The sequence below is a fragment of the Euleptes europaea genome, chromosome 16 (assembly GCF_029931775.1).
Source record: "Euleptes europaea isolate rEulEur1 chromosome 16, rEulEur1.hap1, whole genome shotgun sequence".
Classification (NCBI taxonomy): Eukaryota; Metazoa; Chordata; class Lepidosauria; order Squamata; family Sphaerodactylidae; genus Euleptes; species Euleptes europaea.
Genome location: NC_079327.1, coordinates 40308301 through 40452479, shown reverse-complemented (window position 1 = coordinate 40452479; position 144179 = coordinate 40308301). Strand labels below are relative to the sequence as shown.

The 144179-nt window shown below is 40.6% G+C and overlaps 1 protein-coding gene across 1 annotated transcript; it reads right to left on the bottom strand.

The window, feature by feature from the left end:
• Nucleotides 1–31805: 31805 nt before the first annotated feature.
• Nucleotides 31806–141006, bottom strand: STS (steroid sulfatase). Its single transcript, XM_056861862.1, has 10 exons — nt 140948–141006; nt 108547–108723; nt 105287–105408; nt 101959–102081; nt 99588–100011; nt 88798–88934; nt 68287–68424; nt 66153–66312; nt 57461–57582; nt 31806–32185 (listed from the first exon to the last, which is right to left on the bottom strand). Exons 1-10 carry the CDS (start codon nt 140959–140961, stop codon nt 31806–31808), a joined length of 1797 nt encoding a protein of 598 aa, XP_056717840.1. The 5' UTR covers nt 140962–141006.
• Nucleotides 141007–144179: the final 3173 nt, after the last annotated feature.

Sequence of the window (144179 nt, the reverse complement as noted above, 5' to 3'; positions counted from 1 at the left end):
AGGGCTTTGGGGGACCCCCTCGGGGAGGGGCTGTGGCTCAGTGGTAGAGCATCTGCTTGGCATGCAAAAGGTCCCAGGTTCAATCCCTGGCATCTCCAGTTAAAGGGACTAGGCAAGTAGGTGATGTGAAAGACTTCTACCTGAGACCCTGGAGAACCGCTGCCGGTCTGAGTAGACAGTACTGACTTTGATGGACCAAGGGTCTGATTCAATATAAGGCAGCTTTGTGTGTCCATGTGTTCAAAATCTAGGGGGCCTCCAGCCAAGGTGTAAAATATTTTTGACACTGTCATGGGCCTTTCTATTTTGGAAAGTTACAGTGCCGTCACTGAGGCCCTCAATCATTTCTACTCTGATGTTAATGAGAAGGGTGATATCAGGCTTCAAGCTAACAATCTTTTGCAGAAAATGGAAGAACTGGAATTTGTGTTCATGCATTTTTGGGCCCATGTGCTAGGTCATTTTCACAAGGTCATCAAAGCCATTCAGAAATCAAAACTGTTATTGAGTACTTGTGCATGTTTGTACAGTTCAGGATTTTTAAAGCCAAATTAGAGAAGATTTTGCTGAGCTTGAGCAACAAGCAAAAGCCACCTTGCCAAATGTTAACTACAGAACTGTCACAAGGAGACAAAGAGTAAGGAAATGGCAAGGAAATGAAAGAAGTGCACCTGGCCCTGATGCCTCAGATGAACTCCCTTCAAGAGATAAGTTTAGGATAAGATCCTTCATTCCGATACTAGATGCACTTGAAGCCAATTTAAGAAGAAGAACTACTCTGTACAGTGATGTTGCACAAACATTTTCCTTTCTTGCTAATCTGACAGCATCTCAGCAAGAAATTCAGCAAGGTGTTGAACTGTTAATGGAAGCATACCCAGAAGATGTTGACCTGAAACTTACTGGTGAACTTTTGCACTTTTACTTATACGTGAGACAAAGCCATTGGCCTACAGAAGAGGAGGCACTGTCTCATACAAACCTTTATCAAATTATATACAAGGAAAAAATTCAGATGGGTTTTCATAATGTGGAAGCAATCTTGCGGCTATTTCTTAGCTTAATGGTCACTAACTGCTCGGGAGAGAGGTCTTATTCAAGCCTCAGAAGAATTAAAAATGAATTCAGGGCCACAATGTCTCAAGAGAGGTTGTCTGCACTGAGCATTCTGTGCCCTGAAAGTGACAAACTTAGACAAACAATTTTTGAAGAACGTTTGGATGATTTTGCTATGAGAAAGGCTAGAAAAAAATCTTTTTTAGTCTTAGTGTATTTGATTATTGTAGTTTCTTTATTTCTTAATATGTATTTTAAAAGAATATATGTATTTTAAAGAATGTAACAGTAAACTTACAAATTCATTTTCCTAAAACTTCCTGCTTATGCCACAAAATGTTTGCAAAGTTCAGTTATTGCAAAAGTTTTTCACATTGTTAATTTTAACATTTATGCTCCCCCCCCATCACTACGGTATTTAACAATAACATCTTATGTCCTTTAGAGGAGGAATTGTGAATTGCAGAATTTTAAACACCCATCATCATCCTCGGCTTCCCTGATTTTTGTTTAAAAAACTCTTCTATTTTCCTCTAGCCGTGAGGGTGGGGGATTGGGAGGGGCCTCACAAGCGGAATACAGAAGAAGAAGAAGAAGAAGAGTTGGTTTTTATATGCCGACTTTCTCTACCACTTAAGGGAGACTCAAACCAACTTACAATCACCTTCCCTTCCCCTCCCCACAACAGACCCCCTGTGAGGTGGATGGGGCTGAGAGAGCTCTAACAGAGCTGTAACTTGCCCAAGGTCACCCAACTGGCTTTGTGTGTAGGAGTGGGGAAACAAATCCAGTTCACCAGATTAGCCTCCGCCGCTCATGTGGACGAGTGAGGAATCAAACCCGGTTCTCCAGATCAGAGTCCACTGCTCCAAACCACCACTCTTAACCACTACACCACGCTGGCTCTCTCTTCATCTAAATTCGGCACTGGGTGGGGGCAATGCCTCTGCCCTGAAAGTTTCTTGTGGATTCCCTCTTGTGTAATCTATGCACTCAGCTTGCATGATACACCAAAATGCACTTGACAGTAACTTTTCTTGCTCCCCTCATTTAGATGCCTACCAAATGTTAAGGCAAAACATATTTAGTTATGTAATCAACTTTGACTGTTGATTTAATGCCACAATGTGCAAAAGCCTACAGCTTATGCCACCTGAGGAGCAGCAGCTGATCTCAGATGCCATGCTTCCTGTCTCCCCTACCCCCAATAAGTGCCCCCCAATGTGCACAACCTCAGGAAATACTGTATGATTGCTCTGTGCATTCATCCAAACACATATGAAATGTCATACCAAGAAGTAAAGAAAAATACTTATTCAAATGTGTATGTACTTGGAGAAGAAAAAATGAAAAAGAAATTCTAAGGTATTGTGACAGCAATGACAAGATGCAGTGGAATTCAAATTCAGATGTGTGAAAGCTTGGTTTTTTTACAGGGAAGAATCACACAAATCACATATACAAGAACCCGTGTCACACATTATGTTATGTGCATGATGGTGGGGGAGGGTAAACCTCCTTGCAACCCCAAAAAAGCAGCAGCCACCACTGGATGTCCATCATCACTTTTTGCAAATGAAAAAAATGTAACCTTGAATGCCTCTGTCTCCAAGTTCCTTTCTCAGATGTCTTTTACTTTTATGTACTCCTCCCCCCCCCAAATGATTGTTCCTTGTGTACAGCTGTTAAAGCTATTTTTAGATACAGACAGAGATTGCCTGTAGCCCTGAGTAAATGAATCTGTCACATTGAAAACCAGCAATTGCAGACATATAATAGAGTGAATTCTAGGGCATTTTAGGGTATGTCCTCGCCAGCTCATTTTTCTATAGTCTGTGAAAAAGTGCAAGAAGCTGATGCTGTCTGCCTTCCTCCAGCTTTGCACACCCTTCATCCCTCAATAGACATTTACTTCCTTGTTTGTTAATGTAAAATGTTTGCACTAGCAATCCTATGAGTAGTTTAAATCAAGCTCTAGACCCCTCTGTCTATCTATCACTTCACTAATTTCTTGTGTTCGATTCTGTAAAGAGTCAAAATAATCATGCCCAATCCATACTGAAAAGGTTTCTTCCTCTAAGATTTTATCATTGTAAGATGTAAAGAATATTGCGCTTGCATTTAAAAATGAAAAATTGGGTTATATACCCCATTTCCCTCTAACTTAAGGAGTCTCAAAGTGGCTGACAATCACAGTCCCTTCCTCTCTCCACAACAGGCACCTTGTGACGTACTGTAGGTAGGGCTGAAAGAGTTCTGAGAAAACTGTGACTGGCCCAAAGTCACCCAGCAGGCTTTACCCATGCGGGTGCTCTATTATGAAATAAGATAAATGGCAATGCCTTTTAAAAACATGTGTGGTTGCTTTTGTACTTCAATAATAATGCACAAACACGTTACATTTTTGTTTCTAATAGTCTTCAGCGTGTAAAAATGGGTGCTCCAGAAGAATAATCATATATGACTTGAAACATTAGAGACAGAGACTGCTCCTCTCACTTGCCATAAATGTCCACACTGAAGATTGGTTAGCTGCTTTAACTGACAGAAAATTGCTAACTAATTTTTCTCTAAAGAACAGGACTTCTCAGTTAAAAAAGGTAAAGGTCCCCTGTGCAAGCACCGGGTCATTCCTGACCCATGGGGTGACGTCACATCCCGACGTTATCTAGGCAGACCTTGTTTACGGGGTGGTTTGCCAGTGCCTTCCCCAGTCATCGTCCCTTTACCCCCAGCAAGCTGGGTACTCATTTGACCGACCTCGGAAGGATGGAAGGCTGAGTCAACCTTGAGCCGGCTACCTGAAACCGACTTCCGTCGGGATCGAACTCAGGTCGTGAGCAGAGCTTGGACTGCAGTACTGCAGCTTTACCACTCTGCGCCACGGGGCTCTACTTCTCAGTTAGCAGAAGGTAATTCATGTTGATATTTATTCTGTGGTGAATCCTCTGTCGATCTTCGGAACTCTCTGCCCAGGAGTTATATCTGGCTCCCTTTTTCCTGAGCACAGATGCCAAGTGAAAAGACATTGCTGCTTCAGCACACTTGAGTTCTCGGTTGTAATGAATAATCTTCATCAGAAGATTTTGTTTCTCTTTTACTTTTTTGAATGGTATTGCAGACAAGGAATGCTGCAAACTCCCAACTTGAACAGCTGCTTAGCAGCTTTGTAGCTGCAGAATCTAAGGGGGGGGGGTAGAGTTTCATTTTCATTGTATCTGCCCTGTATCTGCACTGCCATCTTGGTCTCAAAGGAATAAACTGTACTTATTTAAATATTTTTGGCCAGCTTTGGTCCCCAAAGTGAGGAGAAAGTGTTACTTAAGAATCCTTGCCAGAGCACACACCCACAACTTCTGCTCAACAACTAGATAGTGTGAAACCCTGGATAGCCCACACTTTTCTCTTGGGCGTTCTATCTTCAGAACTGTATTTAAACCTTTATTTCAAACTTTTTAAAAAGGGCAAAGTTTGTTTTGAAGGCAACTATAGTAGCAACTGGAGAAAAAAAAAAAAACTTTAATTGGCCAGGCTTCATAGCCCTTTTCTTTAACTTGTACTTATACCTAGCTCACTCAGCTCAGCTTCTTTTTCCTTGGTGGGAAAAACCAGAGGGTCTTTGATACATATCCCTTGTGCAAACAAGGAGTTGGCTAATTTGACTAAGCACATGCAGTGTCACTAATGATCCACTGGTTTTATTCAGAGCGTGGAAAAGAGGTAGACAGGGGACACTGCTACATGAATATTTAATTTCTAATATCCCTATTTTATTACAAAGTTATTTGAGTTCCACCAAACTGTAATATAGTTCAGTACGGTAATGGGGATATTTTAATATGAACTATTTTTACACATTAAACTTAAAGAACTCTAATGATATTATAATGAGACAGAACCAAGTTTGTTTTCCTTCCAAACAATGCAACATTTTGTTTCATAGAGAAGGAATAGCAAAAGTTTAATTTAATCTTGCACGTGTGAAGGCACATATCTATATTTCATTGTTACTCAGTAAAGAACAACCACCTGTCTTTGAATCAAAACAGTACCCTCTGCATATCAGTCTGCTGCATATAATGTAGTCAATAAGGTACCATTAACAGAAAAGCAGTAGGTAGATTAGGTGTATTGCACTGAAGTATGCTCAGCACAGAGACTGACAGATCATTCAAACACACAATATTCTGCAGATTCTCTGTCTAATGTCACCAGGATAAGGTTCCTTTTTAGTCCCTTGACATTATTCTTCATAACTAAAAATGTCTTTAGAAACTTCACAACCCAGCGTGCAAATTCCTGTTCTCTTTTGTTCAAGTCAAAATGGTGGTTTCATTACAAAAAGTAACATCAATAGGGATGCAAAAGCCTCACGGGCATTCCCTTCTTCCTCTTCATATAGTCAAAGTAGAGGAGTACACTCTGATCCCACCTGGTAGGATTGCCTTCTCTACTGTTCCTCCAACTGTTTGTACAGGCCTTTGGGGGCAGAGGGAGGGTGGTAAATCTCCTTGTCCTTCTGTCCACATTTGTAAAATTCAGAAAGAATAAGTCTGTAAACAGTGAGCCCAACTTTGCTAGTGGGGGAGGAAGGGGTAGAATAACAAAAGGGCCAGTGTGGTGTAGTGGTTAAGAGCAGTGGTTTGGAGCAGTGGACTCTGATCTGGAGAACCGGGTTTGATTCCCCACTCCTCCACATGAGCGGCGGAGGCTAATCTGGAGAACTGGTTTTGTTTCCCCGCTCCTACACATGAAGCCAGCTGGGTGACCTTGGACTAGTCACACTCTCTCAGCCCCACCCACCTCACAGGGTGGCTGTTGTGGAGAGGGGAAGGGAAGGTGATTGTAAGCCGGTCTGAGTCTCCCTTAAGTGGTAGAGAAAGTCAGCATATAAAAACCAACTCTTCTTCTTCTTCTCCTCCTCCTCCTCCTCCTGCCCAGTGTCTTGCAATCCATTAATAACAAAAATAACTGTAGTTTGGTGCTTCCTATCAAAAATACATTTGTGGAGGTATAACTTTTTAGTTTCTTGCTTTACTTCCTTGTTTAGTTGCCTTCTTTAGTTTGCACTGGCAAAATACACATGCCCCCCATCACTCACAAATGGCACTGGCACACAGTTCATTAATTATTAACTGAGAGGAGTAGCTGCCCAACGAACAGCCATGAACTGGCGCTCAGGATGTGAACCAAACCAATGAGATATTGTCGAAGGCTTTCACAGTCAGAGTTCATTGGTTCTTGTAGGTTATCTGGGCTGTGTAACCGTGGTCTTGGAATTTTCTTTCCTGACGTTTCGCCAGGAATGAATAAGGCTTGGCTTCCTGTCCTAAAAAACCTCCAGACTAACAAAGACTATAGTCAACAATAGCCATGGAGATTAGCTTTGGACTTCACACATTAACAGATCACTTCAGGATACAATGGTTCCATATTAACATACCACACCGTCATTAGCACATTATCTTGATACTTACAGGACAATGATTAGCACATTACTTTTGCAGGACAATGACTCAGCTCAAACCCAACCCCTTTCTGACTATATCTTCCTACACACTTGACACTGAGAGACACTGTCCTTCAGTGTTACTCCTCTGAAGATGCCTGCCACAGTTGCTGGCGAAACGTCAGGAAAGAAAATTCCAAGACCACGGTTACACAGCCCGGATAACCTACAAGAACCAAACCAATGAGAGTTTGAGCATCCCTAAACATCAGGTGCGCAGATATCCGCCCCCCCCCCTTTGCTATGGGTTTTTGTTATCAGTCTAAGTGCTGTTGATTAGATTCCCTACTGGAGAGTCTACTGGAGCATACTGACAAGTGGCTTTATCTGGCAGTGCAGAAAGGAGGGAGGCTATTTAAAGGCAGTTGCCAAAACAATATGCACAATAGGTACATGGACAGTCTAGTTCCAATCACTGTGTTATATTTCTATCTTCTATTAAAACTGCTTTGAACAATTAGTTCTTTTGTTCCCTAGAAATTCCAGTGTCATAATTTCCTTAGCCTTTTAAAGCTTAATCAAAGATTAGCAATGGGCCCATAAGGATGAATACCAGAACTGAAGGGTAGCAAAGATGTGTTTGCTCCAGTTTGTATGAACTAATCACTAAAGCCTCTTTAGGGGAAAAAAAAATCATCATCCAAAACTTACAGTCCGTTGCATACATTAGTTGTTAATCTTATAACCTTTTCTAATTAACAGAGTAAACTCTAAAATGAATACAAATTGAATGTAACCAAGGATAAAATAAATTCAGATACTTAGTGGAACTTATGTTTGGAAAATGTATTTCATTTTCACTTATCTGTAGATAATAGGGCTCCTTTAAAAAGAAAATAGCTACACTATTTAAAGGAAACCATCTGTTTTAACTTTGCTAATCAAACTTTATTTAACAATTTGGTGACATCTCTTTCATACAAATGACCAAAGATTTCAAGAAACAAATTAGCATTGAAGAAAATTACATTGAGACTATGGATTATGTTTTGGAAGAATTGGAAAATCAGCACTACAGGATAGGGTTGCCAGTTCCAGGTTGGGAAATACCTGGAGATTTTTTTTGGGGGGGTACAGCCTGAGGAGGGCAGGGTTTGGGAAGGGGAGGTATAATACCATAGTGTGTGTGTGTGTGTGTGTGTGTGTGTGTGTGTGTGTGTGTCAAGGTTGACTCAGCCTTCCATCCTTCCGAGGTTGGTAAAATGAGTACCCAGCTTGCTGGGGGTAAAGGGAAGATGACTGGGGAAGGCACTGGCAAACCACCCCACAAACAAAGTCTGCCTTGGAAACGTCAGGATGTGACGTCACCCCATGGGTCAGGAATGACCCGGTGCTTGCACAGGGGAACTTACTTTTACTTTTACATGCAAGATGTATGTGTATTCACTGTAACTTATAAACAGGACTGTTGTTGTTAAAATATAGTGCAGCAGGCAGTGGACCAGGAGCAGTGAACTCAGACAGCATCTGCTGTTGAGTCACCAGTGTTATATTTACTCGGTCAGATCACATCTCTAATTGACTGATTGAAGATAGCAGTTTATAGTAAAGGACTAGAATATTATGCCAGCAGTAACTGATGAAATAAAAGTGTTGTGAGATATGGAAAGGGTCATAGCTGATTCATCAGTGCATAGCTTTGGAAAATACCAGCTATCAATATAGTCTCCGGCTTGGCACAGGCAGTAGATTGAATATAATTATCTGCTTTATATACTATCGGCCATAAAGGATGATAGTGAAAATGACATGGTGAGAAGACAGTTATGCTAAATATTGAGTTAAAGACTTTCTAAAATAGATAGTCACTTCCCAACCTTAGGGTAGCAGGGAAAGGCAATTTTCCTACTGCATTATCACTTTATTCTAATGTAATTCGAGAGGAGTAGACATATTCTAAAAAGTAAAAGCAAGGAGTCTCATGACATTTTAAGAACTACTAACACTAGGTCTCAGACTATATCCTGGTCAGCATTAGTTGCAAATGAACTGCCTCCAACAGGTGATAACTTGGTTGTGTGAAAGAGCTGTCACTGATCATCTAGCATCATTGATTTAGCATTTATTTATTCCATTTTTATTCCACTTTAATACAAATACAAATCTGTGGCAAAGAAGATGGGTGACCCACACCAAAGGCTTGGGAAGGTGTGTGTTCTCTGTCTCTGTCTCCGTTTTGAATGTGCTAGTTGGAAGCTGAAGAGAGGGGACTCTCAGCTGCAGCTTGGTCTATGACTGCTTTCTTAATCTTTCAAGGGATGCAAAGTGATGAAAGGGTCAGCATACCTTGTAAAAAAAGTATCACTTCAGAGAATGGTCCATATGCCTTCATAAAAATCAGACCCACCATTCATGACTGTTGAGCAAAATGCTTTGCTAAAGGCTTACATTCAAATTATATGTGCAGAAATATTATATAGTTCAACCATTCTAGAACAGAATTACTTCATTCCAGAGTGTGACACAATGACGGAGTACCTCCCAATATCAAAAAGTTGCCCTTGCCCTGGAAAATTGCTGCCATGTCAAAGAGAATAATTCCAACCAAGTGACATCATGCTGTTGCTGATGGCTTCCCCACAAGTACCCCCTAGAACTGGATTGCCCCCCCTAGTTCAAAACTAGACTAAATTTTATGCTAATGGAAAGGGTAGAATAATTTACAATATTCCCTTTTCCTGCCACAGGTCCCCAGTTTTCCTCTCATATTGAACATTCTGTTCCACTGACCAAAGTGCCATAGAAAATGTAGTGGGCTCCAAACCCATGTGTAGGACATTTTTCAGTATAAGGGGAGAACATTCAGAGATGGGATCTTCCTGCATTTTGAAGAGAAAGACTTTTACACGAGAGATTTCTGTTTCTGTGGTGTGATAAAATGGGTATCCTTGGCTGACTCCACATGGAAGTTTTTCCTCCATTGCAGGAACCCTGGTCACATGACTCTTTTTGGTTTCCATACATCATTCCTGTTCAAATCATGAACAGTCTTTTCTTCTGCTAAAACACTGGTTCCCAACCTGTGGTCCGCGGACCACCAGGGGTCCGTGAGAACTAAACCAGGGGTCCGCGAAACTGGTTCCCAACCTGTGGTCCGCGGACCACCAGGGGTCCGGCATGCAGCTCTCTCCCTCTCTCAGCTGACTTTTACATGGCCCCCCGGGCTAGCCTCCAGGCATGGGTTGCCCCCCTGTGCGGTAAGTGTACAGTGTTGTAGAGGGCCCGCGATGGAAGGGCTAACAGCCGTCGCGGGACAGGGTTATTGGCCATTTGTGAATGGGAGGTTTTGCCTTGGATTTGCCACTCAGATGCACCTTTTTCCCATTCCTTGTATGGAATCAGCCCTCACTGCACACAGCCCATAGTATATATCACATTTTGTCATGTCTATATTCATGCTTTGTTTCATATCCACTATCTCAGTGGATTCAATATTTCCTCCTCAACCTTTCTCAACCAGGTCTCCAGAAGAGCAAAAGTATATTTGGAAACGTACATGGTTTAGTCCAAATTTGCTATTAGGTTGCATTTGTATTCACAAAAAGAGGATTGTGGAAAATTTAATAATGTGTTTATGGCCTCCAAGCCCTCTAAGAGGAGAAGCCTGGTATGCAGCTCCTTTTATTAAGAAGGAGCGAGGGGAGAAATGAGACATTGAACCATTCACTATGAAATGAGGCTTAACTTGCCTCATAGGGTTGTTATAAGATAAAATGGTGTGTGTGTGTGTGGGGGTGTTTGCTGCTCTTAGATCCTTAAAAAAAGGTGGGATGTGAAACATAGAAAAAATGTATGCTCCTCAGTTTGCAACCTATTCGCACTAACAGCAAGTAGTATAATTTATTTCTGCTTGATGTTGGGGTGGTGTGAGGGGGGCCTCAGGAGAAATGAAGTTCTTGGCAGTCCTGATGGTTCCCTGTCTGTGCAAAATTCTTGCTTCCTTACAAAGATTATGCATTTGTTTAGGAATCCTTAGCCAACTCTAGAACTGTCATAATTATTGATGAAGACTTATTAAAATCATTTTTCACCCCAGGCTATGCAGATCTATAATGATATATATATTTAGTGCCAATGATGTTTCTCTGCAACTTGGCACTGTAAGAACAGCTATAAAAATGAGAGCATTAAGATAAATTGATCGGTTGAAAGGGGCTGGCATAAAAGGACTTTTAAAAGATCCAATATGTTTTGCTCTTGAGCAATATCCGGAAGAACATCATTGACACGATTTTTTTCCGGAAAAGGGCCGTTCAATCCAAAAACAAAACACACAGCCAGTGTAATGTCCTTGGAATGCATTCCGTTGGTGGTTTGTCCTTAGGGAAAAACATGTGAACCATTTTATCTGGGAGTCATGGCAACGAGAGGTGGAAGATCAAGTACAGATTCTTAAAAAAAATAAATCAGGTTGTTGTGCACCATCTTTAATCATGCTGGGTTTTTTTTTTTTTTTTTTAAGATATAGATATAGCCATACAATTTAAACTGCGGTTGGAACATTTCTTAGGATACCGAAGCAAGGATGCATGAAAAGATGAAGAAGAAAGACTGGAGACATTTGAATGATTTGTTTATTACGAATGCAACTACTATGATTCAAGGAGAAAGAACACTCAGATTCCATTGAGGCATTCTTAAAGCGCACTAGAACACCTTTTTCTTCTTTTCCTAACCCCCCCCCGCCTTCTACCACAATCCTAATAATTTTCTGAGTTAAGATTCTGCTCATTTTCGAAGATTACAATTTAACTTTCACCACGTTGTGTCTACTTAACAATGGACCTTCTACATCAAAAGCTTGTCCTTTTTTAGTGAGTTTAGAGTGAGATTAATAGTTTTTGAATCATACTATTTAAAACCAGGGTGAATTAAAAAACAATGATTTTTTTAAATCAAAAAATGGATTTTTTAAAAAAATAAAATGCTTTCCGAGGAAAAATCTATCTAAAGATAGTTTTCTATTTAGGATACATTATAGTCCAAAGGTTATTCATCATGGAATAAGGATTAGTTTTTAATTATGTAGCAGGAGACTGTATACTCATGCAATGTGTAATTATTATTATTATTATTTTGTTAAATGAGTTCCATTAATCCATTCACAATGTCATGCTCTTCCAGAAGTTTCTGTAAGATTATTTTGGGCAATTTTTCCATCTAGAAGGTATTATCACAGATGCTTGGTTTTGCAGTTCACAAAACTGTGAATTTGTGCCTGCAGAGATAACATGCTTCTTCTCAGTAAAAACGTTATAAAATAAATTTATAGAGTTGAGGGAAAAAAACCTTAATCCTGTTGTTCCTTTGCAAACCTATGTACACAGAATCAACCCCTTACCTAAGTGCTAAGTTTCAAGGAGGTCAGTGAATAGAAGATTGTTTGGAGTGGAATAGATCTGCACAAGGAGCTAAGTATGAGGAGGGAGGGGCAAGCAGTAAAAATGGAAGTGAAACTTTTTAAGCAGGATTTCCCACAAATCCTGGGATCTTTATGTGTATAGCCTGAGGTTTATTGTATTATTCTCTCCCTGGAGGAGAAAATCTACAGTGCAAGCAGGCCATAAAAGAGACACAGTTTGGGAATATTTTAATGACATCCCTGTATGTATGGGTAAGGAATGCATGTGTGCAAAATGCAAACACTGCAACAAAGAAATGCAAGGCCTGGTGGCCCAAATGAAACTGGAGATAGATAATTATGAAATTATTGCAAGGTGAACTATCTATGTATTTCTAATAGTATAACCAAATCAGTAATTTTTGATAAAACTGTAAAACTAATCTGAAAAGTTATTATTCTAAAAATGAAACTTTCATCTGGTTGTAAATATCAAGATTATACCAGCAAGAATGAATCTTTATGTAGAAAACTAGTCTTTCTGACTAGTGATTTAAATTGAGATTTAAATCGTGATTTAAATCCATTTGATTTAAATCAAGTCCACCCTGTTTAAAACAATAAAGTAGCAGCATACAAGTCATTTTTTCATTTCATTAACCTTTATTGGCATACCAAAGACAGAGATAGAAAAAACAACAACAAAATACCTCCAAAGGGCAATACATATAACTTACAGTCGGGTTAATAAAACTTTTCTTGTTCTTTAAGAACTCCTGTAAGAAATTCAGCCACGGTAGCAGTAATTTTGGGATCATGGTCACTCAAAAGAAATTTGCATTTCACTTCATTACTCCTGTATGTCTTGTACTGGAGCAAAGTAGATAGCAGTTTATCCCGCAGAGTCACATAGAAGGGGCAATCTAAAAGGATGTGGTCAATTGTATCTAACAAGTTTAAACCGCATGTGCATAGGCGTTCATGTCTAGGGATCTGGAGGTATCGGCCTAAGAGCATCCTAGATGGGAATGCATTAACCCTAGCTAATAGAAAAGCATGGCGTTGAGAAGGTATCTCTAGGTTATCTAGATACCTAGCCATTTTACCCGATCCATTATTAAGGCCTAGGGCCGCCGGAGAGCAGATGGGGGGAAGAGCTGGGTTAAAATTCTGCAATTCTACATCAAGGAGACGCTGCTTGATTCTTTTAAAGATGTAAGATTCATTGGCCAGAGCAAGATTATCTAAATCAATTCCAATTTGACAGAGTCTAGATCTAATCAATATGTCCCATGAGAAATAATGAAGTTCACTTTTCAAGAAATATAAAAGGGAACTTGGCTCAGTTTGAAAATATAATTTGAGCCAATATCTTATTGTTTGAATCCAGGCTTTGGTGGCAATCAAGTTTTGCCCAGTTTCATAACAAATTGTGAAATATGAGACACATTTAGGTATCCCCAATATTTGTCTAAGAAATATGGCTTGGATGTTCTCCACTTCTTGATTAAGAGTTCCAAGCCATAAGGGAACTCCAAACAGAAGTTGGGGGAATATTTTCAAATTCAGGATTTTTATCACTGCAGGAACACACTGATTCCCCTTCGCGTAGAAAAACTGCTTGAGTTGATTTAAGGAAATCCTGGTGGCTTTAATAGTATTTTGTCGATGTATAGACCAATTGAGATTATAGTTATAAGTAATTCCCAAATACTTATAGCTTTTAACTTGTTCAATTGAATCCTTCCCAATGTGCCATTTGTATGAGGACCATTTTTTGGAAAATACCACTACTTTTGATTTGGAGGAGTTAATAGAAAGTAAATTAAAATGGCAATAAATATTAAAAGCATCTAAATATCGTTGGAGGCCTACTTTAGTGAAAGAAAGAATGACGGTGTCGTCCGCATAAAGAAGTAGAGGTAAAGACTGGGACCCTAATTTAGGTGGATGACCATTAACTGAACCCAATGACTGCGCTAGATCAGAAAGAAAAATATTAAAAAGTAGGGGAGCTAAAACACACCCTTGTTTAACGCCTCTTTGAATTAAGATTTTCTTAGTCAGTCCACCATTAGGTGAGTATTTAACTTGGCAGGTGGTATTTAAGTGTAATTTCTTTAAAAGTATTAGCAGCCTGGGGTCAATTCCTAGATTTGACAATTTGTCCCACAGTTTCTCTCTAGGAATAGAGTCAAAAGCACTTTTTAGGTCTATGAAAGCTGCAAAAATTTTCCCCCACCTATCTTCATGTATTTTTCCACAAGAAAGGATAAAACGATACAGTGATCTAAAGATGATTTGTTCTTAGTGAATCCTATTTGCTCTGGGCCAATAATGGATTTAGCTTGAGACCACTCCGAAAGGCGGGTCTCAAGGTGTCTAGCATATAACTTGCCCAGTACTGATAGCAAGCTAATAGGATGATAATTTCCCGGTAGATTGGGGTCTCCCTTTTTATAGATTGGCATTAATATTGAGTTCAGCCATGAATCAGGAAGGATACCATAATGATCAATTGATGTAAAAAGACTGGCTAGTAGTGGAGCCCACCAGTCAGCATATTTCTTAAAAAGTTCGACAGGGAGCCCATCAGGACCTGGTGCTCGACCGCTTTTTAGTTTAGAAATTAGGGTCATAATTTCTTCCCTACTTACTGCATGCCATGGAGGGATATTTGCGGGAATAATTTCGTCATTATCAGATGGAGGGACCACAGCATGGCCAAAGACGTTAGAAAAATAATCAACCCATACTTGAGGCATAATACCTGAGTCAGGAGAGGGTTTGTTGTTTAATAGACAAGAAATTGTTCTCCAAAAGATTTTACTGTCACTTGATTTCAGAGATAAAAAGAGCTGGTCCCATCTTTTTTGATAATAGGCTTTCTTTTTATTAACCACTAATTCCTGATAAGCTTTTTTGGACGATAAATATTGCTCCATATCGATTGTTTGGCCTAATTTCCTAGATTTCCCAAAAACCGATCAGCAGCATACAAGTAAAACATCCACAAACCAGGAACAGACACAGAGAAAGCAAAAAAAAAATAAAAAAAAAATCCAAGGTCCCACTAAAATTTGAACTGAGTGTCTTAAAAACAACAATAATCAGGTACCCAGAGAAACAAGCAGCTAAAGAACCAGAACAAAATTTGCCACTATTTAAAAACTGGGGTTAAAAGTTGCTCCTTTGAAGGCCTTCTGTAAAGTAAAGGTTTTAACCAATTTATGGAAGGCTATATGTAAAGGGGTCATCAGGGTTTCCTAGTTAAGTGAGCCTTAAGGAACAGCATAAGTTTACCCATCAGCAATATGGGAGCTATCTATCCATCACGTCATCCTATGCCACTCAAGTACAATTTGGAGATAGAAACTATGAAGGGGAAATATGTACCGTAATTCTTTCCTATCCTATCATCATCCAGCTTTAAGACAGGGCAGCATTTGGGCAGAAAGGAACCATGTGATTGGTCCCATGCGCATGATCCCTATTTTAAACAGTATTGAATTTCCACAGGAAGAGATAGAGGAAAGAAATTCCCACTGTGCTACCAGAGGAATACTAGTATGCAGACTGGCAGATTTCAGGGGCTTCAGTTTGAGCGACATAGTTGTCCATCTGATGATGAAATATACTAAATTACAAATGCACAATCTTTCTGTTATAAACTAGCTTTTAATTTTATTATCTTTCCTAATTTCTGCTCCAAACGAGTCAGGATTAAACCCTGAAAAAAGAGGGTGTCTCATTCCTCATCACGGCCAACAGCACTGGAAAATGTTATACATGATTGTAGAAAGACAAGTGTGGATTGGGACATGCAAATGACCCAGTAGCAAGCCAATCCTAATACTCTCTCCCTTGGCCTGGACCCATGCTGTAGAAACACTGATTATGAGGATCATATATTGCCTGCTCTTGTGCTGCTGCCAGCCAGGTCTAAGTTGACCAGAACCTCTGGCACAGCTATTAACCTCCAGGGCTCAGCTCAGCTTGCTTGTGACCTCTACCAGCTCTGCAGGGCAGCAGCCTACTAGGAATTTATTCCAGTAAGTTAAAGGACCAGTCAGCCTCTGCAAAGGAAAATAATGCAGTGATAAGGAAATAAGAACACAGGTATTTTACTGTAAAATTTTTAGACATTGAAATACACCATTTACGCTATGCCGATTGCTCATTCCTTTTGAGAGAAAGACCTGCTTTCAGATACATTAATTCTGCAACTTTTCTGGTCAATCAAACTGACAATGACAAAAAGAACCTCTCATTTCAACCATGCAAAGTCATATCAATCAACTTCACTTTTCATGGTTGTTTAAGAATTTGAATCCTTCCGACGTGAACACAAAAGCTATTCTAGGGCACATTGATTACAGAGTGGTTTTGACATGCTGAACAAAATGTCGAGGGAAGGAATCCTCTTCAAATTCTTGCTGAATCTTTGTGATCCATATGAATTTAAGAGATATGGAGCAATTTATTGATGATCGTCCTGGAGCCAATTGTTTCAGGCAATACATTTAAGCATGTAAAAGAAGAAAACTGCTCAATGAGCAGATATGGAAGAAGGACAACTCAAAGAAAAACAAAAAAGTAATGACTTTTAGAATGCTAATAATGTTACATTATTAGGGGGCTGCCATTATCAGTACAATTATTTGTTTTTTTTATGCTTAGATCCCACTCTTTCAATAAAACATTTTCAATACATTCAATTAAAACAGTCAAAACTATAAAAGAGAACAACATAAAATATACAAAGAAGCAACAATAAAATCAATCACAAATCCCTAGCACATAATGAAACTCAGTTTAAAAACCAGCAAATACCCCTCTATGGTTATGCAGGGCAGAATTTTGAATATACCATACCCAGACAGGACCTGTCCTTGCTCTAGGGCTGTCAATTCGGTTCGGCCCGAACTGAAAATCAGCCGAATTTCCCTTGATTCGGCGGTTTTTAGTTCGGGAGGAACCAAACTCAAAACTGGCGGGCAACCGGGGGGGCCGAATTCAGCGAGTTCGGGAGTTCGCGAATAAATTCGGCCAATTCGGGGCCGTCAGTAAGCAGCATAACCTTCAGTAAGCAGCATTCTCCTCCCCCGGCCAATCGGTGGCCAAGCTGGGTCTTCTTCTGGCCAATCAGTCAGGATTGAGTACTGGAGGAATCAGCTGATGTGCGGCCGGCCGGGGAAAGAGAGAGAGAGAGGGAAATCCTCATGTGTGTGTGAGGGGGTGCTTGTGCACATTCGCTCCTTTCCGTGGCTGCAGGGGGCGCAATTTTTGGGGTACAGACCCCAAACTTTCAGGGGATATTCAGACAGGTTTTCTTAAGAGACCACCCAAGTTTTGTAAACATTGGGTCAGGGGGTCCCGAGATATGGGCTCCCCCCTTTTTCTTTCCATGGCTGCAGAGGGCGCATTTTTGGGTGTGCCGACCCCAAACTTTCAGCGGAGCATCAGACAAGGCTTCTTAAGATACCCCCCAAGTTTTGTAAACATTGGGTCAGGGGGTTCCGAGATATGGGCTCCACCCCTTTTTCCTCTCCCCCCTTTTCCATTTTCGTGGCTGCAGGGGGCGCTTTTTTGGGGGTTCAGCCCCCAAACTTTTATCATAGCTTCAGAGAATCCCTCTTAAGAGACCACCCAAGTTTTGTAAAGATGGGTTCAGTGGGGGCTGAAATATCGGCTCCCCCCTTTTCTCTTTCCGTGGCTGCAGGGGGCGCATTTTTGGGTGTGCCGACCCCAGACTTTCAGCGGAGCTTCAGTCAAGGCTTTTTAAGAGACCACCCAAGTTTTGTAAACATTGGGTCAGGGCCCCCCGAGATATGGGCTTTCCCCTTTTCCCTATTGGGATGAATGGATCACCCTCGAGAGATGCATACATATGGATCTTATATTGGATACAAATGGAATCATATTGGATTACCCAGCCTCCCAGCCCCTCCTGCTGGAACAGAAGACAGCCACAGTAAGACCCCTTTGGGGGCTTTAATCTATAATTTTTCTTTTCTGTGTGTGTGGGGGGGGAAGCAGAGTCTGTGTGTGTGTGTGGGGAGGGAGCAGTTTCTGTGGGTGGGTGGGGGAGCCAAAGGGGGCTTTTGCCGGTTCTGCCTGGGGTGTGTGTTCCCCCTCCAGTCTCTCTCTCCCTGGTTTGAGAGGGGCTTCATTTTTATTCTTCAGGTTTTTCCTCATTCATAAGATCAGTTAGGTTATTTTGATGCTTGCTCAAAACTGGTTTTCAAATGGTGACTTAAAGAATGCATCTGCCTGGTCCCAAGTCCAATGCAAAAGGAGAAATTCCACCCCCTCCTGCTTATTATGCATAGCTAGCTGCCTCTGTCCCTTTCCATGGTTTGCAAACTCCCAGGTGTCAGGTGTTGCTTTGCACTGTTGCAAAGGTGTTGCATTGCGTGCTTGTGTTGCTTTGCAGTTGTATTGTTTTGCAAAATTCTTCACACCTGCCCCGCCCTTTGCGTGTTTGCAAAGGTGTTGCTTTTCAGTTGTGTTGCTTTGCAAAGTTCTTAGCACCTGCCCCGCCCTTGCTCTCATCAGCTGTTTGTCGGGGCTGGGAGCTTTGTGCGTGGGCGGCAAGCTCTGCTGAGAGATACACATTAAGGGTGGGGGGGACCCCTTTCAGGGCCCATATCTCAGCCCCCCCTGACCCAATCTTTACAAAACCCAGGGAGTCTTTCAATATACGTCCTTTGAAGCTCTGCTGAAAGTTTGGGACCTCTAAGCCCAAAAATGCCGCCCCCAGAGCCGCAGAAAGGCGCGGTTGTGTTTTTAATGGCTTTATTCGGCCGAATTTTTTTTCCGAACTTTGAATTCCCGCCGAATTGAACGGATCCGAAGTGGGGGAGTTCGGACTTCGGCACGTACCAAACCCACAAGGGCCAAATTCGGCCGAATCCGAACTGTACCGAATTTTTTTTTTTTTGACAGCCCTACCTTGCTCTTCTGGCTCTATTGATTCATTAGCTCATGCCCTCTTGGAATGCCACTTTTATGAGGAACTTCGATCACATTATATCTCTCCCCTTTTAACATATAAATCTAATGCCTCTGCATCTGACATAATGCCTTTTTTACTAAGTGACAGGGATCCCAAGGCTACATTGTCAGTGGCAAGATTTGTTTCAGTCCTTCCCTCAAACATTAGATATATGCTGCTCAAGATCAATAGATCAAGGAGCTTCTAAGGGATAAAGGAAAAACCAGGAAAACAAACAAACAAAAACTATAGTTATAAGGGCCAGTGGAGAAAAATAACACTTGAAGTTGGAACAATTAACCAAAGGCTTTAGAAACTTACAGCCCATTCCTGAGCTGGCGGCAACCGGAGATGGCAGGGAGGAGGCGCCACCACGCCACCTCCTAAGCCATTCCAGGGCCGCTGAAAGACCAAAAGAAGTCTTTTAGAGGCTTTTTTTGTCAAATGGGGCCTTTTCACCCCATTGAGAAAAGCGAGCCTCTCTCCTCTCGCTGCTAGAGTACCTGGGGAGTACGGGGACAGGAAGCTGCCTAACGCCAGCTCCTCCCCCAGAACGCCCCGGGAACACCTCCTGGGACACCAGAATGCCCCTGGGACACCAGCACAGGCCTTTACACCGGTGGGACGCTGGCAGAAGGCCCCGCCAGTGTCCCGCAGCAGCACTGCTGTGGCGTCAGCCAGCCCTCCCTGCCAGCGTTGGGGCCACTTACAGCAGCATAAGTAGCCCGGATGCTGGCGTGAAGGGCCCCAACACCAATGCAGCACCTTCCTGGCCTCCTGAAGGCTTTTGCCCTTAAAGGTCAGGAATGCACTGTTAAAAGCTTTTCACTTGGTGCCTAAAAACAAAACAGATTTGGTGGCAAGTGACTCTCAGTGAAGAGGGAGTTTCAAAATCTAGGTGCGAGTCACAAGTCCCTATCCTTGATTCTTGCCCATATTTAATCAGAAAGTAGGGGCTCACAAAGAGGGATTTCTGAAGAGGATCATGATTGGCAGGTTCATATGAAAGGAGATGGTGTTTCAAGTACCCCTGGTGCCAGACCTTTTGGGCTTTAAAGGTAATAATCAGCAGTTTGAATTGAAGATCTGGGGTAGTGGCTAAGAGCAATAGTTTGGAGCAGTGGACTCTGATCTGGAGAACTGGGCTTGATTCCCCACTCCTCCCCATGAGCAGCGGAGGCTAATCTGGTGAACTAGGTTTGTTTCCCCACTCCCACACACGCAGCCAGCTGGGTGATCTCCTCCTCCTCCTCCTATTAAGGAATGTCACAAAGTCCCACGATCTATGGCATTTGGCCCCCATAGGGGCCGTCCATGTTCACTGTTTTCACATATTTTAACGTCTATGAATGACTGGCAATTATGCCCTGGATTTTTTACATGGTATGAGAAAAAAACCTCTGAATCTCCTTCTCTTTACAAATCACAGAACTCTTATCATCCCTCACCTGATTCTTTATTAATATTTCAAGGTATAAAATATGCTGGTGGTATACAAGATAATATCCAACATAATAAATAAAAACATGAGTTAAAAATCTATAGAGTGGTATGGTATGGAAAATATAATACCTTTGCCTTGATTTTCACAGAAGATACTAGTTGCATATTTTTTTGCTTTGCTTATTCAAAACAAAATCTAGATTGTCTTCTATATGAAGAAGAACATACTGCTGGGCTTACATTTTCTTCTATCAGTTCTAATTTCCCTCTCTTCATTGATATAGATTTATGTTTTCTTTTGTGTTTCTGTAGGTCTAGGCCATTTCTTTCCTGATGTTGATGTGAAAGCTGATGCTTTTATGTATTCACGATAAGAGCTTTATTTTCAGGGAACAATGATTTATTCTGATGGTGGCCAATGTTCATCTTAGCTGGTTTCTAATGGTCTGTGTAGAAAATGTCTTTTCATTTTTCATTTCACTCTTTGTTTTCTTGAGGTGATTCGTTTAGGAGTCAGTACTCCTTTTTGCAATCCTCTTTAAGTGTATATATTTTAAAGGAAAAATGGTTGTCCATTCCTGCTACTTGCTGTGTTGAGCTTTAGATACTTTAGATACTTCCTGAAGGCTAGATTTATTTATTGTTTAACCTAGCACATTTAATATCACAGTTCGTACTTGCAATGTCCCTCTCTGGGATTCCCAAAACTCTGTACCCAGAAGAAAATAAAACTGATACATGGAGGAATCTCCAAGTTACAGATAGAATCTCTGTGTAATGTAATGATTTCAGATTTCTAATGCCTGCTGTTTCAGTCCAAAAATCCCTGTACCAATTTCACTTTTCCCTTATAGATTGAACCTGTCATTCCTTATTTTTACTGTATTTTCTGTTTCTTTCCACTGGAATGAATACATTTTAAACAGTATTTGTGAATTAATGAATTAGCATTGTATGCCATAGGTACATTACACATGTGAGATCTGTGCTGGCCTTCCTACTCCTCACCCTCAGTCTGTGATCTATTTGAGGGTGGATAGCCGAACCAATTATATCTTATGGTTGGCCTCATCTGCTACAGTAAGCACTTATATACCGCAGCCATCTTTTAAATTAATTGGGTTGTTTTGTGGTTTTATGGTTTCATATATTTTATTGTTTATTATTATACTGGAAATTTTAATGTTGTAACCCGCCCTGAGTCCGGCCTGGTCGTGGGAGGGCGGGCTAGAAATACAAAAATAAATAAATAAAATAAATAAATAAAAATAAAATGATGAACATATGTTACTTATACAAATACTGTACAAATTGTGTATTAAAACACAATGTATGCCCAGAATTCAACAAGGATAAGTACAAAGTTCTAATTAGAAGCACATATACTGGATGGGGGATACACTTCTAGGTAGCAGAGTGTGTGAACAAGATTGTGGGGTACAGGTGGACTATAAGCTAAATATGAGTAGTCAGTGTGATGCAGATGCAAAAAAGGCTATGCAATCTTGTCATAGTCCTGATGTACACCGCATTAGTCAGGCCACACCTGGAGTACTGTGTGCAGTTCTGGAGACAGAATGGAGCGGGTGCAGAAGAGAGCAATAAGGATGATCAGAGGCCTGGAGACCAAGCCCTATGAGGACAGGCTGAGAGACTTGGGAATGTTTAATCTGGAGAAGAGAAGATTGAGGGAGGACATGATTGCTCTCTTTAAGTATTTGAAAGTCTGTCACTTAGAGTAGGGCAGGGAGCTGTTCCTGTGGGCAGCAGAGGAAAGGACCCACAATTAGGTCTATGCAAAAATAATTGGTAAATTTCAGGTTTGGGTCTATTGGACCCTTTTTTTTTTTTTTTGAGAAACCCAAAATAAGCTGAATACCCATACTGGTAAATGGGTATTCCAGCTTTTTTAACATTTTCCCGAAAAAAATCAGGTCCATTTTAGCTCATGGGAATTTTTCCAAAGCTCCCATTTTTAGAGGTAGCATTCCTTTTCCCTTTTCTGTAGGTCTAGGCCATTTCTTTCCTGAAAGACTAAATTGGTATCTCATTTTAATTAAATTTGTAGCATTATTTTTAATACGTCAAAATGTATTGACTTCCACCATATTCCCCTTTACTGCTAGCCCAGAAAACTAACACTTTCTACACAGACCATTGGAAACCAGCTAAGATGAACATTGTTCCCTGAAAATAAAGCATATTTGACTCTATGGTGAGTTAGGGTTGCCAACCTCCAGGTACTAGCTGGAGATCTCCTGCTATTACAACTGATCTCCACCTCAAAAACCTCCCTCTGATGGCAAAGAGGGACATGGCAAACAATATCTATTTGTGGATTCACACATAGACCTGCCAAGTAGGGCCATTTCAAGATATTTGTTTTCAGTGTTCCTACCTTTTTATCACATACACAAATTAACTTTGGAGGACATGGATACCACCAGTGTTGAATTCCAAGCACTGCACTGTACCATGGCATTAAAGAAGTTTCGAAATGGTATTCTAAAGAGTGATTCTCACATTTAAAATCCTTGCTTTTATGTAATAACCAAAGCAGACCTTATAAACCACATACTGTTTCCTGAACTGAAGGCGAAGCTGCAATTTTACTGAAAAAATATGATTGACATTAATATTACTACCATAGAAATTTGACAAGATTAGAAATGACCAGAAAATTAACACATGCATGAAAGAAGATTTACTTTAAAACTAAAGTAAAATATTCATACTGAGAACTAAGAAGTTCACACTGAGAAATGTAGCAAATAATTTATTTTTCTTTCTCTTGTTGGAACATCTACAAATCCAGCAGTTTACCCTATTATATCAAGAACTAATTATATTTTCGATCCAAGAATCTTTACTATCAGGTTATTTTCTAAGAGGTTCAGAACATGAATCAACAGACCAAACGAATATTCATTTTAACATTCCTCAAAAGATATATTAAATATATAAATAAAATATATTAAAAACATTTCTGTCTCTCTCTCTCTATACATACATATATATACACAAAATACATATACATATATATGTGTATATATGTATATATACATATGTATAAATATATATATATACACACACAAATATTAGTTTTCTGGGGCAGCAGTAAAGGGGAATAATGTAGAAGTCAATACATTTTGACATATCAAAAATAATGTTACAAATTTAATTAAAATGAGACCTCAATTTAGTCAATCTTAAAAGGGAAATAGCTACAAGGTGATGCTACTGCTAACTAGGACATACATTACAGTCTGCAATCCTAAAAATGAATAAAATGGGATTTACTTCTGCATAGATCTACTTAGGATTGCTTCCTTGTGTGTGTTAAGTGTCGTCAAGTCACTTCTGACTCATGGGACCCTATGTATCAAAGTCCTCCCAAATGCCCTATCTTTGACAGCCTTGCTCAGATCTTGCTTCCTTAGTTGGGCAAAATCTAGGGCCCTTACGGCATTGCTCCCAGCTTCACTGACACACACAAATTCCCTCACCATGTTAAGGTGTGCATCCAAAAGGGGGAGTCATTTGTAGTTAAGCAGTATGTAGAACTTTATATATTGCATTTTACTTATGTAGCACATAGCTTCTTAACTTTTAATTATCTACTAGCCAACAAGTATGCAACATTATAATTGAATGTTCCAACTCATGCTACAAGTTAGAAAAACAGAACTTAAAAACAGCTTCTCAGACAAGACTACTTTGTTTATATAGGGATGCCTGATAAATGTAACAAACATATTTTTCAGGGGAACCCTTGTGTCTGATGGCCAGTTTCTAACTGTTAGGTATGATTCCTATTTGCAGTGTGCCACTTTTTAAAAGGGCTTGGGGGAGAAAACTAGGATCTGGGATTTTATTTTTAGTGCTGGCTGGGAAATATTACAACTGGCCTCCACTGGTTGGTAGAAGCCATTGCAAGGCAAGAGGTATCTAAAACCCTGAACACCCCCAATTTGCCCCCAAAGAAGTTCCCTTCCCTAATTTGTAGCTAAACCCCTGGAGAATGTTTGGCCCTGGTTAACAAGCATTGGCCCTGGTTAACAAGCACTTGTTCAAACTACTCTACATATATTAGCTCTGTAATCTTCCACACTTCCCTGTAAAGAAAGTTAATATCATTATGGAGGAGAGAAAACTGAGTATGAGGGCTGATTCACATAGTACAAGTTGCTTGTGGTTACCACAAAGTTTACTTTGAATCACAAGTACACTGGGTGTTCCATGGTAGCCAAGAGTGCAGACTCAAAGGCCCAATTCTGATTATGACCATGATGCATATTTGTCAATACATGTGATGTTCCGTGCATTAGGAGCATGAAACATCCCCAGGAAACTTCTACTTGCTCACCTTCAAAACTTCCATGTAATGATGGCTATATGTAGATTTCCCAAAGGAACAGGTAGTTGACTCCTCAGGGCTGTTTCAAGTCAGGAAAATGGTGAAGGGAAAATCTGAATCCCTTCAGGCACAATGGGGCCCCTATAAGAATCAAACTCCTATGCACATGGAAGCATAGAACTCCCAATGCACATGTGATCCAAAGTAACCTGTCTAATGTTACCTGGTGAGCATCTGGTGGAGGTGATGTTAAAAACAGAGATATCCAGGTCCACAGCTGAGATTTTTAACCATTCTGGTACAGTAGCTCTCAAATAGTAGTTGACACACACACACAAATGCTGTAAATCTCTCATGTTCTCTCTTCATAAGGAACCGGATCCTTTGTTGCCTCATTACTTTCTAAGGTTCATGGAAGTAGGGAAATGCATATGAAACTATATCAAGAAAAAAGTTTTTGTTGTCTTTTATTAAATCAAAATAAATTAAATAAAAAATGATGTCAAGGGCAATTGTGCCCTGAGGAAAAAATAGGACAAGAGACACGCAGGACAGTTATCTAATGCATCAGCTCCTGAAGGAACTGTGAAGAGCCTGACAGAAACCAACGGAAGAAGCTCTTTCCTCACCTTCCCCAAAATATCTGTGTCCTGAAAGGAAGGGGAAAAGTTATCCAGTCTGGGGAATTGATAAAATCATCTCCTGAGAAAACCATCAATGGCTTGAGGCAGCTTCAACTTTTGTCTTTTCAGATTTTAAATTATAAACCACTTTGGATGTCTTGGCAGAAAGGAAATATATCAGTGCATTAAATAAATAAACAAAAAAATGTTATGCATGGTGTCTTCATTTTAGTTTATCATAGTATTTGGTCTCTAAAACATAAATATAAATTTATATGAATTGTATTGCACAATATCTAGTTGGTAGTAGATGCATAAATCTATGTTTCTATTATAAAACTAAAAAAATGAAAATTAGTCTAGTTACAGGAATAGGGGGCAACTACAAATGAAAAGAAGAGTGAGTCCTTCACCACAAACCCCATATATAATGGATGTTAACAGCTAATGTAAATTTGAAAAGCTGTTAATTTACTACTGGCTGAACTCTATTCTATTTGAAATAACTCATCTTACTGCCCCAATTAAAATGTTGGCATACAGAATGATTAGAATGACCTTAAAAACAAATTGCTTGACCTATACAATTGTGACCCTTCTTTAAAATTCTATGAATAATACCTTCTTTAATGATTTCAAGGGCACATAAACTGTTATAATCTCTAAGATCCTTAGGCTGAAAACCAAAATAATTTTAATCTATATCAGTGCCAATGAAGTTAATGAGACTCATTCAGAGTATTAAGATTGTGGGTTGAGTCCTTTGGGTTCTACAAGGCCGTGCTCTGCCTACATATGAAAGGATGGTCCAGTCATTTTTCTCTCCATACAACAGTAATTTATTTTGAACACCTCATTAAGAAAAAAATGTTCCACATGCTTATTTAGAGAAATAGATTTTTTTTCCAGAGAGTCGGTCAATTGTACACATCAGTCATTCAAAGAAAAAAAAGGGGAAACTACTTGGCTGAAGCAGAACTGATTGCATTGCCACTTCCTGCTGGACCCTCCATGCTCCAAATGCTCTCCATGCTCTTTTTTAATCACAATATTCTGAAGGAAGGAGGACAGCCATGAAGGTTCCATTTGTGAAGATGAAGGCCACAACAGAGTTGGAAAGCAGCCCATCCTCAGCCGAGGGAGGGGACTTGTTTTGATGGTGATGCTTATTTGTCACGTATCAAAGTTTAAAACTCCAATGTAGACTAGCACCAGGGCCCAGATTTATTTTGTACCAGCACCCATAAATAAGGACACGAGACACTAGGACACAGGTTAACTAATTTATTAATGGCTGATCTCCATCAATTTAATATCCCTGAATTAATGTGAGTTGCTGATAACAAGCAGCCTACAGCAGTTACCCATGTTTTGAACAAACCAATCCTGTTTCGAAACAGCATTACTGCTGGCTTTGTTTATTCTCACTTGCATATAAAACATTGCTAAGAGGTGTTAAGCAACATCTGCCTCCTCCTACATGCCATTCCAACAACTAAGGGCTCAGTTGATGGCGCTCAACCACCAAGGACATTTCCACCCCAGACCACCTAGCCGCTTGAGCCAATGATATGCAAGCTTGAGAAAAGCTCTCCCCCATTAAATGGCTCATTGTGCTTACCAATTGCTCCTACCTTTACTCTAGCAACTTGCACTATTTTTGCCATAGGGGGGAGTTAACTTAACTTAATACCACTTGCCCCACCTGATGCAAACACTGATGAAGATCAACCAAGTAAGGGTCACAATCCTCAGGGGCAGTTTTAGTAATTCTGGAGTTCTGGAGAAAGGTCCAGAATGAGGGCCCAGAATCACTGCTACCCCTTCATCCCCTGCACCCAGGCCAAACAAGGAGTGGCCTTCACCCCATGCAAGGTGGGTGGGAGCCACTGCAACCACCAGAACCCAGCTGACCGAGTCCCAGATAGGGCAGGTGCAAGTGGCAGCAGCTTAGAATCATAGAGTTGGAAGGGACCACCAGGGTCATCTAGTCCAAACCCCTGCACAATACAGGAAATTCACAACTGGCTCCTCCCCCCACGCACACACACACCAGTGACCCCTACTCCATGCCAAGAAGATGACCCAAAAAATCGGCCAGGATCCCTGGCCAATCTAGGCTGGAGGAAAATTACTTCCTGACCCCCAAAGTTGTGATTGGCGTTTCCCTGGGCAAGTAAGAAAGGGCCACAAGAGCCAAACACTGACACAACCCTTCCAGCCCTCCCTCTCATGATCTGCCTTTCACAGAATCAGTATTGCTGACAGATTGTCATCTAGCCTCTGCTTCAAAACTTCCAAAAAAGGAGAGACCACCACCTCCTGAGGAAGCCTGTTCCACTGAGGAATCACTGTCAGAAAGTTCGTCCTAATGTTTAGCAGGAAACTCTTTTGATTTAATTTCAGACCATTGGTTCTGGTCTGTCCTTCTGGGGCAACATAAAACAACTTGTACCATCCACTATATGACAGCTCTTCAAGTACTTGAAGATGGTTATCATATAACCTCTCAGTCATCTCCTCTCCAGGCTAAACATACTGAGCTCCTTCAACCTTTCCTCATACGACTTGTTCTCCAGACCCCTCACCATCTTCATTGCCCTCCTCTGGACACGTTGCAGGTTATATCCTTCTTATCCTTCATGTGGTGCCCCAAACTGAACACAATACTCTAGGTGAGTTCTAACTAGAGCAGAGTAAAGCGATACTATCACTGTGTGATCTGGACACTATACATCTGTTTATACAGTCCAAAAATATCATTTGCCTTTTTAGGTACTGCATGATACTGTTGACTCATGTTCGGTGTATGGTCTGCTAAGACCCCTAGATCCTTTTCACACATGCTACTGCCAAGACAAGTCTTCCCCATCCTATAATTATGCATTTGATTTTTCCTACCGAAATGCATTTATCGCTATTGAAATTCATTTTATTAGTTTTAGCCCAGTTTTCCAGTCTGTCAAGATCATCCTGTATGCTCTGTTTTCTACTGTATTTGCTACCCCTCCTAATTTAGTATCATCTGCAAATTTAATAAGCATCCTCTCTATTCCTTCATCCAAATAATGTATAAAGATGTTGAACAGCACAGGGCCCAGGACAGATCTCTGAGGAACTCCACTTGTCACTCCTCTCCATTAACAAGCACTCTTTGGCCGCAATCTGTCAACCAGCTACAGATCCACCTAACAGTAATAGGATCTAAACCACATTTTACCAACTTGTCAACAACAATATTATGTGGAACCTTATCAAAAGCCTTACTGAAATCAAGATAAACTATGTCCACAGCATTCCCCTGATCTGTCAAGGTAGTAACTTTCTCAAAAAAGGAGATAAGATTAGTCTGACATGACTTGTTCTTGAGAAACCATGCTGACTCTTAGTAAACACAGCCATCCTTTCTAAATGCTCAAGGACTGACTGATGAGTTGTTCTAAAACTTTTCCAGGTATAAACATCAAGCTGATGAGTCAGTAGTTACCTGGATTCTCCTTTTTCCCCTTCTTGAAGATGGGGACCACATTTGCCTGCCTCCAATCTTCTGGCCTCCAAGCTTGCTTTTCATGTTCTTTTCCTCCCTCTTTTGAGGGAGTGGGACTGTTAAGCTTGGTTTTTAATTTAATTTAGTGGGGGTATTGAGCCCATAAAGAAAATAATTGCATGGGATATGGTAAGGGTTTTTTAGAACCATTAGAGCCTGCTGTATATTTCAGAGATTGTTTATTCAAATTTCAAAGGCCGAAAATGAAATATAATCTGTTGCTTACACTTCACATGAATGCATTTGTGTGGGCTTTAGGGAAACACTTTTGTCATTGTCATGAATTCCCAGAGAGGACAGAATGCTATCTAGCTTCCAGGGACGCCTGCTCATGACAGCATCTCATTGAAAGATAATCAAAGAGGGCTGTCGTTTAGCTGCATAAATCTCAGAACCACCAAGAGGATCACTATTTATTTTTTAGCAATCATCCAAGGAAGATGACTGGAATACTGAGGTGGTCCTTCCGTAAAGTAAGACATTTCTTTCAAACCTGGTGAATGATGACTTGACAAGGAATTGCTGCACTTTTCAAATGCAGCTGACAGAGAGGGGCTAAGGCCTGGATTTCCGATTCCTAACCATCTCTCTGGAGCTTAAACACTTATGTGGACAAGAACATTAATCAAATGTTCCCAATGTGTTATCTAAGATCAACTCTTGCAGAGTCATTGTCAAATGGCAATAGATGGTATGTTAGTTTTCTTAACCTCCATTACATGCCTTTGTAAAAAGGAAACCACAAAGAGATAAAGAAATACTTAAACACATAAAACCCTTTGAGTAATCATTTTTGTTCCTATCAAACCAAGCAGCTCATTTTCACTCTCATATTTTTTTAAAAAATTAGCAGTGATGAGCAGTGAAGCACATTAGCATTATTTCCTACAGTTTACTAGTTACTATTTAAAATTTCAAGTTGCATTTTTTGTAATCCCTTTATCATAAATATTGCCAAAAAGCACAAATCTGCATCAACTGTTTTTTTAAAATTATTATCTCGACAAACACAAGAATGGGCACTGCATTACAAATTCATTAATTTCACAATGCCTTCCAACTCAGAAAAACATTTATTATTATTATTTATCGGGGGGGGGGGGATTCACAATCATGAAAGAAAAACTGAGACATTTTAAATAACATATTTTAAAATCTTCTTTTCAAAATTCTATGTTCAAAGAACTGCCACTGTCGTGGCTGATCTAGCTTACTAGAGGGATGATGTACCACTTTCCAAAGGAAGCAAGCAAGCAAGCAAGCAAGTGGATCTGTTTAATAAATGTCTTTCAATATATTAACAATTACTGGATCTAACATAATCTGCACAACACAGCAGGAAACCAGTACTCTGTTGCTAGCCTGTTCTGGAACAGAATTGTACAGCCTATGTAGGATGGGGCGGTGAAGAGACCTTAGAAACCAACACACTGAAAATACAGTGTAGTTCTTAAAACCCTGTTCATATCATACCACCATTCACATTTAATTACATTTTATGGCTTTTTAAAAAAGACCTGGATATTCTCATGTAGAATGGACTAGGGGTGCACATTCGGATATGCTGAACCAAACATTTGGACTATTTCCAACTTTTTTGGGTTGAAAAATAAAGGGTACCATTTAAATGGAGCTGGAAAAGGCTCTTCAGCATCCATTATACCATATGGAGAATCTTTGCGAAGCTGCTGGTGACTCTCCTTAGAAGAACCCCCATGTTTGCTAAAGATTGGGTCAAGGGGTCCAAATTTATGGGCCCCCAAAGAGGGTGCTCCCAACCATCCTCCATTGTTTCCAATGGAGAAAAAACGGGGGCCTATAAAATTGGACCCCAATGCAATCTCTACCAAATCTGGGTGCTATGCGGCAAATCTGGTGCCTCTACCTCAAAAAACAGCCCCCCGAGCCCCACAAAGATTTCCCATAAGTTATAATAGAGCCGAGCTCTTTAAAAATTAAGCAGGTGCACATGTAGGGTGCACATGTCGCTGCTTGGCTCCTCCACTGTGCTGGAGGCTGAGTCTTGCTCTGAGCCAACACCACTGTTGCTGGACTGATGTCAACTGATAATATCACCAGCTTCTCCCTTTGGCTGATGGCTGGATTCTGCACGGAGCACAGAGGCTGAATCTGGCTTTCAGCTACTGCTGGTTCCAACCTCTTCAGGGGCTCCTCACCCCATAGGTAGGGCTTTCTTTGCAGCACCTCCTCCTGCACCCATGGGGGTGGTGACACTAGCTCCGATGGCAGCCAGGCTGACAGTGGGCAGGCTGAACCCAGGACGAGTGCCAGCAGATGGGCTGAAACTGAGCAGAACACCATCCCTGGACACAGTGGTTGACCAGGTGCCTATCACAAGGCCACAAGCAGGGCATAAAGACAACTGTGGAAGAAAAAAGGAGGGGAATAAAACCCAACCTAAAAACAAAAGCTGGGTACCCAAGGTTGGGTGAAAGGAAAATATATATAAGTCTATGTATAAATACTGAAAGTATAATTTATTAGAAGCGCTATATAAAAGTTAAAATTATTTAATAACATTAAAATAGCACAATGGCATTTCCTGAGGTTGATAACTATAACCACATACCAAATGTGTTTCGGCCTATGGGGCCTTCATCAGTGGTTAATTAAAACCCATTGTAAACCTGCACACATTTACAGAAATACATTAATGAATACAAATACAAATACAAACAATTCAAACCCAACCAGGCATGTGTATATGTTGTAAATTCTATTCTCAATTACTCACACGTCTTCCTTGGAGGTCTCCCATCCAAGTACTGACCCTACTTAACTTCCCAGATCAGATCAAGCTATATCATGCTGCTTTCCCTCCCAAAATATTCTGTAACAAATTATAATATGTCTGAATTATGTTACTATTATGTAACCTTTTACATGCTTGCAGCATGTGCTAACTGCAATATTACACCTCAGGCACATTCTTGTTTTCTTCTGTCTCATGGTCACAGTAACAAAACTGTAGGAAGGAAGAGCAACATGGCTGAAGCCAGGGTTTCCACAGCATATTGTCCAAAGACAACTGGTTGGGAACCGTGGGCAGGGACATGGTGTGGTTGTTTACTGCTTGTTGAACAACTTGAATGATTTCATAGAACTGACTCTCCGTTTCTGGGGTTAGGGGATTTTTTTCTTCTGGGTCTTCAGAAAGATCAAAGAGTAACGGTGGATCATGGTATGTGACAAAATCACCTTGACAAAAGCACACGTGGTAATCGTAACAGCCATTGGAGCCTTCTGGACTGAAATTTGGAGTGAAGAAAAATACCTTCCAAATAGATTTACCTGAAAAATAGAAACAAAAATTACTTCTGAGGATATACTGTTTAACTGAAGGGTTCAATCGTTTGAAGCTCTTTTTACAGTCTTCTTCTAGCATGAGAGCTGTTCTGTGTGAAAATATATATTATATATTTGTTATGTATAATATGTATAATAATTGCAGCTAGTGTGGTATAGAGGTTAGAGTGTTGGACTAGAATCTGGGACACCCAGGTTTGATTCCCCCCTCTCCCATGGAAGCTTGCTGGGTGACCTTGGGAGAGCCACACACTCTCAGCTTAACCTACCTCACAGTGTTAATGGGAGGATAAAAGGAGGACAGGAGAACTATACATACCACTTTGGGTCCTTATTGGAAAAGAGGGGGGTATAAAGGAAGTAAATAAATAGTGTATGTTTCAAAGCAACTAGATAAAAGAGTTACCAATATATTTACTCCAACACAATATATACAGTTATCAGCATGGAGCTTGAACATCTTGTAATTTTTTATTCTTTAAAGGACTTCAATAGTATACCTTCTCAGCAGTTTTCTGTGCTCTCAGGTTCATACTTCAGTGGTAAAATAAAAGAAACTTCTACAGAAGAGTCACATTTTTCTGCAATGTCCTTGACCTAACAATGAAGCTGGTACTGTTGACTGCTTAGTCTATTTTCATATCTTTTGCAAATATCCCCCACATAATGCTACTCGGAAGAATGGAAGCATTTCAGTAAGAAGGCTTTTCCATTTAACCATAAAGGTATTTAGACCCTCTCAAGGACTGTCCTGACTTTGATCAGCTGAAACATCTTATGACTTTAGTCCATGTTCTCATCTAGACTATTGTTACCTAATGTTTTCTTTCATTTAAATATACCTCTGATTTAAGTCTTCCCAGAAGACTGTCTGACCAAACTGCTGAAAGTATTGCATATTATAAAAATTATAAAATGATTATATAATTTAGGTCTATTGCCTCTGATGGGCAGGGTGGAAAATTCCAACAATATTTGAAAGACCTATATGGCTGCTGCCAGTAATATTGCAGGACATTCTGGTTTGACAGAAAACTATGGAGAGCCACATACTTAATTCCCAAATTTCTTTTTGTATAACTAAGTCTTTAATGTTTCAGAAGCAAGAAACACAATAGTCTCCCACTTCCCAGTGGCCTCATGTTAGGGTTTGGTCTGTCTGCTTGCAGTACTTGGACTAGTCAACATGTTGCAAGAGGAACCTAAGCAAAGGAAATCCATTTTTTCCCAGGAAAAATGGAAAAAACACAGTAGAAATAGTTGCCCAACAGTTTGAGACCAGCAAAAGAATGAACAAAGTCTCCATGTCATAAGAAAACTGATCCTCAAAATAAATCCCAAAGACTGAGATCATCTCTCATAACATGATCACATTTTAAACTGGAACTTATTCAAGCAGTTTGTGAAACCTAGGGAATGTCAGGTCCAACTAAGGAAATACCTGGAGATTCTGGGAGCAGTGCTTAGCAAGGATGTCATGTCACTTTCTGATGTCATGTCCTGTGATGTCATCCAGGTCAAGGGACAAGACACTATGATGTAACTTACAGGTCACTGTCCCAAACTCACCCTTTCCTGTGCTGTTCTTCTGGCCTATGCCTTAAAAATCTGCCCCTTCCTGTGGCATTACATCTGGGGCACTCTGCCATGGAAGCTTACTAGGTCTCCTTGGGCCAGTCATACACTCTTAGCCTATTTCACAGAATTGTTGGGAGATTAAAATTGAGGAGAGAAGAACCATGTAAGCTGCTTTGGGTTGCAATTGGGAAGAAAGGTAAGGTAAAGGTAAAGGTCCCCTGTGCAAGCGCTGAGTCATTCCTGACCCATGGGGTGACGTCACATCCCAACGTTTCCTAGGCAGACTTTGTTTACGGGGTGGTTTACCAGTGCCTTCCCCAGTCATCTTCCCTTTACCCCCAGCAAGCTGGGTCCTCATTTTACCAACCTCATAAGGATGGAAGGCTGAGTCAACCTTGAGCCGGCTACCTGAAACCAACTTCTGTCGGGATCGAACTCAGGTCGTGAGCAGAGCTTGGACTGCAGTACTGCAACTTACCACTCTGCGCCACGGGGAAGAAAGGTGGGGTATAAATGAAGAATAAATAAATAGGCAGGCTACCAGTATTGATCAGAATTCACCTGTTATTGACTAGGACTGATCAATGGAAGTAGCTGTGTGTGTACAAAAGGGAGACAGAATATTATTTGTGTAACACCCAACAAAACAAATAGAAAAATTAAGGAAGGTATGGGAAGATAAACAAGAAAGAAAGTCAATTTTAAAGTGAACTTTAATTAATTTAGTTTTGGCTCTCTACATCTCATACTTTGTACAGTTCAGGTTGATTCATCCCAAAATGTACTAGAACAGAGAAAGGATTCCAGTGAATAGCAAGGGAAATCACACCATCATTCCCTACTCCAAAGCTTTCCAAGCATATCTGGCAAGCCACTAATAGAAAGTCAGTAGCGGACTTGGTAGCCCTTGATCTGAGCCAGCATAGTAATTCTTAACTATTGGGATTCTGAATAAAAACTAATGTAATCTAAAATTCATGAATAAGTATTCAGATTCAACAGAGTTGAGACCACATCAAGAACCCAGCATAACGAGATGTCCATTGTCAAAATAGAAGCCCCAAACCCTTCTAACTTAAACATTTTAAAGCAAAGTGTTCCTCTTCTAAGTGGAGCCAGAATAAATTACTTTTGTCTTCATTGTTGGAAACTGATGTCCAGCCCTGACTTGACCCTACCCTGGCTGGCTGGGGGTCTGACCTCACCCATGAGAGAGGGACAGGAGAGTGAGGTGGCCAGGACCTGGGTAGAGTGACAAACTGAAAGCGCTTAGAGCTGTCTACCTGATTTACACTGCACTCACAATCGATAATCAATGTCCTGTGGGAGAAGGTGCTCTGGATGGACCAGAAGCTCTCTGGATGGGTCTTCAGACCTCTAAAATTGTAGAGGATGTTTTAAGCCTGAGACCAAATTGATTGTGCAGACAACAAATCACACTTTCAAAATATACACAAAGCTCTAATTGTCATGGTAGTCATCTTGCAAATTCAGACCCAATCCAGCACAGTACAAGCCATATGAAAGCCTGTGTGCCGAATTAGTTTTTAAAAATATCTCATCCTCATCATTTGTATGCACCGAATTATTGACAGCTTTGATTAAGATGCTCTAATACATGTATTGAACTATTCATACACAGGGGTCCTCTTCTATATCCCAAGGAGTGTTCCTCTTCTAGGGATTTTCCATTATACAGTATATAATTAGATCATGAACTAGACTAGCCAGCTTCCTGGGCTTGAACCCTGCTTCCCTGCTGTCACTTTACAGGATGGTGGGGGGAAAGATGGGGGAGGCAAGAAAAACTGTAAGTGATGTCATGATACTGGGATGATGCTCTATGATTCACCTAAAACTATGGTTTAACAGCATTTTTGTTCCAGAAGTGACATTGCACGTTGGTACAATGCCAAATTGCTTGTCCCCACACAAATTCTCCCGCCAGGGTGCCCGTGTCAGTTGGCATCCGTAATGTGAACATAGAGTACCTTTCTTCTCAGAGTATAACAAGAAGTCTCTGCAATGTTCTTCTGAATTGTACCAGCAGGCTAGAGTACTGTGGTTTCAAATGCGAAAATGGTTATGATTATCACATTCAATTGGCTAAGAATAGCAGCTTTCCATTTAAAAAATGTATGGTTTTCTGTCTATGGATGAAAACTTGCACATCTCCCACTGCAAGTTTCCTTTTAGATTGTACAATGGAACACAAAAGTCAGCTGGCTCCAAATAAGTACGGATTATGTGTGCATGGGACGTTGGAAAGGCCTTCTAGATTAGACTATCTACCCATAGAGTTTCTCATTACGAGGTCTATGGTTAATAAAAAATGACCCCAGCCATTGAATGTTTGCACTTAATGGATTTATCTGCTGTCCCTGGTTCTTTCTTCCCTAACTACCTGAGCCAGCCCCATTCCTTTTCAAGGAATCAAGACTATAGGCGCTCTACCCTAATACCAGTTGCTACCCTGTCCCGGACGTGTCTGCTTCCAAATAGAAAGGCATGGGTAGGGAGACACTGGTGAGTCTGTCACTTGGTGGCATTTCACACTCCTTTATAACCCACCAGTTTGTACAGGGTTTTATAAAACACAGCTGGATATACCAATACATAGAGAGACGGCTTGATATCTTATGAGCACCACTTCCCTGATATTCTCAGCTTTTTCTTTATTTTTGGAGCTTTGAAATCCAGGCAGTTATGAAATAGACTGAAAATGCCCTTGTGGAATCAAGGAAAACAGCAGAGAATTTGTAAAGCTTTGTCAGAGAGTAAAGGCATGATAAGGAGTCAAAGAAACTGGTTTGAAAAGGAGCCAAGCCTGACACAAACAGCAAACAGCAATGAGCTTGAGGAATCATACACTTTAGTTTTTCAGCAATAGCACAATGCTTCACTCTCCTCTGTGATTGCGAGACACTGCTCCGTTGCTTGAGAAAAGCAATGGAGCATTAATAGCTGCCTTTCTAATCATTACAGAAAAGTAAAGTGCATTAGTTAGATGCTGCATTAGTGGAATGACCAATATAATATGCTGTCAGACACAAAGAGTTGTCAGAGCTGTAATCTGTAAATTTGATGGACTGTTATAAGACTGGTCATTAAAATGAAGCGTGCCCGCTGTACTTCTCCCGACTGGTATATAATCTCAATGTGCCAGAAGAGAGCTGCATGGGTTGAATTAATCTTCCAGTAATTAATAATCCCTTTGTTCTGGTAAAGTCCTGTAAGAGTAAAGCCTCATTAGATACTGGGACTGTTAAATGCCATTCTTAAGTGAAATCTGCAATTATAAAGAAAGAATAAGGTGATTTTAACACTTTGATTACCTTCACATTGTTTTACTGCAGACCTCTGAAAACAGGGCTATTTTCTGAATGAGACATATGATTCAATAACCCATTCATGGCTTCAAACAGCTGTTCCCTAAGCTCTGTAAACTACTGTGTCATCTCCCTTCTGTCTCTGGATTTTTGGGTTGGGTTAGTCACTATGGTATCACAACACATGGCAATTCAAATGATTAAATAAGAAGGGATGTCACATATAAGGGGCTCTAATGCAAACACTACTGATTCATGTTCAGGTCTAGGAAAGGCTATGGTACTAAAGTGCATTTTTTAATGTTTTCAATTTAATGTCTACCTATGGTACCCTCAATGGTTTAATATTCCAATGGCATGTGTGCATTTTAGGAAGACATTGGTAGTAGGTGGGGCCAGGTAAGGCATTTGCCCAGCAAGGTTTCAGATTAACTTGGTCAGTGCAAGTGGCTCATGTTAAAAGATTGCCTATAGCAGCACCAAATATTATTTATCATTTATTTTATTAATCTGGGGATAAGTATATCCCAGCCACCATTAAACTGTTCAATGCCAAGGTTATGAGGCTGGTATCTGGACTGACGAAATAGGGGATTCCTTTGATCCACTCCTTCTTAAATGTTGACATTCCACCTATGAAATTCTGAATTTTGTAGTGGGGATGGCCCTCCAAGCCGAATTGGGACAATAATGTCTTGAAGCTTGGGTTTGGTTGAGGGCTATTTCTCTTAAAGTTAGAATTATACAGTTTGACACCCAAGAGGGCTATCTAAGCTTGATTAGAGAGGATTCTTATGTTTCCCATTGGGATAACCTTGTAGAGCAATAACTTCAGTTCCTCAGTCTTTCCTTGGACTCCCTTCATTCAGTCACTAGACAGGAAGCTATGAGCACAATTAAAAACACACACGTTTATTTAGGTATTACAACAATACATTATGTAGAGCACAATGTGTTTGTTCTGTTCAATTTGTCAGTATTCTTCCATCTGGCCATCTTTCTGACTACTGTTCATATTTGACTGTTCCTCAATATAGGCATGCCTTTATGTTGGCACACCTAAATGCCTTGCCATCTAGAGTTTTGCAAGGGAGGTATCCTAAGCAACCAAATTCTTTTAGACTATGAGACTGCGGTACAGGTTGTGTAAACATCCTGTATCACATCCCTATTTTTCTGAGGCTAGAAATCTTTTAATTTCTCCTTTAAAATCCACTCAAAAAATGTGAAAAATGCCATTAGGGAAATGAGACTTGCCCCCAGCCCCCCACATACCCAGCCCCTCATGCCATGCTACTATTTGCCCCAGCTTCTTCCCACTTCTGTAATTTCCTCACCCAACAGGGTGATTTGTGTCTCAGGGAAGTTCATGTTGGGATCAGTGTTGTTAGTTTTCACAGTGCTAATGGAACTCTGGCTTGGTTTTGCAGCAAAAGTGCTGTCAAGTCCTAACTGACTGATGATGACCCTGTCGGATTTTAAAGTGAAGAGACATTCAGAGGTGGTTTGTCATTGCCTGCCTCTGCGTGGGCTGAGAGAGTTCTGAGAGAATTGTGACTGGCCCAAAGCTTCATGTAGCTTCATGTGGAGGAGGGGAGAATCAAATCCGGTTCTCCAGATTACAGTCCATTGTTCTTAACCATTACATCACACTAGCTCTACGTTACAGATTAACAATATGTATTTCCATATGAGCTTCCCTGGTTATGGTTATTCTACCTTAGTGCCTTTCCACCTGGCCACTCCTGTCTTTTCAACATTCTTTACCTAGCCCTGTATGGCTGGTGTTAACATTAGTGCTGCAATGGAATACCTAATGGCATTCCGCCTTTGAAGATGCTTGCTTGGCTCAGTGCTTAGGGCACTTGTCTTGGGTGCAGGAGCTGTGAATTTAAGCCCTGCCTCTGCTTTGTGTCATGCTGCCAGTTGGACCATCACCAGGAGAATGGGTGTGCTTTGTCTTTTGACCACCATTCCTGGTCCCTTGCAGCTTGGGCCCATGCATCCCTCCTGACATGTGGGTGCTGTTGCCCAGTGGGCTATGGGGGGATGTGAAAGACTTTGCTGGGGATGATGTCATGTGTCCTCCACCATGTCTTGATTCTTGGGTCGAAAACACACGGTCGCTTTAGCCTCCTTTATGCCCTGTTTCAGCCAGGATTCAGCCAGGATCGAAAGCATGCGTTTTCACCGAACGTGCGTTCGATCCTGGCTAGATCCTGGCTGAAACAGGGATTAAAGCGACCATGCGTTTTTGACCTTGCTGTCCCCCTGCCTGGAAAATGGCAAGCTGGTTTCAGGCTGGGATTCAGGCACTCATCTGTGGGATACCCAGGGGTGCTTCTGTTGCTCCAGTGTTTTGCCTCTGTTGAGGTTGTGCAGTGTTGCTCCAGTGTTGTGCCTCTATTGAGGTTGTGCAACAACCTCTGTTGAGGTTGTGCTGGGTCTTTCCTCTCTGTTGTCTGGATCTCTACTGTGGGGGGGCATGACCTTGAGGGGCCATGGCTGCATTAGAAGGTGGTGGTTGGCTGCTCCTGTGTATGCCATTCAGAGGAATGTCATCAGGTGCCACTGCCTGATTGTTGCCAGGGACTCCAGTGTGTTCAAAGGGACATAGATTACTTTTTTCTCAAGTTCTTCCTAGTCCACTGATGGAGTTTTCCTAATTGGGCAGTACTGTAAGCAGATGGCAACTACAAGGCAAGCTTACATCTTTATCACATACAATTATCACAGCGATTCTGGACACAGGTTATCAGGAAGATGTCAACACTTATGGGCATCTGATCCCGTGATATCACTTATTGTATCATATTGCAACACTGCTTGCTAGTTAAGGTTATCAACAGTATTTGAGCACAGGAAAACACCTGTCATTAAGGCCTGTTACATGGATATTGTTTTTAATACAACTGGTACCCACATAATTAAAAATACAAATTAATTAATTGCTTTTCAACAGGCTTATTTCCTGGAATAGATAGAAGATGACCATCTGTCAAATAAGGCCAGAATGTGTTAGGATATGAGTAACTCTTACTCAGTGCTCAATAATGGTAATGCTGCTGACATCACAGAGCATAGCCAATGAAGTACCATATGACTTTTTCATGCTTGTCTAGAAAAACGCATTGCCCGAGAAAATAGCATTAGTAAAGCATGTATCAGTTGATTATGGGAATTTTTTCTTAGGCACCATCTTAACAATATCTGCTTAAGTTGGAAATGCTCTCCTCCCCTTTGACAGTTATATAATTTCACACTTACAAAGTAAAGTGCCCAAACGGCGTCACACACATTCAGCTGCAGCTGCTGTACAATGGCCATCAAAATGATAAATTAAAAAGTACAATGAGAAAGCTGAGCTGTACTCTTGTATTCTTGCCTCCTCCAGTGTTTTTGACTGACAAGGGCAATAAATGCGAGAAGAACCAAGCTAGGACTTTCTGTTACTTACGGTGCTTGTTGTTGCTTTGGCAAGCTACAGAGAAAACAAAAGCAAACTTAAACGGGGTCAAAAAACAGAATTGAAAAATATATATAATATTGTTCAAAAAAAGTGAAAAAACACATTTGAGGGAGAGTAGCAAAACATTGTGAAACTCATTTATGCCATAATAACCTAAGATGAGTGTTATTATTTGAAGATGCCAATAAAGGTACTGTATTGTACCTAAGATGCAGTAAGCTGTTCAAGTACAGAATACTTCTATTTATATAAATTTGCGTGGCCATGGGTCTACATCAAAACAGTCTCCCATACAGTTGCCCTTCCCCTGTGGGCTAGGGGGGCATTCAAACCACGTGCCTGTTGGGTTTGTGCTGTTGCTGCATCTTTCCTCCCTGCCCACTGGCTCTCTGTGGGGGGCGAGAGTGGCATCAAGTGGCAGCATATGGACAGGCAGGTGGGGATTGGTGGCGCCTGTGTGTGCCACTCATGGGAGCATCATTGGCTGCCGATGTCTGATTGGTGGATGTTGATGAGGTTGCTATGGACTCCAGCATGCTTGCTATGCCTTGTGGAGGGGTGTGGGTTCTTATTTTCCCCACAGAATGTCCATTGGCACTACCTTGGCGGTAGAAGCTGGCTGCTACCTCTGCAATGGTCCTCAAGATTGTGCAACTCATCAATGGTATCAGCTTTCAGGTTTTTCAGAATTTTCAGTATTTAGTTTTTAGGTTTATTATTGCATTTTGATTTTAACTTGATTTTATATGTCTCTCCTAGTCTGGTTTTTAAGGAAAAGCAATTAATGGGCAATGTTAAAAAAAATTAAAATTGTATTTACTCATTATCTTTTTATGTCTGCTGATCATCTAAATTAGTTTACATTGAACATCTGTGAATGATTCATATATTTTTTTCTTTTTAGCTTCAAAATAACTTTTACAATCTGTCACAAATATGTTTTACAGTGTGACAGCACCGCTGATATTTAAATAAAAAAGAATTAGCTTCTTTAAAACATCTGTGTTGATATATGATAATTCAGACCTGTCAACATTTCTTTCCCCTCACAGAATATTTCTGATTTACTCAGGATAGTTTTAATTCAAATAAATACTGGTAAATGTCTTTTTTTCTATGAAGAAAAGACAAAAACATTTCCCAGTCCTGTCAAACTCTTTCAGCACAATCATAAGCGGGGGGGGGGGGGGTGGCACTCAGGGAGCAGACTGACCCTTACACTAGGGTTGCCAACCTCCAGGTACTAGCTGGAGATCTCCTGCTATTACAGCTGATCTCCAGCCGATACAGATCAGTTCCCCAGGAGAAAATGGCCACTTTGGCAATTGGACTGTATGGCATTGAAGTCCCTTCTTTCCCCAAACCCCGCCCTCCTCAGGCTCCGCCCCAAAAACCTCTCACTGGTGGCGAAGAGGGACCTGGTAATCCTACCTTACACTGGTATATCTCCAAGTTAGCTGGTGCAAGGGCCAGTTATGCTGGCACAGGCCCCCAGCACTGCTGCGCTGCTCTTGGGTGACGGCACAGCCCCTCAATGGTTGGCCATCAGTGAAACTGAGGTACAGGCCCCTGCAACGATGTGGTTGTGGGTGGTTTGTGGGGTGTGGCCCGAGTGAGTTGGCTACCTAAGCCCTTTCAGCCTGGGAACACCCCTTGACAGAGGTGCAAAGCTGTGCCTTCAAAAATCAAAGAGTAGCCCACATACGCCTAGTGTAAGCAAAAAATCCCAATGCAGCAGCCACACTCATGACACCCAAAGCAGCTCCTGATGCTGACTATGGGTGCAACAATAATCTCCCTCCCCTGTGGAGGCCAAGCCCCCTCCCCAGCACCCAATTACGCCCCCCAAGCCCTACAAAAACCCCACTCATAAGGTAGGACGCTTCACAACTCACGAAGTAGGGTGTGTGGCAAAGGTCTCCATTTGACATCCCCCTGCCATATGGACCTAGAGCATATGGCAAAGCACTTTGGTGGTGGGAAAAGACCAGTGAGGGCACTTAACGCTACTGGGCAAGCACTGTGCACCAACATCCAAAGAGAACAAAGTCCACACTCTGCGGCTGGCCTCTCTCCATTCAGACTGCTGCTGCTCCATCAGTGGCTCTGCCTCAGATGCCTTCTGCCCCAGGAGAGGCTCCTTAGAGGTGGTCCCTGGATCACTCAGCCTCTACCCTCATTAGCTGTTCAATAAAATGTTGTTTTCTGTCACAACTGTGTCTCTGTCTGTGTGAGGGTTGTGTCATAGGGTGGTTGGGGACATTGTTTCTCAAGGTACAACCTTGGATGGCAGCAGAGTGGGGCAGCAGGCAATGGGTAGGTTGGAGGTGGGAGAGGCAGGCCGCAGCCTCCGGAACTGGGTGGTGCAGATGCTGGTGCCCCCGTTGATGCAAGGGACTCTGGCCCCTTGCCTGGGCCCTGCGCACAGGGCCCACAGGCAGCTGATCATACCTCTTACCCTCTCTACTGTGTGGGCAGCGATCAAGCAGGAGCAGCTGGAGACTCCGCTGTGAGTGGCAGGACGCTTTTTTCAGGGGTCCCCAGTGCACAGAAGAAAAGATGGTGCCTGTGACAGTGACTGCCAAGCACCTAGACTGCTGTCATGAGAGACATCGAGGAGGGACAGGTGTGCATCAAGAGGCTGCTGGAGAATCTGTCCGAGGCACTTTGGTGAGCAGAGGACACCTGCAACGGCACAGAGACTCCATGACATCTCCCCCTTCCCCTTTGGAGGTGAGGGCACCCATTGCTCCATGTGCACCAGGGAGGGGGATCACAGGGACCCTTCCCAACTGTCAGCTGCTCAAGGACTCAGGACTCAGAAACTTTAAGGGGGTGGTGTGTGTGTGCCGCAGACATGGAGCCAGGTGCTGATCTCTGGGGAGATCTCTAAGGAACTTACGAAGCCAGTTTGCAATGTTCCAGGGAAACAGTGCCATCTGGAAATCCCTAGCATCTATATATCTCTTGCAAAACAACTGTCATGGTTATAAATTTATATCAGTGACTCCATCCTACCCTGGTGATGGTGAGTGAGGGCCATCATTATTTGAATGGAGTGCAACTGTACTAGTACAAACAAAAAGTATCTGCACTTTGCAGTACGTGCTGTTGTTAGCATTCAATAGAGCATTGGGAAGCTGACATTTGGACACATACCTGGAGAAAATACTGTCGTCCTCCCATGCATACAACTCAGCAATGGGAAGAAAAAAATCACTCTGTTAGGGGCCCCTCTACTTTTCTACTTCTGCTATTACTTGTTAGCTTATCCCTTAACATTGGCTTGGAGTATACGTGCAGCTCTTACGTATGTGAATATGACTTGCATTCTATGGTTACACTGTATGTCATCTCCAATGGCCCAGCATCAGTGTAATAGCAACCTTGTTTATCTAAGTAAAAGTTCAGATGCAGGTCGAGTAGATTAAAAAAGGTAAAGGTCCCCTGTGCAAGCACCGGGTCATTCCTGACTCATGGGGTGACATCACATCCTGACGTTTGCTAGGCAGACTTTGTTTTACGGGGTGGTTTGCCAGTGCCTTCCCCAGTCATCTTCCCTTTACCCCCAGCAAGCTGGGTCCTCATTTTACCAAGGATGGAAGGCTAAGTCAACCTTGAGCCGACTACCTGAAACCAACTTCTGTCGAGATCGAACTCAGGTCGTGAGCAGAGCTTGGACTGCAGTAGTGCAACTTACCACTCTGTGCTAGTAGATTAGGCAGTACGATTTACTGAGCTGGGAGAAATAAAATCTCTTCCACAAAAGAGATTAATTAAAACTGAAACTGAGTAAGAATTGATGTCCATTATAACCGGGCTGTTCTGTATTAATGTAATCATAGCAAATGAAACTGTTGTTTCATTCATATAACATATAACAAATCATACAATTAACAACAATTTGGTATATTGAATGCTTGGAACTTATATTAATATTCTTTCTTTTTTTAACCGGACTCAGTGAGCTTTTCTCTTTGTTCTTGTCTTTGCATTTTAAGAGGCAAATGTGTAATACAGCACCTCTTGGCAAATATATACTAGTGCCTGTTTTTAAAAACAGAATAAAAGGTCAAGAGATTTAAATGGAATTCATTTTTAGGTAGACACAGGTCAACCCCTGGAGGAAAAATCAGTATTTGTGAATTTTATTCCTGTTTTATATGTTACGGCCCCATTTCATTTTAATATAAATTGAATAAAGGGGTTACTTTGTTTCTAATGCTTTCAATTTAAGTGTGGGCTTATAAAAAAATCCAGAGCAGGAAAAGACAGGCAAAGAAAGTTGTTTCCTCCTCCTCATCCCACCAGTGTTTACCATCTGGACATAACCAGCACTGGGGACCACACCATAGATCAACAACAGCCTTTTACTCAGTTTGGGAAGCAATTACTGCAGTGGCTGTTCAAGAACAGCCAAATAGCCCTCGGCAGCCCCTTTGCTGGAGCCAGGCACTTCGTAGCTTGAGCAGAAGTGCTGCAGAGCAGATATCTAGCTTCCATTATGGCTCTGAGAACGAAACAGATGAGAGCTTTCTCCTCCAAATGTTCCAAAGGATATTAGGAAGCTTTATTAGACTCATTAGTCTAAGCTCAGGGCATTGAATATCCTACAATAATATTGAGGGAAATGAGCTTTCTCATTCTAACAATAGCTTCAGCTGCTGAGGTCATTGCACAAACTTGCACTTGTTTGCTGTGGGAGAAGCTGCCTCAATAAATGTACACTATCTAGAGTCACCAACCTCAAGATGGGGCCTGGAGTTCTCCTGGAAAAAACAAATTATCTTCAGACTAAAAAAAAATCAGTTACCCTAGAGGAAATGGACCTTTGAGGTAGAACTATGGCATCACTTCCCCAAACTCTGCCCTCCCCAGCCATTGTGCTCCAAATTACCAGGAATTTTCCTAGTCACAGTTGGCAATCCTAGTGTCACAATCACATATCTCCCCCCCCCACCCACACACACACCATGCCTGCTATCCATGGCCAAATAACACACTTGGCTTTCCAGTAACAGAATTCATGTCACTTATAGAATAGCTTTAGGCTACAAGGAAATGACATAAAGTGCAAAGTGATGCATATTGGGGCAAAAAATCCAAACTTCACATATACACTGATGGGATCTCGGCTGGCAGCCACAGACGAAGAAAGAGATCTTGGGGTTGTAGTGGATCGCTCAATGAAGATGTCAACCCAATGTGCGGCTGCTGTGAAAAAGGTAAATTCCATGCTGGCCATAATTAGATGAGGAATAGAGAATAAAACTGCTGCTGTTATACTGCCCTTGTACAAATCTGTGGTGAGACCACACTTGGAATACTGTGTACAGTTCTGGTCACCACACCTCAAAAAGGATATTGCAGAGCTTGAGAAGGTGCAGGAAAGAGCAACCAAAAGGATCAGGGGACTAGAGAAACTGCCCTATGAGGAGTGGTTAAAGTACTTAGGGCTATTTAGCTTGGAAAGAAGGTGGTTAAGGGGAGACATGATAGAGGTCTATAAAATTATGCATGGTATTGAGAGAGTGGACAGGGAGAAGCTTTTCTCCCTCTCTCATCTCATCTGCTGAAGCTGGAGAGTGACATTCAAAACTGATAAGAGGGAGTATTTCCTCACACAACACATAGTTAAATTGTGGGACTCCCTACCCCAGGATGTGGTGATGGATAATAACTTGGAAGGCTTTAAGAGGGGAGTGGACATGTTCATGGAGGAGAGGGCTATTCATGGCTACTAGTCAAAATGGATACTAGTCATGATGCATACCTATTCTCTCCAGGATCACAGGAGCATGCCTATTATCTTGGGTGCTGTGGAACACAGGCAGGATGGTGCTGCTGCAGTTGTCTTGTTTGTGGGCTTCCTAGATGAACCTGGTTGGCCACTGTGTGAACAGACTGCTGGACTTGATGGATCTTGGTCTGATCCAGCATGGCCTTTCTTATGTTCTCTTACAAACAAACTTAGTTCTAAATATTGTCGAAGGCTTTCACGGTCAGAGTTCATTGGTTCTTGTAGGTTATCCGGGCTGTGTAACCGTGGTCTTGGAATTTTCTTTCCTGACGTTTCGCCAGCAACTGTGGCAGGCATCTTCAGAGTAATTTGTTAAACTTTTGCTTCTGTCTGGAAGTATGGCTGGTTAACCCCTGTTCCATTTTTCTGTAGGTGAGATTATCAATCTTGTCCAAATAATGGCTTCTCATTTTGTGGCTAGTATTGATATGTAAGGAAAACAACTCCTTGTCTGTGGCAGCAAGTTCTCTACGGGTAGTGTGAATTCTCTCTCGTAAGAGAGAGAGAGTAATTTAACAAATTACTCTGAAGATGCCTGCCACAGTTGCTGGCGAAACGTCAGGAAAGAAAATTCCAAGACCACGGTTACACAGCCCGGATAACCTACAAGAACCAATGAACTCTGACCGTGAAAGCCTTCGACAATATTTTGAACGCCTCTACGGGGAGGAAATATTTCAACAGACCCGGAGATTGGAAACACTTCGGAACAAGAAAGCACATCTACTTTGTTCTTTAACTTTTCTACTGCGATGCAGAGACACTGGAACCATTACCATCTAGAACGGGCTCTCTTACGAGAGAGAATTCACACTACCCGTAGAGAACTTGCTGCCACAGACAAGGAGTTGTTTTCCTTACATATCAATACTAGCCACAAAATGAGAAGCCATGATTGGGACAAGATTGATAATCTCACCTACAGAAAAATGGAACAGGGGTTAACCAGCCATACTTCCAGACAGAAGCAAAAGTTTAACAAATTACTCTGAAGATGCCTGCCACAGTTGCTGGCGAAACGTCAGGAAAGAAAATTCCAAGACCACGGTTACACAGCCCGGATAACCTACAAGAACCAATAAACTTAGTTCTGTTACCTAAATAAATGCTCATGGAAATTTAGCATGCATTTCTTGTATTTCTCTGACAGTTGGACTCACCACATCACTAATGACTGATGCTATTTTCTTCTCTCTACTGCCTGTTGCATGTATGCACCACTTTTGTTGAATATCCAGGTAAGGCATATGCATATATGATGTAAAACAGGGAAATAAAAGCTTATTTCTTTTAATAAAATAGAGGTTTCTATTGTAGATAAGGTATCTTGATTTAAAACCAGTGATACTGTTGGTGGTAAAATCAATTGCCTCAGCATTTACCAGCATCACAATAAGAGTATCAAAATAATATTAGAGTTGTTGGGTATTTATGCTACTTCGTTGTTCAAAAGAATTTTTATGAGACACAAAAGAATTTGTTATACAGGCTTAGTCAGCAGTCTTGCAGTTTGTTTATATTAACTATTTTTGTCCACAATAAGAATAAAATAGAGCTTGGAAAATGTGATTCAATGGTCATTTATATTAGTGTAGACTCATTTGCTCCAATGTGTCTACAGCTCTATAAATGTCTATTAAATGACCCCCACCCCCAAGTTTGAAAGATGCAAACGTCTCTCGTAACCACAGTTCTGCTTCTTATCGGGTGGCTTCTCTCCTTGCAATGAAGTTGTCATAGCAATACATTTTTAATAACTCTGATTCATAGGCCAATAATGTCCCAGAGCTTTTGCTCATGGTATTTTAAAACACTTTTATTTTAATTTTTCAACCATAACAGAAAAAAGAGCATCTGAGACCAGAGTTATACTAGGGCTGGCCAGACATAGATGCTAAAAAGATTCGTGGTATAAGTTGTCTACAAAGGAGAATTCCAATGCATGTAGCTCCCATTATTTCCGCATTAGGAAGAGACAAGGTGCACCTGGTATCAATGTCCTACCTATGCAGTTATAAAGGTATAGAGTCTGTATCCAGTAAATTGTTCTACAATGAGTGCAAATGTATGGTGGCATATGGGGAGGAACACATTGTCTTCTATGTTTAATGGCTTATTTATGTTCTTGGTTCTTTTAATGGCTGCATGGTTTTACTGTATTCTTTGATTGTGAGCTGTCTTAAACAGGTCTCTGGAGAGGAAGCATTTAACTTAAAAAAACAAATAAATTAAATAGCCTGCTTATCTATATCTGATGATTCAGGTCATCATCATCATCATTATGATTATTACTACTATTACTATTTTTATTAATATTTTTATCCTGCCCTCATCCTCAGACAAAGCCGGGATGGGACATGTGAAAGATATTTTCCATCTAGCACCCATAAAGCTCTTTGTCCTCCCCCCCCTTTCCAGCTTTGTTCCTGTTCTGTTAATAACACTTTTCAGATGTCCTAGTTATGTGCCTAAAGAATGCATATCTAGGCAATACTGAATAAATGGGGGCTGGTTCAAATGTTAGTACTCTCACATACGTGGTAGAGTATGGGTTGAGTGTCAGGAATACGTGTATGCACTAACTGGTGTAGGAAATTACATGTAATTGTCTTACAACAGCTAGTCTTCAAACTGACTAGAAGAAACCTGAGTGGTATGGAGAATCTGATGTAACAGATATCAGATGCTTTGGAACAGTATCCAGAATATTATCAAATTCAATATATGTAGAGGCAAACTGTCTAGAAAGCCAAATTAACATCATTTTAAAAAATAGGATCTGAGGAAGTTAAAAAATTACAGGCCTGTAACATTGATTAGGATTCACATTATTAAGCTAAAATTACTACAAATATACGAAAACAGTCTTGCCTAGTCATCTTTATCAAACTAACTGTTCGAAAGTGTCCATAAAATGATGATGTAGCAAATATTTACTTCCCAAAGTTTTTGACAAAGTCTCTCGCTAAAAATTTACAAGTAAACAGTAGCCATGGAACAAGATGTGAGGCCTTAACAATGTTTAAAAAGGAAGAAGAAAGTACAGATTAACAGTTTTAACAAAAGAGAGGTATTAGCAGTAGGGTCTGCATTGGAATCAGTACCATTTTTGTTTTCCATAAATGTTCTGGAGTGAGGAGAGAACAGTGAAATAGCCATTTGAGGATGACACCAAATTAGTAAGGACATCAAAACCCCAAGTAGGCCATGCTTTTGCTCAAGACATCTCTCCAAATTGAGTTAACTGTCAACAAAATACAAAATGCTATTCTATGTAAACTGGGTTTGGAATACTGTTATAGACCTAGTTGTTCCATCTTGAAAAGGGCATCAAAGCTTGGAAAAGTGCATAATAGGACAAACAATAGGGATTGAAGCACCAACCATACAAGGAAGAGCTAACATGTCTGGGGCTTTTAAATTTACCACACACACACGCACACACACGCACAGACACACTATTACTAAATGGAACATAAAAGAGGTTTACAGAATTATGAAAGATGTGGAGCAAGTAGATAGATTTTTTTCTTCTATTCTTATAATACTAAGACACACAAAAAATGTGCTCTTCACACAGTGCATAAATAATATGAAATTGTGGTCACGAAAAGTAGAGGATCTGCTTGGCATGCACAAGGTTCCAGGTTCAATTCCTGGCAACTCCAGTTAAAGGATCAGGGAGTGGGTGATGTTAAAGACCTCAGCCTGAGACCCTGGAGAGCAGCTGCCAGCCTGAGTAGACAATACTGACCTTGATGGACCAAGGGTCTGATTCAGTATAAGACAGCTTCATGTGTTCAGGATAGGTCTATCAATGTCTGCAGAATAGATCTATTATTTGTTATAAGCCATGATGGGTAACCGCAACGCCTATGCTTTGAAGAAGTGCCTCTCTAACACTAATTGCTGGGCATCTGAATATAAAATCGGAGGAGCCAAGATGGCGACCGGATAGTAGCTGCAGTCTTATGCTCCGCAAGTACAACAATATTTTCTTTCTCCTTATCCCTTATTCATGCCACCTGGACTATTTCTGCATACTGCTGGGAGAGTTAGACAGCTTCTGCATTTGTGTTTTGGTTGGACGGACTTAAACTCTTATCAAGTTTAATATGGGAGGTGGGAAACGCCCAAGGGAACAGGAGGAAATATCCTCTCCTCCTGCCAGCAAACAGACAACAATAGCTGACTACTTTCCCTCAAGGAACGTTACAGTTTTTAATGTGCCTACTGCGAATCGGTTTACTCCTCTGGAAGTCAACATAAATGAGGAGGACAGTGTTGGTGTAGATGAAGATGTAAATAACTCAGCTGTTCCCTTTAAGGATTCAGATAAAAACGAAGAGCAGATGGAACAGGCCGAAGTTATTCTGAAACTTTCTGAATTAACGGCTAAAACAGTTGATATTATTTTTGCCCATCTTGGTAACATCACAGCTGATTTAAAAAAGCTTATGCAAATGGTACAATCTCTAACTGATAAGATGCAGACTCTATCGAAACATAAGGAACACCCTAATTATCCTTGGCTTTCACCCCTTACCTCAGCAACTGTAAGTAGGGCTCCTGAAGAGTCAGCAAAGAGGGAAATTGAGAGGAAACAGCAATGCAAAATTTGCCAACAACTACTGATTCTTCAACCTCATAAGATTTGCTTAACAGTTCCATGGTGGCAAGTACCCTCTGTATTTGTAAACAGTTTACAAATACAGAGGGTACTTGCCACCATGGAATTCTAAATATCTGGCCACCAAACATCTGAGTGAGTTGCTCAGTATGAGTGGCCCCAATATAGACATTACTTGGGCTGAAACTGTAAGCAACTGGAATCAGGCCCAGAGAATTATGCTGACCTTCAAGAGTTCAAGAATTCCCTCAACGTTGCTGAGACAAAAGGATATGCTGAATAGTAAAGGAATTTTTCCAGTAAGAGCCTTTTCTAACTTACTGATTACTCCCCTCCTCCCAAACCAGCAGACTGTTTGTGGGAGAAAGAAATGGGACTTTGAGACGGGAATGCTTCAGCAGGATTTGGCCTTGGTGCCTATTCCAGCTGAGAGAAACCACACTACCCAGGCAGAGATGGATAAAAACCCTATTGAAGAGAAATCACCAGTAACTCATACCAGTCTGGATTGTAAGGAGCTTAACAACATGATGGAAGAGGAAATACTCAATATCTTTCCCTCTCTCTCAAGAGTTGATCAAGAGGATATCATTAACGGGCTGGATGAGTTTAGGAGTAATTTATTGAAAATGGGGGATGTGCCTGTGAACCAGATTGATCTCCAATCAACTGAGGACATCCTGCAGTGCTCCTACCAACCAGTGCTCCCAATCATCTCCCCGCATTTTAATGAGGGAAAGGCATGTATTGAGCCTCAGCAGAGGGATGAAATTGAATTACCTTCGATACATCCCATAAATGCTGTTATGAACTGGTGTGTTGGTAAAAACGGTTCAATATACATAGACTCATCTGGACAACTGGATATGATATCTGCCGACTGACTGGATGGGGCATTACTACTGAACTCTGGAACTGCACCACAGACTCTTTCATTGGTCTCCTGGAATGTTATGGGTTGGGAGGCAAGGATTAGGGATCAGGATACATATAATTTTTTAACTAAACTTGATTTTATACTTGTACAAGAGACCTGGTGTTTACATACTCCAATACTTAATGGTTTTAAAACATACGATTTAGCGGCTGATCCCTCCTCTCATGGTAGAGCAAAAGGGGGTCTGGGGATTTTAGTTTCCACAGCCCTGAATATTAGAGTTGAAGTTTTAGCTCCTTACTTGAAGCTTGCTATGGCTGTGGTCATATTTTATAAGCAGATATCTTATTTAATTATTAATATATACTGTCCCCCTTTTAAAACTAAATCTCAAATTGAGACTGTATGGGCGGGGCTTGAGGCTTACATAGGACATCTTATAAAGGTCAATTCGACAACTTATGTGATCATTGGCGGGGACTTTAATGCCAGGATGGGAAGGGATGACAATAGCTTACACATGAAATACAAGGTTTGCTTTCCCGAAATTAGGAATCCAGTTCTTCCATTTCCTAGATCCTCCAAAGATTTAAAATCAAATTATGCCGGATACAGGATGACACAGATGGCAAACAGCTGCAAATTTTTAATTTTAAATGGCTCATACCCTAACGACCATCTGGCGGAATTTACTTATTGTTCAGGAACTAGGAAGAGTGTTATAGATTATATTATGGTATCTGACAACTTTGTCCAAGCTGTTGAATCCTTTGAGGTGTCCTCTTTTTATGATAGTGATCACTTACCACTTATCATGATGTTTGAATCCCCAGATATTAACCTGCGCATTATAGAAACACACAAAGAGACCCTTACTTACGAGAGAAAACACTGTAGAGTCAGGTGGAATGATAGAACTGATAAAAGTATTAAAGAACTCCTTCAATCGGGTCCTCTAAATGCCTTAGCTCAGAGATTACTAGATGATGAAAACATTGACACACAGCTAGAATGCTATGAACAGATAACGGATGAAATATACAAAGTGATTACTAAGCCTAACTATATACTTAAAAAGAGGATAAATGTACACTCCAAAACCTGGTTTGACAGTGAATGCAGGGAAGCCAAGAGGGCCCTTAGTGCCACCTATATTAAATATCGATGTAGTGAGAATGAGGCCTTGATGGGGGTAATGAAGAGCTTAAAGTATCATTATAAAGCCCTCATCTGTAAGAAAAAAAAGGAGTCAATGGAGTTAGCTTGGCAACAGCTAACACAAGCAATAAGGGATAAAAACTCATCGTTATTTTGGTCCTTGACCTCGAGCCGTTTAACCAATTCCGCTATGGCGTTCAATAATACTATTCTACCTGAAGCATGGGAAAAACATTTTAGATCCCTCTACTCTAGCTTGGAGAGCTCAGCCCCCTCCACTGAGAACTTGAATAGTGTCCCATGCTGGCCCCCTGTGCAATATGCAGAGGTGAGGAATCTTATAAGTACACTAAAGAACGGTAAAGCTCCGGGAAGTGACTTAATCTCTGCAGACCTAATTAAAAGGAATGTGGAATGGTGGACACCCCTCCTGGCCGCACTATTCACTGCAGTTGATAGAACAGGTAGGATCCCTCCTGATTGGGGCCTAGCAATAATTGTCCCTATTTATAAGAAAGGTTGCAAAGAAAACCCAGCCAATTATAGACCTATCAGTCTATTAAACATAATTAGTAAGTTGTACGCAAGACATCTGCAATGGAAATTTAGAGATTGGTTAGAACAGGAAAATTGCCTTTCAGAAGAACAAGCCGGATTTAGAGAGGGTCGCTCATGCTTGGACCATTGTATGATTATGGAGCATTTAATAGCTAAATACTCCTCTAAATCAACGGTCTCCCTATATACAGCATTTATTGATCTTAAGTCAGCTTTCGATTCTGTGTCTAGAATCATCCTATGGGAAAAACTGGAAGCAACCAATATAGATAGGCGACTGTTATTTCTGATTAGAGCCCTGCATGAAAACACCTCTATTAAAATAAGATGTAATCCCCAGGGTCAGCTGACCAAGGAAATAAGAACACTAAAGGGAGTGAAACAAGGCTGTATATTGGCTCCCTTACTGTTTAACTTCTACATTAATGATCTTGTGGATTATTTGAGAAGTCCAGCGTTTCATCCCCCTAAGTTAGCTGACAAACACCTACATCTTCTTCTTTATGCTGATGATACAGTAATATTATCTAGAACTCCCATTGGTCTCAGAAGGGCCCTCCATGCATTTAACCAGTACTGTAAGGAGAACTGCTTGGAGATCAATTATTCAAAAACAAAAATAATGGCCTTTGCTAAGAGGCCAAAAAAACACTCATGGCGTATAGACACTACCCCGATAGAACAGGTACATACCTATAAATATCTAGGTGTAACTTTACAAGAGTCTGGTTCGAAGAATGCCCACTTAGCCCATGTCTCACTGAATGCTCAGATGAGTGCGGGGGCTATTCAAAGATTTTATTGGTCTAAGGGGGGTAGGAATGTGGCGGCCGCTATTAAGCTTTTTAATATGAAATCCTTGGCTCAATTATTATATGGAGCCCCACTCTGTATAATGGCAAATAAGATGTTACTTGAAAAAACTCAATCTAAATTTTTAAGAAATATCCTCCAAGTATCTACTGGAGTGTCAAATGCTGCCATTCGACTGGAGGTTGGAATGGTTACGGTCGAGGCTAGAGTTTGGATCGCTGCCATTTTTTACTGGCTTAAGCTGATTTACTTCCCTGGGCGACTTGTTTCACTCACCCTGGCAGATACCTTTGTCTCCCCTTGGAGTAAGATGATTGAGCAAAAACTGAGCTACTATGGCCTGTCGAAACAACTTTACAAAACAAATGACTATGCTCAGGCAAGAGAAATTGTTAAACTCCGTATATTGGATGTCGAAAGACAGCACGATATGAATAGGCTAAGGAGCCCTCTTTATGATATAAGTGGGTTGAATAGGGTGGTCATGATGCCATAAGTTATTGGATAACCAGGAATATAGGAGGATTTTTACCTTGTTAAGATATAACATGCTACCCACAGCTGTTCTAGAGGGAAGATATAGAGGCGTGCCATATGGAAGTTGTCTATGTGAGTGCGGTGATGGCTCTGTAGAGACTTTAGAACATATTCTTTTTGAGTAGAATATATAGGCAGATTAGAGAATCCCTGATTGTGCCTATAATTGCATGTTACCCTCATGAAAATAGAAGGTCTCTTCTTTCAATCCTGCTATCGGATAAGCAGCAGGAGATTACCTGTAAAGTTGCCAAATTTGGTTGGCTGGTTCTTAAAATTAAGAAAAGGGGGAGTGGAGTATAAAGATGCCTTATGTAAATTCGTATTTTAATAAGATGTTTATTGGCAGTATGTAAGCTATTTTACTTATGGATTAATTGTGTTCTTATTTGTATTCTGGTCTATGACTGTTTTAAATAAACTTGACTTGACTTGAATATAAAATCTGTTGAAATAAGTGAGATTTGTTTTTGTGCAATCGTATTTAGGACTAAGACCAGACTAAAAGTAATGCAACTTGCACAACTGCTGCCCAAAAAAGAAAAAAAGAAGTCAAAAATTTAGCTCCCACTACATCCTTAGTAATATCTTGTACCCATGCCCTGATGACATGACATTTCCCATTTCCTCACCTGCATGTTTGACAATCAATGATTGGAGGAAGGCTGGGAAACAAAAAGTATCATGATTGAAAAACAACTTAGTTCTACTAGATATTACTGAAGGTGAGGCATGAGTTGGAAACATGACTGGTGTTTTGGGCAGAAGTTGTATGTTTTGCCTAATATTGAATTGTAAGGGCTTTAAATTCAAAGGTTTATTCTGACTTGTTCACTTACAAAATAACTGCACATAACTGACCATAATTTTATGCCGTACTTGCCAACCGTACCCCGTGAAATCAGTCGGGCATCTTAAGGAACAACTGAAAAAAGTTGGAATGCAGCTCACAGTTCTATCATATAGAGTCCCTGTGAATACCCATGGTAATGCTGATAAAATCAGCCACACATCACAGCGAGCAAGCTAGAGAAGTGTAAAGAGCCTTTCTCTATGCAACTATAGCTTGCAGGAAGAAGATAAGCAGCATGGAAGAACTTTGGGCACCTTGAGAATATTCTTTATGGATGCTCTTCTATTGTGTCCAGAAAAAAGGTATTTGTGAAGATTGGTACCAGACAAGAAACCAGTCAATCAAGTTCTTTCTGGGGGCCAGCAGCATAAATGTTTTACATTAAAATGGTACCACCAAATTGTATTCTGAAGAGGCATGGACTCCATTCTCCTATGCCTGCATTCTGCCCTTTGTGACTGCCTTATTCTGCTGTATGTCTAGATGCAAGTGTGAGTGGAACACTGTGCATATTAAGTATGAAGACTATTCTTTGAAATTTGCCATTAATGACTATACAGCTTTTCCCACAGTTATAAAGGGTGGCTCATAACACTTCAGTCAGCAATGTTCACATTTTTTCATCATATATAGAATGAGATCAAAGGAAAGAGGCCCATAACCCTTTTAAGATGTCCCAAATCATGTATGCTGTACATGTGTAGAGGGGAATGGGATCGCATAGTACTGGTTCTGGATGTCTATGCATAAAGCTGAATATCTGCCACTGATAGTGCATACATAGGCTTAATATATAGGGTTAATACACATTCAAAACCCACACAAATGCACTTATACATATGTTAGGCTCACTGCAGATATCTGGCTGGATGTGATCCCTCTGCATATGTGCAGCATGCACTACTTGAACTCTGAACAGTGATTACCTTATCACCTCTGAAGAATCATTCTTTCACATGGATTTTCATGGGACAGTAATGGCCTGAAACTAATGGAATATGTGATAGAAGGGGAAACCAGTTGCTAGATAAAACACACCCATCACTAGAAAAAAGATAAGTTATTTAACCTTTGGTTCACATTTTCAATGTTCATAGCACAAAAGGTTTCTTTTAAGTTGGTGGTGTTTTTTATGATCTGTGAATTGTCCCAGGACTTCATATCCTTTGTATTTGATATCTTTCAATAGTATAAATACATATAAGCTGTAAAAGGACATCAGGAAATCCTACACAGAAAAATCAGTAAGTAAACATTCCTGGGCTAAATGGACCAATGGTCCCACAGTGCGGGGCATCTTCATATGTCCTATTAGCTAGGAATGCTATTAAGGTCTTAACATAAGGTCACATGATATGTTAATATGTTTGTCCATCTGCCCCAATGCTTTCAAAATGTTTGTTGATGCCAGAGTTTTAGCATAAATGATAATGGAAAACTTTGTTGCACTGCATCAAACTAATTGTTTGATACCGAACTGTATAGTAACAGGCTTTTGTCCTAAGATAAAAGAAGAGATGAAAGGAATATGAAGAAGGGTTGGACACTTAAAGCAATTTATCTGAAACTATAGCCCAAGTCCCACCCCCACCATTCTTTTCAAGTTGTAATAAAAGTTACATAAAATATTTAAAATGTGAACAGGCAATTTGACTTACTGTTTCCTGGATGCCAGCGCACTGCATTTAAATGTGCATTACAGTAATGGAAGAGAAATTCATGCTTGGATCGGACAGCATTGCCTTGAAGCAGGGGCATCAGATCATGTCCATCAATAATTCTATATAAAAAAAGCATTTTAAAATGAGAACAAGGATTCCATGTGTTTCCTAGTGAAAAGAAATATTAATTATGCATTTCCATTTCTAACAAATGACATTGCAAAATCAACACTGTGTCTTTTGGCCTCTGCCACATTGCGTTGCATCAAATTTGTTTGTTATTCAGTATACACCAAGGTAGCCCCATGCTGGCAAAAGCTGGGAAATTTGGGGGATTGTGGCTGGGGATGGTGACATTTTGGGGAGGGAGATCACTTCCTAACTAAAGAAATGTGCCACTCTAGGAATTTCCCCAATATCAATGGTCTTTACTATAAAAATTGGGGAAATTTCTAGAGTGGCACAGAGGAACAGATATCACTTTCGGTTGGAGGGTTCCTGGACATTATGTCATTTCTGTGTAACATGCTAGAAATTCCACCAATCTCTGTGGTCTTTAACATAGAGATTGGGGGAAATTCCTACAGCATCCCAATCAATGCTATCCTCTCTCTATTTTTTCTCCCACCACTAAAATGAGTGAGAATGGGGGCCTAAGGATGGGAGACTGCAAATGGCAAAGAGTAACCCTACTATGTACACAATAGTCTTGGCTGTTCTTTTATCATTCCTGTTTGATATCTGTATGTTACAAATATAATGGTGAGAGCATGCTGTTTATGTACTTCCATGTCTTAGAACAACCTGTCCACCCCCAGCCCAGGACATACACACAATCTGGATTGATAACTATGGCATGAAAAACACATTGTTCAAGGATAGATGACTGATTGTGCCTGATTTTTCTTGACCAGATTACAATGGCAATACTAACTTCATTTATTTGAGAGTAAACATTAATGAACTCAGTACAATTTACCATTGAATAAAACAAATAGCATCATGCCATTTCTTTAGTTAAGCTTTGAGCCCTGTTCCTATCATAAATGCAGAGTTATAACAAAATAGAAGTGCTACACAACTCCTCCAGGAAATTATATTTCAAAATGGGTTGGGAATGACCTAGTAAAATATATTTAAACCTACATGGGCTACTTGTTGTAATTCTCTTTAATTCTGCCACAAATTTAGTATGGTGAGTATTATACATGAACCAGGTATATTCAACCCAAATGAAACCATACTAAGAAAAAAAAATGGGATTACTGGGCAGGAAGATGTCCACTGCCCCTGCATTGATTTCACCTGCAGTGTTACCCCAACCTACAGAGGAAGAGGAAGAAGTGTGGGAACAGGGAATCTGTGTTTCACATAGCACAATATGTGTGAATGTGCGAAGTCTTGCTTGGAGCTTGAGCAAATTTGTGAGAGCCTTAATTTTTGTCTTAAACCAAAGGATTTTATCCTAGAATACATATAACGGAACCTCTATCTCTTTCACTACTGGAGCAGAAGATGCTCCCAATACTAAATTCACCAGGGGATTTTGCCTAATGAGAAAGTTGGGTCTTTAGCATAAAGAATAATTCCTCAGTAAAAACCTTATCAATAGAACTTCATTGACTCTATCCTGGAGAGTTTAATGAGGCTTTTTCATAGGCATAGGGAAGTGTTATTTGTGGTTTATGGCTCAAGTTAAAAATTAAAGGTAGTTCTGTTCCCACCCCCCTTTTCCGGTGATATTCTCAATAAGCTGCTAGTTACGGGGGAGAGGGGGAGAGGCTCTTTTACCCTGAGATTTTCTTGCTGTTAATTTTAATTGATGACAACATTTTATTTCATTAGAGGATGTTTGACAGTTATTGTTAGCTGCCTTGGGTCTTCCTTTCAAACAGGAAGACAAGATACACATAAATAAAGTAAAAACCCTTTCCCCTCTTGTCACTTTTTAACTGAAAATCACTGTTGCCAAACACCTTTTTCATTGAAAGAGGCAAAGATATAGAAATGCTGGATCTTACTCCCTGCAGGTTAAAAAGTTGTTTGAAGAGGCTATTTTTGACTGGAAAACACCAGAAGGATGGATTAAACAGCCTTTCATCATCTATCCCAATCCACAAATGCTGAAGCTGATTTTAAATTGAAAAAAAAAAAGAATTTAGAGAGCGGGGGGGGAATGTAACTGACTGCAAGATGAAGCTTTTGTCAAGGTACATAAGGGACTAACATTAGAAGTAATTATCTTCAGAGTAGTGACTAGTGAGTCCCTTATATGGTTTCTAGCCTCAGGTGGGGGATGGATATCTCCTAGAATTACAACTGGTCTCCAGATGACAGAGACCAGTTCCCCTGGAGAAAATGATTGCTTTGGAGGGTGAACTCTATGACATTATAACCTGCTGAGGTGCCTCCCCTCCCCAAACCCTGCCTTCCTCAGGCTCACCCCCAAATCTCCAGGAATTTTCTGGCCTGTAGTTCAGAGAATCATAGAATCATAGAGCTGGAAGGGACCACCAGGGTTATCTAGTCCAAACCCCTGCACAATGCAGGAAATTCACAACTACCCCCCCACACATCCCAGGGACCCCTACTCCATGCCCAGAAGATGGCCAAGATGCCCTCCCTCTCATGATCTGCCTAAGGTCATAGAATCAGAATTGCTGACAGATGGCCAGTGGAGGTAATTAGTTAAACAAGATCTCCCCCAGTTCAGTCAAAGCCACTCTGGAGGAAAAGGTGCTAGGTATTCTGACAATATTTTTTTAAGCTGAAAATGGAGCAGCTCAGACAAGTCTGTGTGTTTGTGCATGATTGTGTTGCTAGGGGAAGGAACAAAAAGGAATATTTCACACCCACAGATAGTAATGGGGAATACTATAGCATGAATTATCTTAGATCTTGGTTACCAGCAACATATCCTTACACTTAAGGATTTTTTCTAGTTCTCTCATGGCTGCCCTTCCCAGTCTCAATCTCCTTCTAATTTCTTAGTTGCAGTTTCCTTTTTGGTTGATGATGTAGCCAAGGAATGGAAAATCTTGAACAATTTCAATTTCTTCATTGTCAACCTTGAAGTTCTGGATAGGGATGTGCATATCGATAAACCCGAACCGAAAATAAACTTGAAATTAGCAGTTTCAGAAATATTCAGGTTTCGGTTTTACTGAATGCCAAAACCTGGGGATCACCCTGAAGTCAAATAGGCAATTCCTGGAAAAGCCGAATAAACATAAATATTCCGCTTTTTCGGCTTTGACTTTACCCAGGCTTTTCTCTATGATAATTATTTTAATGAGCTCTAGAGGAGGCATTTTTGGAGGCAGAGTTCCTGAATTTTCAGGGTAGCTTCAAGAGATTCTCCTTACATGAACCCCGACGTTTGGTGATGATTGGGTCAGGGGGTCTGATATTATGGGATCCAGAATGGGTTGGGGCATAAACTTGAATGATGGTTATGTTGATAGGCTTTCCATGATTGATAATATCTGATTGATATTATTCGGTCAGATGTTGCATTATAGACCCTGAATGTTTGTGCTACATCTCACCTCACTATTAGAGCAACTCTGTTTCTTCTGTGTTTCTCATTTCCCAAGTAAAACACTTTGCACTTTTCTGACTACTGGGAAGAAGCAGTAGTGGAAAGTTACATCGACAGAGGATGTTTAATAGATAATGGCAGTGCCACTTCAACTAACCCTGGTTAGTAAAGTGCAGAAGAAGGCAATGGTAAACCACTTCTGATCAAGGTAAGAACCTTGAAAACCCCATGATGAGACAATAAAAAATGAACAAAATATATAGTGCTGGAAAATGGAACCCCCAGGTTAGAAGGCACTCATTCAGCTACTGGGGAAGAGCAGAGGATAAGTAAAAATAGAACTATTCTTAATGATACAACTGGACTAAAGCCAAAAGGATGTTCAGTTGTTGCTGCAAATGGATGTGAAAGGAAAGTCCAAAGCTGTTTGACACATATGATAGAAATACAGAATGTGAGAAGTATGAATGAAGGTAAGCTCAAAATCATAAAATGAGAAATGGAACGTTTAAACATTGCAGTTCTGGGAGTGAGTGGACTAAAGTGGACTGGATTAGGGCACTTCCAGTCAGAAAATTATGAAGTGTTTTATTCAGGAAAATGAGAAACAGAAGAAATGGCGAACCTGTCCTGTTATCCCATGACTACATAGTTTACTCAGGAGTCTGTTGTGAGGTACCTTGTCAAAAGCCATTGTCTACACACTTGTTCACTTACTCAAAAAAATCTAAAAGATTGGTGAGACAGAACGTCCCTTTGTAGAAGCCAAACAATGAGTATTGTTAGCATGGTGTCCTATATAAACGTATTGCTGTATATCTTGGATAAATATATGGACTCTACTTAAGCATAACTTATGTAGCTCTAAGTAAGAATTTTGTGTTTCAGGATTTGGCACCTTTAAATTTGAAATACAGTATATAGTAAATCTACCCTAAAACATGCTAGCTGGAACAAGAGAGGGGGAAAGACACTCAGAATTTAGGAAAATCCATTTTAAATTTGCATGATGTAAATTAACACCAGGATGGTATTACTTTAGATTGGGGGGGGGGGGGAGGTCACAGCTGGTGATTTATTGACTGTATATAAGAAAGAGCAGAATGATGCTGGCATCATGCCTAAGCATCTACAGCTTGATCAAAAGGAACATGTAAGGTAGGTAAGAAAGTGATGTCAGGAAGAAAAACCATCTTCTTTAGCTAAGGAAAGTAATTAAAACACTGCCACCAATGAATGATAAGAACACTTGAAAGACTTGTGGGAAAGACCTGGAAGTTCAGCTGTTTAGCATGTTGTGAAAATGATGAAGTAGTGCTTAAGATGAAGAATACTTCTGTTGTGCCCAATATGTCCATAAGAAAGTAATAGGGGAGGCATTAGGTTAACATTTTTTCATTTCTATACTGCATTTTTTTTTCCAGATTCCTGTTACATCTTGACAGAATAATGGCATGGATTCAAAGATGCCCTTATGTGAGCAAATTTTCCTGTTAAAGCTGTATGTTTCTGTGCCATGTCCCATGGGCCAATAACCCATAGAAACAGATTTTTTAAAACTGAGAGACCATTGGAATATCAAGGTCAGGCCTGTCTACTCCGACTGGCAGCAGTTCTTCAGGGTTTCAGGCTGAGTTCTTTCACATCTGATCCTACTGTCTCATCCTCTAACTGGAGATTTCTGACAATTTCAGCTGATGGTTCACTGAGAAGCACACTTAAGATAGCAATGGCAAACCACCTCTGCTCTTTTCTTGCCTTAAAACCTCCACGTGAAGGGTCACCATAAATTGGTTGTGACTTGAAGGTACTTAATTATTATCCAACCCAACATCCTGTCTATACTAACAAAATGAAGCTAAGCCATGGACCACTCAAATCATCAAGGCTCTAATGCATCTGGGTGCTAGATATTGACACCTATTAGACAATTTATTTTTTACAATCAAAGGTTATTTTGGCACAGTACATAATATGGGAAGAACATAAGAACATAAGAAAGGCCCTGCTGGATCAGACCAAGGCCCATCAAGTCCAGCAGTCTGTTCACACAGTGGCCAACCAGGTGCCTTTAGGAAGCCACAAACAAGACGAGTGCAGCACCACCATCCTGCCTGTGTTCCACCGCACCCAAAATAATAGGCATGCTCCTCCGATACTAGAGGTATGCAGCATGACCAGTATCAATTCTAACTAATAACCATGAATACCCCTCTCCTCCATGAATATGTCCACTCCCATTTTTCAGCAATCGCTTTATCCTCCCTTAGAGTTCCTTTACTCCCATTGTCATCCAATGGTCCAACCGCTTCCCTAGCTGGTTTCCTACTCCTAATATACTTAAAGAATTTCTTATTGTTTGTTTTGATGTGTTTAGCAATAAGCCCCTCAAGATCTTTTTTTGCATCTCTAATTATCTGCTTGCATTTCTTTTGTGCAAGTTTGTGTTTGCTTCTGTTCCCCTCGTTTGGGCAAACCTTCCAGTCTCTGAAGGAAGACTTTTTTTCTCTAATTGCTTCCTTCACCTTACCCCTTAGCCATGGTGGTGACCTCTTGGACTTATTACTACCTTTCCTGACCTGCGGTATACAAGTTAGCTGAGCCTCTAGTAATGTGGACTTGAGTAACCCCCAAGCCTTTTCAAGAGATTTAACCCTCTTAACCGTTCTTTTCAACTTCCTCTTTACTCTTTACCAGTTTTCTCATTTTAGAGAAGTTCCCTCTTTTAAAGTCAAAGGTAATTGTATGAGATTTCCCAGTCACTTTCCCACTTACATCTAAATTAAATTTGATGCCATTGTGATCACTATTGCCAACTGGCTCAACTACATCCACATCCCGCACTAAGTCACCGGCAGCACCAGAGTATTAAATTCAGGATCGCTTCCCCTCTGGTTGGGTCTATGACCAACTGTTCAAGGGCACAGTCATTTAGGATGTCTAAAAATTTTATCTCTTTGGCTTGTCTGGAGCATACATTTATCCAATCAATATGAGGGAAGTTTAAGTCTCCCATTATTACTACTTTATTACCTTTACATGCTTCCCTAATTTCATTCTCCATCTCAAGATCACCCTGAGCCATTTGGTCAGGGGGCCGGTAGAACATCCCCAGTACTAAATCTCTTTTGGGGCCCGGAATCGTCACCCATAAGGATTCTGTGGACGAGTCTGCCCTTTTTATGGTCTCTAGCTTATTAGGCACTATGCCTTCCTTGATATACATAGCAACACCCCCTCCAATACGCCCTTCCCTGTCATTTCTATACAGTTTGTAACCAGGGATGACTGTATCCCACTGGTTCTCTCCCCTCCACCAGGTTTCTGTAATGGTCACTATATCTATGTTTTCTCTTAAAACAATGCACTCTAATTCTCCCATTTTTGCTTGGAGACTTCTAGCATTAGCATAGAAACACCTCCACACTTTTCTCTCTTTCGACTTGCCTGACATGTGCCTTTGGGCATCTTTAAGTGGCTATCCATCTTTTTTTTCCCATTCCCTTTCATGTCTAAGTAATTCCTATGTGGGCAATCTGAAGCAATTTTCCCTTTGTCCGTATGCACTGAGTTTGCCTGAACTCAGCTCCTGTCGGCTTTCCCCCCAGGTTCAGTTTAAAAGTTGGTCTGCCACTTTTTTTATATTACGCGCCAGCAGTCTGGTTCCATCCTGATTCAAGTGGAGCCCATCCCTTTTGTATAGGCCCGGTTTGTCCCAAAATGTTGCCCAGTTGCTTACAAATCTAAAGCCCTCTTCCCTGCACCACCGTCTCATCCACACATTGAGACTCACCAACTGTGCCTGCCTAGCTGGTCCTGCACGTGGAACAGGTAGCATTTCTGAGAAAGCTACCTTGGAGGTCCTGGCTTTTAGTCTCCTGCCTAGCAACCTAAATTTGGATTCCAAGACCTCCGGACTACATTTCTCCACATTGTTGGTGTCAACATGCACCACAACCACTGGCTCCTCCCCAGCACTATCTACCAGACTACCTATATGACGGGTAATGTCCGCAACCTTTGCACCAGGCAGGCAAGTCACCATGCGGTCCATGCACCCGCCAGAAACCCAGCTATCTACATTCCTAAGGATTGAATCCCCCACTACAAGAAGCCCCCCTCCTCTCTGAGGCATATCCTCAGTACGAGAGGATATCTGTTCATCCACCAAGGAAGAGGTCCCTTCTAGAGAACCACATTCCCCTACCTCGGTGAGATGGCCTCCTTCCCCAAGGGCTCCATCATCCGTGACTGGCAGGTTGCTGTCACCTTGGCACTGGGATGTGACTATTTCATCTTCGGAGTCCTTAGTCACCTCTCTCTCTGCCTGCCTCAGCTCCTCCAGTTGAGCTACCTTGGCCTCAAAGAAGTGAATTCGCTTCCTGAGAGCCAGGAGCTCCCTGCACCGAGCACACACCCACGACTTCTGTCCAGCAGGCAGACAATCATACATGTGACTCCATGCAGCACACTGGATAGCCCCCCGACCCCTGCTGGCTTTCTACCTTCATAAATGGTATTTTATTTATTAATTAATTATTATATTATTCTTTGGTGTTGTAACCCTGCCTTCTACTCTCTTGCACTCTGCCTGTACCAAATAAGAACTGAATGCTGAAGTTCCTTGCCCTGCAGCTATCTGCTACTAATTCACAGGGATATTCAAATTGCTTGGTACTCCAACTGGATGGAGCGAGTTACTCTGTCAAGATAACAAGATTTTATACTCACTCCACAGATTCCCAGTCACGATTCACAGGCTAAGAGCCACAGGGCAAGAGCCTTGGAATTTAAATGCACACAGCCCCCACCTCTCTCACACAAGCTCCAATCACAACAGCCCCACTTAACAAGGTAACAATCAAGCTTTCAGGCAGCAATCAACCTTAATCACCCACTGGCACAACAACCACAATCCTCTCCCAGCAAACCTCAATTAAATTCTCAGTTTAGTTAGGCTTCCCAGCGTTTAAAAAAGGCAAAGTTTAAACTCACCCCTGCCTGTAGTCCCCAGCTCAGCTCAGCTGAATCAAAATGCAGCCTCTGGCGAGCAGGAGCCTTGGGATTTTATTGGTTATTGGTATATAAGTAAAGTAGTTGTTGCCCAAGTAGAAGGAAAAAAAATAATGGTTTTAGAATATCTCATACCTGTCTTTGGGTAAAGATGCTCCAGCAAGCTTAACTACTGTAGGGAATATATCCATATTGCTTGTTGGCTCATCTATGTGAGTATTTGGCTCAACAACTCCTGGCCAGCGGAGAAGACCAGGCACTCGAATCCCACCTTCCCAATTTGTAGACTTTCCACCTAAAAAAAATTAAAAAATTAGGTCAGTAGTTCAGCAGAAATGGCCTTTTGACCAGAAAGTGTTAGAAATACATTGAAGACTTACAAATGATAGAAATAGCTACTGTTTCTAAAATTGAGAGGATAATATATGCAATAATTTTCTGAAAGCAATATTAGCAAAAATTGTATCCTCTTGGCAATGTAATAGAGGTTAAATTTAGAATCAAGGTGGCAGTAATATGAATTTCTTTTCACTGAGTCTTGGTTGGAGTTAAGAATGCATTACATTCTGATGAGTAAAAATGTTGGATCAAGGCAGTCTTTAATTTCATGTCACTTATCTAAAGTAGAAGAAACCAGAACTTTGAAGTTATAATGTTTTAAAGCAAAATGTAGTATATTACATGCTAGAAATAAAACAGGGAATTGTAAAAAAAAAATGAAATTGACGTTAACTTGGCTGTGTTCAGTTACTTTTACATTACAAATAAGAGGACATATCCAGCATGATGTATATGTTTTATGGTATAACAGGTTGGCTCCTACCATTTACCCACAAATTTCTCTAGCACAAGAACACTTCCTTTTCATTGATGCAAGAGCATTAAGTAAGTGGAATCATTGTGCTGAAGACATACATGTCCCAGCAGAACAAAATGGTAGGACTGATCCAATACGTTGTATGTGGAAATATGTTAAAGATGAAAACGTTAACATATTCATCAGGTGCTCAAGCTTGATAATTTTAGATGCAAAAGTATTTTTATCATCCGAAGCTTTCCGATGATATCCCACTTAGACACCCAATGTCTTTCTGTCCCTAAATACAGGTTTAGTGCCAAAACAGGACTACAGCTGAACATCAATAAGACTTCAAGTAGAGGAGTGGGAAATCGGACTCAGTTCTCCAGATTAGAGTCCACTGCTCTTAACCACTACACCACGCTGGCATAGACAAAAAAGAGGAAACCACAACAGAAATTTGCTTTTCCTTCTACAACTGAGGGAGGGGACAGGCATCTTTGACTGTTGCTGTTCTGTCCCCAAGAACAAAAGAATTCACTTGTAGTTCCCTGATTCAAGATGAACCACTGAATGCTGTATTTTCTTTTACACCTTAAATTGAGGTCATCTTGAACATCACAACCTGAGCTCTCACAGTTTATACAAATGATGTCATTTTTATTCAGCTCAGTCAGCTAGAGCCAGTTTATTCTAAAAGCTTTTATGTTTTATTATTAGTTCTGATCTGGCGGAACATCAGGATAAATGACTGAGTTCAACTTGTAAAGATCTGTCGAGAGCTTTTGAGTGAGGCTAGTACCAATTATTTCTGGGTAGACCCAGCATCATGGATGAAAGGGTTAAGGATTCACACTTACATGTTCATACACTGAAAATACATAATTGAGCATCCGTGGCACAAGCATTATAGTGAATGAAAGTTATGCTCCAATTTCTATGGCCATTTATGCAGGGTCAGTTTTGATGCTCTTGGAGGTAATTTGAAGTCAGGAGTATAGTAAAAGAATTAATCCTCTCCCGCACATGCTGCTGGCCCAATACAAATGGCCTTCTTCTAATAGATGCTATATATGGAACAAAAGCACATTGGATATTTGATCATGGATTTTCCAGGGTTTTGTTTCTGGTTTGATATTTTGAGTCTTAGTTAATGGTAAAGGATAATCTTATTGATGCCCAAGGTCTGACTGTATGCTCAAAGTCTGACAGTAAAGTTTGCTCAATTCCATCAAATTCCATCAAAATTTGTTTTGGCTGAAGAACTCACAATCTGTATAATTTGAAACATTTTGTTTTTGCCAATCCTGCACTGCCTTTTTTCTTCATTTGAGTACATCCTATAATATGGATTGTGTGGGTTGATCAGTGAAAATTTGGCTGTTCTGGACTCTATGGCTAGTGATTTCTTGAAATGTTATGATTCTATAGCATTTGACATGATAATGAGGAACTCTAGATTACTCATACCCTTATAAATTCCATTATAACCACCATGGACCTCTCCATTGACTGATATTTCTTCAATATGTGCTCCTTGGTCTGATGTGAAGTACACAAGAGTCTTCTCACTTAGGTGCCATTGATCTAACACATGGAGAATCTCTCCTTAAAAAATAAGGAAGAAAATATATATATATTAAAATCTTCCACAGCATATAACATCTTATGTAATCATTGTCGTTTTTTTCCAGAGAGTTTCCCCTTTAAAACGTTATTGTATATACTAACTGACATCACGGAAAGAACTCTGAGGATCAATTATAGATAATACTGCCCAAAGAGATAATTGACATACATGATTCTGAATTGCTTTCTGAAGGATAGAATGGAAGGGATCACAGGAAAAGGCTTCTGTATAGAGGCAGTAACTTAGAAGGATTTCTTAACACCAAGGAAACACCACAACAAGGATTTTTAAATCGGTGAAATTCATGAATGCACCAAGCAAGATATGCATGTTGTCTAGAAAATATATATTAAGATTACAAATGATGAGCACTTTAATTGTTAATCAAGTGACATTTTAGTTGATTAATAAATTAGAACAAAGTTTATTTTATTTTAATTTTATTCCATTTATATCCCACCCTCCGACAAATAGTTGGGCTCAGGGCAGCTTCCAACAACAATCACATTCATAATAATTTACAGATTTAAAAAAAAATCAACCACATCATGCACTTATAATAGTAAAATCACTTCTGGTTAGATAAAATCACTTCCCATTTAAAGCACAACATTTGGTTCCATTATCTCAGTGACAATACGGCACTCTCAATGATTGTGGTAACTTCCGGGGGGGGGAGTGTGGAAGAGGGAGATCAAGACACACTTTATTAACTAACTTTTCTAATGTGTGTATGGCCACAATATGGTGGTGAAAAATATAGTGAAAATATACTGTAAAATGAAAAAAAAATCAGAAATATATAGTTCTATGGCATACTATAATTATATAATCATGCATATACACCCAAAATTTAACAATCAAAATCTATCAAATCAGAAGCAGAGGCAATGATACAAAATGTCTACAACTCAACTCATCCCTCTTAAAATATAATAATATTCATATTCACTATTTGCTATTTTCTGATGTACCAAATTGGGAACAATTGGGAACAATGCCCATGCAGAGGTTAGGCAAGTATTATTTATTTATTTATTGTTTACTTGATTTATACCTCATCTTTCTCTTCAGTGTGAACTCAAAGGGGCTTACATCAATCTCTTCTCCTTCATTTTATCCTCAAAACAACCCTGTGAGGTAGGTTAGGCTGAGACTGTGTGACTGGCCCAAGGTCACTCAGCAAGCTTCCATGGTAGTTGGCATTTGAACCTGAGTATCCCAGTTCCTAGTCTGACACTCTAACCACTACACCATGCTAGCTCTCATCTTTACAATAACATGATTGCAATTAAATGCTGTGAAGATGGAAATATATTTTAAAGTGGCATCTACATGTTCATTTCACCTCACAATGTTTTATTACAAATAATTCTTTAATCCTTTTGACATTTACAACATCTTCCATCATTTCTGTTTAATTTATTCCTGCAGCTATCCTATGAAGTCAAAAGATTAAGCTGAGAGTATTTCCAAAAAAATATCAAATAATTGTATATTTGAACAGAGTTCTAAACATAGGCCCAAAGCCCGAATTTTGGTGCACCGTGGAGTCATAAAAGGAAAATTAACTAGATGTGAAATGAGAGATCCATGATCAAGAGCATTCTTTTTAAAAAAAAAAAAGTTTCAAAGGCCCACAAAATGTAGGACAGATATAAGAGTGGTTCTGATGTAGGTTTTGGAAAGGAGGAGGTATAGTACTTTTGTGGTATTTTCATGTTACTAAATCTTCCCTCCACCCCAAATGAATGAGGCCAGATGAGGTGGTTGCATGTCACATTAGATTTTGCAGTGAACCAGCCTATGCCTCAGTTTTCTTGTTGCGGCCCCCACCCTGAAGACAGGGCAGCTCACTCATCTTTTAAAAACGACGTGGCAACTCTCACAATTGACAGGAGAGCTCAGGAGGCCCTATGGGGCATGCTTGGCTTGCTGCTGTGTGTTTAATGACAGCTGTAAAACGAGGGGAGAAGCATGGAGGCAGCAGGGCGGGATGAAGGCAGCTTGAGGAGGCTCTCCATCTTGAGCCGCCGCCGCCCTCCCTCTAAACTGAAAAAAAAGCATACAAGGGCTTGATTTGATGAAATCACTCATGCTGTTTTGAACTAAAATCAGGAAAATCTTCAGATTCAGATGTCTTCATCACATACAGTTTATCCCTAAAGTTACAAAACAAATACTTTAGTAATCAGTCTTTATAAGCCTTTCACTCTTTCTAATCTGTAACCAAAAGAGTTTTCTCAGACACTGTAGCCAAATTCATCCCATTTTGAGTCTACCCTCCAATATATACTAAATTCATGTATTCCTTTGTAGCCATTTTCATGCCTTTTTTTGCATGCCCAAATAAATAAGGTACATTTACTCTTGCTTGACACATACACATTTACCATAATTAATTTCAAGCACAGCCAATGTCCTTTCCTCCTAGCATCTAGATCAGACTACTGCAATGTGCTTTATGTGGGGATGTCCTTGAAGAGTGCGTGGAACTACAATTGGCACAAAGAATCCTGACTGGAGTGGGTCATAAGGACCATACAACTCCAGTGTTATCCCACCTACATTGGCTTTCAGTTTGCTTCTGGGTCCAATTCAAGGTGCTGGTATTGACCTTCAAAGCCCTATTCAGCTTGGGACCAGTATACCTTAAGGACTACTTACTCACTTATGAATCTACCCAACTCATCTTCAGAGGCCATGCTTTGGGTGCCCTTGACTTCATGGGTTAGATGGGTGGCAACCTGAGAAAGGGTATTCTTGGTTATACCACCAAAATTATGGAATTCTTTCCCCAGGGAGATTATACTGTTCCATTATATAATTGTACTACATCAGCGGGTGAAGACTTTTTAAATTCGTCTGGAATTTGTTCACTTATTCTCACTGACTCGCCTTCCTGTTTCATGTGTCTATGTTTGTTTTAATTGTTTTTAATTGTTTTTCTATATATGTTATGAAATTATTTTAAGCTTTTATTGTTAGTAGCCTAAGGGACCTTATGCTGGATGGAAAGTCAGCCTAAACATGTTTTAAATAAATAAAATAAGTAAATACCATTTATCCTGAGATTTTCATTTGCATTTCCAGCCTGCCCCCATCCAAGGGGTGCCAGCTCTGCATTGTTAAACTCCTGGAGATTTGGGGGGTGGTTACTGGAAAAGGGAGGGTGGGGGGGACTTCATGGGGTATAAAGCCATAGAGTCCACCTTCTAAAACAGCCATTTTCTCCAGGACAACTGATCTCTTTTACCTGGAGATCAGCTGTAATTCTGGGAGATCTGCAGCTACTACCTAGAGACTGGCAACCCTATCCCATCCAGCAATCCAGCATACTCTCTCACAGAACAGAGAAAGCCTAATAACTATTTTACATCTCCTTCTGATGGATGTATCCTTATCACATATACTTGTCACAACTCTATTTGTGCCACCATTTCTATTTGTGCCAAGTTCTGTGGAACTTTACATCTCTGGTAGCAAGCAGAATTCACCTGTATGATATAAACCCTCACCTAAAGAGGCAGTAACACCAGGTAGACAGCCAAGAGAATTACAAGGGCAGCTGGATTCAACACCATTAGCACCACAACATTTTAATGCAGCCTCCTGAAGCACCTGAAACCCATTAGAGGTCTTTATACCAAAATTAAAGTTTCCTACTTTGTTTCACAGTAGGGGAGTTCGAAAACTCAAACGGACAGCCTCTTTCCCTACCCCTACTCATATTGCAGCTATACAAAAAAGGAACCTTTAAAAAATCCATCTGATAAGTTGGCAAAACAATAACAGCTAATCTAAAAGAGAAAGAAAGAATAAAGGAATAAGGAAAATCATTCTCAGTCTCTCCGATCAACAACAAGTTTATTTACGGTCAAACACCAGCAACAAATTGATATAGACATATATACGGTAAATAGTTAAATGGTACAGTTATAACACTTAGATAACTTTAATTAAAATTTAGGTTACCTTCTTCTGTTTTATTAAACATGTTTGTGCGCAGAATTTTGCCACCTTAAGGGTGGTCTCATTGGAGCGGTGAGCAAGGAGAAGGTCAGTATAAAAGGAGCTTGTTCTACCTGGGTATTTGGATCAGTCTCTCTAATCATAGTCTCTCTTATCACATTCAGCTGGCTCAGCTGAGGTCAGTGTCTTCACCACCCTCAAAAGAAAGAACAAGAAATAACCACTTATATCTATCATATTTTTCAAGGTCAGTCACTCTGTAAAGAAAAATATAACTTGAAGGAGCTGAAGCCCAATTAAAATAAGCAATTAAAACCAAATAAAGTTAAATCAGTAAATTAGGAAAAACTCTTTTCAAAGCTCAGCTACCGCACAGCAGCAGCTGACCGGATTGGAAGGCCCCAAACAGAATTTATATATGAATTTATCCTTTTGAAATACTTGACTGGATTTTGAGACGTGCTCCTTTGCCCCAGAAAATTGTCCACTTTCAATGTTATTCTGTACATGTGATTTTTGTGCCTCATTCCTCAAGGCTCTACAAAACAGTAGCTGCTGTGCTGGTGTATGTTCACTGATTGCTAAAACTGACTTGAGCTTTTAAGAAATGGGTGCATAATTTACAGAACAATACTTTGCTCCTGTGAGTCATAACTTCAGTAATCAATATGAATGGGTATTTCACATACACCCTTATGGCATGGCATGCATGATCTAAAAGTGACCTTTAAAAAAGAAAATTAGGAATTGGTTTTGAGGGGAATACCTTGTCTATGAACCGACAAACCAACTGAAAACAAAAATCCAGTGGGCTTTTTTGTTACTTAAAAGAAATTGCTGCCAAATTGGCATAAATGCAATGTGCTACCTCCCTTCTCTGGTCTAAAATTCTAAATTTGCTGTTTAGAAAACCCCTGATCAACAATGTTAGCCCATTATATCTCACCCAAAAATGCCAGAGAAATGTAAGAAATATAGGGTTACTAGTTCCCTCTTCACTACCAGCGGGAGGTTTTGGGGGGCACAGCCTGAGGAGGGTGGGGTTTGAAGAGAGGAGGGACTTCAATGCCATAGAGTCCAATTGCCAAAGCAGCCATTTTCTCCAGGGGAACTGATCTCTATGGACTGGAGATCAGTTGTAATAACAGATCTCCAGCTACTACCTGGAAGCTGGCAACCCTAAAGAAACAGCACTTGTGGAAAAAAGGGAGAAGATTTTTGCTTCCCATCTATCAGTGTGGTTGTGTCTGGCTAGCTTCCACCATTAGCAGCAGTAGTTGAAAAAAAGCTTCTTTATCTTATAGAGTAATAAATGTGAAGATGAAGGGGAGGAGACTATGAAGGGACAGGAAGGCTAATTATTAAAATCTGCTTTGGCAACATAAACAAATGGGAATAATTATGAATATAACAAAAATGAACAAATCTTTATAAAAAGAAAACAAAGCAAGCAAATTTCAATTGATTGGGGGGAGGGGGAGGAATAAGCACTCCTTGTACAGGTTGAGTATCCCTTATCCGAAATGCTTGGGACTAGACGAATTTTGGAATTTTTCATATAATGGATACTCAATGGCAGGAGAGCTGGAAGGGGACTTGATTCAGACGGGCTGCCTCCAGGTAAAAGTTGAGGCAGAGGGCAAAGTGCTGCCAAGCTGGGAGACAGACGGCTGGCCTGCATCCTGTCTCATCCTTGTCTGCATCTTCTCCTGCTGCTGCCTCCCTGAGCATCCTGCTACCTGCCCTGGCTGGGGTGTGATGCGGTTGCTAACCTCCTGCCTGGGGTACGATGCAGGTGTGAAGCTCCTGCCTGGGGCTGCGGGCATCCGATTTGCTGCAGCCAGGGGAGGATGGGCAGCACTCCCTCTTTCCCTCTGTCGGCCTCTCCTCCGCTCTCCTCCCTCCTCCCATCTCTGATGCCAGTAGGTTTGGGAGGCTGTGCTGCGCCGGGTCTAGAGGTTTTGGGGGGTGGTTCCCGCTCCTTCCTGTCGGCCTGCCTGCGTGATAGGGGTTGGTCTGCGAGCGCGGATGGTCCCATGGTGGCTTTGGGCACCCTGTACTGGTCTTTTTGCGCCACCCAGGACTCGGAATGTGTCCCGGCTGGGTGACGGCCACATAGGGCTTTTCCTGCTCCTGCAAAAACAGCCTGCAAGAACTTTCGATTAATGGAATATTGTGGTTATCGAATTTCTGGATGAGGGATACTCAGTCGGTAATATCATTTGAAATATGCCTTTATGTCCCACTATAATGTAACAATGACAAAAAGGAGAAGCCAACTTTCTTTACACAAGACTTCAACATACTGTTAGCAACAGTGTGAATATTTACAGAAATATTTGCTTTTTTAAGCCCCAGCATATTTTTATTTTGTGAAAAACCAAAGGAAGTTGCCTGACTTGAAGAATAAACAAAACTGATTTTGATGTTAGCAGCATTAAGAATTTTTTAAAAAAAATATTTATAGAAGCAAAATTTTCTAATTTGTATTTGACATACACAAGCATGCTTTTTTGTTTCTCCTTGGAAATTGGTGTCACAAAAATAAGGTACAATTTGCCTCCTTGCTTCCATATTTGGCACGTGGAGCAGTAAATGATGCATATGTAAGCAAAAAGTTCTGCACTGAATTGTAAGAGAACGTAAATCTAATGGATTTTATGATACTGTTTGTGTTAACAGAAACTATGCAGTAAGCCTAGAAGTATTACTAGATAATAGATATAAAGAACAACCTTAAAGAAAATGAGCACTTGTGAAAAGTACATTATTTTAAATGGTCACACTTCACAGACCTATATTCATAACAAGCTTTACAATCACCACTTATGTGTCTTAAACACACTGTCCATTCAACATAATCTCCAACTGTGATACTTCAAAAACAATACTCCAAGTCTTACTGTACACATGGAAAACTGCTCTCTCTCTCTCAAAAAAAGTAGGTTCCAATATAGCCACCAAAGACTTAAATATTCTTTAGGTGCTAGGTCAAACACTTTACATCTTTCAGACACTAAAAGCATTTATGATGAAGGTTCCAATTTAGAATTTGACAGTATATTGAATAAATTCAATTCTTAAATCCCCCTTTGAAGTGGAAGGTTCAACATCTTCCCTACCCCCTGCCAATCTTGTCATTCACTCTATCTCCAGCCTGTTTTAGTGAGCAGGGCACCTGTTCTGCAAGACATCAGGGGGAGAAAAGAGTAGATGACACAGAGGCCAAAATACAGAATTAACAGCTGATTCACCTCTTTGTGGGAGATGTAAAGATATACTATTAAACTGGTGACTTTATTTGTGAGCACACGGCCTGGCAACCCTATGTGTGAGCCAAATTTATTTTTACTGTACTTAATTAAAAACACCTGCCTATAAGAATACCTTTATTATCATTTGAGTGCTTCCATTATTCCAAGAAGTACTCCTTGCAGTCATTAATGCATTTATGTCAGTTGGATGACCGAACAAGTGGTTGTGCTTTGCAGCCATAATCTTTGCAAATTTTTTACAAATGACGTTTTAAGAAGTGCAGTGCAGCAGCTAGCTGTTCCCTGGCGCAGCTAGCTGTTCCCATGCTTGTGAAATTCTACTTGATGTACTCCAAAGAACTGCGCAGGTAACTGAGACCTAAATGGAAGGCAATGACTGTACCCCTCCTGGGCCACACTCAGACTTGGGAACAGACTCCTCAGAAGACTGTGCTAGGGATCACCCAAAGGGAAGATCATCATCAGACTGGACCCAGTACCCAGACTCTGAGAAGCAGCTGAGGAGCCTGCTCCTGAAACTTCAGCTCTAGAAGAAACTCACCAGACCTCAGGGCAGACCTCAGGGCTTTCCCTGTAGGGCTAGACACTAGACTACCAACTTATAGGTTCTCCTGCCACCTGATGGGAACAATGAAGACAGAAGGCTATGAAGGCAGCACAATGGCAAAGAGGTGCCAAGAGTGCAGTCTATGCTCCTGCTACTGGATCTGGTCACTGCTCTGGTGTACCATTTTGAGACTAACTTTTTTTAAATGTTCTTTAATTTACCACATTGTTTATATTTCTAGAACTCAACAGAATGCCTTAAGAATGGAATCCAAAAAGGGAAAGGTAACAAAAACATGATACAGTTAAAAATAGGTGAGCATCTTATGAACTTCCGCTGACAAAAGAAGCCAGCCATTCAATTCTGAACTTGACTGACAATGGCTGGAAATTAAATAACCCTCAAAAGCTGCAGAAGTAGAGCTTCACTAATAGCTAAAAGATTATCTCTTTGTTACTGCATATAGCCTCTAAAACAAAGTAGTGACATGCTAAAACTTGTTATCATGTAGTGCATCATATTAATGATCAGAAACCACAAGGATACATTCTCTAATATATGCAGCATACATGTGTACCCTTGTGTGCCTTTCCATCTCATCTTGAATTTTGTTTCTTTTTAAAAAATTATGTTAACATTTATTTTTTATTTTTTAAAAAAAACCCTCTTAGAGCACATTTGTGAGGGCAAAGCTCCATAGGAGTTGGAGTGACCCCACGCCAGTGTAAGTACCCTTTTAATCTGGGATAATGGGCACTTATGCCATCCTGAGTGGCACACAATCTGGCACCTGGGTGTCCCACAGTGGCGTGGGCCTCTGCTGCCACGCCAGAACATAAATCCTGGAAGCGGCAGGCTGTGCCATCTTCGGGGGTGTTCCTGGGGTGTTCCAAGGGGTGTTCCAAGGGGCGGAGCTGAAGTTAGTCAGCTTCCTAACCCTTTTTGACCAGGGAATGCCCCCTTGAGCTGTGACATGGCCGCACCACTTTTTTTGGTGGCACAGCCTTGCTGTGTCCAATGGGGCATTTCTCCCTTTTTCTGTAATTTTTTAAAGCTTTTTTATTCTCTGCAGCAGCTGGGAAGGAGGCGGCGTGGCTGTGTGCTCCTGGCCACCACGAATTTACCCACCTCCCCCCAGGAATGGACTGCCTGTTGTGTTCTAAAGGTATAGCTATAGTGAATATATTGGACTAAATGCAAACAAACACTATACAGTCATTATTCTAATATTTATTGTGTCAGCAAGAAAGGCAGACTATAAATAAGGTAAAGAAATAAAAATCTTGAAAATTGAAAAGGGGAAAAGATACACTTCCACAGTACCTCTGTGAATACAACAGATGTCAGAATGATACAGTTATTGAAAATCCACTGAGAAAATGGAATGTGACATTAGAATTCTCCATTGAATGATCTGTAATGGAATATCTTGGAGCAGAGCTTATTATAGGACAGTTCCTTAAGCCTCTCCTCTTTAATTAGTAGTCACATTAAGGGAAATATTATCATTGTTTGACAATGATGTTATTAATAGTACTCAGCTATAAAGTTCACCTATATCTTTCCCTTAAAGCAACTAAGAGAAGCCTTTTGAAATCCTATTCCACCTTTGATTGAAATATGGTAAGATGGCAAATCTGCAGGTGCTGTTTTATGAGAATTCAAAAAGATCTGTGCGGGCGTGGATCTGTGCCGAATTTTTTCAGCATTGTTTGGGTTCGAGTTTATTAACCCAAAACTTTTCAGAAAATCTGGGTTTACACATTTCCCCGAAACTTTTCAGGTTCAATAAACCCAAACCCGAACAATACTGAAAAAAAATTAGTCGACAGCCCTACATAGGTGCTCTATGCCCTCCCTGCCTACAAAGCCATCCCACTTGCAACCTCTTAAAGAACCAGCAATGGGACACACACCTTCTATGCATCTGTAAAGGGGACTGATTGATTTCAGATCTTGGGTTCAAGGAGAAATTGGGCAAAGAAGGATTAAGACAATTTCTTTTAACGATGAGTGAATAATATAAGAAAGTGGTTTGTAAGCATTCTCTGAAAAGACAATATTCAGCACATAAATAACAAGTTGGGTTGGAGCTACAAGTATATTGCATGGCTTGGAACATAGGGGGAGTGCTTGGGAAGGTGCTTACTTTACTTTGAGGAGAGCACTAGGATTGGCAGCAAGAGGGGGTTCATTTTTGGCAGCATAATGAATATAGGGAAGGTTTCAAATTTCTAATCCTTATGGAAAGGGATTAGCATGAGAGGACATAACATGTAAGTTTCCTTTTCTAGTCTGCAAGTGGAAGGTGGCTTGGCAGCTACACACTGTGCCAAGATTAGGAATGTACAAAAAATTGGGATTCGGGTATATTGGATCTGAAAATTTTCAGTATTCCTGAATATTCCCAAATTTTTATACCAGTATGAGGCTGTTTAAATAAAATAAAATAAAGAAAACCTTGGCTCCATTATAGGCTATTGAGAATCTTTCTAGGGCTCGGGGTGGTGGTGGTGCTTTTTAAGATAGAGGCACCAAATTTGCAGCATATTTGCTGGTAACTCTCCTTAGAAGAACCCCCAACTTTGGTAAAGATAGGGTCAATGGGGTCCAATTATATGGACCCCCATTTCTCCTCCATTGGAAACAATGGGGGTGGATGGGGGATCCCTCTTTCAGGGCCCATAAAATTGGACTCCCTGACCCAATCTTTACTAAACTTGGAGGTGTTCTAAGGAGAGTCACCAGCAGCTATGCAGCAAATTTGATTCCTCTAACTTAAAAATAGCCACACACACCCCCAGAGCCCCAGAAAGTTTCCCCATAGGGTATAATGGAGCCGAAGGGGAAATTAAACTTGAAGGCCCTGTGGAGTTTGGCACAAATGTGTTGAAGCACTTTTTTCTTTTAAAGGGGTTTTCTCCCTTTTCTACAGCTGTAGCTGCATATAAAGCTGGCAATCCCAAACTAATTGAGAAAAGGGTAATCCCCCCCAGCTGGGTACAGTTTAAACTGGGTACATTTTAAAAAGCCATTTTTCCAGCCTAAAAAAAGGCCAAATTTTTTTGGTTCAGCTTCACTGAATGAACATCCCTAACCAAGATAATCAAGAGCAGCTATCTTGACCTTACATTGCCACTGTCCAGTGGCAAGTGAATTTGTCACGTGGTAAGGCTTGTCTTCAGCTAGGTCCTGCAAAGCATAGTGGAATGCCAGCCAGATCACTGGTGGACTGGAGGGTGACAGAGAGCAAAGGTGATGAAACCAAAAACTGGTGAAACAAACAAGGAATTGAATATAGCCTGTGAGCTGATTTCTGGTTTCTCCTTCCTAACTATAGTTAATATAAACGGTAGCTTCACATTAAGTCTCAACCAACCCTTCTTAAAGAGGCTATTTTTGTTTCTTGGCTTGTTCCGATGCTCTGTTTAATGTATAAGCTTTCAAGAATGTGTTGCCTACTTCCTTTATGTGCTAGTTGCATACTTATTGAAGTCCACAAGGTTTGGGCACAGATGGATAAGCTCAGCTCCAAACATATCCACAATTTCAGTAGCACATAGATGTATATGAAGTCAAGAATGTTTCACACTTCCCAGAAGCGGTAAAGCTGCTCTCATTGCACCTCACAATTAATGGTAACTATTAAGATTCAGTGAGAAAACAGTTACTGAACAATCTGGAATCTGGGATGCTTATTGTCTTTTAATGCTACCTATTTTGCTTCCCTGCATTTTCCATTCAAGGCATTCCAGAAAGTGAAGCCTGTCTTCACTTTTCACTCTGAGAATGCTGTTATAACCTTGGTTCAGATGCACTTTCTTAGGATTACTATATTCTTTTGGCTGTTGCATCTATCACCTGTAAAATATTTTAGGGTTAACCTGCTATAGAGCTACACTCCAACATAGAAAAGAAAAGAGAAAAAAACCCCAAATATTTGGAATTATCAAATATTATCACACAATATTTACAAATGTGTGTAAAGGAATACAAATCACATATAATGTTTAGGCTTCACAATATTACCATGTTACACAATAGTTACAAAACATGTTTTAAATAAAGACATTGCAATTACAAAAGTACTATCACTGGCATCAAAATGTGAACTCCTTTTTAATTACACCACAGTTTCAAAGCAGATTAATAGCTGTGATCTTGTTTCAATTAATAGTATCTAAACATAATCTTGTTTCTCTCCTCTCTTAACAAGTACCTAGGTTCAAGTCTAGTCAGAAACGTCAACAGAAGTCTTGCAATAAAGCTACAATTCTATAATCAAATGAACATATCATTTTATTATGGTCAGTACTAGCCCATACTGCAATATTGTAGTTCAGAAAAAAAATAGTTCAGAAAGAAATAATACCTTAGGGGACTTTAGAGACTTACTGCCAAATTTCTAAATGGTATCTCTCGATCCTCAAGGTTACTCTGTAATTACAGTTGTGTAATTCAGCACATAGACATATAAGTTTTGCAAAATAAAGTGTCTTTTAAAATTCTCCAATAGTGTCAGCTGTGTATATTATAGTTACCTTCCAGGCTATGGTGCAATCCCCTCTTGTAGAGTTGCTAGTGCATTTCTGTCTCCCAATCCTGTTGGGCTAATGGTGCTGTCCTAAAAAGGTTAGCCTAAACATGCTCAGCTGGGAGAGGGTGATTATTGAGTGTAAACTATCTAATTCAGTTTCCTTAATCTCTTACCCATAAGTAGCATGATGTCTAAAGAGGAACTCAGTCCCCACGGTTCCAGAATTTTTCATTTAAAAATAAATTTGGCTTCCAACTGATGTATTATCACATTATTGTTCTTCTGGTTATCAATCTTTGCTAATATTTGAAAAGTTAAGTCATTTTCTGGATGGTTATTAACTAAATAATATGATAATAACCGGGCTTCCCTCATCTGGTTTCTAATCTTGGATACATGTTTTTATTGCATGTGATGTGAAGCCAAGGTAAATTTTATCACATGGACAGGTGATCATATAAATCACAGATTTTGTGTTGCAATTAGCAAAAAAAGTTAGGACAACATTTAAAGGTAAAATTGGATGTATAACCATCTTAGATTCTAATGCATATCTACATGCTTTGCAATGGCCACACTTATAAAATCCTGTTAATATTGGTGATGGTTTAACTGTCATTGTAAAGTCTGATTGTATAAGGTGATCTTGCAGGTTCTAATTTTTGGTGTAACCAATTAGGAGTGTTTTTTTGCATCCAGGAATTTCAGATACTAGTGGCCAAAAGCTGTGGATAATATTTCTCATTTTAAAACTTAAAGGTGACTATCTAAGACTCATGGCTAAGTTATCCGCCTTTTTTGTGTAATAATATTTGATAATTCCAAATATTTGGTGTTCTTTTCATTTCTACACTGGAGCGTTATCTTCTATTATTCAGTAATGCAAACTCAATTTGTTTGATCGCCTATGCAAATAAAATGATTGAGTGTTATCTTTACCCCATCCCCTCACATTCATGTTATAAAGCTACAGCATAGCAAAGCTAGTCCTGTACTTTCGAGAGAGCAGGGCCCATTAGGGCACTGGCTGCTTCTGAATCATTGTTACAAATGATCCAGGAAGTGGGTGTGGATCTAATTCATCTCAAGAAGGACTGTACTCTACTTCAGAATAAAGATAGCTCCAAATCACAGAATTCACTCATGCAGTTGTGTGTAGCTTCCAGTTTTGAAAATTCTAGGCCATTGCATGCTGGCCCAAACTCTCATCAATTTTCCTCAAGTTCAGTTTGGCTAGTAATGGGTTTTGCTCGATCAAAACTAACATAATGGCAGGTAAAGCAGGGAAACTGGAGAACCTTTCTTTATATTCCATGGTCTTTTTGGCAACATAGGCCTTTTATGCATGGCTGTTTCCCTCGCAATCGCCCCTCTAACAAGTTTGGATCTTTGTTTTGATTTTGCATGCCATTTCTGACTGTCAGAGGTCGCCTCGCTCTCCCCCTGTGTTTTGCCTGCGTTTTTTGGGACCTGTTTTCTCTCGAATTTGAAAACGTGGGGAAATGGAGGGAGAGAATAAGGCGACCTCTGACAGTCAGAAAGGGCATGCATAATCAAAACAAAGTCATTGGAAGGGTGACTGCGAGGGAAACAGCCATGCATAAAAGGCTATAATGAACACAGAGAAGTATTCACATTTCTAATCCTTGTTCTACTGTTCACAAAGTTCTCATTTTGATTGTTTCTCTCTTGCGTAAATATAACTTACGATTATTTATTTTAAGCCATTTTAAATTTCCTAGACCCAAAACCAGTACTATACATATCTACAAGTAAGGATCCATAAGAAAGTTGAGGAAGCAGCCATCCCATTCCCTCCACCTTTGATTCTTCCCCTCTCCCCTTACTTCTCTCACGCTTTCTCCCTCCTGCCACTCCTTTTCTTACTCTCTCTCTACTTCATGCCTGTAACTTTCTCTCTGTTTTTGCTGCCCCATCCCATAACTCTTTTTTTCCCCCATAACCCTCCTGGCTGCCCACCTTCTTCCTCCCCCTCACTGCAGCAGTGGCTCTCCCAGAATGACAACAGATCTCCCAACTACAGTTCCCTTTAGGGTTGTCAGCTGCAGACTGGAAAATTCCTGGAGATTTGGAGGTGGAGGGTGAGCTTTGGGGAGGGAAGCAATCTCATCAGGTTATAATGGCATAGACTCCACCCTCCAAAGCAACCATTTTCTCCAGGGGAACTGATTTCTGTCATATGGATATCAGTTGTAATCCGGGATGATCTCCTAGTTCCACTGGAGGAAATGGCTGCTTTGGAGGATGGAGTCTATGACATTATGCCTTTCTGAGGTCTTTCCCCTCCTCAATCCCCACCCTCCCCTGAAATCTCCAGGAATTTCCCAACCCGCAGTTGGCAACCCTGTCTTCTTCCCACTCAACCACCAATCTATCTCTATCTGCTGCTCTGACTTATGTTTTCTGTCTCCTCCCCCCTTGCAGCCTCTACCTTGGAAAACTACAGTCTTTTTCCACAGTGGGGACTGAAACAGCTTACATTAGTCTCCTCTCCTTTTTTCTCCTCACAACCCTGTGAGGTAGGTTAGATTGAAAGTATGTGACTGGTCCAAAATTACCCAGTCAGCTTCCACAACAAGATGGGGATTGGAACCTGGGTTTCACAGACCGCTCTGAAGCTCTACCTGCTACACCACGCTGGCTTTCATAGGTTGGCTGCTGTTGAACAGCAGCAAACAGCCAGGACTAGGTGAGTCATGCAAGTCAGGTGATATCAAGTCACCCAGTGGTTGCTGTCAGGCCTGGCTCTGATGAGCCTTCTCTCAAAGCCCAAAACATCCCTGGAAAGGGCCTGCCCCCTCCCCATGCATTTTACTGTCAGAAACCAAGCCTTGGAATGTTGTGGTTGCCAGACTCCTAGTATATGTGGATGTAATGTATAAAATGGCCTAATGTTTACGTAAGCAGCTGGGTAAATGATGAAAACTAGCTAATGACAACATAATTCTAAAGCCTCCATAACAATCCAAAAACCCCTGTTTTTGAAACCCAAATGAAAAGTGCATTTCAAAGACTGGAAATAGCTTGGGTCCCTGTACGCTTCTCAAAATGTGTAGTATGATTCTGGCAATGAGAACAATACGCCCATGAAACTGACACAACTATGCCACTGGTTTTGTGGCTGCTATCAAATTGCAAGGAAAATGGGCAACAGAAAATCATGATTTAATACAGGCTTACTGCGGCTAGTCAATTCAGTCCTGGTCATCAGTTATTATTACAGGGGGGAAAATTAATGAAAGCTGAGAGATTGACAACCGTTTTGCAATACTCCTCAGATACGGCACAGTAATGTCTGGAAGTTAAGGCTAGTTGATACAAGAAAGAATACAATCTCAAACAAGTTTATCAATGAAACATGTTCCTGCTTGAGATTCAGTGTGGTATGCTAGTTGGAGTATTGGACTGGCTTGGGAAGACCCATGTTGAAATCCCTGCTCACCAGGGAATTCTTGGGGTGATATTCAGCCGTTCATCATCTTTCAGCTTTACCTACCTCACAGCGTTGTCATGAGGATACAATAAAAATACGTGAAACCATGTACACTGCCTTGAGTTCCTTGGAGGAAGCAAGGGATAAAAATATATATAATAAATATCTCCAACAATTTCTGTAGCTTTATGCATCTCTTGAAATCTATAAGCTGAATTTCTTGTTGCTAATTTCAGGTTCGAAGTAGGAATGAAGACAGACACTCTGTTTGCAATCAAAGCATATCGTTTCCAAGTTCATTATTAAGCATGCATCTAATGCAGAGGTGAAAGGCAGTGTAAAATAATTGTATAAACTGTTTATTGAAAGTAATTTTGGACTTTGCTTCACTGAAACCCTGAATTGAGTTGAAGGTGAACAGAGAGGAGGAATATGAGGGAAACATCACTTTTTATATTGCTGCTTCAGCTTGATTGTTTCAAGTATGAACGTGCTTTCACAGATGATTACTTCAAGAAATGTAGAATAATTCCAGTATAAAGCAGGGTCCTCACAGGACTCCTCTGGAGTCTGTGTACTCTTTGTACAGACAGGAGCATTGATTGCGTTATGCCAACCTTTATGAAGTCACTTGCTTTATGAATTTAAAACAATAAGTGATATTAATTAATGGACACAATTCAGCAGAAAGTGAAACACACTTAGCTCTCATTGATTTCAAATTGGACTAATGTTGTTTTGGATGTTAAAGACATCAGCATGGTTTCTTCAGCAGTCGGCTGTCAATGTCTGAAAAAAGATCTGGGGGAGAAAAATTGGGCAGGCTGTTTTCATATATATGGCCTATGAATTTTTTTTAATGTGAGATTTTTCATGAACATTAGGGGAAAGCATACATTGGCACAACCATTCTGGTGTTCCTAGTGGAAATAAACCAGAATTATTGGATGGCCTGAAAATCATTGCAGGTTTGTAAACTTGGTTCTTAACCCATTGCACACCAAGGACCAGCTGTATTTGGACTGGGCTCCTGAATGGCCTTTTCAAGCGTAGATGCTGCTGAGCACGTGTAGTCCTGGTAACCATAAGACCTTCAGTACCCATGGTCCCAAGTTCCCTAAGATGAATCACATCAGCATGGCACCAAGAGTCAGGACCTTGATGAGACGTTCAGAGTAAAGAGCCCTTCATTCAACCTTTGATTTTTCTGGTGTAACATGAAGTTGTAGAGTAGCATGGAGTTCATTTTCTTCTTTTTCTTATAATTGCACACCAGGGCCTACCTAAGTACCAAGTCTAGAAACCAGTATCTCTCCAACTAAAATTAATCAATAGGAGAAATTTTTCAGTCTGGTACCGACCCTCTCCCACATTTCAGACTCCAGAAGCAACTCTATAAGCAGCATTGTTACTATACCTACAGCCAACAATAGTTCTTTCTCATTGTCCAGTGGTGCTTTGTTTCACACTATGATCTTAGGAGGAAGTTATGAGGTAGCGAAATACCATCTAAATTTGTTTCTCCTCTTCTCATGTTGTAGAATGGTCATGGAATTGCCTTTTCATATTCCCCGGATCTTGATTCCCCGCCCCAACATTATAACCAAATTTTTATGTCATGTAACTCAGCCCACTTTTCAAATATTTTGTGTGGTACTGTTCAGGATCTGATCAATCTCAATCTTTTTGACATACCCAGAGGACGGAAAAAATATTTACTAGATTCATGTGAAACTTTCTTAGATATGGCTATTACCCAGAAGCTCCCAATAAATGTATTCAACCATGTCTACTTAAAACTCTTCCTTTTCTAATTCAAGGAAATGGCAAAATGAACACTTTATTCACCATCCTCAACAACCTACAGGACTTCCACAGGTCGCAGGACCGGAAATACGTCTTACTCGTGCTACATTAAAATCGTTCCTGAAGGTAACAACCATCGAGAAGAGACGATAGAAGGTCCGTGACGAGGTAACTTCCGGAATACTTCCTGGTTTTGCCAACCTAGAGCGTCCGGTAAAACTCGTTGGTACTGTTAACTTTCAAAAGCTATTTTAAGGCTAAATATTAATCTTTTCAGCTTGAAAAAAATATTTAAGCTGGTCAATGAAATACTTCCTACTATTTACATGTAATGGACTCCTGCTAGACGACCATCAATTTCTCGGCTTAGTTACCTATGTAAATGTCTGGAACTTGTCCCTGTTCTGGCTTACTATATAGCCCTGCCTTTACGGAATTAAAGGAAACTTCACAGAATTTAGACATGAAGAAAAAAGTGCAGGACATGTTAGCCAAACAATCTGAGGTGACAGTTAAACAATTAAAACAGATATCAACACAGATGGCTCAACTGATTTCAATGATGACTATTCTTGACCAATCATCACAAACCAATGATCAGAAGTTGGATGTGGTTACAGAAGACATAAAAGATCTCAAGGCTCAAATGATGACTATTAATACAGACGTGCAAGCAATGGATTCTTCTGTCAAAAAAGTTATGGAAGAACACAAGGATACAAAGAAGAAGATAGAAGATCAAGAACGTAACCTGCCTGTGACTAGGAAAACAGATATGCAAGCAATGGACTTTTCAGTTAAAACAGTTATGGAAGGACATAAGAAAACAAAGTAGAAGATAGAAGGTCAAGAAAAACAGATTGAAGCAACACAAAATAATCAGAATACAGTCAAGGATCAATTAGCCATGGAGATGAAGGTCAGAGAAAATTACCTTTGTTTACGTAACCTGGCCGAGGAGATGAGAGAGAATAAAGAGATCCCGTTCTTACATCTGACTGACCGGTTTCAAATGCAGAAGGAAATATTAGATCATGGCTAAAGGATTGGCTCAAATATGACTATTAGATTTGGAAGGCTTCGACAATATAAATGGGTGGCATGGCTATTTACGGTATAATAAAATTAAGATTTAGACATCATTCCGGAATCATATAATCAAGTCCTCCTTATATAGATTATGGATGAAATATAAACATATTTTTGAACTATTAATACTAATGTGAATACCACTTCAAGGAATATGTTGGCAATGTAATAAGGATATTGGTTTTCTTTTTTCTTTTTTATAAGTGGTGGACTTGTGATAAGGTGAAACACTTTTGGGATATGATTCACAATGAAATAAGATTGATTATACAGAAAAATATTCCTAAAATACCGGAGATGATGTTATTTAGTATGATTTTGTTACAATGGCTGCAAGATTGTTTAATGCAGCCAAATGGAAAGGGACAGATGTTCCAGAAAAAAGGGACTGGATTATTAAAATGTTAGAGCTGGTGGAGATGGAGAAATTAATACGCTACATTAAATCAAAGAGATAATGAACAATTTATGGGAAAATGGGAGGCTTGGATGAATTATTGTGAAAATGTATAAGATCTAGGAAAAATGGAACGTTACTCTTTACTCTGATCCAGAATGTAAAAATTTATAAGATATGAAACTTTAGAATGAGATTAATATTAGGATCAGAATATATTAACGATGGATTGTAATACATTATTAAGAGGTAGACGGAGGTGGTGGGGAAGTCAACTTATTCTTTTTATGTTTATTTGTAATCAAGACAACAATTGATATAACCATGACTTTGACATTACTTTTAAACTGTTGTTAAAATTATGAAGAATTTATAGTAATTAAAAAAACCAATAAAATTTATAAAAAAACAAACAAACCCAACCTACAGGACTTCCTGGCCGTGCGCCTGGTGTGGAAGCCAGAAAGCGCAGCTGCTGAATGGCGGTCCCTCCACGACACCCAGGACTCCATCGTCTGCCACACACCCCTCAACAACTTGGGCTACTCTTGCAAGGGCAGCGCCCGGACTTTCTGTATCACATTCCAGGCTTTGCGGGAAGGCCTCTGTGAGCTGTCCCAGCACATGAAGCTGAAGCACTATAGGAAATGAAATACCCATCCACATGCACACTATTTTCTTGTCATAAATTGTATGGGACTATAATTTTGCTGTGAGGCTTTCCAAATATGGTGAATCTATGGGCTGAACTATACACTACACATCTGTCCATGTTCCATGTTGTTTGATCCAATCCCCACATCTTCCTAATGTCTAGGTTAAAGTATCCTCATGCTGGCCGTTATTCTGCTGCCAGCACTGACAGGTGATGATGAGAGAAAAAAGACACAGACTGATGGCAGCTCCGCATCTCCTGTAACCTCTAGTTTCACCGTCAAGATAAAGACGTTGTCATATAAGTTCTTGTGAAGATAGCTGCAAAATCTCTTTCAGCCTACACTTTAACTCTTCCCAGCTTTCCTTTTAACAGTTAAAATGGGTAAAATCACACAGACTTTATCATTTACTAGGTTGCCTCATGCACCAAAGATTAACCATTCAGCTCAGATGGATATCCTGAAATCATTTTGGATTACTTCTCTGTGAGTGATATACCACAACAGTCTTAATTCTTTTCTTACAACCAAACATGGGAGGTGTTTCAATGTTGCTGATATTTTTAAAAGGTGGTTAGCGCCAGAGTTGTAAACTTCATGAGTAATCAAACAACATACCTACACTGCAGTCCATTTCTTCCACACTATCCCCATATAAACCATGTTTGCTCTTTCCTTCAAAATCCTGAGAGGCAAAAAGAGCTGTATGGACGTGAGGGTAAGACAGGAAAAGAAGAAATGGTGCCTCACTGTTTCTGAAACAGAAAAATAAGGGAAGAAAATATAACATGCTGTATTTCAGAATATTAGACCAGATATAAACTTCTCTATAAATATGCTATAAATTACTAGTGCCATATAAACTAAAGCCCCTCACTGTCAGTCTTTAAGCAGAGGCTGGACAAACACTTGTCAGGGATGCTCTAGGCTGATCCTGCATTAAGCAGGGGGTGGACTATATGGCCTGTATGGTCCCTTCCAACTCTATGATTCTATCCATGTGTGTCTTATATTTAATAAAACAAAAAGACAGAGCAATACAGAGATACTGTGGCTTAGTTCTTAGTAGTTTGGTTCCCAATTACTTCTATGCAGTTAAATACATTGGTTGCCATCTGGCACACATCCATACCCCACAATCACTCCACAGATAAAACCTCTCTACCTTACACTGATTAGTACCCCTTCCTCTGTTTTTAATCCACATGGGGTAGATTTAGACTAAATTTTCTGCTAACAGAAGGGGTGAAGCAATTTCTATCAATTCCCTCTTCCTGCTGCAGACTCCCAATTTGCCTCTCATAGTGTTCCTGAGGGTCCCCTGTCCCCCATAAACCGTATTGTGGGGAGATCAATGGGAAGGGGAGTCATGAATGTTCTGTTCCACTGAGAAAAGTGTTTTGCATTAGGGGAAAACTTAGTATGGATCCAGGCCATAGTGTGTGATTATATTTTGTACAAATACATTTTCCTGTTCCGTGCATGCCATCTATGCATGTTTAGATTATATCACCTTAATCCTTGTGCCAGAAGTGATTGGGAATGGAAATTCATTAACTGCTATCTACAAAAAATTAATCAGACTGAGATGCTAAGACGAGAACCTTCACCAAAAAAATCATAAGACAAAAATCCCATTTCCCATATAGCACTGCAAAACAACAGAGTGATTGAAAACAATACCAAAGGAAGAATTTTTATATCTTGCAACAGCATATAATGGGAACATAGGATTATAGCAATAAATACAGGAATGATGCAAGTAACTGCATCTATTACATATGGCTATTTTCAGGAGATGACACCTTCCAAAGTAATATGCCACTGCAAAACAAGGGATATCTAATCAATGGGTCATACAGATGTGTATAAAATCATTTATTTCTTTGCCTTTTATATCTACCAGGCATTGATTGATAGCTGGCTCTCAGGTGAAGAAGGATATCGCTTATTAATACCCTTTAGATTAGAAAATCAGGGATGTCTATTTTACTTACACCAAACAACTTTGGAGGAAAAAATTATTGACTACCTCTTTCATGACCTTGAAAATTGAATGGCACATAAGCTTGTAAGTGGGAGGAAAATTTGACAATAACAGTTAAAGTCCTGTTTTATTAACTGAAGCATTTCAGCAAACAGCTCCTTTGAAAATTTACTGCCATTCTCTTCTACACAATTTACCAAGACAGACCTTCCTTTCTCAACATGTCTTAACTTTTATTTCTTGAAAAGGACAATAAAGTCAGAACCCAGAACTTGCATAAAGCAGGAACTCACAGGGCAGTGAAACCTCAGAAAATCCAGAATCACGTTCCTTAACATATGCTTAATTTGTCACTATATACAATTGCTATACATATAATTATTTTTTATGGTAGTGAAATATTTTTTAAAGAACCTAGGATCTAATAAAGCTGGACCGTTACACTGTACAAAGGTGTTCAGATGTTATACTTAGCTTCCCATAGCCTAAGTATGCTAAATTCTAGATTTTAACAACCAGTGTATTCCCCTCCTGGCATTCACATGAAACCAGTCAGCTTCTTTTGTAAGTGAAGGACTTTGCGCTGTCTGTTAACCTCAGACTTCAGAGGGGGCTTGACTAGAGACAGAGGGGTCAAGGCACTGGGCATCCTTTGTCTACTGCTCGAACACTATCCCTTTGATGTGTAGATTGCTATTTTCAGGAAACGTCCTTCCTCCTTTTCACACCTCCACTTGCATGCATGCATCCTTCTCCATCTTGCAACCACGAGGGCAGGATGCACGTCCTGTATCTTCCTCCATCCTAGTTAGTTAGACTAGATTAGGAAACTATATTTACGCCATCCTATAATAAATTCCTATAATAAATCTTAGTTCCTATAATAAATCAAGTATATTAGTTTGAATAGATGAAAAAGGCTCCAAGTAATTTTGTTCCTGGCACAAACAGAGATCAGATGGGCTTTGCTGCACACAATAGCCTTTGAACATTCTACTAAATTACCAGGTTTTATGTAACAAATCTAACAGCTTCTGCCTGAAGTTAAGCTATGAGACAGAGATTTCCCTAACCGGCGTAATCTCTCCAACTCCCACTCCCATCTCCTTCCAAAGGCTCTGACTGGGTGCTTTTGGCTTCTCCAATACACAAAGAGTTTTATAAATGACAATTTTTCTAAATTAGCAGTTTTATAAAGAAGGGATGGACTTAGCCCTGTACATCACATGTATCTGCCTCTTGGTCAGAGAGAAGAACACTGAGCCATATCAGTGATAAAAGCAATAGCTTACGGTTTAGCCATGATAATGGAGAGTCTGAGAAAAAGAGGAATTTGTTGCTGGAATTAAAGTGCGATCTCCCCCAGGTATGTGGCAAATCTTGCTCAAGAACAAGGGACTTTTCAATGCTAAGTACATTACTCAGTGTCTACAAACACCCTGGCCAACCTGAGATCTGCCCAACCTGAGGTTGATGACTCAGTCCAGAAAGACACTTAAGTCATTACTCAATCAGGGAGGATATTTAAGGCATTGCCCTCCACCCTTAATTTAATTAGTCATTTTTGCCTCACTTGGGTTTTTGCCTCACTTGGGTGTTTGTGCCCATGCAGAATTGTCTCAATCAGTACCCTAATAGATATAAACTAATAACACATTTGCATTATGGCTATAGATTATTAAGAAACTAAGGGGTAGTAATTTGGTTTTATCAATGAAGCTAAAGAAGGTAGTTGTTAAATATCGGTTTATGCATGTGAGATTAACTTTATGGGTAGTAATCATCTTAGTGTTATTTATCTTATTTGGCTGTTTTTCTATTTAGTATTTCTTTTGTATCCATGTTTTTTCTTTCTCATTTTTTTCTGTATCTTTTTTGGAGAGGAAATAGCCTAATCAAGGTAATTTCCCCAGTTTTTTCCCACCGAAGTATGGTATCAGTTACCTGCCAGTAAAATTCAAACTTCTTATCTTGGCCCAAGCTAAAGTCAGGACAGCCAACACCCCCCCCCCCCCCGGATCATGGTCCTTCTTTTCATAAAAGACCCAACAAATTGTCCCTCAGATCTCCGGTCCAAATCTTTGCAGGTCAGAACTCTGGTTTCCTTCAGAGAACCCCTGCTGCACTTGGCAGGCTTTCCCTCCCTGCTTTGGTGGCTCCTTGCTCTGCTCTTCAGGCCTCTGTTGCTTTGACCCCTGGACTTCTCCAGACCTCAAGCCCTGGATTTAAAGTTGTATGCCCCTTCCCTAAACTCCCCAATTTCCTTACATTTCACTCTAATAAGGAATGTCCTCTTCTTGGTGTGTGTGTGTGTGTGTTTGTATATATGTGAGTGCTTAGGAAATCAGTTCTCAGATGCTTACAGCCCATTCCTGAAAAGTCGGCGTGCGGAGCCGGCGGGAAATAGGCACAGCGGCACCTCTTTCTAAGCCGATTCGCGCACGCCGCAGGAACAAAAAAAGCAGTTTCACTGCTTTTTTTGTTTTCAACAAGGCCAAAAGCCCCACTGAAAATAGCGAGGCTGTGCCTGCTAAATAGCAGGCGCAGCACCGCCATTCCTGCCGTCGGCATAACCGACCAGTCTGGGATAGGAGGCCACCTAACCGGAGGCTCCTCTCCCTGGGCCTGCCCTGCCCTGCCCCCCTGCGCCGGCACAGCCTCTCTATGCTGTTGCCAGAGCCACAGAGAGGCTGCACCAGTGGAGGGGCGAGGAGTGGTCCTGCGGCGCTCGCCCGCTGGCAGGACTGGCCTCGCCACCAGCGTAAGTACGTGTAATCACACGATTACACACACTTACACTGGTGGCAAGGTCATGCCGCCTCCTAAGGACTTTTGGCGCTTTTTTTCAGGAATGGGCTGTAAATGTATGTTCTTTATATTTTTATTTTTAAATTGTGTTCAATAAAGTTGTTTTTTTGTTTTGTTTACAATCGCTTTCTCTCTCTCATTTCATAATTTTATTTTCGGGTGTTCCTACTGAGTTCTACCCTGATATACACAGACTACAAGTTCTTGTGTTATTCCTTTCTGGAACCCCATATTAAGCTACTTTCCCCTTCTTTGGGTCTAGTTCAGGTAACATAGCCTTCTATTACCTTCTCTAATTTGTTGAAAAAAATATGTCAAAAGAGAGACAATAAAGCTGAAGCCCAGTCTGTAAAGTGCATGATTACATTATTAATGTATATGGAGCTGCAGGAGAAGAGAAAGGTTAGGTGGGTTGATTAAAACAAAAGTGTCAGTACAAATTCAATTAAGTTTTTCCTATTTAAGTATGGCGGTTATATGCAAAACAAATGTACATTATGCCAAACTTCCTCAAAATTCAGTCCGGAACTGCAAATACATCTGAATTCTTTCGTGGGTGGAATTAAATTACAGCCATAACGTTGATAATTTTTGTATCAATAGAGTATTAATTATACTAAAATGGTACTATAAATATACCACTAATCCTAGGTCAATTTGGGAGATAGAAATTCCAAAACAAGGGCCAGTAACCTTAAAACTTACCAGAAGAATGTCCTATCCGATCACTCTACCTGACTTTTTCTTCCGTAGTTTGAAATCTAGTTTGTACTTGATTTCTACAAACTTCTACACTGGTTGCCACTTTATGGGACAGTCAAGATTTGTTTTTCGGCTTTTGTTTTACTCAGATTGTGATAAAGAATTAACAAATTTGGCTACCTGATTGGGAGAGAAATAAAGTTTTCAATTTCTGCGTGGAAACAACAAATCAACTGATTTTTGAAGCAAGCATATGGAAATAATCTGGGGGTCTACTATTCAAAGAAGTATTTTTCAAAGTGTCCTCTGTGATAAATTAAACTTGAAGTTGTGCAAAAGCCATATGTAGCTACCTCATTTCCCCTCATAATTACTTTCTTGGTATCCTTAATTATTATGGGAATTATTGCTATACCATATGATAATTATTGCTATACCATATGATATTTAGAAGGTTCACCCTTCAGCAAAAGATGATTTTTAACTTCCTTACCAAAAAAAGGGGTGAATATTCATAAAGATAAAACTGGATAATATACCTGTTATATTAGTTTGATGCTGCTTTAAATCAACAGGTAGTATTTTATAGCTTTACGTGAATCATAACAAAATAGCATTTAAAATGGGACTAAATTTAAATTAAAATGTAAAAATGAAAAAAATGAAAACTGACAAGAACAAATAAAGGCTGGGTTTTACTGTCATATTCATACAGAATAGAAATGAGAAGAACATGTCTGTCACTGAAAGGTTTATACAATTTTAAATTGTATGTCTCTGTTATCTATTCCTATAGAAAGCATTTTTTCCATGCTTCCAAATAGTGACATACATTTGCTACTTATTTTTTCATTCCCATTTCACAGTTTTAAATCTTTAGATACACAGCATCAAAAATGAATGATACAGGCTTTACTTTCCAAAAAGCTATCAATAAGCTTTGGCAGTAATCCTAACAGTACTTTTCTGGGACCAAGCCCCACTGAATAACCAAATATTTACTTCAGAGGAGACTTGCTTAGGCCCTTTATCACCCTCTAGGAAAAAAAAACAACCTGTGACTTGCCCAAGGTCATCCAGCTGGCTTCGTTTGTAAGAGTGGGGAAACAAATCCAGTTCAGAATAGTAACTTGAGCACCCCATAGAGGGTAGCTCAATTTACATAGGAAGGCTTTACAGAAAAAAATACACTTATCAGTGAAGATCCAATAAACTAAGCCACAAAAGAAAAACATACTTCTGGAATTCCTCTTAAATTAAAGATTATTTGGTTAATGCAGGATGTATGTGTTTGGTACTCAGGAACATGCTAATCAATTGAGAGTATTTTCTAATAATTTTTCTAAGGTTGTTTTCTATGAGCGTCATTTTAATATGAAATCTGACCCATCAAACCAAAATATAATTTGGTGCAGAACCATAAGAGATTATTTATTTTCATCTGTAATTAATTGCTTTGATAATGGTCGCTTGTTCTCACAATAATCCTATAAAGTATGTGAGGCTGAGAATGTATAACTGGTCCGAAGTTAATCAGTGAACTTCCGGGGCAGAATGGGGATTCAAACTTTGGTCTCTCGGGTAGCAAACTGAAATTACAACCATTAACCACACTGGCTTTTGTGGGGTGGCTACTGTAGAACAGTAGCAAACAGCTTGGCTTGGGTGAGTCATGCAAGTTGCCCAGTGGTTCGTACAGCCTTTTGGCCACAAGGAGTCATCCCTTAAAGGCCAAAACAGCCTTGGAAAGGGCCCTGGTTTCTTCCCCTGCCTTATACTTACAGAAACTAAGGCTTGGCAATACTGTTGTGGTTGCCCAGTAACAGCAACTGAGGATATTTGTTTTTTAAAGCTACAGCAACGGCTACAGCATCTGAGGATATTTGTTTCTTAAAGCATTGCTTCTATTATTGGGGGAGGGGTAAACCCCCAATGTGTGTGTGTTTTCGTTTTTTTTAATTTCAGATTTTTCTGCAAACCTGGGGCTTTTCTCAGCTTTGTTGAAAGGTCTGTCTTGCCTGGCTAAGGCTCCATTCTCTGCTCCTCCATTTTATCCTCACAACAATCATGTGAGTTACGCTAGGTTGAGGAAGTATAACAGGCCTAAGGTCACTAAGAGCTTCTACAGCAGAGTGGTGATTTGAACCTAGGTCTCTCAGATCCTAGTCTGAAACTCTAACCACTACACCATACTGGCTATCATGAGGTGGCTGTTGTTGAACAGTAGCAAGCAGTTGGGGGAATTATGCAATTTGCAAGGTAGCAAGTTGCCCAGTGGTTGCTGCTGTGCCTGGTCTCATGAGTCTCCTTCAAAAGCCAAAACACTCCTGGAAAAGGTACTGCTCCCTCACTGACCGAAGCCAATGCTTGAAAGCTAGTAAGTGTGTGGCTGCCTAGCAATAGCCACTGATGGCATTGGCAGGTTTTAACCTTCCAATGTATTTTTAAAAAAGATTTCAGGGTTTTTCCCCCTACCAATCTGGAGCATTTTTCAAATTTCTAGAAAGATCCATCTTCTCTGTTCATGGATCCAGTCTCTAGATTTAAGTATCCACTGATTTAGCCACATTAAAAATTATGTGTGTATGTATGTTATGTGCTGTCAAGTTATTTCCCTGCTCTGCCATGGAACCCTGCTAGGTGACCTCGGGCCAGTCACAAACTTTCATCCTAACCTATCTCACATTGTGAAGACACAATGGAGGAGAGAACAATGTAAGCCACTTTGGGTCCCCTTTGGGGAGAAAGGTGAGGTACAAATAAATAAACATACAACAGTAGCCTCTTGTCCAGAGTAAGGTTGTGCATCAAAACAATCAGATACTGTGTCACACTCATTTCTTTTAAAACCATCTATAGTTTTTTTTCATAATCCATGCAGTCAAAAGCTTTGCTGTAATCTATAAAACAACAACATAATTTTATTCTGTAATTCTCTGGTATGGCCCAGTAACAATCATGAATTGGTAAACAGCTAATTGAAAACCTTTCCCCATAGAAGATCTTTCCACCTCTTCTTCAAATCATCCTTCCCAGAATCATCAATTTTTATTATTTTATTATTTTACCCTAACTTTGATTTTTATTCAGAGCGAATATAGAGGAAGGAAATGGCAAACCACCTCTGCTTTTTACTTTCCTTAAAAGGCCCCTTGCTGGGCTCTCCATAAATCATCTGTGACTTGGTGGCACTTTACATGTAAACATATGGAAAGAATGTTTGTTATAAAATTTTGAGCCTCACTTTGCTTGCGTGGGAAATCAGTGCCATTGTCCTATGTATATACAGATATATACTGATACATTATTTCCAAATAAATATGACCATGTTTTTCACTTTATCAATCTACAATAATGGTTCAAATGAGCAGAACAAACAAAAATACAGTTGGTTCCATTTAGTGTGTTGTGCTGGTGGATAAGCAAATTAAATTTGGTAGAGACATTCAGCATTAAGGAATTTCATGAGCTATTTCTAATGGTTAGGGAACAGTTTCAGAGATCCAGATACTCAGTAGGCTTTTACTAATTAAAACAGTTTTCATAATGAGCTGTTTAATTACTTATAAGCATTATGAAAAAAATAAACCAGCAACTTTCAAATGGCAGTTTCAACAGAGATGTGAACTCAGGTGGATAGATGCTGCAAATATGTTTTAAGGATTTACATTCCAGGGGGTAAGCTCCACTGAGTAGGATTTTGAGTACGGCCTTTTTAGGATTGCTTTACTATCATACCATCCTACTCAGGTCTATTCAGTTGGGGTTACTCCCAGGAAAGTGTGCACTGTTAGGATTGCACTGTTATTATGCCAAATGTGAGTAGAATAGCACTTTATGCCAATTGCTTTCATTGATCATTACATAAAACCTCAGAGAACACTAAAGAAAGTGATCAACAGGTATTATCTCTATAATTCTCAATGTACTTCTCTACCTGATTCTCCCCTCAAGTGAGTTGTTTGGTTTTCCTTAATAATAAAGAGTGAGCAAACAACAAAAGGGTCTATTCTAATTATAACCAAGTTACACCAGGATTCAGATATTTTCAGAATTTCACAATGCCCTTCATACAGAGGACCATTTTCTAAAGGCGTGAGACATTCTTGCTAGGCATGAGTGTCAAGTACACCGAAGGTAATGTTAAATTAAAATAATTAGCACTTGAGTACTTATGTCTTTTCACTATTAGCCTCTTGTAAATTAAAATAAATGTGCTATTTAGATGATGAATAATAATTTCAGGTAGGTAATGACTGAGACACACATATATATTATGTCTTCCATTCTAGGCAACCACTGCCACTGACTTCAGCATAAAGGAAACTTAGGAGCTACTTGTAAAGTGTGTCTGCACAATCTGTGATTCACCCATCGGAACACAATCCACCTTTTATATACTGAGGTCTCTTTGGGCTTGAAAACCCTCTGATTTAGGAGTACAAGATAGTTCTTGACACCTACCGCAAGTGGGGTATTGCATATGGACTGCATGGCAATCAGGTTATGCAGCTCTGCTGATTCAAACTAAGCAATGTGTTGTCTTGAACTGTCCTGAGAGAAGGGATTTACAGGGATTTACAGGGTCACTTTCCTTTTGGAAAAGACAGAATCTGAGTGTTTACTCTGTGTTGGACTGTGGAATACGAGACCTGGAAAGCAGCTAGTTCAGATTTCGCTATGGAAGGTGCGATGGGTCGTTGTGTAGGGGAGGGGAGGCATGCTGAGGACAGGGTGGAAGCCAGCAGTAGGCTGGGTTTGGGGCAGAGTTCCATCTCAATAAATAGATGTAGTCTTTCCAACAACTGTGGTGCCTTTATTGAGTATCCAGTTATACACACATGGTTCTCACCAAGTTACAGTCAGGTAGTTAACTTCAGATCTGGTTGTTTTCTGCGGTACACTCCAACTTAGCTCCCCTCACTTGCAGGATGTTCCCAACTCCTCTGTACCACCACCTTAAGGGCACATCTCAGTAATTGGCCATCTCCTCCCTAGGTATCCATCCATCTGTTCTCTGTCCCCAGTGAACCCTCAACCAATGATCCATAAATCTTTTGGAATGAGGGATTCCTATAAATTCCATTGTAGCCTGCCAGTCCTTGGGGCACTCTCAGACCAGGTCCCTAGCCCCCACTTTTGGGGGAGGTCCCCACAGGTTCCTCCCAGGCCTGGCCCTAGCTCTCAACCTAATGCCCCTAAGCTGTGTTCACAACTCGATGTCTTCCACCAGTCTGTTACCTTTTGAGTCTCCCCATTCCCTGTTCACAGGCCAGGGAGGGGTCTTGGCTGAAGCCCCAGACTTCTGGCCCCTTCCCATGGTCCACTGCCAACTACAGCCCTCAAGTCCATTCAAACTGCGGATCCCCTTTTCTTCCCTTTTCCCTTTCTGTACCCCATATCTTTAAAAGCAAATAAAAAACATTAAAAAACAAAACAAAAACAAAACAAAACTGTAGCTTCCCAGATCTCAGTCTCATCCACATTTTAGCCCTCGGGTGGCTCTGGCCAAATCTCTTCCATTGGCAGCTCCTCTGGCACCGTGCCACAACCCTCAGCGTTTGTTTCCTGGCCTGGCAGACTGTCCTTGGCCTCCTCCTGGCTCAAGCACTGCCCTTCCTGGTTTCTCCCTGCCAGCCCACTGCCAGCCTTTGAAGGCCCTGCCCCTCTAGCATGCCACTTCCAGCGTGGGTGTGTTCACTTCCAGCAGGTCTGGAAAGTGACCTGCTGCAGTCCAGACTCTGGGGGGCAGCCCGACCGGCCAAACAGTCTTTGCTCCCATCTTTACTCTTTTTTATTTGACTTTTAAATAATAATGCAGTACAGAGATTCAAATGAATATTTTGCTCGTTCAACACATTACAGATTCCCTTGTAAACAACTCAACCCAGCATAATACCAATACACATACCTTTTTATAAACCTTTTGGCTTCCCCTGTAAGCCTTTCTGTGAAGTTTTCATAGGTCCAGGGTTGCTGAATAATAGTGTAATTCCTCATCAAGATGCAGTTTAAATACCGGTAGTTATACCACAATAGCAGCAATAGTCCAATTAACACTGAGGTCATTAAGACGAAGTAGCCTAGTGCTCTGATAAGACCTCTGGGAAGACCAAGATAGTGCACAGCCTTCATAGAAATTAGGGCAATCCCGATGAACTGGAGAGCTGTATGAGTGTACTGTTTAAACCCGCTCGCAAACACACTTCCATGTCCAGGTCTGCAGTCTCTAAGATTGGTCAGAGGAATCCCATAGAAGTAATCAAATCCATGGCTTAAAGGGTGGTGGCAGAAATCATTACTGCTATTGCAGTTTATCCCAAGATGCCACTTTCCTAAGTGCAGAGAAGTACACACATACAGATTTCAGATGGATATTCAAATGTCCAACCAGACAGCTAGTCCGTCATACACATAAAAACATTCCTATGACCTCCTTCCTGTTTTGAGTAATCTGTCATTATTCTGCTAACAAAAGAACAGAACTAGAGCCATGCTGGATGAGACCAAAGACATTTAGTCCAGCCTTCTGTTCACATAGTGGCTGACCAGTTGCCTCTAGGAAGACCGCAAGCAGGATGACTGCAACAGCATCCTACTGTCCACGCATGCTAGCAACTGGTATAAAGAGTCATACTGCATCTGGAACTGGAGGGAGTAGATATCCATCATGACTAACGGCCAATAATAGCCCCATCCTCCATTAATTGGCCCAGTCCCCTTTTAAAGCCTTCAAGGTTGGCAGCCATCCCCATATCCTGTGGCAGAAAGTTCCATGGTTTAAAAGTGATGAAGTACTTCCTTTGCCTCTCCTGAATCTCCCACCCTTCAGCTTTAGTGGATAACCTTGGGTTCTAGTATTATGACAGAGGGAGAAAACCTTCTCCCTGTCTACTCTCTCCACACCATGCATAATTGTATAGACCTCTGTCATGTCTCCCTTTATTTACCTTTTTCCTAAACTAAACAGTCCTAAGTGTTTTAACCAATCTTTATTGCGCAGTTGCTCCCTGATAATTTTGGCTGCTCTTTTCTGCATACCTTTTACTTTTACAATCAAAGTTCAGTGCCCCTAAGATACATAAATGATGGGTAAACAACTAGTGTCCATTATAATGGGCATAATGGACTGCCCATTCACTGTTCGACAACACAAAGAGACTGGTTGGTCGAGTAAGTGTATAAACTGGAGAATATCAGCATCAAGATGCGTCTTTCGTTCTAAGATAAATGCAAAAAATGACAGCCTCCTTTTGAAAATATTTAAACCAGTAGTTGATAAAATTGCTTTCAAGCACCAAATGGAGCACAGAAGTCCTTTAAAAGGCTACAACCAGAGGAAAAATGAGGTATGGAGTCTCACCATTTGCAGATTCACCACTAGCAACTTCATCTATTAACAGTCTGTAGATCACCCACATGGTATAGTTTACCTCTACCACAAGACCCCACCTTCCTCTGTGCTCAGTCAACATGCAGGGAGGGAGAGCAGGCATGAGAGTTCTGGCTGCATTCCCTGCCTCCTAAAAATCACCTTGACTTGAGCAGCTGCCACTGAATGACTCACATGGTCCAGTCCCACTGCTGGTTGGCCTGGATGACCTGCCAAGCCTACACAACGTGTCTGGTGGCCACCCCTGCATGACTCCTCTGGTGGCTGCAGTTGCGGGGCCTGGCAGCCACTGCTACTGCACAACTCATCTGGCCCCAGTCCCATGGCTGGGTAATTGTGAAACTTGCCCCCATGTCAGTGGTCAGCTCGCCTGCCTGGCCGGCCAGCACAATCATGATGCCAAGCCAGGTGCTATACAAAAGTCACCCATTGGGAGAGGTGGTGGTTAGAGGGAGTGGAACAGGGAAGACGGCAGGGATTTTTCCAGGCCATTTTGGTCTCTCAGTCCTTCCCTGCCAAAGATTCACATATTTTGCCATCTGTGGTGATTCTGGGAATGATCAACTGTGAAAGGCAAGTCCTTATTAATCCATATGATGTGTTAGATCAGTGGTTCCCAAAGTGGGCAGTACCACTCCTAGGGGGCGGTGGGATTACTTAGGGGGGCACTAAGAGGCAAGGGGGCAGCAGAGGGGTGCTAGAGGTGGGCCCCTTCAACTGTGTTGGATAGGGTAGGGGGCACTGGGGTTGGGTTTGTGGAACCAAAGGGGAGGTAGCCCGAAAAGTTTGGGAACCATTGTGTTAGATAAAGAATCAATAGAAGCCAAACTGGGTAATATTACCTAATGGGTGGTGACAAGAAATACCAACAAGCGCATATTAATCATACCTATAAGAGCTGTAGAATAACCTTCTTGCTGTAAAAGTTTTGCAAATGTTATTTCTTCGGAAGGCAATCCACCAGAAGCACCAGAAAATAAGAACACTCCAGTCCGATGTAAAGAAGCTATTCCTGAACAAATAAAAATTACTTTGGAATGTTACATTTTAAAAAAGTGTTCATGAGCAAAATATATACACTTCAAAATACAGAAAGAGAACAGCATTTGACTTTGAAAGAGTACTGATATCAAAGTAAGAAATAGTTCTTTCATTTTACATTTTTATCAGGAAATTTCTCCCTCTTTTACTTTTGAACAAAATTAACTGAATAAGCAAGAACAACAACATGGCTTCAGTTGTTTGTTAATATTGTTTTTAGTTATAAGATATGACCAAGATGTGTTCCTTGACCTCATACAGGCAGAAAAGTGTGAGAGAAATCAGACATTTGGGGTAGGATAAGAAAAGAGAACCTGCCTGTTTTATAAATATTAAGACTGCAATTAAAGAAACTGGTAAACACTTTGAGAACTTGATAAAGTTTTCATTGTATGCAGGTGATGGTGCGTTGCTAACCATCCAAGAAAGAAGACTTTCCTGCTCCTGCTGCAATCCTCTGAGCCCCTCCAAATGTTTTTCCTGGGTGTCACCAGACACTCAAGAACAGCATAGGGGGAGTAGGGGTGGGGGGGCGGCGTCTGCACTGGAAGGGGGAATCAGCTGAAATCACTGTCCCCAGTTCAGCAAACAGAAATTACATTCTGATGGTCTCATAGGTGAATAAGACACTCCTTTGTGTCATTTTGTTGTCACTCGTTGTATTTTATTTATTTATCTACTTTTTAAAAAAATTATACCCTGACTTCCAGCCCTCATAAGTACCACCAAGGTGGCTAACAAATTGAAAACATAAATAATAAAATCAGGCTTGACCATCCCGTGATCAGTAGGGCAATTTTGTGGCGGTGGGGTCTGTTCGATTTAACGCTGGGGCCTAGTTTGACTGGCAGGGGGCTCTGTGCTCCTGTGGAGTCGGCCCCTCCCTTCAGGGGGCAGTTAGTTTTAACGGACGTTTCCAACTGTCGTTTAGTCAGATTCACTCAGCACTCAGTCAGGTTTCAGTCAGAAGTCTCACTCTAAGTATAACTCTGTGTCCACTCTCTGCCTCACACTAAGAAGTAGTAACAATGTTTCAGTTAATATAAGAAAAGTACTACAAACCTCTTAATGAGAAAATGTTGTTTATTTACAGAACCTTATAATATTTTATTAAATACAGTTTTCTTTATCCTAAATATGTGTGCTATTAATTTTCCTCCAAATAGTATTTTGGCTGTTTTTAACTCTGCTGATTTACACAGGTGGTATATCCTGCAACAAGTGAGTGCTGGGATATTGCCCCACATAAGGGACTGGATTAATTTCCATTCCCCCCCCTACAGGGTCAGCTGCAGAAAAAGTTATTGTTTCTGAATTCTGGATAGTCTCTCTTTTGTGTGTGTGTGTGTGCTGACAAGTCACAGCTGACTTATGGAGACCCTGTAGGGTTTTCAAGGCAGGAGACATTTGGAGATGGTTTGCCATTGCCTGCCTCCATGTCATGAACCCTGGTGTTCCTTGGTGGTCTCCCATCCAAATACTAACCAGAGCCCATCCTGCTTAGCTTCTGAAATCTGATGAGATCAGGCTAGCCTGCGGCTATCCAGGTCAGGGAAAGTCTCCTTAGCATGTAGAAAAATATTAGCCAGTCAATTAAAAGAAAAGAAGACCCCTCTCGCACACACATGCAGAATTTTTAAAAGCCCAGTGAATAAACAGGCTTATTTTTCTCTGGTAGCTGTCAAATGTTGATGGGAACTGAATGTCAGTTAGAAAGTGGAATTTTTTTTAAAAAGACTGACGGCACTTGAATAGCTTTTGTATCCTGGAGGAGCTTCCTAGGATGGGGATATATGCAGTGACATGCACATACTCTGACCTTAAGCCTACCAATGAGTCCAGGCTGTTACAGGCATTTAACATAAGAGTCCCAGAGTGTGCATGTGGGTGGGAGTTAATTAGTTGGAGGAAAAGGGCTTCCTCTGATTCTATTTAATCTCACTCTTCAAGGACTCTTCAAGCCAATACAGTTCATAGTATTTTGGAATTAGGTGGTTCGGTGTGAAATTAGAGTTGTAGTTGCCTTATCCTCTCTGCTGTATAGCATGGGGTGGAAGAGGTAAAAATATTTCCCATTTTGTTCTTCTCAGTTCTAGGGCTAGATGATCTGCTTTCTACTCAGTATTCAACACTGTAGGACAACTGTCACTGTGCCAGGTTTCAAGAATATTATAGCTAAGCTATCATTTATCTTAGAACTCTCACACAACTGCATTGTGGGGATGGAACTTCCCAAATTTTATCCCTCTCCAGTGATTTCTGCAGTCCACCACAGCAGGCACATAAAAATAAATAGATATAGAAATAAATGGGTATAAAATGAAACGAGGTATTCCAGTTATGGAGTAAAACAGAGAATCTGTTTTAATCCATTAGATCATTTTCTAATCTCTGAATACGAGAGAGATGCATTATAAATTTTTTCACATAGAGCATCTTATACCACAAAGATTTAACAGGATCTATAAAGTGATTTGATTTAATTATTGGAAGTGTTGAGAGGTTGAAGTTAGAGCCAACATATATGAGGAAATGCCTCTTGATTACAAAGTTTGGAACAAAAGGTGCATTTTCATAATTAATGAAATAGAAATAGAATTTGTTCATGTGTGTTGCATTTTTAAATTTTCTGATGTATGTAATTAAAATGCCTTATTGAAAAAAATATATATTTCTAGCATCAAAGATTGTTGTTACAAAACATTGGAAACAAACCATTGTGATAGAATTGCTGAAGCATTTTTGGTAAATTAAATGGACAAAGTACCTGAATTGACAATTGATACATCTTCAGACTGGGAATAAAAATCATGATTCAATATGGATCCCTTTTGTTGTATACTAGAACAATTAATGTAAGTGTACTCCGAAAAAATACATTATTTTTCTGTTTGGTAGTATATGATTTCAATAATACTAATAAAATAATGTTTATATTATAGATTGAAATTATACTGGAATATTGTGTTCCAAAGTATAACCAAACAATAGTAAGTTTGAATCTCCTCTGTTACAGTGCATTTTAGTTATTAAAATTTACCTAATAAAACTGAAAATATAGGACAGCATAATTACAGTACTGATTTAAATTGTTTTGCAATATTTACATCTGCAATTACAAATAATAATATATAAAATAAAAATAAATATTTAAATAACTTAGAAACATATCTTACCTGATCTGACTGAATACCGGCCTGTCACAAAAGCTGCTCTGCTTGGAGTGCAAAGTGGTGAGGCTGCTATATGTTGAGTCAACATGGCACCTTCTCTAGCTAATTTATCAATATTGGGAGTTCTGAATGTAAACAAAAGTTGTAAAGGGTTTGCATTCTAGATACACAGAAAAGAGGATTGCCATCCTAACCATTCTAAGATGCTTAACTTCAATGGACTTACAGAGCATTCCTGACTTCTGAGGTTGCTGTAAGTGGCCTCAATGCTGGCGAGGAGGCCCCGACGCCAGTCTACTGGCGCTGCCGTAGCAGTGCCATCCCAGGACACCGGCATCCCACCAGTGTAAAGTCCTGCATTGGTGTTCCGGGAGGTGTTCCGGTGCCCCCGGGGGCGTTTCTGGGGCATGCTGGGGGGGGAGCTGCCTTTAGGCTCCCTGTCCCCTTTCAGTCCGGCACGCCAGCGGTGAGAACAACGGTGCTGCACCTGCTTTTAAGCAGGCACAGCCTTGCTGTTCTCTATGGGGTAAAAGGCCCCATTTAAAATTTAAAAAGCCTTTAAAAGGCTTTTTTCGAGTTTTCGGCACCAGGGAAACAGGTTAGGAGGCAATGCAGTGGCACCTCCTTCCCACTGTCCACGCATGCCGAAAGCTCAGGAATGCACTGTTAGAAAATCATTGTTCTGCTTAGGATGGCACTGTTAGAATACTTTAAGATGTTGATTCACAGTGGGTAGCCGTGTTAGTCTGTCTGCAGTAGTAGAAAAGAGCAAGAGTCCAGTAGCACCTTAAAGACTAACAAAAATATTTTCTGGCAGGGTATGAGCTTTCATGAGCCACAGCTCACTTCTTCAGATGAGAAAGCTCATACCCTGCCAGAAAATATTTTTGTTAGTCTTTAAGGTGCTACTGGACTCTTGCTCTTTTCTACTACTTTAAGAAGTTGGTACATTTTTTCTACAGTGCAGTTTATTGAATACCTTCCACACACATGTACAATCCTTGGAAGAACAGTTACATGTCAATGAATTATAACATGCAACCTATTACCATGAAGCATTAGGAACATTTCATTGAAATCAATGGGCTAGATGCCCCTTATTGTGTGAAGGATCATAGTTTCAGGCTTATGTTTTGTTTTCATATTTTATCTAATGTTGAAATTAAGGAGCAAAATGCTAGGTATTAATGTGCATGTGCCCACTATGATCTTAAGCAAAATGTAGCAAGTGGAACTACATTCTAAGGGATTTGTGTTTTGGAACAAAAGTAAGGTTACCCTGGGCCCAGGTTACCTTCCAGTAAGGTTATCCTGGGCCCAGGAAATCTCAATAACTGTCAACCCATCTCAAATGTTCTATTCTTGAACAAGGTGATTTAATAGGTGGTAGCTGGACAACTTCACACTTTCCTGAATGAGTTGATTTGTTTCGGTCTTTTCCAGTCTGGGTTTAGGCCTGGTTATGGGACTGAAACAGCCTTGGTCACCCTGAAGGATGATCTGTGCTGGGAGACTCCTTTACTCTTCCTACACCCTTGACACTGAGAGACACTGAGAGACACTGTCCTTCAGTGTTACTACTCTGAAGATGCCTGCCACAGTTGCTGGCGAAACGTCAGGAAAGAAAATTCCAAGACCACGGTTACACAGCCCGGATAACCTACAAGAACCAAATTTGATTGTTGTTTTTATGCTTTTCTATGTATTTTAGCTGTGGTTTTAATTATTTTAATTATGTGTTTTGTTGGTTTTAAAAGTTTTAAAGATGTGATTTTATTATTTATGTTTCAATTTGTTAGCCATTATGAAGGAAAAAAGGCAAGGTATACATTGTTTAAATTTCAATTTCAATATTGGCATATTGGCATACCATTGAGCAATCAGAGTATAACCTAGCCACTATACATCATTTTACCTCGCCTCTTAATACATTGTGTAAAATAAAATTAAATAAACAATAAACCTCATTCACATTAATTTGCATTTCCTGCTAATTTGTGCTTAAATAGCTAGTTTGTGTGTATGTTTGTGTGTGTGCGGGCACGCAAACACATCACTTTACAACACAGACATGGTTAGAGGTCAGTGCAGAGATGTTTTGCTCTTAATCTACAAATGTATAGGCGGGGAAAGAAGGGATCTCTCTTTTTCTGTAGGACCACTGCCTGAGGGGTCTGGAAACACAATATCCGGGGGGTGCTCGTCATCCTAGGGGCAAATTATACACTTTGTTTTTATAAAATGTTTGGTTTGTATCTGAGTGGTGTGAAAGAGGTCCTGAGGAGCTTGTGATCTCTGTCTCTATATCTCTGTCTCTCTTTATATATCTAAGAAAGCAAATTTCTACTAACCTTGACAAGGTCTGACCTTGGTTTCTCTGGTTCTTACTGTGTAGTTATCAAAACTGCTAGAGAGTTATTGTATACAACAATACCTAATTCCCATAGATGTCTGTGGGAACTGAGGCATGAAGTGTTTTGTATGAAGCCTTTTTAAAAGGAATTATCTAAATCATAGAAACACCATTTTGTGTGCAGTCATGAAATCCAACTTCAGTGTATCCATCTTTTAAAATATATACATTAAATATACTAATTCATATCTGATCGACACAAGAGCTTCTCAAACTGTGGGTAATTGAATCTTAGGGTTGCGAAAAAGTCGCCAGCCTCCCCCCAGCCCCCCTTGCCAAGCGCTCACTGTAAACCAGGGGTGTCAATCATAGGGCCCCCAGCCGTATCAGGCCCGAGGAGGGCTTTTATGCGGCCCACGGAGGCAAGACGCCCCCCCTCTCCCTCAATTTGGGCTGGAGTGTGCAAGCTGCCCCAAGCCTGCAAACAGCTCGGTTTACACGCTCCAGCCCAGAGCAGGGAGCTGGCTGTGCTGGGGGAGGGAGGGACCCTCCCAAGCTGCTGCATGCGCCGCCGGGGCTGAATACAGCATGCGGCCCACCAGCACAACGAGGTCACCCATGGAGCCGCACTTCGCAGTTGCTTAGTTGCAGGGTGGCCGGGCCGCCTGGGCGCAGTGTAGTAGACCCAGCTCCCTGCGCAAGCCCCCAAGGCAAGGAGCTGTCATCCAGCCACGTGTGGTGTGGCTGCCTTTGAGTTGCTGCTTATCGCCAGACACCATGTAATTCCATTCTTTATGTGTAGGCTACATGAAGCTACAAAGCTACAAAGCACTAGACCGAAAGCATTTTAGATTAGACATACTACATATAAAAATAGCATGTACCCCATGCACCAAGTCAGTTAGCAAACCTTAGTGTTCTGTTCCCATAGCATCCCAGGTCTCCAATGCCGAGGTCATCTGCCATGAATATGACAATATTGGGCTTTGATACACTTTCATTAGCATTGCTTGCATCCCAGAGACAAAACAGTACATAAAAAAGGAGTATCATCCTTTTGCTTGTAGATAAAAACATTTCAAATGCACTAGGGTTAAAAAAATAATTCTTACACAATGGTTATTTTAAACATAACTGCTACTCTATCAGTTATAATAAGAAACACACATACAAACAATGAACTTCTTTGTGTTCCCTGAAATTACCCATATCAAAATTTAAAAGCAATATGTTTGACTTTCCTTTACTTTTCATATTTTCCAACAGATGTACTGAAAGAGAAAGCTAAAGCTTAACACATAATGAGAGTATACCATTTATAATGGAGTGTGTTCAAGCATGCTGCATATTCAGAAAATAATTTCCTCTGCAAAACACAAGTATACCAGTGCAAGTACAATTGTAAATAAATGCACATTCAGATACACTCAGTATTTCTATTTGGGCTGCTACGATAAATGTTTGGAAAGGGAAAATCATAGCTATTAGCTGCCATATCTTTACACAGAAAGATTATTGTTTTAATGTAATAGCTTCATAGCACTATACATTATAAATGGATGCCACTTCGGAGCATGACATAAGTTTCCCTGGCTTTGATGAACATCTGGGGACTGATCTCAGCTGGTCACACTTCATTCCTGATCAGAAATAATCAAATGTGGCTCATAGATTCAGAGGTCAGACTGTGCTAATGTAATCCCCTCATATAATTGGCCATGGGTGGGCCACAAGCTGTTCCACTGGATATTGTTCTGGACTGAGCAGAGGGCTAATATTGGTCTGAGCAAGAAGACAAACCATGGTCACTCTCTTAGGACACATGGTAGGGGAAATCCCCATTTCCTGTTCATTGCCTTTCCATTTATGTGAGTGTCTGGTTTGTAAACAGCTACACTTTGTAAAGGTTTTGGGGCCAGATGCACCCTGAGTTTTTGTGTAAGAGAAGAAAGTACAGCAGGTTCAGTTTGTTGTTGGAAGGGTTGGATTAAAAGCCCAGTTTGGCCTCAAGTCTTTCTAAGCGAGACCAATTACTCCCTTAGAAGTGTGATGCGTGTTATTTTTGGTTAACCTGGTCCTGAGTTCCCTGGCATCTGACAGAACCCTCCTCGATGTTTCCCCATGTCAGCTGCATAGCTGTCCTTCTGTATTCCATTAGCCTTATTCATGCACTATTGTTTAATCTCTTTTCTTCTTTCATTTAGTCCTCTGTACTTTAGAGACAGGAGCCCCGTGGCGCAGAGTGGTAAGCTGCAGTACTGCAGTCCAAGCTCTGCTCTGAGTTTAATCCCGACGGAAGTTGGTTTCAGGTAGCCGGCTCAAGGTTGACTCAGCCTTCCATCCTTCCGAGGTCGGCAAATGAGTACCCAGCTTGCTGGGGGTAAAGGGAAGATGACTGGGGAAGGCACTGGCAAACCACCCCGTAAACACAGTCTGCCTTGGAAACGCCGAGGTGTGACGTTTGGGTCAGGAATGGGTCAGGAATGACCCGGTGCTTGCACAGGGGACCTTTACCTTTTTCTTTTTTTTTACTTTAGAGACATGCACAAAGACCCAGCTCTCTCTAGCATACATATGGTTATCTTAATTATTAAAGATTCTAGGAATTGTTTGGGTGCGGCCTTTCCACACGAGTGGCATAAATTGTTGCATGCCATCAAATTCTTTGTGTTTTTAAAAATTCTGCACATTTTCCCATTATTATTCCTTCATGGTTTTCCCGAGCATTTTTACCGCGGCTAAAAAAAACACAAAAAACCTTTTTCCGAGCCAGCTTTTCTTGAGCATGTGAACGTCTTCAAACGGTCTTTAATTCTCTGCCCCACTAAACACCCTTCCCTTGTTCACATCCACTGTTTTGCTTGTCTCCCCTCCCTCCACCCATTTCCCCCCCTAATTTTTTTTAAAAAATGAAGCCATGATTAGCGATATAACACTGGATCAAATGGACACATGAATGCTAAAGTAACCCTCCCTGTTGCTGCAGAAGTAAAAAATGATGGATGAGACACATGTGCGCAAGAGAAGAGCTTCCCAGAATGTTGCCAGAATCGCCTCGTGGGCACCCAGGGGCCAATTGCAGGGGGTTACAATGGTCTTGAATAATGAGAACGGGTTTCGTGGCCTGGCAACTTAAAACACAGGGGTTTGCATGGGTTTGCCGCTTCTCAAATTGTAACCGCAACACATGATCACTAATGCGCTGGTGCAAAAACACACAAAAAAATTAGAGGGAAGTGGGGGGAGTGTCCATCTCAATAATCTACGACATTATGAGTGACATGACGCCCCACACCCAAAAAAAATTGCTCTTTGGGGAAACCAGTGCTGACAGGATAAAACTGATTTTAAATGAACAGGAAAACGGAAAACATTGCAAAAGTAGGAATGCGGAGCTACTTCATGGAATGCAGTTCCAAGCCTTGCAAATCAACCATGTGGAAAATCCTGGGTTGCATTAAGAAAAGGCCTGGGACTTGCCAAAGTAGATATCTGAATTTGTCACACATATAACAGTGCTAGAAATGAAGCAGTATAAAGTGGCCATGAAGAGCCACTTTTTTTCATATAAAAGTTCTCCCCTCCCGAACAATATCCACCAGGTGTTTTTCCTCTACAATGAGCTATCTAGTATTTGCGATCTCTCTGCTCCCCTCCGGTCTTCTGTACGATAACTTGACACTTCATGTGTAGTTGTAATCTTATACACATACTTTCACAAGCTGAGAAAGAAATAAGCTCAGTATTCTCACCTATTAGTTTCTTGTCATCAAATTGATCATTCTTGAAACACGTAGCAGATGTAGCCTGGTTTGTTTTAAACAACCTTCAGATCCATTCACACCTTCCAACACTTTTTCAAAAGCCTGAATAACTGCTTGACTTCACAATATTTCTCTCATTCAACTTTCTCTGGAAATCTTTTAGAAATGCTGCTTGTGCATTCTTGTTCACTATTCAGATACCTACAAATAGAAAAGTGATCAAAATAATTGTTAATGTTATTGTTAATGACATCCATTAATAATTAGTAATATCCATAGAAGGAAAGTACTAAACATGTCAGTTTTAACAAGAAAAAAATATTTGACACCAGAAGCAGCCATAACTAAGCATTTGAGTCACAGAAATAGTTTTGCACAATAACTGCTTTAGATTACTTGTCTGGTGTAGTTGGTCTCCCCTTAATATGTGTGCCCATTCAATTTGTCCTTTCTAAAGGCTAGGGACTGGTAGAGTAATGTACCACATATTGGTCACATGTTGCCAGTGTGATATTTCACCACACAACATGCTATAACCACATGACAGACATACCAGCAGTTGTGTGGGAGTAGCCCACCAAATGATGTATAAAGGTGGAAATACCTTCCAATATTCCATGGGGGGGGGGAGATATACTCAATTCTCATACTAAAATCCTCAATCCCACACATATTATTACACATAGCTGAAGGCTCTGCTCAACCTTTTATATTATTTAAGTCTGCTATATATCCCTCCAACGATTAATAGCCAAGGGGATGTTTGTTCTTTTAGTGAAAGATACATTTGAAAACCACAATTATCCTACAGTAGGTGACCAACAATTCAAATTATCATCAACTGTGAAATGATGCAGAAATACCACATTAACAGAGAAACAAAGCATATTCAAATCATACAAATTGCTTAGCTTTATGAGTTTTAATCTTTGCAGATATGAAAATGAGTCATTATGTAGCCATCAAAATTTTCAAGAAACAAAAGATAACTGCTTAAAGGACACACTAAATTACAAGGAATACATTTTCTGTATATCACATAAGATAAAGTACGTAGTGCTTAACATGCACATTCATTCAATTTATCTGATTAAACCTGTTGTCATTAAGAACTCTTAATCTAAGGGTACATCTATGAACAACAGTCTACCAGAAAAGGAAATGAATATATCAGTGATTCAAAACATCCCTTTAAAAAAACTTCCATATTTTAAAAAGCCTATTCTAGAAAATTACTACATTTCAGCAATACGTAACATACAATTTATGTTATTGTCTAATTTGCAATATATAATATCTAAAATAATAATAAAAAGTCTTACAATATAATATCATCAACAAAATAAGAGATATCAAACAGCAAAATAAACTAGGTAATCAACCTTGATTAATAGTCAAAATTTGCAAAAGTTTTTTTAAATCCAAGATTCGAACATATTAAAGTTCCTGATTGATACAAAGATCCAAGTCCTCTTCAAAGGCTGCAATCCTGAAGGGGGGAAGTGAAGCTCCTTAGGAGTTAATGTGATCCTGCTTCAGTGTAAATGCCCATTTAATCCATGATAAGGGGCACTTGTGCTGTCATGGGTGGCAGCAGGGAATTCCCAGAAGGAAAAGCCCATGCCAATGTGTGTGTGTGTGTGTGTGGGGGGGTGTTCCCAGGGCATTCCTAACCTCTTTTGCCTCGGGAATGCCACCTTGGGCCGTGGCATTGCTGAGCCACGTTTTTGGTGGCATAGCCTTCCTTGTTCCAGGGGGCATTTTCCCGTTTCACTTTTTTAAATGCCTTTTATTTTCATTGCGGTGGCTGGGAAGCCTCTGCTCCACTCCTGGCCGCCATGGATCTATCCCCCACTTAGGAATGGGCTGCCTATTTGGTTCTCACAATCATGCGACTATTTCTAAATATCTGATTGGTTACTCTAAATAAGAGATAGCAATACAGGTGCAAATAGCCAATCAGCAAGTGAATATGAGATCATCTGAGATACCAAGATAAGAAGGGCAATCCCAACTCTTAAAAAGCAATTAATCAAGCCTTTTTCTGTAATTGTTCCAACTAACTGCCCACTACAAAGGATGGCCAAAACAACAGTTTTCTGCTTCTGGTATATTCAAAAGCATTCTTATTGTTTGTTTTAACATTTTAAAGAATATTCTCATATTTTCTTTTTGGCTGCCATATTGTCAATTTTAATTTGTTTTGCCAAACCCTGTGCTCTTTCTCAACCAACTCATCTAGGAAAGACTTGTTTTTTCAAGGAATTGTTTTTGGCTTTTTGTATATGTTAAGCATAGGGAGTCTATTCCTGTTAAGCATTCTAACTTACTGGACTCTATGCCCACTCTGAAACACAAAGCCATCCTACCCCTGATACATCCTTCCTGGCCTTTCTACATGTGTGTGTGTGTGCTAAGTGCCGTCAAGTCGCTTCCGACTCATGGCAACCATATGAATGAAAGTCCTCCAAAATGTCCTATCTTTGACAGCCTTGTTCAGATCTTGCAAACTGAAGGCTGTGGCTTCCTTTATTGAGTCAATCCATCTCTTCCTTTCTACATAGTTTATATCTTTATAGCTGTATCTCACTGAGTTTTCCCATCAAAAAAGATTTCCAAAATGCCTACGAGTTTCTGCATCATTATTCTCTGCCTGAGACCTTGGAGAGCCACTGCTGGTCTGAGTAGACAATACTGACCAAGGGTCTGATTCAGTAGAAGGCAGGTTCATGTGTTCATGAAGGTTAATCATATTCAGGACCAAGCACTCCATGTCTCCCATTTTAGCTAGAGCTTTTGGGCATTTGGGCATCAACACCTGTACTTTGTTTCCATCTCTAAGCACCTTGATATACACACACCCTATGAGCTCTTGAAATTGATTCAAAACAAAAGAGTTGAGCTAAACAACGCTAAAATAATAACAAATATATAAGTTTTAATATGGCGCACAGTATAACTAAAAACACAGGGCCTATAATGTAGGCTTACTATTCCCAATAGATAAATACATATGACACATACACAGTTGATGTACATCCATACAATGACCAAACTAGGACCAGATGCATTTCGGCTTAACATAGGCCTTCTTCAGTGGTCATACATAAAATTTTAATATAGTGCACATCCTAATATATTCAGTTGCATAATACAAGGTGAAGAAATACATAAAAGCCCTTTGGGAAGAGAAAAAAAAGAGGCAAGGATAAAAAAGAAAATTAGTGAATCTTTCACAAATATAAGACTGTAAAAAAACTTTCATTTTTATCCAAATATACTTTTATTAAAAAGTATCCTTAAAAAATGACATGATTACATTTTTTTAATGTGGCTTCTTGTAAAAATATATATTTATTCCACGTATATTAGAACATGGCTCACATCGCACACCTGTATTAAAATATATATATTTGAAATATATTCTTAAAATATTTATCCATGATTAAGCAATTTCCCTGTATCTTCCACCCCTTCCCTAGAGCTATTCAAAAGCTTTCTAGTAAACTAGAAACTCAAAAAAAAAAAAAAAAATTCAAAAGCTTTTTAGTAAATGAGGAGCACCCCTCCTTCCTCTGGCACTTTCCCGCCAAAATGATCACATGACCAGGAGGAGTGGCGCTGCTCCCTCAGTCCTCTTTTTGCCGCTGCAAAGAGAGGCTCTTTATTGCTGTTCTGTGGTTTTTCCTCACCTCATTCTTGAGGCTGAGGAGAATTATTTGTCTCATCAATAGTCATTCTAGTGAAGAACAAACTACATTTAAAGAAGAAATGTCTCTGGATTTCCACTTTCTCGTTAGGGCTCCAAATGCCTCTTCAGGATTGTGCCAACTGTGGCTTAAAATGGTGCTGATAAACACCCGTTCTCTGTGCCTCATCGGCCTGAGGGAGTCACCCAGCAGAGCTGCCTGCTCTTTTTGCCACCAATTGTCCCTGAAGGCATGACTGGATAAATCTGGACTCAAAGCAGCTCTTTTTTCAAAGGCTTCGGCAGCTTGCCAGCCTGAAGAAAGGCACCTTCCCACTCCCTGGCAAGGGGGATCTGACAGAGCCATTCACTTGCTCTTTTCAAAGACTTTGGCTCCACATCAGCCTGAATAAAGGCACATCCCCCTTCCTTGGCTGTGTCAACTCTGAGGGGAGAAACGGGAGGTGTTGCCTGACAGAGCCTCCAATGCAGAAGGGGTCTTTTCTAAGGCTTTGGCTGCAGACTGCCTGACTGAAATAATCTCTCCTCCTCCTTGGCCTCGGTTGGACCCGAGAACCTGGAGGAGCGGCCTGGCAGAGGCTCCCTGACGGAAGAGCTCCCTCCCGTCGGTTCTGAAGGGGGAAGCTTAGAGCCATGGCCTAGCTCACACTGCCTCTTTCTGTCGGCTCTGAAACCAGAGGGCGGAGGGGCCCTCCGAGTCTACGAGAAAGCTTTGGACATCTTTTCCATGGCTGGCCTGCACACACGCAGTCACAATGTGGGCCTGCACAGAAGCCACACCGATGAACAATGGTTCTGAGAATGTCACCTTCAAGGACTTGGACTTCCTGTCTAACAATGTACACTTCCCCGCCCGGATCATGCAACTACACTTCCCAGCATAGTTTCAGAGGACAGCCATATTGGTCTGCAGTGCAATAGATAGATTTGAGTCCAGTGGCACCTTAGAGGCTAGCAAGATTTTCAGGATATAAGCTTTTGGGAGTCAAAGCTGATGCAGGGAGCTTTAGCTCTCAAAAGCTTATACCCTGAAAATCTCGTTGGTCTAGACTGGTGCAGCTGGTCTTGAATCTAGCACTTCCCAGCATAGCTGATGCTAGTGTGTAGCACAACCACTGGTTCCTCAGCCAGAAAACCAGCCTAAGTTATTATGTGACATCTGCTACCTTTGGCCGTAGCAAGCAAGCAACTATCTTGCCAAAATACTGTCACAGACCTATCTCACTACGATTCCTGACGCTCTCATTACCAACCCCCACCCCTGAGGGATATCCACTGTGCAAGAGATACTGGTTCCCCATCTGAGGAACAAGTCCCTTCTAAGAGATTATTCTTCCCCCTCCCAAGAAACCTGATGTCTCCCTATCCTTATACCCTCATTGTCCATGACAGCAGGCAGGAAGCATTCTGTGCGATTCATTGATAGACCCCCCCCCCACACTTCCTATTGGCTATTTTCAGGACTGATTTCTCTTTCAACGGCCTTTAACTTGAAGGTAAGGTGTTTATTTGGAGCAATACATTCATCCAATAACGAGAGAAAAAGAGGCTGGTATCCTGCCTTCCTTGCTCTGTTGCTGAAGGTGCACAGTTACTAGACCCACATACCTTTTATCCTGTATCAGATGCTTTTATCACGCTGACTGTAACATTTCCTTCATGAGGCTCTTTTGCTTGCAGAGCTAAGGCTTTCTTGCATGCTAGCCCCAAATATATAGCTACAGCAAAAGCCCCACCCTACCATTGAAGTCAATCATTGTAGGTAGGGCCTAGCAATAAATCATCTTATAAAACAGATTGCAAAACAGGGTTTGTAAGTAAGCTACTATGGCAAGTGTTAAAATGCAGAGGTAGTCAATCTCCATCCTTTTAAAAGGTTTTGCCTGATGTATGTAAATAACTTTGCCTTGTCACTTTCTTTTGCCCTTGGTGCATCACTGCATTATTTAAACCTCCTTAATCCTGCCTTCTTTTTTCTAGCTATGCTCATCTGGTTTCAACATCTGTGAAATTTGCTAATTTAAGTGATATGTTGAGGTTAATTCCTGACAGTGCTTACATCTGATTGTGCACACTACTGTGATTTATGCCTGCCAGTGAGCAGAGTCCCATGGCAGCAGAAGGTATTGTAAAAATGCTCCTTGTAATTAATTCCAATAAAAAAGTAAGGATGTAATTATTCTATTATGGATGAGTCAAATGAACTTTATAGAGCTTCCAGGCTGTCTGGCGACGTCTTCATCAGATTAATAGTTGTGACTAGGGTGGTGCATATCAATATACCCGAACCAAAAATAAACCCGAAATTAGTTGTTTGGGCAATATTTGGGTTTCAGGTCAACCAAATACCAAAACCTGGGGATCTGCCTGAAGCCAAATTGGTAATTCTTGAAAGAGCCGAATAGATATTCAGATTTTTTGGGTTTCGGCTATTTGCCTTTTCTCAGATGCACAGCTCTGTTCTTTCTCACATTTTTCTATCTTTGACTGGTTTTGTTTGAGGTAGGGGTTGTGTAATCAGAGCCAATTTGGTCTGACCAAACTATCCATCACCATTCAGTGGGTTAATCTGGATCAGGATAGTCTGGAGGCAGAAGGATCATTTAAAAGACAGGGCTTACCCAGTCCCGTCCAGAGGGATATACCCTCCAATTAAAAAGCACCAGCCTCAACAGCTAATGAACAGGCTTTTTTCTGAAGAAGACTGCTCACCCACATGGATGAGCAATCTCCTTCACAACTTTGGCTGGCTCCAATATCACCACCCCCTCCCCTGAAAACCTGCTCTCAAACTGAAGGTAGCCCCAAGTAAAGGCTTTGTTTCCCCGCACCATGACCATCTCTTGAAATCAGATTTTTGATGACTATAATAAAGGACGGTTCATAAGAAATCATTCGCAACCACAAGTTTTCAGTGCCTTATTTTTCTTGCATTTAAGCTGTTTCCCTCAGTTTGGAAGCTAATTTGCATGGACATCATGCTACACACCCCAGATAAGAAGGGAGCCCCCAGACCTTTAGGCGCCAGCCTGCCAATCGGCTCTTTCTGCCACTCCTCGGCAATGCTGAACTTCTGAACCTGAAAACCTGTAAAGCAGCTTGGCTCACAAATGCCTGGAGGATGGAGGTGACCCCTTTGCGGGCTCATAAAATTGGACCCCCTGTCCTAACATTCACCAAACTTGGGTGTCTGTGTAAGGAGAGTCCCTTGCAACTACGCTGCAAATTTGGTTACTCTACCTCCAAAAATGCCCCCACAGGAGCTTTGAAAAAATCCCCATAGACTATAATGGACCCATTTTTTTGGGTAAACCCAGAAATAAAAGCGAAATACCCCTTTACCGGTGTGGGTATTTGACTTATTCCGGGTTTACAAAAAAAAATATCAAAAAAATCGAGCCCAATAAACCTGAACTTGAAATTTACTGAATTTTTTGCATGGCCCTAGTTGTGACTAGGGGTGTGCTCCAATTTTTTTTCAGTATTTTTCAAGTTTATTAGATCCGGAAATTTTCAAAAAATCAAAAAACAATGAATACTTAATTTGGCTTTTCCTGGATTTTTTGGGGAAAAATTCGGGGCTTGATAAACCCAGACTCAAAAAATACATGCAGAGCTGAAGGCTGGGCTTAGAGGGCAAGCTCTGCTGCTGCTCTGAAGAACTGGAGGCAGGACGGTCTGGGGGGAGGAGGAGGAGGAAGAAGAAAGAGTTGGTTTTTTATGCTGACTTTCTCTACCTTTTAAGGAGAATCAAACCTTCTTACAATCTCCTTCCCTTCCTCTCCCTGCAACAGACACTTCGTGAGGTAGGTGAGGCTGAGAGAATTCAGAGCGAACTGTAACTAGCCCAAGGTCACACAGCTGGGTTCATGTGTATGAGTGGGGGAACTAACTCGGTTCACCAGTTTAGAGTCTGCCACTCATGTGGAGGAGTAAGGAATGAAACCCAGTTCTCTGGATTAGAGTCCACTGTTCTTAACTACTACATCACGCTTGAGCTCTGCTGCTGCGCCAAAGCAAGCCAAAGGAAATGAGAGGTGGGGATAGTCAGCCCTGCATCCAGTCCTTCAGCACAGAAGCAGAGCATGAGCTCTGCTGCCTCGCCAAAGCAAACCAAAGGAAACTGGAGGTGGGGCTGGTTGGAAGCTCCACTTTTTCGGCCCCCATTTATTGCTGCCATTGTTTGGCCAGTAAACCCTCCCCTCCCAAAAAAAAATACCGCAGAAGTGTTTTTCAGGTTTTTTAAAAATCTGGTATATCGATATAAAGACCCTAGTTGTGACACAAACACAGATAAATGATCTTTCAGATTATTCGGATAACAGTGAATAGTGTAACAGAATTTATCAATTGTCCATTTGAGCTGCTTCAGATGTGATGATTTAAAGATGTTCAAGTAATGTTTGTTTGTCCCTTCTCTTCATTATCCAGCAGACCACTACCTGCTTATCCCTCTAGTTTCTGGCTGCACACTAGCCATAGTCAGTGTTTGCAAGCTCTTTTGGATTGCAACCCAAATTGCTGCTTCAAAACTGGTGGTTTTTGTTCTTAAAACTCCTAAACATGTTCTTAAAAAGATTAAGGTAAGTAAATATTTTATTTGTAGATAGCCAAAGGCCTTTACAAGGTATATTAAACTATAAAACAAGAAGATTATACAATAAAGATAAAAGATAAAATACAAAATGCCACATAAATTATGATAAAATATAATATAATGAAAATATATCCTAGCTGGTCATCATTTCTGGGTAGTTACATTCTTTGGCACCTTTTTTGCTTTTACCTTTCTAGCTGCTAGAGTGAAAAGTGAAAGCCTGTAAGTAATAAATGAGTTGGTATCTGACAATAAAAATACTAATTTATTGGAATCAGGAAACAAGTTTAACAGAGTTAATATGGTACTAAGGATTTATTTCTACTAACCCATTCCCACAGGTTAGTAGAGCCCCCCAAAAGATAGCTGTGGTCTTGCTGCATAGATTTAGCTGTCTGCATGGGGGGGGCAGCCTTTGCCCATTAAGCCATAGAGACAGGCAATGTGATTAAGCTATATGATAGGCACTAAAGGCAATACTTCGTTAATTCACAAGTGGAAAGATTTTTCAAGTGTATCATTCTAATGCCAAAAAAAACCCCAAAAAACCAAGACCCTTTCTCTATCTCCAAAAGACCCTGCTATAATACTAAATATGTTTTCATGAGGCAGTTTTCATAGGTCTTATAATACATTACAAAGTAGTCAACACAGATAACAAAAGCAATGCAAATTAATCCTGGGCAGAGAAGCAGGGGATATCAGAAAATTAGTAATCTGTCTGGCTCCTACAAGGAAATGGTTCACTTCTTGTATTGCCACACTAACACTGCATTTTAATTTAATTAGATATTAATCTAACGTATGCTTCAATTAAAAGGCCTATTAATATATTTATGTTGCAAATATATTTAGAAAGGCTATTTCAGTGTGTCAACATTTACCCCACATTAACATAGACATTATTAATTTACTTCAAAGTCTAGCATTAATTATAAAAATTTTTTTTGGAAAGAGGTTAGGACTGCTTTATATCGTGGAAAGTATTCAATGAAGAAATCAGTGTTTGAAATGTTTACCCAATCTTCATCAAAGCAAATGACAAATTATGTAGAGCTTGTATATTGCATTTTGTCTACCAAGAAAAAAAATCCTCATATATTATATAAAGGACTGTGTATCATCTAGGGCTGTCAAAAAAAAAAAAAATTCGGTACAGTTCGGATTCGGCCGAATTTGGCCCTTGTGGGTTCGGTACGTGCTGAAGTCCGAACTCCCCCACTTCGGATCCGTTCAATTCGGCGGGAGAAACAGCGGAGAAATTAGCAAAACAACTGCAAACACAACCTTGTTAAACAACACCTTTGCAACACACAACTGAAACCTCCCCCCTCAAACCAGGGAGCGAGAGACTTGAGGGGGAACACACACCCCAGGCAGAACCGACGAAAGCCCCCTTTGGCTTCCCCCCCACCCACAGAAACTGCTCCCTCCCCACACACACACAGACTCTGCTTTCCCCCCACACACACACACATACACAGGAGAAAAATTATAGATTAAAGCCCCCAAACGGGTCTTACTGTGGCTGTCTTCTGTTCCAGCAGGACGGGCTGTAATCCAAGATGATTCCAATTAGGCACGGAACGTTTTGCTCTGGAGAGATGCACACAGGATTGGATCGGCTGCCCCATTCATCCCAATAGGGGAAAGGGGAAAGCCCATATCTCGGGACCCCCTGACCCAATGTTCACAAAACTTGGGGGGTTCCTTAAGAAGCTTAATCTAAAGTTCCAGTGAAAGTTTTGTGTCTGCACCCCAAAAAATGCGCCCCCTGCAGCCATGGAAAGAGAAAAGGGGGGAGGCGATATTTCTGCCCCCACTGAACCCATCTTTACAAAACTTGGGTAGTATCTTAAGAATAATTCACTGAAGCTATGATAAAAGTTTGGGGGCTATATCCCCAAAAAAGCCCCCCCTGCAGCCACATAAATGGAAAAGGGGGGAGGGAAAAGGGGGAGATCCCATATCTCGAGACCCCCTGACCCAATGTTTACAAAACTTGGGGGGTATCTTAAGAACACTGGTCTGAAACTCCGCTCAAATTTTGGGATTTGTACCCCCAAAAATGCACCCCCTGCAGCCATGGAAAGAAAAAGGGGGGAGCCCATATCTCGGGACCCCCTGACCCAATGTTTACAAAACTTGGGGGGTACCTTAAGAAGCTTCATCTGAAGTTCCAGTGAAAGTTTTGTGTGTGCACCCCAAAAAATGCGCCCCCTGCAGCCACAGAAAGGAGCGAATGTGCACAAGCACCCCCCCCACACACACGAGGATTTCGCTCTCTCTCTCTCTCTCTCTCTCTCTCCCTGGCCGGGCCACACATCAGCTGATTCCTCCAGTACTCAATCCTGACTGATTGGCCAGAAGAAGACCCAGCTTGCCCACCGATTGGCCGGGGGAGGAGAATGCTGCTTACTGACGGTTATGCTGCTTACTGACGGCCGAATTGGCCGAATTTATTCGCGAACTCCCGAACTCGCTGAATTCGGCCCCCCCGGTTGCCCGCCAGTTTTGAGCTCGGATCCGTCCGAACAGAAAAGCAACGAATCAGGGGAAATTCGGTTGATTTTCAGTTCGGACCGAACCGAATTGACAGCCCTAGTATCATCCAGCAGACATAAATCATGTTTAATAAAAGAAAATTGCTAATAACTGGGGATCTATCCAAATCCTTCAGAGCAAACATATTAAGAATGCTATAGGCTCAAGGTAAAGGACATTTCGGAGAAATAAATTAATAGATGAAAATCTTCTAACATTATAACTGAACAGCTTGAATATGTTTAACCAGGTAGAGAATTAACTAAATGATAAGAAAATATAATAGAATTAGGAAAAGAAACTCAAGAATTAAAGTATTAAGATCTTTAAGATAATAAATTCTATAAGAAAACAAGTAAATATAGAAGAAAGGCTGAGTACATTCTACAGAGACTGAAAAAAGGAAATCTTAAGAAAACATTGGTCCTTAAGAAAACAATTTAAAAACAAACATCTTTATGGCCTTAAAATTTACAGATTTTGTTGAAAAGCAACTCAAGTGAAAAATATATTATTTCTGCTATTACCTTAAGTTTGACTGGATCAACAACATTTGCATTTCTATACAGTAGTGTGTCAATATGTTGTTCATTTCTAAAGAATATAAACATTGATTCATAGGGTCGCCATGAGACGGAAGCGACTTGACGACACTTAACAAACACAAATAAATCACTAAAGAGGTGTGCTTACCTTCTGCTAAAGTCTGCAACTAAGATATGAAATCCAAAAAGCTTTATCTCCATGACTTGTGAAATGTGTAGTGTTAACATTTAACTAGCCAATTTATTCCTTGTTCTGAACCAGGGCAATCTGACCCCATTATGTTACATAATTAACTTTGTTAGTTAACATAGGAGCACTATCTCCTATTTTGAAATTTGCTACGGCAGCATATTTTATAAAAGGTTATTACTTATTCAGCCTAGTAGCACTGACTTTGTAGAAAAGAGACATCCAATTACATATTACCCATATGTATTAACCCCCATTTGAAATTCTCTGGCAACTTCAATGCCACTTCACTGCCTTTTTTGGACATTGAAACTGTTTGTTCTAATGACAACAAACTTCAAATCAAACTGTATAAAAAAAACCCCCACAGATCGTGGAGGTGGGCTGCATTTTTTGTCTCACCACCCGGCTCATCTTTGTAAAATTTTACCCTAAAGCCAATTCTTGCGACTCAAGCGCAACGCTTCAAAACCTGAGGATTTCGTTTCAGCTGCCCAATCATTAATGCAAGATATTAGATCCAGGCAGTATCCCGACTCTGTTCTGCTTCAAGCCTTTGATAAAGCTGCCAATACTGATCACAGGAACTTAATTTCTTTCAAATGTGAACAATCATCCTCATCTAAACTGACCGATTCTTTCAATTTCACCAACTTATCCTACGATATCAAAAAGATTATTCTACATCATTGGCATATTCTAGATCATATTCCTGGCTGTACACATCCTCCCATTTTAGGGCTTAGAAGAACCTCTTACCTAAGGGACCATCTCATTTAAACAGACATGCTGACTCAGAAAGAACGACTATCAGCTTGTGGCCACTTTAAATGTAATTGGTGTTCCGCCTGTCCTTTTAGCTTACCAGTTAAGCAAGTTACCTCCATGGATGGCAAATTCATTTACACTTTAAAACATTTCTCCAATTGTGCTTCTGCCCACGTTTATGCTTTAATCTGTTCCTGTGCAAATCCTAAAATGTACGTGGGCTGCACAGTTAGACAGGTGAGGCTCGGCATTGGCAAACACCGCGCCAGAATCAGGGTCAACGTGAAAGACACGCCAGCTGTCCAGCATTTTATCAGCCATGGCCATACTGACCGAGACTTGAGGTTCTTCGTTCTTTCGCAATATCGCCCAAAACCATTTCAATCCAGGACGTGAAAAAAAATCGTAAACTGCCAAGAAAGAAGATTCATATTTTTCGTTAAAACCTTAGCTCCTAGCGGACTCAATACAGAGTTCGATCTCTCTTGTTTTCTGTAATTGGTTACTATCTCTTTAACATGCTGTACAGCTTGTCATCCATTTGACACAGCTGAATGTATTTGAATGAGGCTTTCTGCACCACATTTCTACTCTGAAAATCTTTGAGATTAAACTCTTTACTCCTTGATGGTGTGGGTAAGCTATTTTATACTTGTACATGCTGTTTAAATTTGGGTTCTATAATCTTTGCTTATAGACTCCTGTTATAATGATGCTTACTTTTTTTCTTGAATATGCTGTACAGCCTGTCATTCATATGATACAGCTGAATGTATCTATTGAAGTCTTTGGCCCCGTATTTCCATCTTGACAATCCTTGAGTTTATACTCCTTACTCTTTGAAGATGTAGGTAAGCTATTCTATCCTTGCTTTTATAGTTGTACATGTAGTTTAAAATTTGGTAACTTATTGACCTTTGTTACAATGATGCTCATTTTGTTGCATTCAGAAATATGCCATGAATACCTGTTAACACCTGAAAGCAATTCGCAGCGGCGGTTTCCACAACAGCCATCTGGTTGGCAAGCTGAAGAAGGTTTTTTCTGAAACGCGTTCTTGCCACCTACCTGCTATTATCATACTAGCTAATTTGTCTCTTTCATCCTGGTTTTCAGTGATTATACTAGTGACTGCTGTCACAATTGATAAATAGTAACCCTGAGTGGCTTATTGACAGATTGTAGCCCTGTGAGGCTTTTTGTAAACTTTTTTTGCGTACTTTTTGCGTAATTATGTGTGCTGTAACACATTACTCTTGAGTAACTTACTTTGTTTTGTTGGTGAGAATTAAGCCCTGCATGACATTTTTTTGTATGCTGTATGCAAATTATAAAAGCAAAAATATCAAAATAAAAATCTAATTATGTTATAACATAATTCTCATCACACACTTATGCTATGTATCACTGTGGTATAGAACTAACATTAAAATCTTATGCAGAGTTATCCCAGTATAAATCCATTCCACTCAATGAGTTTAGACTGGAATAACTCTGCACAGGATTGTGCTGAAAATGAGCCAAATTATTTTGCAAGCAACTGTATCTATGGAGATTTGACCCACTTCCAACAAGCATTACTTCCTGTTTGTTAAGCTGTATAGGATTTCTCTTTTTCTTACTCTGCTGAAATCATGCAGAATACAGATGAGAGAAGCAAAAATAAACTGTGCAGTAACCATATGGGAGAAAGGAATCCAAGCTGGGCTCTCCTGCATGCAATAAACAGCTTTTAAAATAAATAAACTTTATTTTCTTGGCTAATGCGTATTCAAAGCACTTTCTGGACTGGTCACAATCATAGGATCCACTGAGATTGCCACTGCATGGTTAACTACAAGAAATTACATGGTTAACTACAAGAAAAGGTCATCTCAATTTGAACTCCATGCAAGAATATGTTCACAATAAATGCTTTAGTTCATGTTTCTGAATATGAAGCCATAGATGAAATAGTGACTGTAATCTTACGGCAGAAGCATGACCAGTACTGAAAACAGCATATATGTAACAGACTCTTCATTTTTCTCCCTTCTGATGTCTAGTAGTACAAAAATACGTGATGTGGTGATACAGTGTACAAGTCAAATGAGTCCATGAAGTAACTGGCTCATTGTCACATTTACCATAGTACTGCAAATTTGTCAAACTAAGATTGAGCACAGTAAACATAGCCTGAAATGCAAGCTGAACATTTGAGATGATGAAATAATCATGCAGCCATTTCACTATACAGTGAACTCTGTGTAAACCTACTCAACAACGCACATTCTCAGCATGCCAATTTGATCACATGAATTTGGAGACAACTCCTTTTTTTCACAGAATCAAACACTATTTAAAAGAGGGACTGCGGTTTGTAATGCATTTACTCATCCCACTTTCACCTCTGGTAAACAGATTTTTTTTTACATATTTAAAAAATCAGCAAAGCCTTTTTCATCAGAGCCAAGACAAATGAAGTGTATGTATACAGTGCATTGAAAGAAGTGGTGCCTCTTTCAAGCAAATTTCAGGTCTGAAACTACTGTTTATCTCTTCCCTAAACCAATCCTCAGAATGTTGTTATTGGTAATGACAAAAGAAAAGTAATAGCAATCACTTTTGAATCAACACTGAAAGCTATGATACCAGTTTTTTTTATTATTATTATTGGCAAAGTTTTTCTGTTTTTAATAATTGTTTGTTAGACAGAAATCCAGTGTAAAGCATGCCCTAGCAGGTTAAGTACAGGGACTGGAATAGCATTACAGTTCTGCTTATTATGCAGCTTTTAAAGAAACAAGCCAGGACATCTGCTAGAAAACAGGTTACAATCATACTGGTTATTCCTGGTTCTTTTGTTTTACCATTGGGATTTTCCATTTCAGAGAGCTGACTTTACTACTCCCTTTTGAAGCTTTCAAGATTAAAAAAAAAGATCATAACACAAGATGGTTGGCCTCAGGATAACATTTCCTACTTAATTAGAACATACATCATTATTAATATTGAATATCTTGCTATTTAATGTATTTTTCGGAAACTGTATTAACCTCATTTGTTTCTATTTCATATGAGGGCAAAGTTGTTAAGCTAAAATATGCAGCTGAAAACTAGTACATTAGATTATAGAAGAAAGCTGTCAAACTTAGCTGTTAACACAACACTAATTTGTTAGAGCTTCTTGTAAGTACTGGTTTAAATGGCAGGTCTAGCATTTATGAAATAATTATACAACAAATCATTCTGTGAGTTTGTGTGTGTGCGCTGGATAATGGCATCATGATAATGATGATGAATTCATTAATCATATTGGATGGCTCAACAAATTCTTTTATATTTTATATTAATGCTTGGTTAACTATGATCACTTTTAACAAGGAATAATATTAAATTAATAACTTTAATTACCACGGTAGCTAGTCATTAGAATGAGCAGCATCTGAAAGCAGTCTTTTTTGAAATGGGGAAATTGTCGAAGTGGAGCAATTGGTACAGAAAGCATGTGGCCTGTACGCAAAACCATCAGCTACAGTTTCATCTTCCTTAAGGCACTCTAGTTTCTGCTCCAAAGGGAGAACAAGCCCTGCAACATTTCACAGATGAACCCAGGCATGTACTTGTAAAACAGGATTGCGCTTACCTGTAACTGTTGTCTGCCTACTTGTCTTCTGTGCACACACACATTGGTACTGGAAATGAACAGGCCAGCCTCAGAAATAACTTTCTAACTTCTGAAGTCTGGAAAGGTACTCCTCGTCCATGGTGTGTGCATTTTCCTGCTGAAACCATCACAGTCCATGAAGGAGAGGTGCCATTTTCCTTCAGTTCTCCTGAGCCGCCTGATACCCCAGAATAAAGACACCAGAGAGCTCAGTGCGAGGCAGGAGGGAGGGAATGTGCACCTGCACTTGGCTGCCCTTCCCAGTCCCAGTCTCTTGATTTCTTACTTGGAGCCTCCCTTTTGGTTGATGATGGAGCCAATGAATACAAAATCTTGAACACTTTCAATTTCTTCATCAGTCAAAAAGGGCAAGAGTCCAGTAGCACCTTAAAGACTAACAAAAATATTTTCTGTGCTACTGGACTCTTGCCCTTTTTGACTACTGCAAACAGACTAACACGGCTACCCACTGTGAAATTTCTTCATCGACAACCTTAAAGTTGTGTAATTCATCACTAGTCATTACTTTTGTCTTCCTAATGTTCAGCTGTTTTCCTGCTTTGGCACTTTCTTTAATTTCATAAGTAGTCATTTGAAGTCTTTGCTATTTTCTTCCAGTAATGAGGGGTCATCTGCATATCTCATTGGCAATGATATAATTTTCACTCCACCTTCATCTAAATCTAATCCAGCTCTCTTTATATGTTCTGCATATAGATTGAAGAAATAGGGAGATAAAATAATCTTTGACTGTGCCAGTAGAAACCATTCTGTTTCTCCATATTCTAACAGTAGCCTCTTGTTCAGAGTATAAATTGCACATCAAAACAATTAAATGTTGTGGCGTGCCCATTTCTTTTAAAACCAACCATAGCTTTTCATGATCCACACAGTGAAAAGCTTTGCTGTAATCTATGAAAAACAATCTGATTTTCTTCTGAAAGTCTCTCATATGTTCCAGTAACCTATGTAAATTTGCCATATGATCTCTAGCTCCTCTTCCTTTTCTGAATCCAGCTTGAACATCTGGCATTTCTTGTTCCATATATGGTACCAGCCTTTGTTGTAAGATTTTGAGCTAGGACTGTTGATTCGGTTCGGCCCGAACTGAAAAACAGCCGAATTTCCCCTGATTCGGTGGTTTTTAGTTCGGGACGAACCAAACTCAAAAATGGTGGGCAACCGGGGGGCCGAATTCAGCGAGTTCGGGAGTTCACGAATAAATCCGACAAATTCGGCCGTCAGTAAGCAGCATTCTCCTCCCCCGGCCAATCGGTGGCCAAGCTGGGTCTTCTTCTGGCCAATCAGTCAGGATTGAGTACTGGAGGAATCAACTGATGTGCGGCCTGGCCGGGGAGAGAGAGAGAGAGAGAAATCCTTGTGTGTGTGTGTGGGGGGGGGGTGCTTGTGCACATTCACTCCTTTCTGTGGCTGCAGGGGGTGTATTTTTTGGGGTACAGACACAAAACTTTCAGCAGAGATTCAGACAAGCCTTCTTAAGAGACCACTCAAGTTTTGTAAACATTGGGTCAGGGGGTCCCGATTTATGGGCTCCCCCCTTTTTTCTTTCCATGGCTGCAGGGGGTGCATTTTTGGGGGTACAGACCCCAAACTTTCAGTGGAGCTTCAGATGAGCCTTCTTAAGATACCCAAGTTTTGTAAACATTGAGTCAGGGGGTCTCGAGATATGGGCTCCCCCCTTTCCCTCCCCCTTTTCCATTTCCGTGGCTGCAGGGGGCGCTTTTTTGGGGATACAGCCCCCAAACTTTCAGCATAACTTCAGACAATCCTTCTTAAGATACCACCCAAGTTTTGTAAAGATGGGTTCAGTGGGGGCAGAAATATCGGCTCCCCCCTTTTCTCTTTCCGTGGCTGCAGGGGGCGCATTTTTGGGGGTGCAGATCCCAAACTTTGAGCGGACCTTCAGACAAGCCTTCTTAAGAGACCACCCTAGTTTTGTAAACATTGGGTCAGGGGGTCCCGAGATATGGGCTTCCCCCTTTCCCCTATTGTGATGAATGGATCAGTATGCATCTCCAGAGCAAAACGTCCCGTGCCTAAATGGAATCGTCTTGGATTACCGAGTCCTCCCCAGCCCCTTCTGATAGAACAGAAGACAGCCACAGTAAGACCCCTTTGGGGGCTTTAATCTATAATTTTTCTCCTGTGTGTGTGTGTGTGTGGGGAAGCAGAGTCTGTGTGTGGGGGGGGAGGTAGCAGTTTCTGTGGGTGGGGGGGAAGCCAAAGGGGGCTTTTGCGGGTTCTGCCTGGGATGTGTGTTCCCCCTCGAGTCTCTCTCTCCCTGGTTTGAGGGGGGGTTTCAGTTGTGTGTCTTCAGGTTTTCCCTCATTCATAAGAGCGGTTAGGTCTATTTGGATGCTTGCTCAAAACTTGTTTTCAAATGGTGACTAAAAGAATGCATTTGGAGTCCGATGCAAAAGGGGAAATTCCACCCCTCCTGCTCATTATGCATAGCTAGCTGCCTCTGTCTCTTTCCATGGTTTGCAAACTCCCAGGTGTCAGGTGTTGCTTTGCACAGTTGCAAAGGTGTTGCTTACAAAGTTGTGTTGCTTTTGCAGTCGTGTTGCTTGCAGTTGTGTTGCAATGCTTTGCAAACTTATCAGCTGTTTGTCGGGGCTGGGAGCTTTGTGCGTGGGCGGCAAGCTCTGCTCAGAGATGCACATTAAGGGTGGGGGGACCCCTTTCGGGGCCCATATCTCAGCCCCCCCTGACCCAATCTTTACAAAACTTGGGGGGGTCTTTCAAGAAGCGTCCTTTGAAGCTCCGCTCAAAGTTTGGGACCTTTACCCCCAAAAATGCCCCCCCCCAGAGCCACGGAAAGGCGCGGTTGTGTTTTTAATGGCTTTATTCGGCCGAATTTTTTTCCTGAACTTTGAATTCCCGCCGAATTGCACGGACCCGAAGCGGGGGAGTTCGGACTTCGGCATATCCCGAATCTAAACGGGCCGAATTCAGCCGAATCCGAACTATACCGAATTTTTTTTAATTCAACAGCCCTATTTTGAGCATCACTTTACTCGTGTGAGAAATTACTGCGATGGCCCAATAGTTGCTTCAGTCTCTGATGTCTCTTTTTTGTGGAACTGTAATGTAGATTGTGTGTTTCCAGTCTGTGGGTCATTGTTCTGCTTCAACATTTGTTGGCATACTTTTGTTAAGATTTTGATGGATTCCATTTCTGTGACTTGGACTGTCCCATCTACTCTTGGTGATTTGTTTCTCCCAATAGCTCTCAGTGCAGCTTTCACTATACTTGCTAAAATTGTAGGTACTTCTTCAAAAAATTCTCCATGGAATAAATCTGTCATCCTTTCATATCTTCTGCATTGTTCTTCAGTGTATTGTTCCCATCTTTTCTTTATTTTGTCCTATTCAATTAATAAATTTCCATGTTGATCTTTCAGTGTGCCTAACTGTGCTTTAAATTTCCCTTTGATTTTGTGTATCTTGTGGACCATATCTCTTTTTCTTCCTTTTTTTGGTCTTTTCTATTTGTTTACACTGGTTATTATAATCATTCTCTTTGTCTCTGTGCAAGTTGCTGGAACACTGCATTTAGACTTGTGATTCTATTTCTGTCACCTTTCATTTTTGCTTCTCATCTATCTTTAGCAATTTTAGGCGTTTTACCAGTCATCTATCGAGGCTTTTAAGTTCTTTTGGCTGCAGGAATAGTCTTTATGTATTCTTTCTTGATGATATCTATGGTTTCCACTCATAATTCTTCCGGTTTCAATTCATTTGAAATTAGTAATGCAAATCTGTTATTTACACCGTCTTTAAACTTCTCAGGAATGTTGTTTACATTGCATTTTGGGATGTTTTAGTGTTTTTCTTGAGCTTTATTCTAATTTTCGATAATAACAATTCATAGTCTACACCACAAACAGCTCCTGGTCGTTTCTCAATTTTCTGCTTCCAATTATGTAATCTATTTGATTTATGTATTGACCATCTGGTGATGTCCATGTATTCAATCATCTATTTGGTTGCTTGAAATGTGCTGACAATGAACAAATAGTTGTCTTCACAGAATTGCATGAGTTCCTCTCATGCTTCATTTCATGCTCCTAGCCCAAATTATCCAACAATATTTGATTCTTGGTTCTTGTAGGTTATCCGGGCTGTGTAACCGTGGTCTTGGTATTTTCTTTCTTTAGGAAAGAAAATACCAAGACCACGGTTACACAGCCCGGATAACCTACAAGAACCAATGAACTCTGACCGTGAAAGCCTTCGACAATATTTGATTCTACTTTTATTTCCCAATTTTTGTTCCAGTCATCTATGATTATGAGCACATCTTGTTTAGGTGTGTGATTGATTTATTCCTGGACACGTGCATAAAAATTTCCAGTTTCTTCCTCATCCACCTCTGTTGTTGGGGTGTACACTTGAATTATGGTTACAGGCTTTCCATGAAGTCTGATTGATATTATTCAGTTAGACTTTGCATTATAGCCCCTGGCTGTTTATGCTACATTTTGCCTCATATTAGAGCAACTCCATTTCTTCTGTGTTTGTCATTTCCCGAGTAAAACACTTAGCAATTTTCTGACTGCAAATGTGTTAATCCAGTCCACTATAGTTCATTTACTCCCAGATTTGCAGCATTTAAATATTTCATTTCTCATTTTATGATTTCCAGTTTATTTTGATTCATATTTCTCATGTTTCATATTCCTATTATATGTGTTGAACAGCTTTGGACTTTTCTTTTGCATCCATTCACATGAACAACTGAACTCCTTTTGGCTTTAATCCAATTGTGTCATTAAGAATAGCACTACTCATAGTTGTTACTCAGCTCTTCCCCAGTAGCTGACTGAATGCTCTCCGAGCTGTGGGTTCTGTCTTCCAGTACTATATCTTTTTTAATGTTTTGGATTTTTTCATCATAGATTTTTCGAGGTATGAGATGATCAGAAGTAGTTTACCATTGCCTTCTATGCAGTACTAACCAGAGTTAGCTGAAGTGGCAGTGCCATTGTCTACAAAAGATCCTCCACCAGTGTCACCATCCACTACTGCTGCTGCTACCCAGTAGCTACTATTCAATAATTCCTCCACCCCATTACCATTGGGATTGTCCATTCTCTGCTGCTGATGTGGCAATTAATACCTGAAAGGGGTGGAAGAATCAAAAGAAAGTCACACAGCTCTTCTCCTATCAGATTCAAATAGAGGCTTTGGGACTGCAAGCCTGAGAGTGATTTGTATGTTATTTTTATACACTACAGCCATTTTTCTAGTTTAAATTCTTTTAGAACACATCTAGCACTATTATTTTGTAAATAATACCATTATTTAATGCTATTATGGTAGGATTACTAACTCATAGTGAAACCACCATGAGACAAAAAGACCCCTGAACAATTTATTGTTCAGTGTTAGAAGCCCATTTTACACCTTGCTTCAAGCTAATCCTAATTAAGCCACAACTGACACTTGCCACAAAGTAAAAGAATGTACAGGAACCCTGTATTTGTTTTATATGTTACAATTGGCAAGGTTTACTATACAGAATTAGCAAAACATGAACAAGCGCAGTTAGATATACTCTGGAAAAAACCAGAAGTGACCATGGCGGCTCACTTAAAAGGTAATTATTGGCCATTTATGCCTGGTTGTTTCCCTAGCGGTCACCCGCCGACTGCTTTGGGGCTTCCTTTTGATTATGCATGCCTTTCCCAAATCTCAGAGGTTCTCTCGCTTTCCATGTACGTTTCCATGCATTTTGCCTGTGTTTTCCGGATGCTGTTTTAGCCAGAATCTGGGAAAGGCATGAATAATCAAAAGGAAGCCCTGAAGCAGTCATGGGGGTAACCTCAAGGGAAACAGCCCTGCATAAATGGCCGTAGTGAAACTTATCCTATGACCATCACTTGGATATACTGAAAGTAATTACAATAAGATTCAATGGAAAATGGGAATTCCAGTTAAAAAAACTGAGATCACGAGATAAATGCAGTCACACAAAAACTGTGGTTGTATCAACCTATCCATACATATTAATCATTCTTTGTGTTGACTGAATTACTATATTTCAAATTCACATCTCAGAGGCTAATTGCCAAACCTCTGAAACCCTGCACTGATTTTGTAATGTGTGACCATGCCACAGGTCTTCTTGCTTCGTTGATGTTTTTGAAAGCGGCTCGCTGGAAATCAAGTTTAAATAGGTCTTCAGCCTGTTTTGATGTGCTGCTCATGAACCCACCACCTGAGCTTTTAAGTCATTGATCAAACTGTCTAGAGATCTAGACACTTCGGTAACTAAGAAAAAAGATCAAATTACAAGCAGAAGACAAATGAAGCATCAATATATAAAATAATAAATAAATTTTATTAATACAGTCAATCAGACCAGTAAACATCAATATATCAATAATATTCCTTGTGGAAGTCTAGGGTCTTGTCACTATCCAATGTTATCTTGGTTACAGATATCTGAATGTGACATGAGGCTGTCCTTGAACAGAAACATGACATCATGCTAAGTGCATATCATACTAGTGTTAAAGACACTTCATTGGTTCCCAGTTAATTTTAAGGAATAATGTAAGATTTTACCTTTGGGCTGTAGATCCTTAAATTGCTTGATTCAATGTACATTACAGATGGTTCAAGCATATGTCAACCCACCTTCGTGAGGCTTAGATTTTTCTAGGAAGATTTGTATGAGTGCCTGTTTCATTAAAGGTTAGGTTGATCACTACCATTCTAATCCTCCAAGCACCAGGGGAGAACTGATTTTACTTTAATCTACCTGTTTCCCCACTCCTTTTTTCTCTGATGTGATTTTTTGCCTTTGCTATTTGGATTTAATTGCCTGGGATTTTTATTATTATTATTATTATTATTATTATTTGCTGTCAAGTCACATCTGATTAAAGGTGTCTCCAAGGCAAGAGACAATGCTTCACATTGCCCACATAGGAATTACTTAGACATGAAAGGGAATGGAAAAAAATTATGGATAGCCACTTAAAGATGCCCAAAGGCACATGCCAGGCAAGTCGAAAGAGAGAAACAATGTGGAGGTGTTTCTATGCTAATGCCTCCAAGCAAAAATGGGAGAATTAGAGTGCATGGTTTTAACAGAAAACATATAGTGAGCATTACAGAAACCTGGAGGGGAGAGAACCAGTGGGATACAGTCATCCCTGGTTACAAACTGTATAGAAACGACAGGGAAGGGCATATTGGAGGGGGTGTTACTATGTATATCAAGGAAGGCATAGTGTTCAAAAAGCTGGAGACCATAAAAAAGGCAGACTCGTCCACAGAATCCTTATGGGTGACGATTCCGGGTCCCAAAGGAGATTTAGTACTGGGGACATTCTACCGCCCCCCTGACCAAATGGTTCACGGTGATCTTGAGATGGAGAATGAAATTAGGGAAGCATGTAAAGGTAATGAAGGAGTAATAATGGGAGACTTCAACTTCCCTCATATTGATTGGATAAATGTATGCTCCAGTCAAGCCAAAAAGATAAAATTTTTAGACATCCTAAATGACTGTGCCCTCAAACAGTTGGTCATAGACCCAACCAGAGGGGAGGCGATCCTGGATTTAATACTCTGTAGTGCTGCCAGTGACTTAGTGCGGGATGTGGATGTATTTGAGCCAGTTGGCAATAGTGATCACAATGGCATCAAATTTAATTTAGATGTAAGTGGGAAAGTGACTGGGAAATCTCACACAATTACCTTTGACTTTAAAAGATGGAACTTCTCTACAATGAGAAAACTGGTAAAGAGGAAGTTGAAAGGAACAGTTAGGAGGGTTAAATCTCTTGAAAAGGCTTGGGGGTTACTCAAGTCCACATTACAAGATGCTCAGCTAGCTTGTATACCGCAGGTCAGGAAAGGTAGTAATAAGTCCAAGAGGTCACCACCATGGCTAACGGGTAAGGTGAAGGAAGCAATTAGAGAAAAAAAGTCTTCCTTCAGAGACTGGAAGGTTTGCGCAAACGAGGTGAACAGAAGCAAACACAAACTTGCACAAAGGAAATGCAAGCTGATAATTAAAGATGCAAAAAAAAAGATTTTGAGGGGCATATTGCTAAACACATCAAAACAAAAAATAAGAAATTCTTTAAGCATATTAGGAGTAGGAAACCAGCTAGGGAAGCATTTGGACCATTGGATGACAATGGGAGTAAAGGAATTCTAAGGGAGGATAAAGCGATTGCTGAAAAACTAAATGAATTCTTCTCATCTGCCTTCACTGTTGAAGATACAGGGCAGATTCCTTCTCCTGAACAGAGATTTTGGAGAGGGGAAAATGAGGAACTGAGGCAAATAGTGGTAACAAGGAAGGAAGTCCTAGAACGTCTAGACAAACTGCAAACTAACAAGTCACAGGGACCAGACGGTATTCATCCTAGAGTTCTTCAAGAACTCAAATGGGAAATTGCTGAACTTCTAACAAAGATATGTAATATGTCCCTTCGATCAGCCTCTGACTAGAGGACTGGAGAATGGCCAATGTAACACCCATTTATAAAAAAGGTTCCGGGGGGACCCAGGAAATTACAGGCCAGTTAGCTTAACGTCTGTTCCGGGTAAATTAGTGGAAAGCATTATTAAAGATAAAATTGTCAAGCATATAGAAGGGCAAGGTCTGCTGGGCAAAACCCAACATGGCTTCTGTAAGGGTAGGTCCTGTCTCACTAACCTATTAAGAGTTTTTTGAAAGCGTCAATAAGCATGTGGATAGGAATGAGCCTGTGGATATTGTGTATTTGGATTTCCCAAAAGCTTTTGACAAAATCCCCCACCAAAGACTGCTAAGCAAACATCATAGTCATGGGATAAGAGGACAAGTCCTCTTATGGATTGAGAGATGGCTGAAAAATAGGAAGCAGAGAGTAGGAATCAATGGTCAGTTCTCCCAATGGTGGGATGTGAGCAGTGGGGTGCCTCAGGGATCTGTGTTGGGACCGGTGCTTTTCAACCTGTTCATCAGTGACCTGGAGTTGGGGTTAAACAGTGAAGTAGCCAAGTTTGCAGATGACACCAAATTATTTAGGGTTGTTAAAATAAAATCAGACTGTGAAGAGCTCCAAAAGGATCTCTACATACTGGAAGAATGGGTATTAAAATGGCAAATGAAATTCAATGTAAGTGTAAAGTGATGCATATTGGGGCAAAAAATCCCAACTTCACATATACACTGATGGGATCTGTGCTGGCAGCGACAGACCAAGAAAGGGATCTTGGGGTGGTGAATAGCTCAATGAAGATGTCAACCCAGTGTGCGGCTGCTGTAAAAAAGGCAAATTCCATGCTGGCCATAATTAGACGAGGAATAGAGAATAAAACCACTGATATCATACTGCCCTTGTACAAATCTATGGTGAGACCACACTTGGAATACTGTGTACAGTTCTGGTCACCACAACTCAAAAAAGATATTACAGAGCTTGAGAAGGTGCAGAAAAGAGCAACCAAAATGATTAAGGGACTAGAGCAACTGCCCTATGGGGAGTGGTTAAAATGCTTAGAGCTGTTTAGCTTGGAAAGAAGGCGGGTAAGGGGAGACATGATAGAGGTCTATAAAATTATGTATGGTTTGGAGAGAGTGAACAGGGAGAAGTTTTTCTCCCTCTGCCATAATACTAGAACACAGGGTTATCTGCTGAAGCTGGAGTGTGAGAGATTCAAAACAGATAAAAGGAAGTATTTCTTCACACAACGCATAGTTAAATTGTGGAACTCCCTGCCACAGGATGTGGTGATGGCTGCCAGCTTGGAGGGCTTTAAGAGGGGAGTGGACATATTCATGGAGGAAAAGGGTATTCATGGCTATTAGTTAGAATGAATACTAGTCATGCTGCGTATCTATTCTCTCTAGTATCAAAGGAGCATGCCTATGATATTGAGTGCGGTGGAACACGGGCAGGATGGTGCTGCTGCAGTCGTCTTGTTTGTGACTTCCTAGAGGCACCTGGTTGGCCACTGTGTGAACAGACTGCTGGACATGATGGGCCTTGGTCTGATCCAGCAGGGCCTTTCTTATGTTCTTAATAATTTGTCAAAAATGCACACACTTTATATACATTATTTATGGTGAAAATATTGCTAACATTTTAAATAAATCATGTTTACACTGATTTGTGTAATCTTGTACTTTAAAGAATGATACTGAATACAACATGTATTATCCAATCTTATGTTTCCCTTCTAATACTCACTTATTATTAATGTAGTTGGCATTTGTGTAGACTTTGCCCATTAAAAAAGGTTCTACCAATGTGAACTGATTTTTTGCACTTTGAACATCCCATAATATTTTATATGTAGTAGTATTTTGTTGACTAATGTACATATTTAATAATATTTAATGTACATAGGTCTCCCCTCAAAGTCAACTTGAAGAGTCCAATTGGTGCAGCACACTGCAGCTCAGTTATTATTAGGAGCTAGGAGGAGCATGCATATGACTCCCATTGGCTGCCCATCAGTGACCAGGCACAATTCAAGGCATTGGCTATCACATGCAAAGTCCTTCATGGCCTCTGTCCTTCATATCTGCAGGACCACCCCTCCGTTTATGCTTCACCATGACAGCATTGCTCATCTGAACGGGACCTTCTGCAGGTGCTGCCCTGTAAATAGGCAAGATCAACAATTGCCAGCGCATGTTCATTCTCTCTTGTGCCCTCCACCTTATGGAATGGCCTGCCTGACGAGGACAGGAAGGCTACCACTCTCCTGGCTTTCAGCAAACTATGCAAATTGAATTATCCCAGAGGGCTTTTGATTTTGTGTAAGGATATTATTGTACTGTAAAAAAATGGTTCAGACAAATACTTTGGTAAAGGGATGGGGTTGTGTATTGTGTGTATGTGTTAAGTGCCAACAAGTCGCTTCCAACTCATGGCGACCCTATGAATGAAAGTCCTCCAAAATGTCCTATCTTTGACAGCCTTGCTCAGATCTTGCAAATTGAAGTCTGTGGCTTCTTTTATTGAGTCACTCCATCTCTTGTTGGGTCTTCCTCTTTTCCTGCTGCCCTCAACTTTTCCTAGCATGACTGTCATTTCCAGCGACTCTTGTCGTCTCGTGACGTGACCAAAATACAATAGCCTCAGTTTAGTCATTTTAGCTTCTAGGGTCAGTTCAGGCTTGATTTGATCTATTGTACTGTGTATTGTACTATGAGTTGTCAGATGCAGCTCTGACTCACGAAAACTTATACCAGAATAAAGTTTGTGTGCCTTTATGGTACCACTAGGCTCCTTTTTATTTTGGATTAATTAATCTAAGGGGGTTACCACACTTTGTATTCCCAGCGATGTATTAAGCGTTTAAAAATGTTATAAAAAACATCACTTTTAAAAGGGTTTTTGGATACCATGGCTAATAAATGGTTGGAAGACGTCTTCTCAGCTCAAGGGGCCAAACAAAGTGCGAACAGTATTTTTTATAACATTTTCAAACTCTTAATCCATCGCTGGGAAAACATAATGCGGTAACCCCCAGCATATCCTGCCTTCCTCCATCCTCATTCTGTCTGTTCATATTAGCATTTTCTTGGGTTATCCACGTTCTCCATTTCCCCTCAATGAAGCAACCATGCTTAACACGTACTCACAGTGGGTAGCCGTGTTAGTCTGTCTGCAGCAGTAGAAAAGGGCAAGAGTCCAGTAGCACCTTAAAGACTAAGGAATTTCAAGGGGAGATTGGAAAGCGAAACTGCTGAATTACAGTGGATATTCAAACTAAAGACAATGCATTTACCTGGGCTGAATAAAGACCTTGCATTCATGGCTCATGACCAATGCTGATTTCTCCACACCCATCTCTCCCCTGGGCATCACAGACTCTTCTGCATACCACACCTAATCCTATCACGTAAATGCATTGTCTTTAGTTTGATATTCAAACTAAAGACAATGCATTTACCTGGGCTGAATAAAGACCTTGCATTCATGGCTCATTTCCAATGCTGATTTCTCCACACCCATCTCTCCCCTGGACATCATAGACCCGTGTTGGCGAACGTAGGGCACGCGTGCCCTACGTTTTTATATGCCGACTTTCTCTACCACTTAAGGAAGAATCAAACCGGCTTTCAATCACCTTCCCCTCCCCACAACAGATACCCTGGCCATTTATGCATGGTCAGTTTTTGATGTTCGCTAAAGGCTCTTTTTTAAAATGCGAATTTAAAACTGCCCATTCACGGTCTCGAAGCAAAAGGAGAAATTCCACCCCTCCCACTCGCCTGCTCCTTTGTTCCTGTTTGCATAGCCATTAGCATGTGCACAGCTAACCCGCCCCTGTTATTTTGCATGGTTCCTTCAGGAGGATTCTTCAGGTTAAATTGCCGTGTTGGCACTCTGCGATATATAAGTGGGTTTGGGGGTGCAGTTTGGGCACTCGGTCTCTAAAAGGTTCGCCATCACTGTCACAGACTGTTCTGCAGACCACAGCTCATCCCATCACGCCTGCTATTCACATTGACATACTGTTAACATTGACATAGTAATGCTTGTCTGAATTCACTCTCCTCCACTTAAAGACCGATGGATTCACATTCTAGCTGTATCTGAAGAAGTGATCTGTGGCTCACGAAAGCTCATACCCTACCAGAAAATATTTTTGTTAGTCTTTAAGGTGCTCCTGGACTCTTATCCTTTTCTACTAACATGTACTCAGTAAGCCCCACTGGGCCAGATACTACTTTCTCTTGTGTAAACGTACATAGGACGGGGCCACCGCCCGTCAGGCATGCAGTCACTGATTCGACCCAGTTCCTTTTAATTTCTGTGGGTCGCGACGCGATTGTTTAATATTCTCCAGCGCTTCCTTCAGTCGCTCAATTCAGTTTCACTCCCTCCGCAAGCCAAGCGTCCTTCCCTCACGCAACGGCCATAACGGACGACTTTCCTCACCAATCTGGCTTCGGTTGACAACAGGGCGCATGCGCAGCAAGCCCCGCCCCTTTCCCCGCGGCCTTTAAAAAAAAACTGCTCTCGACCGTCAGATGAAGGCTAATCGGAACCCCCGCAGGCGCGCGACTGACATAACGGACGACTTTCCTCACCCAGCTGGCTTCGGTTGACAACAGGGCGCATGCGCGGTAAGCCCCGCCCCTTTCCCCGCGGCCTTTAAAAAAAAAACTGCTCTCGACCGTCAGATGAAGGCTAATCGGAACCCCCGCAGGCGCGCGACTGACATAACCGGCGACTTTCCTCACCCAGCTGGCTTCGGTTGACAACAGGGCGCATGCGCGGCAAGCACCGCCCCTTTCCCCGCGGCCTTTAAAAAAAAAACCTGCTCTCGACAGTCAGATGAATGCTAATCGGAACCCCCACAGGCGCGCGACCGTTTGCAGCCGATCCGCTCTTCCCGCTGTGGCGGTTTCTAGCCCCGCCCCTTCCCTCAAAAACAGGGGGCCGGCGGCAGCGCGCCTGCGCAGCCGGTCGGGAGCCGTTGGCGCGGCGGTTGGTCGGCGGCTCGGCACCCTGCGGCGGCGCCATGGCCGCGTCGTCCTTGAAGCCCGTCACTCACCTCATTTTTGACATGGACGGCACCCTTCTGGGTGTGTGAGCGCGCGGGGTCCTTTGTGGTGGGGGGTAGTGTGGCTCTCGGGGTGAGGGGGGCAGGCGCCGGCTCTCCCTGCCTTTGGCGCTGCGGGGAAGCAGGGCCGCCTTGCTTCTCAGCCGCCCCGGGCCTGCAAAAGTGCAAGAGGCGAGGACTCTTCGCTTCCTGGCCAGAGGCTGAAGTTCAGGTTCCCGCCTATTTCCCTCCTCCAGCAGACGTATGCCCAGCTCGCCAAAGGGCAGTCGGCTCTTACCGTGTGGGCTGCTTCCACCGCGCCCCAGAAACGTATAGTTACTTCCCCATTACTGCTACATACCACTTTACAAGTTGAAAGTAAGCCCATGGGATATTCCTCCCCCCCCCCGCATTGACTTGCACTTGCTATACGGAGAATACTGCATTCCTTAAGGACCCCGTCATTCTCTGAATGATACACGTTTTTTGAAGCCCCGGGGGTACGGGAACCAATAGGACTTCATATAGGGTTGCCAACCTCCAGGTACTACCAGAAAGCAAAAAGGCTCTGCGCTGTGGGGTATTGTTAAGAAAACAAAACCAGCACACGATTTCAATGCAATACAACTATATAATAAAGTGCAAGGTACCAAGTGAATACTTAACAATAAGAGGACAATATGTACACTGTATACAAACATAAAAAATACAAGGTACACAAATACAAGTCAATCCAATTGGTTCTTCTATCAAGATAAGTATTCTTGTTCTTAATATTTTTTTGTTTTCTAGTATTGCATATAAGTGTAGCACGTCCTTGTATCCCTTCTTCTGCTGTCTTAGTGTGGACTATATTCTACTTACCTGTAGCACTGCTACACTTATATGCAATACTAGAAAACAAAAACAAAAAATATTAAGAAAAGATCAAGAATACTTACCTTGATAGAAGAACTAACTGGATTGGCTTGTATTTGTGTACCTTGTATTTTGTATTTTTGTATATAGTGTACATATTGTCCTCTTATTGTTGTATTCACTTGGTATCTTGCACTTTATTATATAGTTGTATTGCATTGAAATCGTGTGCTGGTTTTGTTTTCTTAACAACCTCCAGGTACTAGCTAGAGATCTGCTATTACAACTGATCTCCAGCTGATGGAGATCAGTTCCCCTGGAGAAAATGGCCGTTTCCGTCATTGGATTCTATGGCATTGAAGTCCCTCCCCAAACCCCGCCCTCCTCAGGCTCCGCCCCCAAAACCTCCCATTTGTGGCAAAGAGTGACCTGGGAACCCTCACTTAATACCATGTTTAGGGCTGTGGTGGACCCACACCTTCATGTCAGTGTGCTCTACAGCTGGATCCTGTGCTCTGATTTCGATGGGATTCATTCTCAAGTAGGTGTGCATAGAAGTTCAGTTTGCATTTAAAGATCTGCGAGTCAAATCGATTGTAGATATCAAGATTCTTTTGGGCGGGGAGTTATCTAGCACTAAGTTCAAGTGTATGAAACAAGCACATTCTTTCATTTGAATATCTGGGTATTATAGATAGCTAGCACATACAAAATCCTGGTAACATCCTATAGAGTTTTATTAGACAGGTGCTGGAGAATACCATTCTTTCCTAAATGATATTGTATCTCTTGGTTTCTCTTATTGTGAAAACCACTGAGATGAAGTTGCTAGCAAGGCGTATAGTTGGCTGACAGTTATAAATGCCCAGTCCTCCGTAATTTGAGCGAACACATTATTTAGCAGAAGGTATTGAGCCACAGAAAATACAGATGATTTAGCATATTTGAGGAATACATTCTCCCTGAGGAGTTCTTTTTTATTGTAAAGTCTGTGAAATTGGTAAAAGTTCTTTAAAGCCAAGCTGGGCGTGCCAAAGTGCCTGCTTTTGGTAAATGTTAAAATGGGGGAGCTCTACTTTCAGTCCATTTCATTTGTTCAAATAAGATTGTAGTGTTCTGCCTTCTCCCATGTGTTCGATAATACAGTTTTTAGTAAACTTGTGACAGCATTTTGATCAGATGGGTGCTAGTTATAAAAATACTTCCTAGAAACTTAGGGAGTCATACTTAAATGACCTTTAAGGCTATACAACTAACACGGGGAATGACACCACTTGTAACACTAGGCATGGACCATGGATGTGATTGTTTTCTGTTGGACAGTTTTGTAGTAAGTGTGTCTTGTTAAATGCTTTGACATTTCCCCCATAAATATATATTGAAAAAAACGATTTGAGGAAAACTTCAGTGGTTAAATTTTGTTAGTTGACTGTCCATTATAGGACTGTGGTCAAATATTGTAAATTATTGTGTGATGCCAAGAATACCACTGTGTATGTGGCAGTTCACTTTCTTTCCATCATAGTGACATTTGTTTGCAAGGGAGGAGTAATGGCTGCTAGCTGTCTGCTCCTGCAGCACTCAAGTGTACACTTAAGCCGCAAGGCATGGTCTGAAGATATCTAATACTATGGCTTTCATGAAGCAAAGCAGGTCTGGTGTCTCTAGGAAGAACTTCCTGGGAATCCAGCATGTGCTATCTAGAGTTCCATGAGAAAAAAAAATATGGGCTATAAATAGAAGCACAGCAAGCTTGTTTGATGATAAGAACTGACTTGTTTCTCTTCATTCTTGTCATTGGCATAAATAACCTGTTGAAGGTGTTTTTTGTTTGTTGTTGTTCTCATTTAATGCTTTAAAAGATACATGAAAATAATTGGTAGGAAAAACCTACCAAAATTCCTAACATATTTTTAAGCCTTCTTTCCGGGCCCCTTTTAAAAGGTCTAATCTTCTATCAAGACAAGTGATCTAAGATCATTACAGTTTTCTTCTATACTTTTTTTCTTATACTACAAACATGAACATTTTTCAGCCTGAATACAGCTTTCCCCCTCTTCTACAGTGGCCCACCAGCAGGGCACAAACCTGCTCTTGTTGTCTGAATGATAAGGAGTGTGTGTCAAGCACATGTCTGGCAACAATACAAGGCTGCTGCTTTAGGTTCAGCTTGGCAAGTCCCAAGTTGTTCAGGTCTATTCTGTTATTATACTCATTTCCTAGTATAGAAAACCGTGTTTTTCATTGGTAACTGTTCAAAATTAATTGTGTGGCTTATGACCTTTTTGTAAATGTAATATTTTAAGATACTATTGAGAATTCTGCATTATTAAAGCAATGATTACTTTTTCTTTTCCGTTCCAAAATGGAGTTACTTGCTTTTCTC

What these genes read in the sequence shown, in the direction of transcription:
- STS (XM_056861862.1), bottom strand. An exon ending in CCGGTATTCAGTCAGATCAG is followed by an intron (nt 102,082 to 105,286) that starts GTAAGATATGTT and finishes TTATTTGTTCAG; the next exon opens with GAATAGCTTCTTTACATCGG. An exon ending in GCATCTTTACCCAAAGACAG is followed by an intron (nt 57,583 to 66,152) that starts GTATGAGATATT and finishes TTTTTTATATAG; the next exon opens with AATTATTGATGGACATGATC.